Genomic DNA, 144,179 nt, shown 5'->3' with positions numbered 1-144,179 from the left:
GTAAAATATACTTCAGAAAGATGGCAATGTTGCCATTACTGTTACTAGCAAAGTTTTTTAAACAGAATAGCTAGCAATGCTAATGTTAGCTAGGTAAAATATGGTGGTCCCCCTCAATCTTAGTTAGCTGGCTAAAGTTACAGTATACGGCATCTAAAGTCAATCTGGCGACATCACAATCATGCCAAAAGGTTTTCCTACTAATTATTTGCCTTCTTTTGAAATGAAATTGTTTCCAAGCCAAATCTGAGTTGTATTGAGGTAAGCTAACTTTAGCCAGCTAGCTAGCTAAGTAGGTAGAGCTTGGCAAAAAGGGGCATGAATTGTTGCCATTATTGTAATCCAAACCCAATCTTCATTTACTCTCTGACTTTATGACCAACATTATCCTATTTACACGTTGTAGTCAATTTTGATTCTAGAATAAATGTTTCTGACTCATATCGATGCCTCAGGCCGTTTTCAAAGGGATTAGTTGGTTTTTAGGCGCAGTTGTTATTTAAAGCTAATTTCCTGCAATTATGCAGATTTAGCCATGGGGCGCAGTGAACATGTATCTGTTTTATTCCATCAAATTCCTACAATTCTACAAATTTTGTGTATTGACTAAATATTTTAACAAAATCAATGCGGGGCCCCTGGCAGGTAATAGCTTCTTAAGGTCTGTCACAGAGATGACATAACAAGAGTAAAATGACTGATTCATTACCAAATTTAAAAATTGCAGGTTGTGTATTCTACTATTCAGACTGAGTTTTTTGTCGGGGAACCCCTAGCGGCCACTTATGTCGCTTATTGGCTGGTTTGGCACTGTGTAAGAGTCACTATAGAGTCCCACAGTGGAGGTGTTATAATACCCATAAAACCTAGCGGTCAAACAGGGAAACGGTTCCAAATGTTTTTCTACCATTCAATTTTCCCATAGGGAATTTTAGACAAACTTAAAATAAGGGCTGTGTTTCGTGTAGGCTTAGCCTGGCATGACATTTTGATAACCATGTAAATCTCTCTTGTACAGGGTGACTTTTATCAATATACAGGCGAATATATTGATAAAAGTCACCTTGTCCTAGAGAGATTTACACGGTCATCAAAACGTCACACCAGGGTAAGCCACACGAAACAGACCTTATTTTAAGTGTTTATAATATCCCCTATGGGAAAAATTAAAGGTGGAAAAATTATTGGAACCATTTCCCAGTTTGACTGCTAGGTTTTATGGGTATTATGACTACAAACAATATGTGTGCACTCATATATGAATGCAACTAGGCAACCTGCCATTCCATTTAAGTTTGCCGTGGAGGAAATAGAACAAAAGCATTGATTTTGAGATAATTTCGGAATGGTGCAGAGTTCACATCACCACACTTGGGCTCCATCTTATTTAAGAGGAGTCTTTGTATGGTGATGTGATCACGGAAAGAAGAAGTGGAAGGGATGCAAAAAATTTAGGAGAAATTAATTGAAATCCACACACGCTCAAAATCCTCAACCTGTCGAACCCCCTGAACTGAAATACATCCATTAACTACTATATACATTTCATTTACATAAACCATTATCCTAGATTACAAAGGCATTATGCAGCATTCAAAGAAATCAAAGATAATGTAGAGAAGTGAAAGGCTCATTTCTGCGCAGTGTGTGTTTAAGTGATAAGAATGACTATTATAGGGCTGTTGCTTGGGCTGTAATGAAGTCTTTGTTTGTTTACCTATCACCACTCAGAATTACTAATGAGAACTCATTAAGATCTCGTGGTCGACCAGAACCAGAACCACTTTCTCTCTCGCTCGCTCTCTCTCTTTCTCAAATTCACATAAGCTTTATTAGCATCAACGGCAAGGCCACTGTTGCTAAAGCAAAGTTAGGCAGATCATGATATGAACAACAACAATAACAATAACAATAATGGTAATAATAATAATTATAGTGATTAAAGAAAGACAAATGTAATAATGTTGTGACAATCTAAAGAGCATTTTGCTTTGATAAGTTAACAAAATAAAGATACAATGCAATCAAGACGCTGCTGAGAATAATACATTTTTTTATCACTTTTTCACAAGTATCAATTTTTCACAAGTATGTGTTACATTTTCACAGCTCTTAACACAGACATCTAATCAGATCATCAAAACTCTAAGCCCATTTTCAGTACAACAAACAAAGTCACAAAGTCACAGATCTCAAAATTTCAACAGGGAGTCCCATTGAGACCAAGGACTAAACTCAGCAAAAAAAGAAACGTCCCTTTTTCAGGAGCCTGTCTTTCAAAGATAATTCGACTCTAGGGGCAGTATTTTCATTTTGGAAAAAAAAACGTTCCCGTTTCAAACGGGATATTTTGTCAGGACAAAATTTGATGATCTTCATCTGGTGGCACTCCCAGGACTCCATGTTAGACACATTTTTTTTTCTTTTTTCGATAAATTTTATCTTTGTCCAAATACCTCCTTTTTGTTTGTGCATTTAGTCCAGTAATCTGCGGGCACAAAGTCCAGATGAAAAGTTTTTAAAAATCCATTAAGGTTCGTAGAAACATGTCAAACGATGCTTCTAATCAATCCTTAGGGTGTTTTTATCATAAATATTAAAAAATGTTTCAACCGGACAATACTGTTTTTATTAGAAAGAAAAGGGAACAGAGCTCGCGCTCACGGCCACCCGCGATAAATAACTCATGGCTATCAGCTGAGTCACTTACTCAGTGCTCTTATTCACTCCCCTTTCACAATAGAAGCCTGAAACAACTTCTAAAGATTGTTGACATCTACTGGAAGCCTTAGGAAGTGCAATCTGACCCCACAGACACTGGATATTTGATAGGCATTCACTTGAAAACTACAAACCTCAGATTTCCCACTTCCTGGTTGGATTTTTCTCAGGTTTTCGCCTGCCATATGAGTTCTGTTATACTCACAGACATTATTTTAACAGTTTTGGAAACATTAGAGTGTTTTCTATCCAAATATACTAATTATATGCATATTCTAGCTTCTGGGCCTGAGTAACAGGCCGTTTACTTTGGGCACGCTTTTCATCCAAACTTTCCATCGCTGCCCCCTATCCCAAAGAGGTAAGACACTAACAGGTTACAGACGGTAGGAAATTAAGGTCACAGTTATGAAAACATAGGACCCTAAAAGAGGCCTTAACACTGACTCTGAAAAACACCAAAAGGAAGATGCCCAGGGTCCCTGCTCATCTGCGTGAATGTGCTTTGGCATGCTGCAAGACGGCATGAGGATTGCAGATGTGGCCAGGGCAATAAATGTTAATGTCCATACTGTGAGACGCCTAAGACAGCGTTACAGGTCAGACAGCTGATCGTCCTCGCAGTGGCAGACCACGTATAACAACACCTGCACAGGATCGGTACATCGAACATCACACCTGCGGGACAGGTACATGATGGCAACAACAACTGCCCGAGTTACACCAGGAACGCACAATGCTCTCTGTGCTCTCACTTTCTGCAATAGGCTGAGAGAGGCTGGACTGAGGGATTGTAAGCCTGTTGTAAGGCAGGTCCTCACCAGACATCACCGCAACAACGTCGCCTATGGGCACAAACCCAACATCGCTGGACCAGACAGGACTGGCAAAAAGTGCTCTTCACTGACGAGTCGCGGTTTTGTTTCACCAGGGGTGATGGTCAGATTCGCATTTATCGTTAATGGAATGAGCTTTACACCGAGGCCTGTACTCTGGAGCGGGATCGATTTGGAGGTGGAGGGTTTGTCATGTTCTGGGGCGGTGTGTCTCAGCATCATCGGACGGAGCTTGTTGTCATTGCAGGAAATCTCAACGCTGTGTGTTACAGGAAGACATCCTACTCCCTCATGTGGTAACACTTCCTCCAGGCTCATCCTGACATGACCCTCCAGCATGACAATGGAACCAGTCATACTGCTCGTTCTGTGTGTGATTTCCTACAAGACAGGAATGTCAGTATTCTGCCATGGCCAGCAAAGAGCCCGGATCTCAATCCCATTTTGCACGCCTGGGACCCCTTGGATCGGAGGGCGGTGGCCTTGGCCAGTCCATGAGGAGGAGGTGCACTGCAGTACTTAATGCAGCTGGTGGTCACACCAGATACTGACTGTTACCTTTGATATTGACCCCCCCCCCCTCCCCCTTGTTCAGGGACACATTATTCCATTTCTGTTAGTCACATGTCTGTGGAACTTGATCAGTTTAAGTCTTAGTTGTTGAATCTTGTTATGTTCATACAAATATTTAGTTTGCTGAAAATTAACGCAGTTGACAGTGATAGGACATTCCTTTTTTTGGTTAGTTTATTTTGCAAGGGAGCAATGCATTTTACAATTGCACACAATTGACAAATTACAAGAGATTTCAAAAATACAAACACACTCAAGAAAAACAATCACATTCCTCAGTAGAAATAAAAATATATATATTTTCACAATGCAAGATTTTCTTGTCATTTGTTAACAATGCGTTTAAATATCAATTAATTAAACTGCTCAAAACTGAACTACTACTGAACCAAAATTGTGGATTGCCTAGTTTACATATACAGTTTGACAACTGCAGAACACTGTAAGATGCAATATTTTTACATAATGAATGTGTCAATTGACATACATTGAGGTTAGACGGTAAAACCAAATCATATGATATGGCTCTAAATATTCCATCATTATTATCCATCAGCCAGTCTGCTTCATTACAGTGTGTGAAATAGTTCTATGTGCTACTATTTGAAATGGTGTAGTGTAAATTACAGTATATTCCACTCATTATATGAATTTCATTGTTACACTGTAAGCTGATGTTTCTAGCTTATGATTCTGTAGGAGTTAAATAACTTACATGGCAAAGTTGATTTTGTGCAATGTTGCGTGGGTCAGAAATGGTATGCATATTTTTAATTTTTTTATTTAACCTTTATTTAACTAATATGCCAGGCTACACCAATACCTTTTCAATGTTTGCTTATTCTTTACAATATATGCCACAATACCCATGTATCTGATGAGTTCTTCTATGTAAAGGATACTGAAACTGTAAGACTGACATCCTCCAATCTTTACATGGTATACAAAAAAATATATAAAACCTTGTTTGCAGTAAACTTGACAAATGGTATATACCGGTACATACAGTAGCTAAATATTGTATGGGAAATGGTATTCAACCTCTGTTTTTCCTTCTATTCAGCACTTCGAAAAGATCAGTTTTGAAATGTATTTTGTGCTATTAGATTAAATGTTAGTTAGAACAACTACAGTGCCTTGCGAAAGTATTCGGCCCCCTTGAACTTTGCAACCTTTTGCCACATTTCAGGCTTCAAACATAAAGATATAAAACTGTATATTTTTGTGAAGAATCAACAACAAGTGGGACACTATCATGAAGTGGAACGACATTTATTGGATATTTCAAACTTTTTTAACAAATCAAAAACTGAAAAATTGGGCGTGCAAAATTATTCAGCCCCCTTAAGTTAATACTTTGTAGCGCCACCTTTTGCTGCGATTACAGCTGTAAGTCGCTTGGGGTATGTCTCTATCAGTTTTGCACATCGAGAGACTGACATTTTTTCCCATTCCTCCTTGCAAAACAGCTCGAGCTCAGTGAGGTTGGATGGAGAGCATTTGTGAACAGCAGTTTTCAGTTCTTTCCACAGATTCTCGATTGGATTCAGGTCTGGACTTTGACTTGGCCATTCTAACACCTGGTTATGTTTATTTTTGAACCATTCCATTGTAGATTTTGCTTTATGTTTTGGATCATTGTCTTGTTGGAAGACAAATCTCCGTCCCAGTCTCAGGTCTTTTGCAGACTCCATCAGGTTTTCTTCCAGAATGGTCCTGTATTTGGCTCCATCCATCTTCCCATCAATTTTAACCATCTTCCCTGTCCCCGCAGAAGAAAAGCAGGCCCAAACCATGATGCTGCCACCACCATGCTTGACAGTGGGGATGGTGTGTTCAGGGTGATGAGCTGTGTTGCTTTTACGCCAAACATAACGTTTTGCATTGTTGCCAAAAAGTTCAAATTTGGTTTCATCTGACCAGAGCACCTTCTTCCACATGTTTGGTGTGTCTCCCAGGTGGCTTGTGGCAAACATTAAACGACACTTTTTATGGATATCTTTAAGAAATGGCTTTCTTCTTGCCACTCTTCCATAAAGGCCAGATTTGTGCAATATATGACTGATTGTTGTCCTATGGACAGAGTCTCCCACCTCAGCTGTAGATCTCTGCAGTTCATCCAGAGTGATCATGGGCCTCTTGGCTGCATCTCTGATCAGTCTTCTCCTTGTATGAGCTGAAAGTTTAGAGGGACGGCCAGGTCTTGGTAGATTTGCAGTGGTCTGATACTCCTTCCATTTCAATATTATCGCTTGCACAGTGCTCCTTGGGATGTTTAAAGCTTGGGAAATCTTTTTGTATCCAAATCCGGCTTTAAACTTCTTCACAACAGTATCTCGGACCTGCCTGGTGTGTTCCTTGTTCTTCATGATGCTCTCTGCGCTTTTAACGGACCTCTGAGACTATCACAGTGCAGGTGCATTTATACGGAGACTTGATTACACACAGGTGGATTGTATTTATCATCATTAGTCATTTAGGTCAACATTGGATCATTCAGAGATCCCCACTGAACTTCTGGAGAGAGTTTGCTGCACTGAAAGTAAAGGGGCTGAATAATGTTGCACGCCCAATTTTTCTGTTTTTGATTTGTTAAAAAAGTTTGAAATATCGCAAAGTTCAAGGGGGCCGAATACTTTCAAGGGGGCCGAATACTTTCGCAAGGCACTGTAATTGGTGAGCCTCTGTTTTATTGGTGACTAAACTTAATGTTCCCAGGGAGGGTGTTATTTTCTTTGAATGCTTCATTTGGTTGTCATTAAACATAGGAAGATCCCACTGCTTGAAGAGAGAACCAAGAAAACCCGATATCAATTTAGCAAAATCCCACCTAAATCTTGGCGAAATGTTCTGTGGACTGATGAAACAAAATTAGAGTTCTTTGGCAATGCAGTTCAGCGCTATGTTTTCCGATGACAAGCATTCAAAGAATATAACGCCCTCCCTACAATCAAAAATGGGGAGGTTCCGTGAGATTAGCAGATCGAGCCACGCTCATTAAGGACAAACATGAGATCCTGGAAAGGTGGGCAGAGCACCTCAGAATCCTTTTCAACAAGGGAACCCCATCAGAGAACAACACACTCGACGAGCTGCTCAACATCCCTCCTGTCCAGCAACTGGACTTACCCCCCCGCTTCTCTGAGGCTTTACAGGTCATCAGGGGTCTAAAAACAAAAACAGCCCAAGCCCAGATGAAATCTTGGCTGAGATCTATAAGCACCTGGTGCTCGCGAAGCCATACCTCAAGAGTAGAAGGATGCCATCAACGTCACCATTTTCAAGAGAAAGGGTGACAAAGTAGACTGTGGAAACAGCAGAGAAGTCTCTCTCATCACGGTCGCGGGCAAAGTCCTGGCCAGGATTTTGCTGTACGCAGTGTGGCTGCAGTGTGGCTTCAGATATGATATTGATGGTAAGGCAGGTGCAACAACAGAATCTAAATCTATACCTTTATCGACGTCTCCAAGGCTTTCAAATCTGTAAACCGCAAGCTCCTGTGGGAACGTCTTGGAAAGTTTAGAGTTTCGTCACAGTTCTTCAAGGTGCTCTAGCTAATACCATGTTTTTTTTCGTATCCAGCATTTCAATCATTCGACATCAAGAGGCCGATATAGCACCTTCTCACACCACAACATGGCGTCATGCTGGATGGCCGCTGTTTTGCAAGCTCCGACCCAACTGCTACTTTGGGATTATTTGGTTGTTCATTTAAACTCTATTTTCACTAAATTTATCCGCTATTATTTTTTACAACCGACAAGAACTCTTGAACATCAGATTGGCAGTTACTTACCCCAATTCTGGCTTCTATCTGCCCTGGGCTTTCACTGTAATTCCAACCAAGTTTTCAGGCTACCCAAGAGGAAATGCCGGAGTTACAGAGTCAAGAGAGGGGGGTCCTGGGGAGATTAAGGTGAAGGGAAAACCGGCCACCTCTCTTCCCTCCATTCTACTGGCCAATGTACTGTACAGTCACTTGATAATAAGATGGATGACCTCCGATCATGGATATGTTACCAACGGGACTCTCGGAACTGCAATATTCTTTGCTTTTCAGAAACGTGGCTCTCAGACAATATACCCCCCATGGCTATCCAACTCGATGGATTCTCCATTCACCGGGTGGACAGGACAGGGAGACGGGGAAATGGAGGGGGGGAAGGGTTTGTCTTTTCATGAACTCCAAATGGTGTGCTAATTCCAGCGAGGTGGAAGTGTCACTTGTTCTCAGCAGGCAGTCTCGGGAGGGGGACTTGAAGAGGGAAAGTGCGAAATCCAGGCACTGCTGCTCTTTGTTTTGAGTGTTTGCAGTGCTAGTGTTTTTGTTTTATCTGTGTATATGTTAAGCCTCATAGCCTACCTCAGCCAGTTAAGTTATTTTATATAGGTCTAGGTTCTGAAGAAATAGACTCCAATTAAGTCCTCTTGTTGTTTGTAAAGTCAAATAAAAATGAAGATTATTGTTGAAATTAATTGCTCGACTGGTGTAGGTTCTCTCTATTAGTTGGTTATTGGACAAGGACATCCCGGCCGGCCAAACCCTCCCCTAACCAGGACGATTGTGTGTTGCCTCACGGGTCTCCCGGTCGTGGCCGGCACGGGTATCGAACCAGCATCTGTAGCATCTGTAGCAACGTAGAGAATGCATTTGACTGTTAGGGCTTTCAGGAGGAACGGAAAATTACTTGTCCAATCATAAACCATGTTCCATGGAATCGCTTCCCAACTATTTTGCAATCTATATGGCTCTCCATCAATAATACAATTTAGATGATTGAGATGGGGTGAGGAGTACTGGAAAGGTGTGACTTTCACATTACAATAGGCTATAAGTATACAGTTTATCGCCAATTGTCCTCACTTTGATTATGCTGTAACAACATACTGTAGCACCATGACCAGGAACTCTATTAATTTAAGTGAGCAGATTAGGGCTTTCAGGAGGAACGGAAAATCTACTGGAGACATTTCAAAATTATTGGTACACTTTGGGACTTTTGTCACGGACAGTGCTATTCGCAAACACATCATCAGATTCCTGTGTTACGCCAAACGCGAAAGCCCAGGAAAATGAACAGGTACAGTAGGCGACAATAGTCTAAAGTAGGCCTAATAATGCTGAAATAAATCGACTGCTGGTCTTTACTGTATGCTGCACATTTTTACATTGTATTCGATTTCCAGCGAGACTATTCAAGCCATCCACTCACTGATGAATGAAGATGATGAGCGATCGGCAAAGGCCATCTGTAATCTGCTGGCATCACGGCACAACATCAACATTGCTCTAATCACAGTCAGAAGACAGTTGAAGAAACTTGCGTGGACTTATGGAAAGGCTCGGTAAGGCATTTTTAAAAAATATATATATATATACATATATATATATACTGTATATACACACTACTCAAAAAAATAAAGGGAACACTTAAACAACACAATGTAACTCCAAGCCAATCACACTTCTGTCAAATCAAACTGTCCACTTAGGAAGCAACACTGATTGACAATAAATTTCAAATGCTGTTGTGCAAATGGAATAGACAACAGGTGGAAATTATAGGCAATTAGCAAGACACCCCCAATAAAGGAGTGGTTCTGCAGGTGGTGACCACAGACCACTTCTCAGTTCCTATGCTTCCTGGCTGATGTTTTGGTCACTTTTGAATGCTGGCGGTGCTGTCACTCTAGTGGTAGCATGAGACGGAGTCTACAACCCACACAAGTGGCTCAAGTAGTGCAGCTCATCCAGGATGGGACATCAATGCGAGCTGTGGCAAGACAGTTTGCTGTGTCTGTCAGCGTAGTGTACAGAGCATGGAAGCGCTACCAGGAGACAGGCCAGTACATCAGGAGACGTGAAGGAGGCCGTAGGAGGGCAACAACCCAGCAGCAGGACCGCTACCACTGCCTTTGTGCAAGGAGGAGCCAGAGGAGCACAGCCAGAGCCCTGCAAAATGACCTCCAGTAGGCCACAAATGTGCATGTGTCTGCTCAAACGGTCAGAAACAGACTCCATGAGGGTGGTATGAGGGCCCGACGTCCACAGGTGGGGGTTGGGCTTACAGCCCAACACCGTGCAGGACGTTTGGCATTTGCCAAAGAACACCAAGATTGGCAAATTCGCCACTGGCACCCTGTGCTCTTCACAGATGAAGACGGCGTCTGGAGACGCCGTGGAGAACGTTCTGCTGCCTGCAACATCCTCCAGCATGACCGGTTTGGCGGTGGGTCAGTCATGGTGTGGGGTGGCATTTCTTTGGGGGGCCGCACAGCCCTCCATGTGCTCGCCAGAGGTAGCCTGACTGCCATTAGGTACCGAGATGAGATCCTCAGACCCCTTGTGAGACCATATGCTGGTGCGGTTAGCCCTGGGTTCTTCCTAATGCAAGACAATGCTAGACCTCATGTGGCTGGAGTGTGTCAGCAGTTCCTGCAAGAGGAAGGCATTGATGCTATGGACTGGCCCGTCCGTTCCCCAGACCTGAATCCAATTGAGCACATCTGGGACATCATGTCTCGCTCCATCCACCAACGCCACATTGCACCACAGAATGTCCAGGAGTTGGCAGATGCTTTAGTCCAGGTCTGGGAGGAGATCCCTCAGGAGACCATCCGCCACCTCATCAGGAGCATGCCCAGGCGTTGTAGGGAGGTCATACAGGCACGTGGAGGCCACACACACTACTGAGCCTCATTTTGACTTGTTTTAAGGACATTACATCGAAGTTGGATCAGCCTGTAGTGTGGTTTTCCACTTTAATTTTGAGTGTGACTCCAAATCCAGACTTCCATGGGTTGATAAATTTGATTTCCATTGATAATTGTTGTGTGATTTTGTTGTCAGCACATTCAACTATGTAAAGAAAAAAGTATTTAATAAGAATATTTCATTCATTCAGATCTAGGATGGTTTTATAGTGTTCCCTTTATTTTTTTGAGCAGTGTATAATTATTAGGCAAATTGTATTCCTCAGGATTCATTTTATTGTTGAACAAACACAATGCTCTCAGTCAGTCCAAAATGTTATTGAACCTCAAACCTGAATGATTAACAAAGGAAAGGGGGGTTTTGTCTTTCTCGGGGGAATATATAAGTGTGCACAATTATTAAGCAACTATTAGTGTGCACAATTATTAGGCACCTACAAAAATCATTTCTCCAAACTCACTTGTTATTCTACATTTTTAGAGTAAGTGTAACAAATAAACAACACAAAATGACAATTAAAAAACAAAAATATTCAGTGACCAATATAGCCACCCTTCTTTTCAAAAACTGCCATGAGTCTTCCATCCATAGAGTCTGTCAGTTTCTTGATCTGTTCACGATCAACTTTCGCTGAAGCAGCAACCACAGCCTCCCAAATGCTGTTCAAAGAGGTGCATTGTCTTCCCTCACCGCACGTCTCATGTTTGAGAAGGGCCCACAAGTTCTCAATAGGATTTAAGTCAGGTGAGGAAGGGGGCCAGGTAATTATTCAGACATCCTTGAGAACCTTGCTGGCTAGCCAAGCAGTGGAGTACTTAGATGCATGTGATGGAGCATTGTCCTGCATAAAGATCATGGCCATCTTGAATGCTGAGGACTTCTTCCTGTACCACTGTTTGAAGAATGTATCTTCCAGAAACTGGCAGTAGGTTTGGGAGTTGAGTTTCAGTCCATCTTCAACCCGAAAAGGTCCAACTCGCTCATCCTTAAAAGATAGCAGCCCATACCAGTACCCCTCTTCCACCTTGCTGGCGCTTGACTCGAAGTGGTGGAATGTGTCCATTACTGATCCAGCCACTAGCCCATCCATCTGGTCCATCAAGAGTCACTCTCATTTCATCTGTCCATAAAACCTTTAAAAAAATCTGTCTTCAGGTATTTCTTTGCCCAATCTTAACGCTTCAACTTGTGAATCTTATTCAGTGGTGGTCGTGTTTCAGCCTTCTTGACCGTGACCATGTCTCTGAGCACCTTGTACTTCTGGACACTCCAGGTAGGTTGCAGTTCTGGAATATGGTGGCACTGGAGGATAATGGGTTCCTGGTAGCTTGACGTTTATTTAGTCTTTTGCAGCTGATTTGCGCCTTTTATTCTCCATGCGTTTTTTGCGCCCCAGTTGACTATTCACAACAAAACATTTGATTGTCCAGGGGGGCGGCAGGGTATCCTAGTGGTTAGAGCGTTGGACTAGTAATCGAGAGGTTGCAAGTTCAAACCCCTGAGCTGACAAGGTACAAATCCATCGTTCTGCCCCTGAAGGAACCCACTGTTCCTAGGCCGTTATTGAAAATAAGAATTTGTTCGTAACTGACTTGCCTAGTTAAAAAATTAGTTTAGCTATTTCAAGAGTGTTGCATTGAAAGGCATTATACAATTTTGGACTTTTCAGTGTCAGTTAAATCTCTTATTGGCCCATTTTACCTGAGGTAATGAAGCTGCCTTGATATAAAGTGTTATTCACTTCCGCCACACCCTCCCCATTACACAAATACATATCACCTGAAAATGATTAAATCCAGTAAGCATTCATGTTTATATGGTTTGGAGTTGGAAAATGTGCATAGAAATAATGATAAGATCAGAATACTCACTTGCCTAATAATTGTGCACGCTATATATATATATATATATGTTTTTTTTTTCAGAACATTGACCATGTGTGTTCGCTTGTTTTGTACTGTTTTGCGTTCTGCAGGCCCAGGCATGGATCAAAGCTGGTGAGACATTCAATGACGTCATCTTCACAGACAAATCAACCGTGGCCCTTGTGCAATTTGCTCAAAATTGCTACAGAAAAAAGGAAGAAGATCAAGCAAGCCAAGTCCAAATCATCCGCTCAAACGCCATGTGTGTGTGGGGGGGGGGGGGGGTATTAACAAAGTAAAAGGTAAATCAAATATCGTAGCCTACACCTCACGGACTGCTATGTGTTCCACAATAATTCACTGTTGCCTCATTTTTCAGGTATCATGGCTGAAGATTTCTTTCAGGAATAAATCATCAAGAGATATTGGCCACTATGCCAGAGAGGTGTTTCTATGAAGGTAGGATTATAGCAATATTTTGTTATGTTTAGGCCTATTTGCATGTATATTTCTAATATTGTACCTAATGTTGGCTGTTAGGCTAAATAAAAAATGTATTCTCCAAATTGTTACATTTTTATTAGACTATCAGAAAGAATGTTGGTACTTATTTATTTTAATCCAAAGCTATGAATAAGTCAACTTCATGTATGTGCCGAGGCTATATGACTGCGCCATCAACTTGATTATTTAGCAGACATCACTTTCTTATATTCAGTCAACACATATATCTTAAGAATATCATGGAATATAATTGAACATTTTAGTTTCTCTTAGAATAAAAACTTATTGTAACAACAGTTTTAGTAAGTAATACTGACGAGTAGAAACAAAAAAATAAGTGTATTTTTCAGGGTGTGCGCATGCAGGACAGAGGAATAGCAATTCTTACACTTTTGTTATAAATTCAATCACCTTCTTCATCCTCATCATTCAGTTAATTGAAAATACATTTTGTGCTCAATTATCAGTTTCTATTTGGTTTATGTCACCCATTCATTGTCAGTTAGAGACACATTAGCGCCTTGGGACCCAAAAGCATAATCAGTGCTCTAACTCCCCATTGCGCTGGTCTGGAGCAATGAAGCAGTGACGCAGGGTACCATACTAAACCACAAATTACCTCTAAATTCCGCAGCATAATCTCAAAACTTTTAGTTGAGCAACCACTGTAGATGACCAACTAACATTAGCTAGATGGAATATGGTTGTTAAATGGTTGGACATTAATCTTTCCAGTCATCTAACAGTAACAGTAATAGAAATTAACTGCTTAACATTACCTTGAATTGTGAATTTTACTACCCCCCTACGATTGTTGCGCCTCTTGTCGAGATCAGTGGTGCCTTCACAGTACTTCGCCTGGTTGGAAAGATAAAATAAAATCTCTTTGAGGGATGCCATTAAAGTGCAAGCTACATACAAACAGTAAGCAGCTACAATAACAGTTAGTTAGCTAGCTAGATAAACAGAAAGCAGCAACAATAACAGTTAGCAAGCAAGATAACGTTAGCTAAATAAAACTGTCTGGCTGAGATAAATAAGTAGCTAGCAATGTCAATATAAATTAAATCTAAAAACAGCTTAAATGATTGATTCCTATTTAACAATATTTTGTTATATAAAGACAAATATACACTACTGGTCAAAAGTTTTAGAACTCCTACTCATTCAAGGGTTGTTCTTTATTTGGACTACTTTCTACATTGTAGTATATCATTTTACAATCCAGGGTTACTTTAGTCACCTTAACTTGCTCAATTTCCACATGATTTATTAAAATATTTAAACAATGATTTGTCCCCAATGCTTTTAGTTTAAGAAATATTTAGGATGCCACCCACTCTGAAACTAATGGCAGCTCTTTGTTAAATGTTAATCTACAATATGCAGATGACTGTGCTCCCCTCTCCATGCAGCACTAACTAAACGTGGTCTCCATCTACAACTCCATCGGCCTCACCATCAACATCAAAAAGGTTCAAATCATTGTGCAACAACTCACCCCCCGTCAAGAATTGCCCACCTTCCAGATCGACATTCCACAACTCAAAGATGTGCCTCGCTTCACCTCAAGTCCAGGGTATTCCAGAACAGGAAACTGACAATACCCACCAAGACCACATTATACAAGGCAGTGTGCATATCAAACTGAAGCCTGGACACTGTACAGAAGGTACATCAAAAACTTGAAGCCTTTAACATCTGATGTCCACAACGGATTCTTGGCCTAAAATGGGAGGACAGAGTACCCTACAAATCAAATTGCATTGGTCACATACACATGATTAGCATATGTTATTACGGGGGTAGAGAAATGCTTGTGCTTCTAGCTCCGACAGTGCAGTAATATCTAACAAATTACACAACACATATACCCAATACACAAATCTAAGTCGGAATGAATTAAGACTATATACATATGGACGAGCGATGTCAGAGCGGAACGGACTAAGATACAGTAGAAAAGTATAGAAAACAGTATATACATACGAGTAATGCAAGATATGTAAGCATTATTAAGTGAATGAGTTACCGTAGAATACCGTATAGAAAACAGTATATACATATGAGAAAGCTACAACTGAACACAATCCATCAGCATTGATGCACTCCTTGCCCAAAGAAACCTGCGGTGGCTGGTACATGTGATGCACATGCCTCCTCAGCTCCTCCCTCTGCAAATCCTTTATGGCCAGCTGAAGAATGGACTGGAAGATGGGTGCTGGGGGTCAAAATAAGTGATTCAAGAACCACATCAAGACTATGCTGAAGCTGTGTGACATCCAACCTTTAAACCTGGAGAGCCTGGCAACCCCCGCCATACCTGGCGTTCCACCTGCCACCTGTGTGTCACACACCTCCAGGACATAATCACAGAGAGGAGAATAGAATTGTATGTGCAACGACACCAGCATTCAGCAGGGGCACCCATCTCTGGTGGAGAATTCACCTGCCCCTCATATGGCAAACCATGCGGGTCTTGCAATGGCATAAACTCAACCGCTCTCAATTACCACAACTGGGAGCAAGGTCATCATCAACATCGATGGACAGTCATAACCAAGGTGTATGTTTGTGTGTTTCAGAGCATTAACAGAGTGAGAGAGTCGCCACCCTACTTTCAGGTGATGAGATGAATTGAAGAACCTCAATTGACATTATTTACCATTCACCTCCCACAGCACATCGTCATTTATTATACTACACCGCCCGATGATGTCACTCATTCCCAACCCTTGATGAGAGGAGCCAATCGATTGCTGGCCTTATCCCTCCCCGTCTGAAGATGCTTCTCCGATTGTAAAGACAGCGAAACCCTGGCAGTGAGGATATTTTTAAAAAACTATTGAACCTTTCATTTAACTAGGCAAGTCAGTTAAGAACAAATTATTATGTACAATGATGGCCTACACTGACCAAACGCGGATGACACTGGGTCAATTGTGCACCACCCTATGGGACTCACAATCACGGCCTCTTGTGATACAGCCTGGAATCAAACCAGGGTGTCTGTACGCCTCTACCACAGAGATGCAGTGCCTTAGACCGCTGCGCTACTCGGGAGCGCCAAATGATTGTCTGGCACTGGGAGTTAACTCATGATGCGTAGTGTCGAACCGTGCTGCTCAGACCACTTCGCTACGGCAGTTCACAATGCTCTAAGAATGAAGTGAATGAAGAGAATGTGATAGGCATCGCATTGGACGCCACATCCCTCCCCGAAGGGATTTATTTGAAGATGCTCATGTGAGATTACCTGGCCCTCATTTCCTCCCACCTCTGTTCTCGCTCAATCAACACTTGGAAGGTGCTAAAGGACATCATGTCACACACACCGGCAGCTTTTTACTTTGGTCTCCTGTTAAAATCCCAAAGAGCTGTGAAGAGGCCGCAAGTGCAAGGGTTTAACTGCCTTGGGGGACATGGGCAAAAAGGAGGACGAGGAGCGAAGATGTAAGAGAGGTTGGGATAGAGGGAGTCCCTACTGTCCCGTAATATCTTGTGGTATACCCTGATGGAGAGAGCAGGCAGAAGAAGAAGGAATAAAGGATGAATAAATTAAGGGAGAGATTGATAAACGGTTTTCTGGTTTATTGTTGTCCGTATGAATGATGCCATTACCAACACAAAGGACACAAAGTCTCTTAATTCTGTCATTCAGGAAAACAAAGCGGCAGAGGGAATATGGTCTGTGTAGATAGCAGACCCCCTTAACCCCCGGACTACGCAGTAACAACCCCCCCATCCCCGGCCTGACAATCCCTCTACAATAAGCCCCCAAGCACGCACGCACACACACACACACATAGAGTCCCATACACTGGCCGTACAGCCACGATACAGCACAACAGTGAACGCCACAGCATAAATACACAGCATTAACTTTCCTCTCAAACTGTGAGCCTCCAAAAACCAATGCCATGTAATGTGCACTGAGACAACACTGATCATTTCAACAAGGATTACATGTTAAAGGGGTGATCTGCAGTAGCTGCATCCATTATCGTTATGTACCCTTTGGTTCAACTGTCATTCAACTGTCAGAACCCAAAATATCAGCTTTTTTTACTCCAATGTTTGTAAACAAAGTAAATGTAAACAATCACTGTATAGGCTCGAAACATGATTACTACTATACTTTTGATATCATGGATGGTCAGTCCCTGCATCCATAGCTTTGTCATTCAATTTGAGAATGGTTACATTTCTCCAGGCCTATCCCTCAGCTTTTTAGCGAAACAGTGGCAGGCAAACACTTTGATATTGTTTCAACTGCTGATTGTCACATTATGGGCAAGATGCTATGAGAATGCATAGAATGGGCCATTTATACAACCAGACACTGTGCTAAAAACTGACTAACCACATTGACATTACACTTAAGAGACTGAAGCACTTTCCTGCCAGAGCAAATACACAAACCCAAAACAAGCAGCTTATTTGAAGTGTCTGCCAGAAGTTGATGTCACTGTAACATTTCAATAGATATTGTAGAGTCATGCAAAGTACTTGCATGACTTGTAACAGACGGACAAATCTGATCGATGTTCATTTTGTGTATGATTTCATCAGAAGTTAATATCGGACTAATGCCGGATTCATTGTTTTGTTAATGTACTTAACAAATTCTCTCTCTCGCTCCCTTTCTCCCTCATTAGTGTTGAGGTTTGTTGTTGAGAAGCCGACCAAAGTAAATGGTCCATTGTGTTGCGAGGGGCGGCAGAGGATCATATTAAGCATGTATTGATTAGTGGGGTAAGCTAACGAGAATGAGCCTACTCTTAATGTGCAAAGAGCAATAGCTCTCCCATTGTTTTATAACAATGGGAGATGGAACACAGTCCTTACTCATGGCGATGGCGTTGACAAGTGAGGGATTGGGAGGAACCCAGGTAGACAAGGGTGAGCAGAGAGAGAGAGTGTGTGTGTATCTTTTTTTGTCCTTTTAGTACTTCAATCAAAGCATTTTAATTCCACCCTGGTCATAGGCCGAAGCCTCCCAGGATTCCTCAGAATTGACCACTTAACAGCTGCTTTTATGTAAAAAACTGCCTGTCGGGGACATGCTCCTTTACTGCTCGAGGGCCCCCTGCAATTGGGATACAATTCAAGGTGAATGGTAGGGAATTAGGTTGTGCAGCCTAGCAGTGACGATAGGAACCTTAAGGCACAGACCGCTGCACAGAGGATGACCAGCACCCCCTAGTGATTCAAACACAGATGTACTCTGTCTACCAAGGTGCATGTCCTTTCTCTTTACTATAACAATCATGGACCTTTTCCAAATGGAATGTACACAATCATTCATAGGGTAATATTTAATTCATAGGATCAACTTTTTAATCGCTAGTCCCATGAGATCTATGCTGTTGACGCACACACACACAAACTCACACTGAGCTCACACCTAACTGGAAGCTGTATTGTCAGACAGTCCTATTTAGTCATATTCCCAGAAAATGGAAGAAAATGCTCTTTGAAAAAAAACAGTATATCCTTACGCACAAGAAAGCACATGCACACACACACAGTATTTGTTTTAAATATATTATTTCTTACATAGTTAGTCCAGAAAATGTTGTGTTATTACGTACAGCCGGGAAGAACGAATGGATATCAGAGCGGCTGTAACTCACCAGCACTACCAGCATTACGACCAGGAATACAACCACCCAGGGCATTTGAACTGATTCCAGAGGCCGATCCAAAACAACGCCGGTGGGAATCGGAGCAATCTTCTTGTCCGACTTAGGAGGCAAGCACACCACCCACCGCTTCCAAGTATATTACTTGCTAATGTTCGGGGATTGTAACATATTCTGTTTCACAGAAACATGGCTCTCTCGGGACATACTGTCGGAGTTGGTCCAGCTATCTGGATTCTCAGTTCATCACGCCGACGGGAATAAAGATCTCTCTGGGAAGAAGAAGAAGGGGGTGTATGTTTCATGATTAACAAATCATGGTGTGATTGTGCTAACATACAGGAACTCAAGTCCTTCTGTTCACCCAACCTAGAATACCTAATTATCAAATGCCAGCCGTATTATCTCGCAAAATAATTCTCTTTGATTATAGTCACAGCCGTGTATATCCCCCCTCAAGCCAATACCACGACGGCCTTCAAGGAACTTCACTGAAATGTATGCAAACTGGAAACCATATATCCTGAGCCTGCATTTATTGAATTTTATTTTATTTATTTTATTTTTGGGGATTTTTAACAAAGCAAATTTGAAGAAAAGGATGCCTAAATTCTAGAGGCATATCGACTGTAGTACTCGCACAGCTAAAACACTAGACCGCTGTTACTCCAACTTCCGGGATGCATACAAGGCCCTCCCCCTCCCTCATTTCGGCAAATCTGACCACGACACCATTTTGCTCCTCCCTTCCTATCGGCAGAAAGTCAAATAGGAAATACCCGTGCTAAGGACTATTCAACGCTGGTCTGACCAATCGGAATCCACGTTTAAAGATTATTTTAATCATGAGGACTGGGATATATTCGAGGTGGCTTCTGGGAATAACATTGACGAATATACTAAAATGGTAACTGCCTTTATCAGGAAGTGTATAGGAGATGTTATACCAGCTGTGACTATTTAAACCTAGCCTAACCAGAAACCGTGGACAGATGGCAGCATTTGCACAAAACTGAAAGCGCGAACCACAGCATTTAAACATGGCAAGGTGACATGGAAAATGGCAGAATACAAACAAAGTAGTCATTCCCTCCGCAAGGCAATTAAACAGGCAAAACGTCAGTATAGAGACAATGGCTCAGACACGAGACGTATGTGGCAGGGTCTACAGACATTCCATGGACTACAAAAGGAAAAATAGCCACGTCCCCGACACCGACGTCTTGCTTCAAGACAAGCTAAACACCTTGTTTGCCCGCTTTGAGGATCTGAGGATTTGAGGATAACACAGTGCCAATGACGCAGCCTGCTACCAAGGACTGTGGGCTCTCCTTCTCCGTGGCCGAGTGAGTAAGACGTTTAACCATGTTAACCCTCGCAAGGCTGCCGGCCCAGACGCCATCCCTAGCTGCGTCCTCAGAGCATGCGCAGACCAGCTGTCAGATGAGTATCCCAGTCTGCAGTCCCCACATGCTTCAAGAGGGCCACCATTGTTCCTGTACCCAGGAATGCAAAGGTAACTAAACTAAATGACTTTAGCTCCGTTGCACTCCTCTGTCATCATGAAGTGCTTCGAGAGACTAGTCAAGGATCATATCACCTCCATCTAACCTGTCACCATAGACCTAATTCAATTTGCTAACCGCCCCAATTGGTCCACAGACGATGCAATCACCATCACACTGCACACTGCACACTGCCCTATCCCATCTGGACAAGAGGAAAACTTGTCTATTGACTATAGCTCAGCATTCAACACCAAGTAACCTCAAAGCTCATCATTAAGCTTGAGGCCCTGGGTCTGAACCCCGCACTGTGCAATTGGGTCCTGGACTTCCTGACAGGCCGCCCTCAGGTGGTGAAGGTGGGAAACAACACCTCCACTTTGCTGATCCTCAACCATGGGGCCCCACAAGGGTGCATACTCAGCCCCCTCCTGGACTCCCAGTTCATCCATGACTGTGTGGCCAAGCACGCCTCAATCAACTCAATCATCAAATTTGCAGACGACACAACAGTAGTAGGCTTGATTACTAACAACGACGAGACAGCCTACAGGGAGGATGTGATGGGTCTGGGAGTGTGGTGCAAGGAAAATAACCTCAAAAATAACCTCAGCATAAACAGAACAAAGGAGATGATCGTGGACTTCAGGAAACAGCAGGGGGAGCACCCCCCTATCCACATCGACGGGACAGTAGTGGAGAGGGTAGAACGTTTTAAGTTCCCGGACAAACTGAAATGGTCCACCCACACAGACAGCGTGGTGAAGGCGGCGCAGCAGCGTCTCTTCAACCTCAGGAGGCTGAAGAAATTGGCTTGTCACCAAAAACACTCAAACTTTTACAGATGCACAATTGAGAACATCCTGTCGGGCTGTATCACCGCCTGGTACGGCAACTGCTCCGCCTATAACCGTAAGGCTCTCACAGAGGGTGGTGACGTCTGCACCATGCATCATCGGGGTCAAACTACCTGCCCTCGAGGACACCTACACCACCCAATGTCACAGGAAGGCCATAAAGACCATCAAGGACAACAACCACCTGAGCCTCTGCCTGTTCACCCCGCTATCATCCAGAAGGCGAGGTCAGTACAGGTGCATCAAAGCAGGGACCGAGAGACTGAAAAACAGCTTCTATCTCAAGGCCATCAGACTGTTAAACAGTCATCACTAACATTGAGTGGCTGCTGCCAACATACTGTCTCAACTCCAGCCACTTTAATAATGGAAAAAGGTATGTAATAAATGTATCACTAACCACTTCAAACAATGTCACTTCATATAATGTTTACATATTGTAACGATATTCGTAGGTGGAAGAAGGTGAAGAGGACCAAGGTGCAGCATGGTACGTGTTCATGGTAAATTTAATAAAGAAACTGATTACAACAAGGCACTAAAGTAATACTGCAAAAAGTGTGGCAAAGCATTTTATTCTAAATATAAAGTGTTATGTTTGGGGCAAATCCAATACAACACAATTGAGTACTACAGTACTCTCTAAATGTTCAAACAGGGTGGTGGCTGCATCAAATCAAATCTTTTTTTTGTCATATACACATTGTTAGCAGATGAGTGTAGCGAAATGCTTGTGCTTCTAGTTCCGACAATGCAGTAATATCCAACGAGTAATCTAACCTAACAATTTCACAACAACTACCTTATACACACAAGTGTAAAGGAATGAATAAGAATATGTACATAAAATACATATATGAATGAGCGATGGTATAGAACGGCATAGGCAAGATGCAATAGATGGTATAGAGTACAGTATATACATACTGTAGATACATGTGTCACGTCCTGACCTTAGTTCCTTTTTTTGTCTCTATTTTAGTTTGGTCAGGGCGTGAGTTGGGGTGGGCATTCTATGTTTTTGTTCTATGTTTTGTATTTCTGCTTTTGGCCTGGTATGGTTCCCAATCAGAGGCAGCTGTCAATCGTTGTCTCTGATTGAGAACCATACTTACTTAGGTAGCCTGTGTTCCCACTATGATTTGTGGGTAGTTGTTTTCTGTCTTTGTGTGTCTGCACCAGACAGAACAGTTTAGTTTGTTCCACTTAGTTTTTTGTTTGTTCTTGTAAAAAGGATGCATGTTCTGAAATATTTTAATTCTGTACAAGCTTCCTACTTTTCACCCTGTCAATTAGATGTAGTTGATCCATCCTCAGTTTTCATTACACTTCGTAACTGTTTTAAAGTCACCACTGGCCTCATGGTGAAATCCCTAAGCGATGTCCTTCCTCTCTGGCAACTGAGTTGGGAAAGACGCCTGTATCTTTGTATTGATACAACATCCAACGTGTAATTAACAACTTAATATTCAAATCAACAAAGACATGGTTTTATTGGTCACACAAATTTAGTAGATGTAATAGCGATGTTATAGCGATGAACCAGGAACAGATATAGCACTTGGTTCACTCCAGACCTGACTGCCCTTGACCAGCCCCCGCGATATGCAACTTTTCAGGAAAGTTAGGAACCAATATGTACAGGCAGTTAGGAAAGCAACGGCTATCTTTTTCAAACAGAAATTTGCATCCTGTAGCACAAACTCCTAAAAGTTCTGGGACACTGTAAAGTCCATGGAAAATAAGAGCAACTCCTCCCAGCTGCCCACTGCACTGAGGCTAGGAAACACTGTCAACAATAAATCCACTATAATTGAGAATTTCAATAAGCATTTTTCTACGGCTGGCCATGCTTTCCACCTGGCTATCCCTACCCCGGTCAACAGCCCTGCGCACCCCACAGAAACTTGCCCAAGCCTCCCCATTTCTCCTTTACCCAAATCCAGATAACTGATGTTCTGAAAGAGCTACAAAATCTGGACCCCTACAAATCAGCCGGGCTAGACAATCTGGACCCTTTCTTTCTAAAATGATCTGCCGAAATTGTTGCCTTCCCAATTGCTAGCCTGTTCAACCTCTCTTTCGTATAGTCTGAGATCCCCAAAGATTGCAATGCTGCCGCGGTCATCCCCCTCTTCAAAGGGGGAGACACTCTAGACACAAACTGCTACAGACCTATATCTATCCTACCCTGCCTTCCTAAGGTCTTCGAAAGCCAAGTTAACAAACAGAACACCGACCATTTCGAATCCCACCGTAGCTTCTCCCCTATGCAATCTGGTTTCCGAGCTGGTCACGGGTGCACCTCAGCCACGCTCAAGGTCCTAAACGATATCATAACTGCCATCAATAAGAGGCAATACTGTGCAGCTGTATTCATCGACCTGGCCAAAGCTTTCGACTCTGTCAATCACCGTATTCTTATCTGCAGACTCAACAGCCTTGGATCCTCAAATGACTGCCTTGCCTGGTTCACCAACTACTTCTATGACAGAGTTCAGTGTGTCAAATCGAAGTGCCTGTTGTCCGGACCTCTGGCAGTCTCTATGGGGGTGCCACAGGGTTCAATCCTCGGGCTCTGTATACATCAATGATGTCTCTCCTGCTGCTGGTGATTCTTTGATCCACCTCTACGCAGACGGCACCATTCTGTGTACTTCTGGCCCTTCTATGGACACTGTGTTAACCTCTTCAGTCGACCCTCTACTTTTTTGAACATTTTGTTAAAAATCGCGCAACATTTCAGCGCCCTGCTACTCATGCCAGGAATATAGTACGTTCATATGGTTAGAATGTGTGGATAGGAAACCCTCGGACGTTTTTAAAACTGGTTAAATCACGACTGTGGCTATTACATAACGTGCGTTACATCGGAAAGCGCAGGAAAACCTGATCACAGAAAATGGAAATAAATATCCTTGCGCCACTTCAAGCAATTGTTAACAGTGAGCCGAATTAGATAAGACCGAGCATTCAACTCCCACAGCATCCCCATGTTGAATTGAATCCTCTTTGATTCTTGGTTGAACCGAAAGAGGGGCACGACTTACCTCCGGTCTCCGCCCAGATCATTCCGGAAGAGCTCTCTCCTGAAATTTTTTCCAAGACGACAGCTAATGATTTCTACATCGCCTATGGATGATTTTTATCGCTTATTAACGTTTACTAATACCTAAAGTAGCATTACAAACGTATTTCGAAGTGATTTGTGAAAGTTTATCGTCTACTTTTTGAATTTTAAAAAATGACGTTACGTTGTGAAATCGCTGTTTTTTTCGTTTATCACACAGTCTACATATAACGATATCTTGGCTTTATATGGCCCGATTTAATCGAAATAAAGACCCAATAGTGTTTATGGGACATCTAGGAGTGCCAACAAAGAAGATGGTGAAAGGTAATGACTGTTTTCTATTTTATTGTGCGGTTTGTGTAACGCCGAAATGCTAATTATTTTGTTTACGTCCCCTGCTGTGCTTTTCTGTTGTAGTGTATTGGTGCATGCTATCAGATAATAGCTTCTCATGCTGTCGCCGAAAAGCATTTTAAAAATCTGACTTGTTGCCTGGATTCACAACGAGTGTAGCTTTAATTTGATACCCTGCATGTGTATTTTAATGAACTTTTGAGTTTTAACTAATACTATTAGCATTTAGCGTAGAGCATTTGCATTTCCAGAGCTCTAGTTGGGACGCAAGCGTCCCAACTAGAGGCAAGAGGTTAACTAACCTCCAGACGGGTTTCAATGACATACAACACTCCTTCCGTTGCCTCCAACTACTCTTAAATGCAAGCAAAACTAAATGCATGCTCTTCAACCGATCGTTGCCCACACCTACCCAGCCTGGACGGTTCTGACTTAGAATATGTGGAAACTACGAATACCTAGGTGTCTAGTTAGACTGTAAACGTTCCTTCCAGACTCACATTAAGCATCTCCAATCCAAAATTAAATCTAGAATCGACTTCCTATTTTACAACAAAGCATCCTTCACTCATGCTGCCAAACATACCTTAGTAAAACTGACTATCCGACCGATCCTTGACTTCGGCGATGTAAATTGGATGCAGTCTATCACAGTGCCATCTCTTTTGTCACCAAAGCCCCATATACTACCCACCACTGCAACCTGTATGCTCTCGTTGGCTGGCCCTCGCTTCATATTCGTCGCCAAACCCACTGGCTCCAGGTCATCTATAAGCCGTTGCTAGGTAAAGCCCCACCATATCTCAGCTCACTGGTCACCATAGCAGCACCCACCCGCAGCACGCGCTCCAGCAGGTATATTTCACTGGTCACCCCCAAAGCCAAATCCTCCTTCGTCTGCCTTTCCTTCCAGTTCTCTGCTGCCAATGACTAGAACAAATTGCAAAAATCACTGAAGCTGGAGACTCATATCTCCCTCACTAGCTTGAAGCACCAGCTGTCAGAGCAGCTCACAGATCACTGCACCTGTACATAGCCAATCTGTAAATAGCCCATCCAACTACCTCATCACCATATTCTTATTTATTTTGCTCCTTTGCACCCCAGTACCGCTACTTGCACACTCATCAACTGCACATCTATCACCTCAGTGTTTAATTTGCAGTCCAGGTGAAGCTGGTTGAGAGAATGCCAAGAGTGTGCACAGCTGTCATCACGGCAAAGGGAAGCTACTTTGAATAATCCGAAAAGAATGTAGAAAATAGTAAAAATAAAGAAAAACCCTTCAATGAGTCGGTGTGTGCAACCTTTTAACTGCTACTGTAGTTCTGTATTATTCTTGTGTAAGAATGTGGCTTACTTCCTAGAAGACATAGTCCATGTTGCAGGTTTGTTTTTTCCATTTATATTTTGTAGTTGCACGTTAGCACAAGGGGTGCAGATTGGTGTCACTTCATTATTCAGTGCTTGTGCTAGCTTGTCATCTCGTTAGTGGGAAATTGTTTCACCTGTGTTGACCCAGGTGATATTTAAGAGTGGCTGGCCCAGTACTCCAGTTGTCTAAGGGTGTATGTACCTTGCACAGCCCGTCATCGTCCTGTCATCCGTGGACCACGTCCTCAAGTTTATTGTCAATATATGGGAAGCTAATAATAGACTTACGATTTTTAGATTTCATATGTCCCCGCAAGAGACCTTTTTCCTTTTGTCAGGCCATCGTTGTAAATAACAGTTTGTTCTTAACTGACTTGCCTAGTTAAATAAAGGTTAAATAAAAAGTAATTACAATGTTATGAATGGGTACTGCTAATCCTGTAGCTTTATCAATTTAATATTTGCATTTGCAATATATCGACTGTGGCTGATTTTCCTTTTTCGAATCTTCTAATATAATCTAGCTAGCTAGCTATAGCCATGTATTTCATGTTTCTAAATACATGCCTCTATATATATGGCGGTGGCTATAGCTTACTAGCTAGCCTAGCTCAACTAAAAAAACAATGATTTTTATAAAATACATTAGTTCGTAAGTCAGTTCATAAATGCATAGCTTGCATAGCATGCATACCTTACCTCTTCGGCTGACATGATGAATATGGCAATTGTTTACACAATCCATGCAATGACTTCGTTTCCTAGTTACTGTCTGTCTCTCATCAATGTGTATCTTGCTAGCTGTCACTCAAATGGTGAGGGGCTTAAGCTCATTGGCTGGCCCACGTGGGCCAAAATGTGTGTAGAAAACAGTTGCTTTCAAATGAGAGATTTCATGACTAATGGATGTAAAACAGTTATTCTGCTCAGAGATTATGCATGTACGAACTATACATTGACACAACCAGCCCAAAGTGGGAGGGTAAAAAAAATCCTGACGAATTTGTTCCAGAACATCTCTTAATTAAGAAGTTAAGAATTAAAATGGGCTTCCTTTATAGGAATAGGGCAAGCATTTTGTTAAATAGCAGAAAACAAATAATTCAGTCGACATTCATACTGGTTATAGACTATGGTGGTATCATCTACAGTATATGAATGTGGCTGCCGCTGTATTGAAACCATTGGACGCAGTTTATCATAGTGAATGCACTTTATTCATTTTGTATCAGAAAGTAGGCTGGCCCCCTCTTAAGTCTGGTAGATCAATGCACTGCCCTCTTTTTTGGTTTATACTGTATAGCCTTATTGTGCAAACTTCTGCCATACCTTACTTCATTGTTAAATTACAGTCATACGAGTCACCAAACCGATCTAACTCTAGAGGTCCTGTTGAACTCTATGGAATTAGGTAAATCAGCATCAGTTTATTTGCTACCCTTATAGGGAATGATTTCCAGAGCTCTCCGCAACTTCATGTTCTGGTGCCTCTAAGGCAGTTCACGTTGTTAATGGAGGACCATGCTTGCTTCTTAAGTTGATTATAGCTTTGTGTGCTATGTTATACATATTATAAATTGTGTTCATGCAGGGCTCCCTTGTAAAATATGTCTTGGTCTAAATGGGACTCCCTTATAAAATAAAGGTGAAATTAAAAATAACTTTTTGACTTCTGTTTCATGTGACTACCGCTCTAAACACACAGGATTCAGGACTGAGCTAGCTAGCTACTCTTCACTACTACCAAAATGCAGCAACCACTTTGGTGATGCTACGGCAGTCACGAGGCGCCAGAAATCACACCACACTTCTATAGTAAATTCAGAAGTAGCCTTATTACGTAGTCCTCCATACAGTCATGCTCTCTTTCAACTCTGTACACCTACAGTTGAAGTAGGAAGTTTACATGCACCTTAGCCAAATACATTTAAACTCAGTTTTTCACAATTCCTGACATTTTAGGTCAGTTAGGATCACCACTTTATTTTAAGAAGGTGAAATGTCAGAATAATAGTAGAGAATTATTTATTTCAGCTTTTATTTCTTTCATCACATTCCCAGTGGGTCAGAAGTTTACATACACTCAATTAGTATTTGGTAGCATTGCCTTTAAATTGTTTAACTTGGGTCAAACGTTTTGGCTAGCCTTCCACAAGCATCCCACAATGAGTTGGGTGAATTTTGGCCCATTACTCCTGACAGAGCTGGTGTAACTGAGTCAGGTTAGTAGGCCTCCTTGCTCGCACACGCTTTTTCAGTTCTGCCCACAAATTTTCTATGGGATTGAGGTGAGGGCTTTGTGATGGCCAATCCAATACCTTAACTTTGTTGTCCTTAAGCTGTTTTGCCACAACGTTGGAAGTATGCTTGGGGCCATTGTCCATTTGGAAGACCCATTTGCGACCAAGCTTTAAACTTCCTGACTGATGTCTTGAGATGTTGCTTCAATATATCCACATAATACTCCTGCCTCATGAAGCTATCTATTTTGTGTGATGTGCACCAGTCCCTCCTGAAGCAAAGCACCCACACAACATGATGCTGCCATGCCCGTGCTTCATGGTTGGGATGGTGTTCTTCGGCTCCCCCTTTTTTCCTCCAAAAATAACGATGGTCATTATGGCCAAACAGTTATATATATACTTTTTCATCAGACCAGAGGACATTTCTCCCAGTGTGCAGTTGCTAACCGCAGTCTGGCTTTTTTATGGCGGTTTTGGAGCAGTGGCTTCTTCCTTGCTGAGCGGCCTATCAGGTTATGTCGATATAGGACTCGTTTTACTGTGGATATAGATCATTTCATACCTGTTTCCTCCAGCATCTTCACAAGGTCCTTTGCTGTTGTTCTGGGATTGATTTGCACTTTTCGTACCAAATTACGTTCATCTCTAGGAGAAAGAACGCGTCTCCTTCCTGAGCGGTATGACGGCTGCGTGGTCCCATGGTGTTTATACTTGCATACTATTGTTTGTACAGATGAACATGGTACCTTCAGGCTCCCAAAATGAACCAGACTTGTGGAGGCACACCATTTTTTTCTGAGGCTGATTTCTTTTGATTTTCCGATGATGTCAAGCAAAGAGGCACTGAGTTTGAAGGTAGGCCTTGAAATACATCCACAGGTACACCTCCAATAGGCTCAAATGATGCCAATTAGCCTATCAGAAGCTTCTAAAGCCATGACATAATTTTCTGGAATTCTCGAAGCTGTTTTAGTGTATGTAAACTTCTAACCCACTGGAATTGTGATACAGTGATATATAAGTGTGTCACGCCCTGGTCTAAGTATTTTGTGTTTTTCTTCATGTATTGGGTCAGGCCAGTGTGTGACATGGAGTTTTTGTATTGTGGTGTGTTTTGTCTTGGGGTTTTGGTGTGTATGTTAGTGGGATTGTAGCTTAGTAGGGTGTTCTAGGAAAGTCTATGGCTGTCTGAAGTGGTTCTCAATCAGAGGCAGGTGTTTATCGTTGTCTCTGATTGGGAACCATATTTAGGCAGCCATATTCTTTGGTTGTATTGTGGGTGATTGTCCTGAGTGTCTTGATGTCCTTGTTAGATGTTAGTTGACACAAGTACATTACATTTACATTTAAGTCATTTAGCAGACGCTCTTATCCAGAGCGACTTACAAATTGGTGCGTTCACCTTAAGACATCCAGTGGAACAGCCACTTTACAATAGTGCATCTAAATATTTTAAGGGGGGGGTGAGAAGGATTACTTTATCCTATCCTAGGTATTCCTGAAAGAGGTGGGGTTTCAGGTGTCTCCGGAAGGTGGTGATTGACTCCGCTGTCCTGGCGTCGTGAGGGAGTTTGTTCCACCATTGGGGGGCCAGAGCAGCGAACAGTTTTGACTGGGCTGCGCAGGAACTGTACTTCCTCAGTGGTAGGGAGGCGAGCAGGCCAGAGGTGGATGAACGCAGTGCCCTTGTTTGGGTGTAGGGCCTGATCAGAGCCTGGAGGTACTGAGGTGCCGTTCCCCTCACAGCTCCGTAGGCAAGCACCATGGTCTTGTAGCGGATGCGAGCTTCAACTGGAAGCCAGTGGAGAGAGCGGAGGAGCGGGGTGACGTGAGAGAACTTGGGAAGGTTGAACACCAGACGGGCTGCGGCGTTCTGGATGAGTTGTAGGGGTTTAATGGCACAGGCAGGGAGCCCAGCCAACAGCGAGTTGCAGTAATCCAGACGGGAGATGACAAGTGCCTGGATTAGGACCTGCGCTGCTTCCTGTGTGAGGCAGGGTCGTACTCTGCGGATGTTGTAGAGCATGAACCTACAAGAACGGGCCACCGCCTTGATGTTAGTTGAGAACGACAGGGTGTTGTCCAGGATCACGCCAAGGTTCTCAGCGCTCTGGGAGGAGGACACAATGGAGTTGTCAACCGTGATGGCGAGATCATGGAATGGGCAGTCCTTCCCCGGGAGGAAGAGCAGCTCCGTCTTGCCGAGGTTCAGCTTGAGGTGGTGATCCGTCATCCACACTGATATGTCTGCCAGACATGCAGAGATGCGATTCGCCACCTGGTCATCAGAAGGGGGAAAGGAGAAGATTAATTGTGTGTTGTCTGCATAGCAATGATAGGAGAGACCATGTGAGGTTATGACAGAGCCAAGTGACTTGGTGTATAGCGAGAATAGCAGAGGGCCTAGAACAGAGCCCTGGGGGACGCCAGTGGTGAGAGCGCGTGGTGAGGAGACAGATTCTCGCCACGCCACCTGGTAGGAGCGACCTGTCAGGTAGGACGCAATCCAAGCGTGGGCCTCGCCAGAGATGCCCAACTCGGAGAGGGTGGAGAGGAGGATCTGATGGTTCACAGTATCGAAGGCAGCCGATAGGTCTAGAGAGGATGAGAGCAGAGGAGAGAGAGTTAGCTTTAGCAGTGCGGAGGGCCTCCGTGATACAGAGAAGAGCAGTCTCAGTTGAATGACTAGTCTTGAAACCTGACTGATTTGGATCAAGAAGGTCATTCTGAGAGAGATAGCGGGAGAGCTGGCCAAGGACGGCACGTTCAAGAGTTTTGGAGAGAAAAGAAAGAAGGGATACTGGTCTGTAGTTGTTGACATCGGAGGGATCGAGTGTAGGTTTTTTTCAGAAGGGTGCAACTCTCGCTCTCTTGAAGACAGAAGGGACGTAGCCAGCGGTCAGGGATGAGTTGATGAGCGAGGTGAGGTAAGGGAGAAGGTCTCCGGAAATGGTCTGGAGAAGAGAGGAGGGAATAGGGTCAAGCGGGCAGGTTGTTGGGCGGCCGGCCGTCACAAGACGCGAGATTTCATCTGAGAGAGAGGGAGAAAGAGGTCAGAGCACAGGGTAGGGCAGTGTGAGCAGAACCAGCGGTGTCGTTTGACTTAGCAAACGAGGATCGGATGTCGTCGACCTTCTTTTCAAAATGGTTGACGAAGTCATCTGCAGAGAGGGAGGAGGGGGGGGGGGAGGAGGATTCAGGAGGGAGGAGAAGGTGGCAAAGAGCTTCCTAGGGTTAGAGGCAGATGCTTGGAATTTAGAGTGGTAGAAAGTGGCTTTAGCAGCAGAGACAGAAGAGGAAAATGTAGAGAGGAGGGAGTGAAAGGATGCCAGGTCCGCAGGGAGGCGAGTTTTCCTCCATTTCCGCTCGGCTGCCCGGAGCCCTGTTCTGTGAGCTCGCAATGAGTCGTCGAGCCACGGAGCAGGAGGGGAGGACCGAGCCGGCCTGGAGGATAGGGGACATAGAGAATCAAGGGATGCAGAAAGGGAGGAGAGGAGGGTTGAGGAGGCAGAATCAGGAGATAGGTTGGAGAAGGTTTGAGCAGAGGGAAGAGATGATAGGATGGAAGAGGAGAGAGTAGCGGGGGAGAGAGAGCGAAGATTGGGACGGCGCGATACCATCCGAGTAGGGGCAGTGTGGGAAGTGTTGGATGAGAGCAAGAGGGAAAAGGATACAAGGTAGTGGTCGGAGACTTGGAGGAGTTGCAGTGAGGTTAGTGGAAGAACAGCATCTAGTAAAGATGAGGTCGAGCGTATTGCCTGCCTTGTGAGTAGAGGGGAAGGTGAGAGGGTGAGGTCAAAGAGGAGAGGAGTGGAAAGAAGGAGGCAGAGAGGAATGAGTCAAAGGTAGACGTGGGGAGGTTAAAGTCGCCCAGAACTGTGAGAGGTGAGCCGTCCTCAGGAAAGGAGCTTATCAAGGCATCAAGCTCATTGATGAACTCTCCGAGGGAACCTGGAGGGCGATAAATGATAAGGATGTTAAGCTTGAAAGGGCTGGTAACTGTGACAGCATGGAATTCAAAGGAGGCGATAGACAGATGGGTAAGGGGAGAAAGAGAGAATGACCACTTGGGAGAGATGAGGATCCCGGTGCCACCAACCCGCTGACCAGAAGCTCTCGGGGTGTGCGAGAACACGTGGGCGGACGAAGAGAGAGCAGTAGGAGTATAATAAGTAAATAATAAGTATAATGTATAGTTGACACAAGTATAATGTATAGTTGACACAAGTATAATGTTTTCGGTTTTCTTTACGTTTATTGTTTTTTGTAGTATTTGTATTTAGATTCGTGTTACGTTTGTTTATTAAAACATGGATCGCAATCTACACGCTGCAGTTTGGTCCGACTCTCCTTCACCAATAGAAAACCGTGACAGAATCACCCACCACCAACGGACCAAGCAGCGTGTCAACAGGCAGGAGCAGCCCAAAGAGGAGAAGCGCTATAAGGATTTCTGGACATGGGAGGAAATCCTAAATGGAGAAGGACCCTGGGCTCAGCCTGGAGAATATCGCCGCCCCAAGGAAGAACTGGAGGCGGCGAAAGCTGAGAGGCGCAGATATGAGGAGGCAGCACGGCGATGCGGACGTAAGCCTGAGAATCAGCCCCAAAAATGTCTTGGGGGGAGGCTCAGGGAGAGAGTGGCAGGGTCAGGAGTCAGACCTGAGCCAACTCTCCCTGTTTATCGTGAGGAGCCAAGGAGGAGACCAAAACCAGAGCCGGTGTTGGAGGTGAGCGAAACAGAGACTGTGAAGGAGTTAATGGGGAAATTGGAGGAGAGAGAAATGAGGGAGTTGCTGTGTTGGTGCTTTTTGCATGGAATTCGACCGACGGAACGTGTCGGGGATTTGATGGCACCTGGGTTAGCGCTCCATACTCGTCCTGAGGTGTGTGTTAGTCGGCTGGTGAAGTTGGTGCCAGCCTCACGCACCAGGCCTCCTGTGCACATCCCTAGCCTTGCACGTCCTGGGCCAACACTGCTCTCAAGATCTCCAGTATGCCTTCACGGTCTAGCCCATCCTGTGCCACCTCCACACTAGTCCTCCGGTAGCAGCTCCCTGCACCAGGCTTCCTGTGCGTGTCCTCGATCCAGTACCACCAGTTCCAGCACCACGCACCAGGCCTTCAGTGCGCCTCGCCTGTTCAGCGCAGCCAGAGCCTTCCTCCTCTACAGCGCTGCCGGAGCCTCCCGCCTGTTTAGCGCAGCCAGAGCCTGTCTCCTCTCCTGCGCTGCCGGAGTCTCCCGCCTGTTTAGCGCAGCCAGAGCCTTCCTCCTCTACAGCGCTGCCGGAGCCTCCCGCCTGTTTAGCGCAGCCAGAGCCTGTCTCCTCTCCTGCGCTGCCCGAGCCTCCCGCCTGTTCAGCGCCGCCAGAGCCTGTCTCCTCTCCTGCGCTGCCGGAGTCTCCCGCCTGTTTAGCGCTGTTGGAGTCTTTCTCCTCTCCTGCGCTGCCGGAGTCGCCAGTCTGCCCAGCACCGCCAGTCTGCCCAGCGCCGCCAGTGCTCCCAGTCTGCCCAGCGCCGCCAGTCTGCCCAGCGCCGCCAGTCTGCCCAGCACCGCCAGTCTGCCCAGCGCCGCCAGTGCTCCCAGTCTGCCCAGCGCCGCCAGTCTGCCCAGCGCCGCCAGTGCTCCCAGTCTGCCCAGCGCCGCCAGTCTGCCCAGTCTGCCCAGCGCCGCCAGTCTCAGTCTGTCAGGATCAGTTAGATCCGCCAGTCAGCCAGGATCCGCCAGTCAGCCAGGATCCGCCAGTCAGCCAGGATCCGCCAGATCTGCCAGTCAGCCAGGATCTTCCAGATCTGCCAGTCAGCCAGGATCTTCCAGATCTGCCAGTCAGCCAGGATCTTCCAGATCTGCCAGTCAGCCAGACTCTTCCAGATCTGCCAGTCAGCCAGATTCTTCCAGATCTGCCAGACAACCAGATTCTTCCAGATCTGCCAGACAACCAGATTCTTCCAGATCTGCCAGTCAACCAGGTTCTTCCAGATCTGCCAGTCAACCAGGTTCTTCCAGATTTGCCAGTCAACCAGGTTCTTCCAGATCTGCCAGTCAACCAGGTTCTTCCAGATCTGCCAGTCAACCAGACTCTTCCAGATCTGCCAGATCTGCCAGTCGGCCACGATCTGCCAGTCGGCCACGATCTGCCAGTCGGCCAGGATCTGCCAGTCAGCCAGGATCTGCCAGTCAGCCAGGATCTGCTGAGACCACCAGCCAGCCAGGATCTGGTAGATCTATCTGCCTGCCTGAGCTTCTTCTCACTCCTGAGCTTCTTCTCACTCCTGAGCTTCTTCTCACTCCTGAGCTTCTTCTCACTCCTGAGCTTCTTCTCACTCCTGAGCTTCCTCTCACTCCTGAGCTTCCTCTCACTCTCGAGCTTCCTCTCACTACCGAGCTTCCCCTCAGTCCCGAGCTGCCTCAGTCCCGAGCTGTCCTTCAGTCCCGATCTGCTCCTCAGTCCAGTGGGGTTCTGGGTGAGGACTACTAGGCCATGGTCGGCGGCGAGGGTGGACTATCCAGGGACGCGAGGAAGAGGGACTAAGACCGTGTTTGAGTGGGGTCCGCGTCCCGCGCCGGAGCCGCCACCATGGACAGACGCCCACCCGGACCCTCCCTGTTGTATTTGAGGTGCGTTCGGGAGTCCGCACCTTAGGGGGGGGGGGTTCTGTCACGCCCTGGTCTAAGTATTTTGTGTTTTTCTTCATGTATTGGGTCAGGCCAGGGTGTGGCATGGAGTTTTTGTATTGTGGTGTGTTTTGCCTTGGGGTTTTGGTGTGTATGTTAGTGGGATTGTAGCTTAGTAGGGTGTTCTAGGAAAGTCTATGGCTGTCTGAAGTGGTTCTCAATCAGAGGCAGGTGTTTATCGTTGTCTCTGATTGGGAACCATATTTAGGCAGCCATATTCCTTGGTTGTATTGTGGGTGATTGTCCTGAGTGTCTTGATGTCCTTGTTAGATGTTAGTTGACACAAGTATAGGCTGTTTTCGGTTTTCTTTACGTTTATTGTTTTTTGTAGTATTTGTATTTAGATTCGTGTTACGTTTGTTTATTAAAACATGGATCGCAATCTACACGCTGCAGTTTGGTCCGACTCTCCTTCACCAATAGAAAACCGTGACAAAGTGAAATAATCTGTCTGTTAACAATTGTTGGAAAAATTAGTTGTGTCATGCACAAAGTAGATGTCCTAACCAACTTGCCAAAACTATAGTTTGTTAACAAATCATTTGTGGAGTGGTTGAAAAACGAGTTTTAATGACTCCAACCTGTAAACTTCCGACTTCAACTGTATGTTTTCGGGCTTCTCTCCATCTTCAACCTCTGGACAGTAGGCATAATAAAATCAAAACATTGCATGCTAGCCAGCTAACATCAGCTACATAGCCAAAAATCAACCGCCAACTTCAGTCTTGAAAACGTACTGGATTAGAAATAATTCAGCGAATAGTTAATAAAAATGCTATAAAAACAATTATGACAAATATTTACAAAATGTACAGAAGCTCTCTGCCTAGGTGACCTCACGGCGCCATGACAACGATGGAACCACTTGTTCACTTCCCATTCATTGATTTGAAAGGAAAATACTGGTACAGCACGAGCCCACTAAGCCCACTCTCTAGCCCTTGCCTCCACCAATCCAATGCTTTTAGATTTTTGGGAAGTATGGGAGAACCGGGACGAAAGTGACACTTTTGTTTTTTTATTACTATGAAATCGACAGAGCTTGAGACAACATTCTATGACAAACAATTTATGTCTTCTACCATTAGCTACTGTAATTTAATGTATAGGGTAAATTAGTTTAAATTAAATAGACCTTGAACAGAACTACTGCAATGTTACTTTTGTTCCTGCTGATAGCACAGATGGACACGCAGCCTTGGGACGGAAGTAACAGCTGGCGAGAAGTGCACAATATCTGTCTTATCTCCATATTTCTGGTTTTAGTACATTTGTTGAAAGTAACGCATTATCAGCCATAATTTCATGTTTTTGTCAATTTTTGAGTAATGAATGCTATAGGGTCGAAATTTATGAAAATGAACCATGCGTCAACATGGCAATGTTGCTCAACCCCAATATTTTGCCTTACAATATTAATTCTACTAAAATTATCACAAAATAGCTATATTAACCATCGTTTTCTCATCTCACTTTAATGGGAATGTAGTAGGATATGTTTTTCACCATTATCAATGACATCATGTTTAGCACTACCAATCAGGTGCCCTCCTGCTGTCCTTGTCATGCACACTTCTCATGTCTTGATAGAATAAACGTTTTATTTTCTTCACAAATGGCAAACTCATCATGCTTATCACATTTCCATAGCATGACACAAGGTAATTGACCCCCAGAATCATAATGTATATTTTTAAGTCAGTCAATCTGACTTAAAAATCTGACTACCCTCTGTAGTGCCTTGCGGTCGGATGCTGAGCAGTTGCCATACCAACTGTATAACTTTTTGAGGATCTGAGGACCCATGGAAAATCTTTTCAGTCCCCTGAGGGGGAATAGGCATTGTCGTGCCCTCTTCACGACTGTCTTGGTGTGTTTGGACCATGATGGTTTGTTGGTGATGTGGACACCAAGGAACTTGACTCTCTCAATGTGCTCCACTATAGCCCTGTTGATGAGAATGGGGGCGTGCTCGGTCCTCCTTTTCCTGTAGTCCACAATCTCCTTTGTCTTGATCATGTTAAGGGAGAGGTTGTTATCCTGGCTCCACACGGCCAGTTCTCTGACCTCCTCCCTATAGGCTGTCTCATCGTTGTCACTGTTGTGTCGTCGTCAAACTTAAGGATGGTGTTGGAGTCGTGCCTGGCCATGCAGTCATGGGTGAACAGGGAGTACAGGAGAGGACTGAGCACGCACTCCTGAGGGGGCCCCCATGTTGAGGATCAGCGTGGCAGATGTGTTGTTACCTACCCTGTCCACACATTCTTCAAGATTGATTGTATATTGGAAACAATTTAAAAGTAGACTACAGCCCACATTTATATGCAAACAATGAATTCTTGTTTTGATATTTTGTTTATCTATAGAATTTTGTGTTTTTATGTCCTGTCTTGGTATAGACTCAGAGATTAAATGGGTTTATGATGTTGCGCTCCTATTGCACAGCAATACTGTAGCCTACATGTACTGTCAAATATTTTACATACTACCAGTCTATCTACTGCGTTTGCAGAATGTTTAAAAAAAAGTATTCAGTAATTTATGGATTGTGACAGTTTCTGAAATAGAAACCAATGGCACATTCTGTCAGCACAACGTTTGACTGAAAACATGTTTTACATTTACTTTTCCCCCAGCCTGAATATGCTGGACTGCCAGCGAGTTCTGAAACATTGTCTAGGCTACTCAAAACAAATTAAAATTACAGTAGAGTAGTAACATACATACATCTAAGTTAAATAAACACTTGAGACAACATTCTATGACAAACAATTTATGTCTTCTACCATTAGCTACTGTAATTTAATGTATAGGGTAAATTAGTTTAAATTAAATAGACCTTGAACAGAACTACTGCAATGTTACTTTTGTTCCTGCTGATAGCACAGATGGACACGCAGCCTTGGGACGGAAGTAACAGCTGGCGAGAAGTGCACAATATCTGTCTTATCTCCATATTTCTGGTTTTAGTACATTTGTTGAAAGTAACGCATTATCAGCCATAATTTCATGTTTTTGTCAATTTTTGAGTAATGAATGCTATAGGGTCGAAATTTATGAAAATGAACCATGCGTCAACATGGCAATGTTGCTCAACCCCAATATTTTGCCTTACAATATTAATTCTACTAAAATTATCACAAAATAGCTATATTAACCATCGTTTTCTCATCTCACTTTAATGGGAATGTAGTAGGATATGTTTTTCACCATTATCAATGACATCATGTTTAGCACTACCAATCAGGTGCCCTCCTGCTGTCCTTGTCATGCACACTTCTCATGTCTTGATAGAATAAACGTTTTATTTTCTTCACAAATGGCAAACTCATCATGCTTATCACATTTCCATAGCATGACACAAGGTAATTGACCCCCAGAATCATAATGTATATTTTTAAGTCAGTCAATCTGGAACATTTCAAGAACATTGAAAGTTTCTTCAAGTGCAGTCGCAAAAACAATGAAGTGCAATGATGAAACTGGCTCTCGTGAGGACTGCCACAGGAAAGGAAGACCCAGAGTTACCTCTGCTGCAGAGGATAAGTTCATTAGAGTTACCAGCCTTAGATTGCTGCCCAAATAAATGCTTCACTGAGTTCAAGTAACAGACACATCTCAACATCAACTGTTCAGAGGAGACTCCGTGAATCAGGCCTTCATGGTCGAATTGCTGCAAAGAAACCACTACTAAATGACACCAATAATAAGAAGAGACTTGCTTGGGCCAAGAAACACAAGCAACAGACATTAGACTAGTGGAAATCTGTCCTTTGGTCTGATGAGTCCAAATTTGAGATTTTGTATCCAACGCTGTGTCTTTGTGAGATGCGGAGTAGATGAACAGATCTCCGCATTTGTGTGGTTCCCACCGTGAAAGCATGGAGGAATTGGTGTGATGGTGTGATGGTGTGGGGGTGATTGGCTGGTGACACTGTCAGTGATTTATTTAGAATTCAAGGCACACTTAACCAGCATGGCTACCACAGCATTCTGGAGTGATACGCCATCCCATCTGGTTTCCACTTAGTGGGACTATCATTTTTTTTCCCAACAGGACAATGACCGAACATTTGACTAAGAAGGAGAGTGATGGAATGCTGCGTCGGATGACCTGGCCTCCACAATCACCCAATCTCGACCAGGCTGAGATGCTTTGGGTTGAGTTGGACCGCAGAGTTAAGAAAAAGCAGCCAACAACGGCTCAGCATATGTGGGAACTCCTTCAAGACTGTTTGAGACCATGCCAATAGTCTGCAAAGCTGTCAAGGCAAAGGGTAGCTACTTTGAAGAATCTAAAATCTAAAATATATTTTGATTTTTTAAAACACTTTTTTGGTTATTACACGATTATAACACGATGTGTTATTTCATAGTTCTGATGTCTTCACTATTATTCTACAATGTAGAAAACAGTAAAAATAAAGAACCTTTGAATGAGTAGGTGTCCAAACTTTTGACTGGTACTGTATATACTTTATTTATTTCTTCTCAAAAGTAGTGCACTGGGCCTTTACTAGTCCTGTATTAGCAGACAGATGTAGCCAGTAGGTATTTTTTTTAAATCCCCAGTTCAGAAAGTCCCTCCCTATTTCAGTCAGGTTTCCTCGGTTTGACATATATTGAATATTAATATGACATATATGTTTGCCTCACAAAAATGGATAGGATACAATGCCAAGTCAACTGAGTCCTTGAAACTTTTGCAACAGAAGTGGATGTCATCTACAGTTAAGCCTGAGACCTGCAGACTTGTGTTAGCTGCCCAAGGTAATTTCTAGGCTTTGGGTCAACGGGCTAAAACAATGGTGCCTAAAATCCTGGATTAATCCAGTCATCACAAATACATACTATCCAAACAAAGCCAGTGCAAATACTAGACATCGAAGATAAAGCAAAACAAAAACAATGCAGGTCCTTCCACCCTGGAATCTTGTAAATGCAATCTTATTTGAAGGAAGATGTATAGTCTTGTTTAAAGCAATAGACTACTGCCTCTGCTAGAAGTGGAATATTGGTTACACAACTGCCGTGTTGTCCCAATCTCCAGCGGTTCCCATTCTGAATGTTGCGCATGCGGTTGGTAGAAATGACGTACACACTGGTTGGGGAAGTGTGTTCGTGTTTGTGCAGGGATGTCTTGTTCAAAGAAGCTCAGCTGTTTCGCACAGTAAGCGTATCATGGCTGCAACTTCGGCAATGATGGGGTAGGTGTAGGCTAGTATATACTTTTCAAATTGTCCTCTGTAACCCACAGTAGCAATAACCTAAAATGTTTATGGGATTGTTATTGTTGTGGTTTGTTTTAAATGAATAACTGTTTATTCTGTCGCTGCATGGGGGGGTTTGTGAATTTAAAATTGCTGTATCGAACGAGCTTTGTGATTTAGCCTACTTTAGTCTTAAAACTAGGATACACATTTTGTTGGGGGAAACGATCAGAAATAACCTTAAGAAAAATATACCCAAAAACGAAAGTTTTTCCATCTATGTCATAGTCATTTGAGTTGCGATTTACTTTCCATTGTGACAATTAGTTTTTATTATAAAATGTCGATAAAGATAGATTTATCATAATACCTCTCTCTCCAGAGTATTACCGTTCCTGTTAGACCTACTGTCCATGGTCCCCGCTGGAGCTCAGGTAATTTGTCTGAGTGACATGTATGGTACGATCAACTCCCCGAACTTTCCAGAACCCTACCCTAAAGAGTCCGAGGTCCGCTGGAACATAAGCGTTCCCGACGGGTTCCAAATCAGACTTTACTTCCTGCACTTCGACCTAGAACCCTCCTACCTCTGTGAGTACGACTATGTCAAGGTAAGTGAATCGTGACTGCGTATGTGTGTGGCCAGCCATTCATACGGAGAAAATGCCTCGAAAAGGGACACATTTCACATGTCCCACCTGGATTTAGTTCAGTCAATTCAATTAGGAATGTAAATTAATATTCAACTCTCATGACAAACATTTTTATTCTTGGAAGAGCTTTTTTTGTAATAGATTTGCCTGCCTGGCACAATAGACCCTGGCATATTGCCAAACTATTTGGCATTAGTTTGTCCCTGCGAAGGTGCATGGGTTTAGCCAGCCAAAGATGTCAGTGTGCCAGCATGGACCAGTGTAATATGCTATGCCAGTGAAGAGAATGATAATGGATGATGTGCCAGGCGGCACTGGCACAGGAGCCTGGTCGGAGCTGGTGCCAGTTCAGGTTGGTTTGCCAGGCTTTGGTGCCCGACCCATCTCTTGATTTCTAGGAACCAGAGTTATGCCAGAATGGTTGGAATTCTGAACAGGGTTTAGCATGGCAACATCACAAGCAGCATGGAATTTGTAAGTCGCTCTGGATAAGAGCGTCTGCTAAATGACTTAAATGTAAATGTAACTGTAGTGTGGAGTGCTCTTACTGCAGCAAAGCATTCGGGGGAAATGCTCCTGTCCTCTGCTGTGTCTGACACAGTATCTTCGGCCATGGTCCGATTCTACCCTTTTCCCAAAATGTGCTCATGAACACTCCCCGAAGTGTGCTCTTGTAAACTTTATGATCTGTCGTAAAACTGTGTGCATTAACTCCACCTGGAAAATGCACTCCATTCGCCTTTTGTAGTCACTATAGCACCTTTTATTTCCTGTGTAATTTGGCAATACTGGAATTAGGCCACGGCAGTTTGTAAAAGAAAGAGCAATGGCATATTTGATCACATTTCTGTAGGTGTGGGCAGAATGTTTCAATATTTTGCAGTGACCTTTTCAAACTAAACATAGCAAGTGCCTGTCAAATCCAATTGTATGTCACATACGCCGAATACATTGGGTGTAGACCTTACAGTTAAATGCTTACTTACAGCCCTTAACCAACAATGCACTTTTGAGAAAAGGAAGCTTGGCCCCAGTGATGTACTGGCCGTACGCACTACCCTCTGTAGTGCCTTGCGGTCGGATGCTGAGCAGTTGCCATACCAACTGTATAACTTTTTGAGGATCTGAGGACCCATGGAAAATCTTTTCAGTCCCCTGAGGGGGAATAGGCATTGTCGTGCCCTCTTCACGACTGTCTTGGTGTGTTTGGACCATGATGGTTTGTTGGTGATGTGGACACCAAGGAACTTGACTCTCTCAATGTGCTCCACTATAGCCCTGTTGATGAGAATGGGGGCGTGCTCGGTCCTCCTTTTCCTGTAGTCCACAATCTCCTTTGTCTTGATCATGTTAAGGGAGAGGTTGTTATCCTGGCTCCACACGGCCAGTTCTCTGACCTCCTCCCTATAGGCTGTCTCATCGTTGTCACTGTTGTGTCGTCGTCAAACTTAAGGATGGTGTTGGAGTCGTGCCTGGCCATGCAGTCATGGGTGAACAGGGAGTACAGGAGAGGACTGAGCACGCACTCCTGAGGGGGCCCCCATGTTGAGGATCAGCGTGGCAGATGTGTTGTTACCTACCCTGTCCACACATTCTTCAAGATTGATTGTATATTGGAAACAATTTAAAAGTAGACTACAGCCCACATTTATATGCAAACAATGAATTCTTGTTTTGATATTTTGTTTATCTATAGAATTTTGTGTTTTTATGTCCTGTCTTGGTATAGACTCAGAGATTAAATGGGTTTATGATGTTGCGCTCCTATTGCACAGCAATACTGTAGCCTACATGTACTGTCAAATATTTTACATACTACCAGTCTATCTACTGCGTTTGCAGAATGTTTAAAAAAAAGTATTCAGTAATTTATGGATTGTGACAGTTTCTGAAATAGAAACCAATGGCACATTCTGTCAGCACAACGTTTGACTGAAAACATGTTTTACATTTACTTTTCCCCCAGCCTGAATATGCTGGACTGCCAGCGAGTTCTGAAACATTGTCTAGGCTACTCAAAACAAATTAAAATTACAGTAGAGTAGTAACATACATACATCTAAGTTAAATAAACACTTTCTTGATGCACTGCCTATGGGATCATTCACACCCCGTGACTTTTTAACATTTTGTTCGGTTACAGCCTGAATTTAAAATTGATTACATTTAGAATTTTTTGGGTCACTGGCCTACAAAGAATAACACATAATGTCAAAGTGGAATTGTTTTAATTTTTTTAAACAAATTAATAAAAAATGTAAAGCTGAAATGAGTATTAAACCTCTTTGTTATAGCATATCCTAAATGGGTTCAGGAGTAAAAATGTGCTTAACAAGTCAAATGATGTTGCATAGACTCACACTGTGTGCAATACTAGTGTTTACCATGATTTATGAATGACTACCTCATCTCTGTACCCTACAAATAAAATCATATGTAAGGTCCCTCAGTCAAGTAGTGAATTTCAAACACAGATTCAACCACAAAGACTATGGAGTTTTTACAATCCCTTGCAAAGAAGGGCACCTATTAGTAGATGGGTAAATATACAAAAATCAGGCATTGAATATCCCTTTTTAGCATGGTGAAGTTATTAATTACACTTTGGATTGGTGTATCAATACACCAAGTCTCTTCAAATCTACAGGTGTCCTTTCTAACTCAGTTGCCGGAGAGGAAGGAAACTGCTTTGGGATTTCACCGTGAGGCCAATGGTGACTTTAAGACAACTTAGAGTTTAATGTCTGTGATAGAAAACTGAAGATGGATTAACATTGAAAAAATATATAAATGCAAAATAACAATTTAATTTTTTTAACTAAATTTCAGTTCATATAAGGAGATCAGTCAATTGAAATTAACTAATTAGGCCCTAATCTATGGATTTCACATGACTGGGAATACAGATATTGCTCTGTTGGTTAGATACCTTATAAAATAGGTAGGGGCGTGGATCAGAAAATTAGTCCGTATCTGGTGTGACCACCATTTACGTCATGCAGAGCGACATGTCTCCTTCGCATAGAGTTGATCAAGATGTTGATTGTGACCTGTGGAATGTTGTTCCACTCCTCATCAATGGCTGTGTGAAGTTGCTGGATATTGGCGGGAACAACCTTTCGTACACATCGATCCAGAGCATCCCAAACGTGCTCAATGGGTGACATTTCTGGTGAGAATGCAGGGCATGGAAGAACTGTGACATTTTCAGCTTCCAGGAATTGTGTACAGATCCTTGAGACATGAGGCGGTACATTATCATACTGAAATATGAGGTGATGGCGGCAGATGAATGACACAATGGGACTCAGCATCTCGTCACGGTATCTCTGTCGGTTCAAATTGCTATAGATCAATTGTGTTCGTTGTCCGTAGCTTATGCCTGCCCATACGATAACCACACCACCACTCTGTTCACAATGTTGACATCAGCAAACTGCTCGCCGATACGGTGCTATACACACTGTCTGCCATCTGCCAGGTACAGTTTGAAACCGGGATACATCCGTGAAGAGCACACTACTCCAGCGGGCCAGTCATCATCGAAGATGAGCATTTTCCCACTGAAGTCAGTTAGGATGCCAAACTGCAGTCAGGTCAAGACCCTGGTGAGGACAACAAGCACGCAGATGAGCTTCCCCGAGATGGTTTCTGACAGTTTGCATAAATTCTTTGGTGGTGAAAACCCACAATTTCATTAATTTCAAGAATCCAAATGTGGAGGTGTGTTTACATGTGGTCTGCAGTTGCGAGATCGGTTGGACAAACTGTCAACTTCTCTAAAACGATGTTGGATGCGTCTTATAGTAGAGAAATTATAATTTAATTATCTGGAAACAGCTCTGGTGGACATTCGTGTAGTCGGAATACCAATTGCATGCTCCCTCATCTTGAAACATCTATGACATTGTGTTGTGTGACAATTGCACATTTTAGAGTGGCCTTTTATTGTCGCCAATTAAAGGTGCACCTGTGCAATATGCCTCAGGCTGTGCAATATGCCTAAGGCCTGTGCAATATGCCTCAGGCTGTTTAATCAGCTTCTTGATATGCCACACTTGCCAGGTGGATGGATTATCTTGAAAAAGAGAAATGCACATTAACAGGGATGTAAAAATCTTTGCATAAGTTTTAGAGAAATAAGCTTTTTGTGAGTATGGAACATTTCTGGGATATGTTTTTTCAGCTCATTAAACATGTTGCGCTTATATTTTTGTTCAGTGTTGTTACATCACCATACTAACCTAATTGACAGAGTGAAAAGGAAGCCAGTACAGAACAAAAATTTTCCAACAAGGCACTCAAGTAATGCTGCAAAAAATGCGGCACAGCAATTAACTTTTTGTTCTGAAATAGAAAGTGTTATGTTTGGTGCAAATCCAATACAACACATTACTGAATACCACTTTCCATATTTTCAAGCATAGTGGTGGCTGAATCCTGTTATGGGTATGATTGCAATCGTTAAGGACTGTGGAATTTTTCAGTATCAAAAAAAGAAACGTAATGGAGCAGAGGCAAAATCCTAGAGGAAAACCTATTTAAGTCTGTTTTCCACCAGACACTAGGCGATGAATTCACCTTCAGCAGAACAATAACCTAAATCACAAGGCCACATTTACAGTGGAGTTGCTTACCATGAAGAATGTTCCCAAGTGGCCAAGTTACAGTTTTTACTTAAATCTGCTTGAAAACCCTGTGGCAAAACTTGAAAATGGTTGTCTAGCAATAACAAACAATCAATTTGACAGAGATTGAATAATTCTGTAAAGAATAATGGGCAAATATTGTACAATCCAGGTGTGCAAATCGCTGCCAAAGGTGATTCGAACGTGTGAATACTTAAATTAGATTTCTGTATTTCATTTTCAATACATTTACAACCATTTCTAAAAACATGATTTCACTTTTTCATTATGGGGTATTGTGTGTAAATAGGTGAGGTTTGTTTTTATATTTAATCCATTTTGAGTTCAGGCTGTAACACATCACAATGTGGAATAAGTCAAGGGGTATGAATACTTTCTGAAGGCACTGTATTTACATAGCCCCAATGAAATGAGAGATGCGTGTGGTAATTTGTTGTATGGCTACCTCAGAAATATGAACCCAATCACTGCCAGAAAAGGTGAGGAATTTATTCTGCAATGGTTATAAAAATGAAATATATAGGAAATAAATTCCTTTATTTTTGTTCTTCTCGGTAACGACAAATGGCAGCATCTTATGTTTTTATGAAGGGTGTCATCATATGCCCCATTTGCACAAAATACTTACCTGTTTGCAATACAGTACTTCAACCACTGTCTAATGTTTTCTTGGAGGAAAGAACATTTTCAAGAAGCACCAATCAAATGCTTTTCAATGCATGAGGAAGTGAAGGGTAGAGAATTGGAACACAACCAGAGTGTCATTACATCCCCTATGAGAACCAGAAAATAGCTGAGAGAGAGTTGCAAATTGTATGGATAAATCTTCTGCAGAGCCAATCTCCCGCTGGGGGTAAACAAGTTACACCAATGTTGAGTGTGTGTGTGTGTGTGTGTGTGTGTGTGTGTGTGTGTGTGTGTGTGTGTGTGTGTGTGTGTGTGTGTGTCTCACACAAATCATCAAGGAACCCACCAGGTACAACCCTAAATCTGTAAACAAGGGCACCCTCATAGACATTATCCTGACCAACTGGCCCTCCAAATACATCTCCGCTGTCTTCAATCAGGATCCCAGCGATCACTGCCTCATTGCCTGTATCCGCTACGGGTCCACAGTCAAACGACCACCCATAATCACTGTCAAACGCTCCCTAAAACACTTCTGTGAGCAGGCCTTTCTAATCGACCTGGCCCGGGTATCCTGGAAGGATATTGACCTCATCCCGTCAGTTGAGCACAGAATTCACCAAGCGTTGGATTGTTCACCCACTAATAGGGAACGTGAGATGGGTTTAGACCGTCGTGAGACAGGTTAGTTTTACCCTACTGATGATGTGTTGTTGCAATAGTAATTAGCAGCTACTCGCCCAAGCCTCCCCAGCTTCTCCTTTACCCAAATCCAGATAGCAGATGTTCTGAAAGAACTGCAAAACCTGGACCCGTACAAATCAGCTGGACTTGACAATCTGGACCCTCTATTTCTGAAACTATCCGCCGCCATTGTTGCAACCCCTATTACCAGCCTATTCAACCTCTTTTTCATATTGTCTGAGATCCCCAAGGACTGGAAAGCTGCTGCGGTCATCCCCCTCTTCAACGGGGGAGACACCCTGGACCCAAACTGTTACAGACCTATATCCATCCTGCCCTGCCTATCTAAGGTTTTCGAAAGCCAAGTCAAAAAACAGATCACTGACCATCTCGAATCCCACCGTACCATCTCCGCTGTGCAATCTGGTTTCCGAGTCGGTCACGGGTGCACCTCAGCCACGCTCAAGGTACTAAACGATATCATAACCGCCACCGATAAAAGACAGTACTGTGCAGCCGTCTTCATCGACCTGGCCAAGGCTTTCGACTCTGTCAATCACCATATTCTTATCGGCAGACTCAGTAGCCTCGGTTTTTCTAATGACTGCCTTGCCTGGTTCACCAACTACTTTGCAGACAGAGTTCAGTGTGTCAAATCGGAGGGCATGTTGTCCGGTCCTCTGGCAGTCTCTATGGGGGTGCCACAGGGTTCAATTCTCGGGCCGATTCTTTTCTCTGTATATATCAATGATGTTGCTCTTGCTGCCGGCGATTCCCTGATCCACCTGTATGCAGACGACACCATTCTGTATACTTCTGGCCCTTCCTTGGACACTGTGCCATCTAACCTCCAAACAAGCTTCAATGCCATACAACACTCCTTCCGTGGCCTCCAACTGTTCTTAAACGCTAGTAAAACCAAATGCATGCTTTTCAACCGTTCGCTGCCTGCACCCGCACGCCTGACTAGCATCACCACCCTGGATGGTTCCGACCTAGAATATGTGGACATCTATAAGCAGCTAGGTGTCTGGCTAGACTGTAAACTCTCCTTCCAGACTCATATCAAACATCTCCAATCCAAAATCAAATCTAGAATCGGCTTTCTATTTCGCAAACAAAGCCTCCTTCATTCACTCACGCCGCCAAACTTACCCCAGTAAAACTGACTATCCTACCGATCCTCGACTTCGGCGATGTCATCTACAAAATAGCTTCCAATACTCTACTCAGCAAACTGGATGCAATTTATCACAGTGTTATCCGTTTTGTTACTAAAGCACCTTATACCACCCACCACTGCTACCTGTATGCTCTAGTCGGCTGGCCCTCGCTTCATATTCGTCGCCAGACCCACTGGCTCCAGGTCATCTACAAGTCCATGCTAGGTAAAGCTCCGCCTTATCTCAGTTCACTGGTTACGATGGCAACACCCACCCGTAGCACGCGCTCCAGCAGGTGTATCTCACTGATCATCCCTAAAGCCAACACCTCATTTGGCCGCCTTTCCTTCCAGTTCTCTGCTGACTGTGACTGGAACGAATTGCAAAAATCGTTGAAGTTGGAGACTTTTATCTCCCTCGCCAACTTTAAACATCTGCTATCTGAGCAGCTAACCGATTGCTGCAGCTGTACATAGTCCATCGGTAAATAGCCCCCCAATTTACCTACCTCATCCCCATACTGTTTTTATTTATTTACTTTTCTGCTCTTTTGCAAACCAGTATCTCTACCTGCACATCTGATCATTACATTTACATTTAACATTTTACATTTAAGTCATTTAGCAGACGCTCTTATCCAGAGCGACTTACAAATTGGTGCGTTCACCTTAAGACATCCAGTGGAACAGCCACTTTACAATAGTGCATCTAAATCTTTTAAGGGGGGGGTGAGAAGGATTACTTTATCCTATCCTAGGTATTCCTGAAAGAGGTGGGGTTTCAGGTGTCTCCGGAAGGTGGTGATTGACTCCGCTGTCCTGGCGTCGTGAGGGAGTTTGTTCCACCATTGGGGGGCCAGAGCAGCGAACAGTTTTGACTGGGCTGCGCGGGAACTGTACTTCCTCAGTGGTAGGGAGGCGAGCAGGCCAGAGGTGGATGAACGCAGTGCCCTTGTTTGGGTGTAGGGCCTGATCAGAGCCTGGAGGTACTGAGGTGCCGTTCCCCTCACAGCTCCGTAGGCAAGCACCATGGTCTTGTAGCGGATGCGAGCTTCAACTGGAAGCCAGTGGAGAGAGCGGAGGAGCGGGGTGACGTGAGAGAACTTGGGAAGGTTGAACACCAGACGGGCTGCGGCGTTCTGGATGAGTTGTAGGGGTTTAATGGCACAGGCAGGGAGCCCAGCCAACAGTGAGTTGCAGTAATTCAGACGGGAGATGACAAGTGCCTGGATTAGGACCTGCGCTGCTTCCTGTGTGAGGCAGGGTCGTACTCTGCGGATGTTGTAGAGCATGAACCTACAAGAACGGGCCACCGCCTTGATGTTAGTTGAGAACGACAGGGTGTTGTCCAGGATCACGCCAAGGTTCTTAGCGCTCTGGGAGGAGGACACAATGGAGTTGTCAACCGTGATGGCGAGATCATGGAACGGGCAGTCCTTCCCCGGGAGGAAGAGCAGCTCCGTCTTGCCGAGGTTCAGCTTGAGGTGGTGATCCGTCATCCACACTGATATGTCTGCCAGACATGCAGAGATGCGATTCGCCACCTGGTCATCAGAAGGGGGAAAGGAGAAGATTAATTGTGTGTCGTCTGCATAGCAATGATAGGAGAGACCATGTGAGGTTATGACAGAGCCAAGTGACTTGGTGTATAGCGAGAATAGGAGAGGGCCTAGAACAGAGCCCTGGGGGACGCCAGTGGTGAGAGCGCGTGGTGAGGAGACAGATTCTCGCCACGCCACCTGGTAGGAGCGACCTGTCAGGTAGGACGCAAACCAAGCGTGGGCCGCGCCGGAGATGCCCAACTCGGAGAGGGTGGAGAGGAGGATCTGATGGTTCACAGTATCGAAGGCAGCCGATAGGTCTAGAAGGATGAGAGCGGAGGAGAGAGAGTTAGCTTTAGCAGTGCGGATCAGTGATCATTTATCACTCCAGTGTTAATCTGCTAAATTGTAATTATTCGCCTACCTCCTCATGCCTTTTGCACACAATGTATATAGACTTTTTTTTCCTAGTGTGTTTTTGACTTGTTTTTTGTTTACTCCATGTGTAACTCTGTGTTCTTGTCTGTTCACACTGCTATGCTTGATCTTGGCCAGGTCGCAGTTGTAAATGAGAACTTGTTCTCAACTAGCCTACCTGGTTAAATAAAGGTGAAATAAAATAAAAAATAAATAAATTAGCATTCATTCCACTGCGACTCTGAAGCATTCACTTCCCACCAAGCTCATATTCATATTCAAATAACCCTACAGGGCACCACCGCAATGCACCCATCACCACACCAGCAGCCAGACACAAAAGGACAACAGAGGGACCAGATGACTGCTTTTCCACAATGCAATGCGTTCTTGTTTGTGTTTTACAAGGGGGTGGTTTTGTGTTTGTGTCGGGTGGGGGTGATTGTGTGTATGCGCTTGTTTTTATGTTTGTAAGGCTTGATCATTACTGTCACTGCCACGCCACACATTATTTATCTCGGAAATCACGTTTTCCAATGCGTCCCCCCCCCCCAAAATGTAACCTTTTTATGCATTGCCACTAGATGCTGATCTTGGGTCAGTTTGGCATTTTCCCCACTAATGGCTAAGGTTAGAATTGGATCTGTATCTAGTGGAAACTTTACCCCAGAACGCGTCCAAACTCTAATAATGGCATAAGTAGCCTCCCACTTCCCACTGCCAAATTCACAGCTCATCAATAAGTTCCATTGTGAGGCGTCTGCTTGAATTCCACCACCTTGTCCAGACCCCCACCCCCTGGGGTGCAGAATGCATAGGGATCCTTGTGCATACACACACACTCGGACGCTCACATACATAACACTACTCATCTACCCACAGTTCTCAGTCCTGCGACCGGTGACCGACACAGATAACATTGTGTTGTCCTCTTCTTGAATGAAGATGTACTGTATATTTCTGATGCTGATCTGTGAATGTGTGTGCCTGTGTGTTTGTGAATGTATGCTTGCACGTTTACATCGGAGTGAATAAGCACACGAGAAGTGCTTTATAATATCTGTGGTATAACTGTGATTGTTTCTTTGCTTGTAGTTGTAGAAATGTTCTAGTGTTGTGTGGTATTGGGACTGTGGCCAGTGTGGCTATACAAAAGTGTCTCTTAATCTCCCACATGCTGCTCTGTTGTAGCTGGGGTTAACCGAACGTTCAATGACACACTCAGTGTAAACATGCTATCAGAGACCCAGATAAGACTGGTGTTCTAAAAAGTGTTTGTGCGTACCTCTGTTTCACCAGACAGACAGACAGACAGACAGACATGGTGAGAAACGGGGGAGATATTTGGAATGGATTAATTAGTGGACAAAAAGGCCATTTATCGGTAATCATTAGAAAACCTCAACAAAAACATTCCATTAAAACATTCCAACATTAATCTGAAATGCGATTTATGAAAAGCTTTACATGAGAAAATCAAGTCAATAGCTGATAAAGGTGTCAATTCATGTCAATGCCATGTACTGTAGGCCTACATATTTTTGTGTGTGTGTCTGCATACGTGCAGCTGTATGTGACTTTGTGCTCACACGTCCATTCTACTCTTTCTCTGCAGGTGGAGGCTAATGGAGAGGAGCTGGCAGTGTTCTGTGGGCGCGAGGACAGTGACACAGAGCAGGTCCCAGGAGAGCAGGTCATCAGCTCCCCTCGGAGCTCCTTCAGTGTCTCCTTCCGGTCCGACTTCTCCAATGAGGAACGCTTCTTGGGCTTCGAGTCCCACTACAGCGCTGTTGGTGAGCGGCCTGTACTGTCACTTCCATTCATTGTTAGCTAATGGTCGCTAAAGTTAGCTGAAGATGGTGGTGGCTGTTTAAAGGAAACCGGACCATGGATGACAGTCTTTTATGACCCATAGACTAGTTTTAGGGTGACGAACCATCTAACATTGTTAATCAGTGTTCTTCAATACTGGGCCAGGCTAGACCCATGGGTTGTTCAGGCTTTTGTTCTAGCCCAGGACCAATATGATATAATAGTTAATAAAAGTTCATTTGTATTCTATTTTAACACAGCTAATCAATGGTTAGGTGATTAGTTGAATCAGGTATGTTAGTGCAGGGCTTGAGTAAAAAGTCTCTCTCTTTCTCTCTTTCTCTCTAGATGTAGATGAGTGTAGGGACAGGAACGATGAGGATCTGGCCTGTGACCATTTCTGCCACAACTACATCGGTGGCTACTACTGCTCCTGTCGCTATGGCTACCTGCTGCATTCTGACAACAGGACATGTCGAGGTATTGTTTACCTTCTCCCCAAACTCATAGCCAGAGGTTCTAGGATTTTCATCTTTGCAAAGTACAGTTGGAGACACTAAAGAGTTCATTTTTTATGACACGCTCTCACTAGGAGACGATAGAGCACTGTGTTACACACACGACCTAACTGTATTTGTGAATAACTGTCAATTATGATGCATTATATATTGAAGATTCCCCATTCTACGCCCTTTTTTGAGTGCATTCCAACCTCCTTCCCTACATGCCAACTGTTTTTGATGTTGAAATTTGTATTGTGTGTCGGCAATACATTTTGGGAGGGGAAAACAAAGTGTTTAGCAGCTAATGCTCTGCGAAATATGAATGTATTTATGAAGGCAGTACGATTCCAATGTATTGGCCTATCGGATCTTTCCCCCAATGTGTTAACAGCAAAAAACACGTGGAATCTAATCTTTGAATAACATTTATTGCACATTCATAAACTCAGCAAAAAAAGAAACATCACTTTTTCAGGACTCTGTCTTTCAAAGATAATTCGTAAAAATCCAAATAACTTCACAGATCATCAATGTAAAGGGTTTAAACACTGTTTCCCATGCTTGTTCAATGAACCATAAAACATGTAATGAACATGCACCTGTGGAACGGTCGTTAAGACACTTAACAGCTTACAGACGGTAGGCAATTAAGGTCACAGATATGAAAACTTAGGACACTAAAGAGGCCTTTCTGCCCAGGGTCCCTGCTCATCTGCGTGAACATGCCTTTGGCATGCTGCAAGGAGGCATGAGGACTGCAGATGTGGCCAGGGCAATAAATTGCAATGTCCGTAATGTGAGACGCCTAAGACAGCGCTACAGGACGGACAGCTGATCGTCTTCGCAGTGGCAGATCACGTGTAACAACATCTGCACAGGATTGGTACATCGGAACATCACACCTGCGGGACAGGTACAGGATGGCAACAACAACTGCCCGAGTTACACCAGGAACGCACAATCCCTCCATCAGTGCTGAGAGTGGCTGGACTGAGGGCATGTAGGCCTGTTGTAAAGGCAGGACCTCACCAGACATCACCGGCAACAGTGTTGCCTATGGGCACAAACCCATCGTCGCTGGACCAGACAGGACTGGCAAAAAGTGCTCTTCTCTGACGAGTCACGGTTTTGTCTTACCAGGAGTGATGGTCGGATTTGTGTTTCAGGCCTGTACTCTGGAGCGGGATCGATTTGAAGGTGGAGGGTCCGTCATGGCCTGGTGTGATGTGTCACAGCATCAACAGACTGAGCTTGTCATTTCAGGCAATCTCAACGCTGTGCGTCTGGCCCCCCAATGGTGGAACAAACTCCCTCACGACGCCAGGACAGCGGAGTCAATCACCACCTTCCGGAGACACCTGAAACCCCACCTCTTTAAGGAATACCTAGGATAGGATAAAGTAATCCTTCTCCCCCTCCCCCCTTAAAAGACCTAGATGCACTATTGTAAAGTGGCTGTTCCACTGGATGTCATAAGGTGAAAGCACCAATTTGTAAGTCGCTCTGGATAAGAGCGTCTGCTAAATGACTTAAATGTAATGTAAATGTAAAGACATCCTTCTCCCTCATGTGGTACCCTTCCTGCAGGATCATCCTGATATGACCCTCCAGCGTGACTTTGCCACCAGCCATACAGCTCGTTATGTGCGTGATTTCCTGCAAAACAGAAATGTCAGTGTTCTGCCATGGCCAGCGAGGAGCCCGGATCTCAATCCCATTGAGCACGTCTGGGACCTGTTTGATTGGAGGGTGAGGGCTAGGGCCATTCCCCCCAGAAATGTCTGGGAACTCTTGGTGGAAGAGTGGCGTAACATCTCACAGCAAGAACAGGCACATCTAGTATAGTCCACGAGGAGAATATGCACTGCAGTACTTAATGTAACTGGTGGCCACACCAGATACTGACTGTTACTTTTCTGTAATTTTGACCCCCCCCTTTGTTCAAGGACATATTATTCAATTTATGTTAGTCACATGTCTGTGGAACCTGTTCAGTTTGTTTCAGTTGTTAAATCTTGTTATGTTCATACAAATATTTACACATTAAATCAAAGTTTATTTGTCACGTGCGCCGAATACAACAGGTGTAGATCTTACAGTGAAATGCTTACTTACAGGCTCTAACCAATAGTGCAAAAAAAGTGTTAGGTGAACAATAGGTAAGTAAAGAAATAAAACAACAGTAAAAAGACAGGCTATATACAGTAGCGAGACTACATACAGACACCTGTTAGTCAGGCTGATTGAGGTAGTATGTACATGTAGATATGGTTAAAGTGACTATGCATATATGATGAACAAAGAGTAATATTTGCGTAAAAGATGAGTTGGCGGGTGGTGGATGGCGGGACACAATGCAGATAGCCCGGTTAGCCAATGTGCGGGAGCACTGGTTGGTCGGCCCAATAGAGGTAGTTTGCACGTTAATATATAGTTAAAGTGACTATGCATATATGATAAACAGAGAGTAGCAGCAGCGTAAAAATAGGATTAGGGGGGTGTTGGGGGAGGCACGCAATGCAAATAGTCCAGGTAGCCATTTGATTACCTGTTCAGGAGTGTAATGGCTTGGGGGTTAAAACTGTTGGGAAGCCTTTTTGTCCTAGACTTGGCACTCCGGTACCTCTTGCCATGCGGTAGTAGAAAGAACAGTCTGTTACTGATGTGCCTGGGGTCTTTGACAATTTTTAGGGCCTTCCTCTGACACCGCCTGGTGTAGAGGTCCTGGATGGCAGGAAGCTTAGATGTACTGGGCCGTACGCACTACCCTCTGTAGTGCCTTGCGGTCAGAGGCCGAGCAATTGCCATACCAGGCAGTGATGCAACCATGCTCTCGATGTTGCAGCTGTAGGACCTTCTGAGGATCTCAGGACCCATGCCAAATCCTTTTAGTTTCCTGAGGGGGAATAGGCTTTGTTGTGCCCTCTTCACGACTGTCTTGGTGTGTTTGGACCATTCTAGTTTGTTGTTGATATGGACACAGAGGAACTTGAAGCTCTCAACCTGCTCCACTACAGCCCCGTTGATGAGAATGGGTGCGTGCTCGGTCCTCCTTTTCCTGTAGTCCACAATCATCTCCTTAGTCTTGGCTATGTTGAGTGATAGGTTGTTATTCTGGCACCACGTGGCCAGGTCCCTGACCTCCTCCCTATAGGCTGTCTCGTTGTTGTCTGTGATCAGGCCTACCGCTGTTGTGTCGTCTGAAAACTTAGTGATGGTGTTAGAGTCGTCCCTGGCCATGCTAACTACCCTCACCACCCAGGGGCAGCCCGTCAGGAAGTCCAGGATCCAGTTGCAGAGGGAGGTGTTTAGTCCCATGATCCTTAGCTTAGAGATGAGTTTTGAGGGTACTATGGTGTTGAACGCTGAGCTGTAGTCAATGAATAGCATTCTCACATAAGTGTTCCTTTTGTCCAGGTGTGAAAGGGCAGTGTGGAGTGCAACATAGATTGCATCATCTGTGGATCTGTTTGGGCGGTATGCAAATTGGAGGGGGTCAGGAGTTTCAAATCAAATCAAATTGTATTTGTCACATACACATGGTTAGCAGATGTTAATGCGAGTGGAGCGAAATGCTTGTGCTTCTAGTTCCGACAATAAGCAGTAATGACCAACAAGTAATCTAGCTAACAATTCCAAAACTACTACCTTATAGACACAAGTGTAAAGGGATAAAGAATATGTACATAAATATATATGAATGAGTGATGGTACAGAGCGGCATAGGCAAGATACAGTAGATGGTATTGAGTGCAGTATATACATATGAGATGAGTATGTAAACAAAGTGGCATAGTTAAAGTGGCTAGTGATACATGTATTACATAAAGATGCAGTAGATGATATAGAGTACAGTATATACGTATACATATGAGATGAATAATGTAGGGTATGTAAACATTATATTAGGTAGCATTGTTTCAGGAAAAAGGTTTTCTGATTGGTCAACAAAAACATTCAAACATAATCTAGAGATAGTTCCCCTCCTCTCTTCTGGTTCCAAAAACACATTGATCTTCTGTTCCATATATTAGGTAGCATTGTTTAAGTGGCATAGTGATATATTTTACATCATTTCCCATCAATTCCCATTATTAAAGTGGCTGGAGTTGAGTCAGTGTGTTCCATTCTCTCTTTTTGGCAGCAGCCACTCAATGTTACCTTGGCGGCTGTTTAACAGTCTGATGGCCTTGAGATAGAAGCTCATTTTTCAGTCTCTCGGTCCCAGCTTTGATGCACCTGTAGCTGTTTTGACCTCGCCTTCTGGATGATAGCTGGATGGGGTGAACAGGCAGTGGCTCGGGTGGTTGTTGTCCTTGATGATCTTTATGGCCTTCCTGTGACATCGGGTGGTGTAGGTGTCCTGGAGGGCAAGTAGTTTGCCCCCGGTGATGCGTTGTGCAGACCTCACTACCCTCTGAAGAGCCTTACGGTTGTGGGCGGAGCAGTTGCCGTACCAGGCGGTGATACAGCCCGACAGGATGCTCTCGATTGTGCATCTGTAGAAGTTTGTGAGTGCTTTTGGTGACAAGCCGAATTTCTTCAGCCTCCTGAGGTTGAAGAGGCGCTGCTGCGCCTTCTTCACAATGCTGTCTGTGTGAGTGGACCAATTCAGTTTGTCTGTGATGTGTACGCCGAGGAACTTAAAACTTACTACCCTCTCCACTACTGTTCCATTGATGTGGATAGGGGGGTGTTCCCTCTGCTGTTTCCTGAAGTCCACAATCATCTCCTTAGTTTTGTTGACGTTGAGTGTGAGGTTATTTTCCTGACACCACACTCCGAGGGCCCTCACCTCCTCCCTGTAGGCCGTCTCGTCGTTGTTGGTAATCAAGCCTACCACTTTTGTGTCGTCCCCATGGGATGATGGTGTTGATGTGAGCCATTACCAACCTTTCAAAGCACTTCATGGCTACGGATGTGAGTGCTACGTGTCGGTAGTCATTTAGGCAGGTTTACTTTGTGTTCTTGGGCACTATGGTGGTCTGCTTGAAACATGTTGGTATTACAGACTCAATCAGGGACATGTTGAATATGTCAGTGAAGACACCTGCCAGTTAGTCAGCACATGCCCGGAGCACACGTCCTGGTAATCCGTCTGGCCCCGCAACCTTGTGTATGTTGACCTGTTTAAAGGTCTTACTCACGTCGGCTACTGAGAGAGTGATCACACAAACGTCCGGAACAGCTGATGCTCTCATGCATGCCTCAGTGTTGCTTGCCTCGAAGCGAGCATAGAAGTGATTTAGCTCGTCTGGTAGGCTCGTGTCACTGGGCAGCTCACATCTAGTGGAAGGCATAGGAACTGCAAATTGAGTCCTAAGTCAATGGATACTGTAATGGTATTGAATGGAAAACTACAAAACAACAACAAAAAAACTCACAGAAAAATCAGGGTATATACGCAGAGTCAGGGTATATGCAACAGTATGGGCCGCCTGGCCCGTTGCGAACTAATTTGACAGAATTTTACGTAATTATGACATAACATTGAAGGTTGTGTAATGTAACAGGAATATTTAGACACCCGTTAGATAAAATACGGAATGATTCCATATTACACTGAAATAATAAACGTTTTGTTTTCGAAATTATAGTTTCCGGATTCGACCATATTAATGACAAAAGGCTCATATTTCTGTGTGTTATTATGTTATACTTAAGTCTATGATTTGATATTTGATAGATCAGTCTGACTGAGCGATGGTAGGCAGCAGCAGGCTCATAAGCATTCATTCAAACAGCACTTTCATGCATTTTGCCAGCAGCTCTTCGCAATTCTTCAAGCATTGAGCTGTTTATGACTTCTGGCCTATCAACTCCCAAGATTAGGCTGGTGTAACCGATGTGAAATGGCTAGCTAGTTAGCGGGGTTCGCGCTAATAGCGTTTCAAACGTCACTCGCTCTGAGACTTGGAGTAGTTGTTCCCCTTGCTCTGCAAGGGCCGCGGATTTTGTGGAGTGATTGGTAACGAAGCTTCGAGGGTGGTTGTTGTCGATGTGTTCCTGGTTCAAGCTCAGGTAGGGGCGAGGAGAGGGACAAAAGCTATACTGTTACACTGGCAATACTAAAGTGCCTATAAGAACATCCAATAGTCAAATGTATATGAAATACAAATGGTATAGAGAGAAAGAGTCCTATAACTACAACCTAAAACCTCTTACCTTGGAATATTGATGTCTCATGTTAAAAGGAACCACCAGCTTTCATATGTTCTCATGTTCTGAGCAAGGAACTTAAACGTTAGCTTTTTTACATGGCACATATTGTAATTTTACTTTCTTCTCACATTATTTTAACCAAATTGAACATGTTTCATTATTTATTTGAGGCTAAATTGATTTCTATTGATGTATTATATTAAGTTGAAATAAGTGTTCATTCAGTATTGTTGTAATTGTCATTATTACAAATAAATAAAGAATATTAAAAAAATCTGCTTTTATGGTCCTCCAATAATCGGTATCGGCGTTGAAAAATCATAATCGGTCAACCTCAGGTACAAATAACGCAAAAAAGCATAGCACAATTGGTTGGGCGCCCGTAAAACTGCTACCATTTCATCATATGTTAAGTTTGCTGAAAATAAACGCAGTTGACAGTGAGAGGACATTTATTTTTTGCTGAGTTTACATGATTCCATTTGTGTTATTTCCAAGTGTTGATGTCTTCACTATTCTACAATGTAGAAAATAGTTTTTAAAAAATCAATCACCACCTTCCGGAGACACCTGAAACCCCACCTCTTTAAGGAATACCTAGGATAGGATAAAGTAATCCTTCTCACCCCCTTAAAAGATTTAGATGCACTATTGTAAAGTGGCTGTTCCACTGGATGTCATAAGGTGAATGCACCAATTTGTAAGTCGCTCTGGATAAGAGCGTCTGCTAAATTACTTAAATGTAATGTAAATGTAAATGTAAAAATAAAGAAAAACCCTGGAATGAGTAGGTGTTTCCAAATTTTTGACTGGTACTGTAATATATCGTTTGGGTATATTGTGTTTGTTGTATTATTAAAAACAGTTGTGGGAAGCACATCACCAAGAAAAACAGCTACATTCCTCCAAAAATAAGTCCCCAATGAATACTTTAAATATCGTGAACGGCACCAGAACATTAAGAATCACCTAGCTTGTTGGAGACCCTAGGAACCTCAAAAGTTAACCAATCCTGTGAACGGGTTGGACAACTCAGGTGTCTACTTAAACAGCAAAGTTAGATAAGACGGAAGTTTGTGAAGTAGAGCCTTGTCAGCAGAATGGGAGCAATGTAGAGGTCTAGCATGACTTTTCCAGAACGTATACTCAGAGCATACACTGACCAACTGGCAAGTGTTTTCACTGACATTTTCAACCTGTCCCTGACTGAGTCTGTAATACCAACATGTTTCAAGCAGATAACCATAGTCCCTGTGCCCAAGAACACTGAGGTAACCTGCCTAAATGACTCACGTCTGCAGCCATGAAGTGCATTGAAAGGCTGGTCATGGCTCACATCATCACCATTATCTCAAAAACCCTAGACCCACTCCAATTTGCATAGTTCCCCAACAGATCCACAGATGATGCAATCTCTGTTGCGCTCCACACTGCCCTTTCCCACATGGACAAAATTAATGCCTGTGTGAGAATACTATTCATTGACTACAGCTCAGTGTTCAACACCATAGTGCCCTCAAAGCTCAACACTAAGCTAAGGTACTGGGACGAAACACCTCCCTCTGCAACTGAATCCTGGATTTCCTGACAGGCCGCCCCCAGGTGGTAAGGGTAGGTAACAACACATCCGCCACACTGATCCTCAACATGGGGGCCCTTCAAGGGTGCGTGCACAGTCCCCTCCTGTACTCCCTATACTCGCTGCATGGCCACGCACGACTCCAACACCATTAAGTTTGCAGATGACACAACAGTGGTAGGCCTGAACACCGACAATAATGAGACGGCATATAGGAAGGAGGTCAGAGACCTGGCTGTGTGGTGCCAGGATAACAACCTCTCCCTCAGCATGATAAAGACAATGAAGATGATTGTGGTCTACAGGAAAAGAAGGACCGGGCATGCTACCATTCTCATCAACGGGGCTGTAGTGGAGCAGGTTGAGAGCTTCAAGTTCCTTGGTGTCCACATCACCAACAAACTAACATGGTCCAAGCCTATTCCCCCTCGGGAGACTGAAAAGATTTGGCATGGGTCCTCAGATCCTCAAAAAGTTATACAGCTGCACCATCGAGAGCATCACTGCCTGGTATGACAACTGCTCGGCTCCAAACGCAAGACACTACAGAGGGTCGTGCGTACGGCCCAGTACATCACTGGGCCAAGCTTCCTGCCATCCAGGACCTCTACCAGGCGGTGTCAGAGGAAGGCTTAAATATTGTCAAAAACTCCAGCCACCCTGATCATAGACTGTTGTCTCTGCTTCCGCATGGCAAGCGGTACCGGAGAGCCAAGTTTAGCTCCAAAGGGCTTCTTAAAAGCTTCTACTCCCAAGTCATAAGACTCCTGAATAGCTAATCAAATGGCTACCCAGACTATTGGCATTGTCCCCCCCTACCCCCTCTTTTACGCTGCTGCTACTCTCTGTTTATTATCTATGCATAGTCACTTTAATTCTACCTACATGTACATATTACCTCGACTAACCAATTTGTTTTTATTTTTACTTAACACATATTTTTCTTAACTGCATTGTTGGTTAAGGGCTTGGAAATAAGCATGTAAGTTCTACACCTGTTATTTTCGGCGTATGTGACAAATACAATTAGATTTTATTTGGTCAGTGCGGATGTTGCCTGTAATCCATGGCTTCTGGTTGGGATATGTACGTACGTTCACTGTGGGGACGATATCGTTGATGCACTTATTAATGAAACCCGTGACTGCTGTGGTAAACTGGAATTCCTATTTTAAGATAGTTAAGGTCACAATCCCTTTTAGATTTAAAGGATTAGGAATTGTTATGTAAAGCAGGCAATTGCCACACAATTAATTGGGCCTAATTCTGGCATTATAGGCCACTGCACTAAGGCGTCTATGCTTAGCACTCAGCATTAAGGACATAGATTGGGGGTAAGGCCCTGCGTTAAACTAGCATTTTGTCCAGGCCGGGGGTGTACTTGTACATCAAGCTGCCTCACACTACAGAAACAGGAGATATATTCCTGCCCTATGGGCTGTTTTGGCTTGGAGAAGGCTACTTCCCCTAGGCTATTTGTTATGACAGGTTGCCTATTTTGAATGCACTGGGTGAGGTAAGAGCTGATTCAGGTGCAGGTGTCCCAGACAAGGATAGAGAGAGAGATTTTACTTAATTCCATTGACTTATGTGCTAAAAATAAACAGTAAAACATTCGCTTCAGCACATTTTACAACATAAATCCTTCTCATACACATAATGACACAATCTCAGAAAGCTGGTAGCCAAATGTCTCTATTGCCTCCTCACCATGATGTAGGATGACTGACCGCTTAAATTCTCTGTGGGGTTTGGGTTTGAAACCCATTAGTCTGTGGAAGAGGTGGTGGTTTCGGGGCGAGTGTAGGAAGAGGCCGATAAGGTGATGGAGAAGGAGATCGTGGTAATGGTGACTGATACTGTGATCCATCCGGATCTTGAACCTCCGTCTCTGACTCATCTTGAACTCCTCCTGATCCGGACCTGGATCTTGAACCTGTGGCTCCCCCTCTGTCTCCTCACTGGCAGAGGAGATTGACAACATGACAGGTTGTGATGCTCTGCCTGCTCCTGTAAGCCCCTCCTCACGCTGTTGAAGAGGGCCATGAGCTCTATGGTGGGGGTCAGGCACAACCCTTTGTGGTTGTTGCTCTGGGTCAGGTTCAGGGCTTTCCTGTTGGTTCCTTTCTATGAAGGCTGATATCATCCGAGCATCCTCCAGATCCCTTTCAGCTTGCAGTAAGACGTCACTGTCTTTCTAGACGTTTGGCTATGGTTTCATGTGCTTCAAATGCTTGTCATGTTTGAGTGTCCAAATGCCTACACTCTTTATCAGCTTGAGTGTCCTCTATGATTTGGTGTTTGACCTCCTCTAGTTCAAGGAGCGTCATACACTTCCTGAGAGCAGCAGCTTGAGTTACTCAGGGCCTCTGATGGGACTCCACCCCATCCTCTGAGATGACTGGTATGAAGAGTGGCCCTCCATACTCATTGAATTTAGTGGAACTTAGAGATTTAACAGAACATTGCTTTGATCCCCCATTGTGCCTCTTCCATGAAGTGTCTTCCAGAGACTGGTGAAATAGCAGGCCTTCATGTGTTGGGGCCTCCATCGGCTCTAAGGAAGAGCGCTTGGATGGAGTGTTGAGCCAGATATCTGCTGTGGTTGTTTGAATATTTTCTTCTGAGATCGGGTTATGTGGGGGTAAACCTCATTGTCTCTCAAATGCGTCGAGGGCCCCATCCAGCTATTTCTACCCAAAACCGGCTTCTCTTTAGGCATAGCTCTTGCTGGATGTGTGCTTGCTGCAGTTGACTGTGAGACAGTGAAGGTTCCACTTGCTTGCAGCTCACGTGTGCCTGGCCTAGCTATGGGAGAGTCAGGTTGAGGTTTGCCATTGAGGTCCCCCCATGGGAACACCTGTATCCCACTCCATATCCGGCCAAAGGACCACTTGTTATGGCAGCTTGCCTATTTTGAATGCACTGGGTGAGGTAGGGGCTGATTCAGGTGCAGGTGTCCCGGTTACAGGACAAAGATAGGGAGAGAGAATTTAGCTTGTGTTTTAGAGTTTGAACTCCCATTTATTTAATCCCTTTAAATCATCCACAGGGTATTGGACACACAGATAACATAAATACAATTGATAATGCTGGAGAGGTTCTTTACAACTGACTGGATTGTTTGTCACTGAAATAAAAGACAAAGGAACTCAGGTATTTAACAAAGGAAATTGGTTGAAGGTGTGCACCGAGCATAGAGATGTATTGAAATCTATAGTGCCCAAAAGCCTGTAAAACATGGGAAGCGCTATTTGAGGACTGATACGTAGTGATTTCTACACATCTCTATGGCTTAGAGGCACCTGCATTCAAAGGGACAGTTAACAAAAAGTTTGAGAAGAATGTGAGCCTTTTCCACACTATTAGTTCTAGATTCCTTGTTCTGTGCCACAAGTGAACTGGTTGTGTTGTGGACCAACACTGACCACATGTCATCACCCTTCTATGGCACCTCTGGGACATTAAGCAACCTTCTACGCACCCAAATCCTGTGTGTGTGTGCGCGACCGCTCACATGCATTTGTGCATGAATGCATGAGTGATTGTGTTATAGTTAGGAAGGTCTGTTTTGTATCCATTCACTCCCCTCTTTCTATCTCACTGATAGCCGTCACTGATTGATGACAAATATTTACATTCAAGCAGCTGAAGATATGTGAAAAATGTCTGTCTAGTTCAGAGAGTTACAGTATGTGTTGCAGATGCTATAATCTTCTCTTACTGCTCCAGTTGGTTCACTGTACATGTTCAAAACTGTCACTGGAAATAAGACGTGTGTGTTCTATGCACTGTGTCTATAAATGGGTTATTACAGTATGTTGTGTGTATGGTGGATTTTCATGAAACTTGTGGAGTATTTATCACACATTATCATAAATCCTATTTTATTAGTGTGTGCATAGAATGTATTCATTGATTAATGTGTGTGTGTGTGTGTGTGTGTGTGTGTGTGTGTGTGTGTGTTCCAGTGGAGTGCAGTGATAATGTGTATACGGAGCGGTCAGGGGTGCTTTCCAGTTCCGACTTCCCCAACTCCTACCCCAAAAGCTCTGACTGCCTGTACCACATTGAGCTGGAAGATGGATTCCTGCTCAGCCTGGAGTTTGATGACACCTTCGACATTGAGGACCACCCTGATGTCACCTGTCCCTACGACTATGTCAAGGTTTTTTTATTTACTTTTATTTGTATTCAACCTTTATTTAAAGGGAGTCATATTGGGGTCCATGTCTTTTTTCCAAATGAGCCCTGTAATACAAGAATACACATATTAAATATGAAATGTATCAATAAATAATAATAGTAATAACAATAGTAATAATAATAATAGCAATAACAATCAGTTTCCCAATTTCCCACCCCAAACACTCCTCTGTGAACTCCTCTGTGAACAGGTCACTCAGCAATGCCTTAAGTGACCGGAAGGCACTAGGAAATGTAATCTGTGTCCTGAAATTCGTTCCATGTATGTGGTGCGTACAAACTAAAGGACATTTTACCTAGATCAGTAGCAACAAAAGGAATTTCAAGAATTAGCCATTCCTGGGAGTGAGGTATTTTGTTCTTCTGTATGTTAGAAGCCGTGTAAATGAACAGAAGGTAACGGATGTCTCCAAGTGGCCACACACCTCTCCAAAGTGTGCACAGTTCCTAAGTAATTTCAATGCACTTTTATGACTCAAGGAAAGAGCTTTCAACTATTAGGTGCTTTTTTTTAGCTCTCTTGCTATGCCTTTAAGGAACTGAAGCGAGCACACTTGTAATGTGTTGTTTGGAACACAACCCTCCATCCCCACTGTTTTATTTTATACAATCCAAAAACTTTCCATTACAAATCGCAAACTGCATCAAGTGGGCATCATTTGAAATCTAACTTTATTGGCAACATGACTATCTAAGTTAGGGATGTGCAACTGGTTGCCTGTGGGCTGCCACCCATGTGTGGATCAATTTCCCCAAAATATATTTTTTTAATATTGAAATAATGGAACTAAGTTGGGCTCTCAACCTTCTGTTGAGAGTTGGAAGAGTCGTTTAAAAAGAAATGTGGTTGTGCATCAGATAGTCACTCAATTAGCCCATGTCAGTAAAAAATTCTTAGACTGCTAAGTTAGTCAATTGGCCAGCAATCTAAACATGTATTAATCATGGTCAGATTACCCACCGGCGGGCCCCCATTGATTTTGTTTGTAACTATCACACAGATATCTTATTAAAATCTGCTAATATTTATCTACACCCTATGGCAAAATGTGTAGAATTGCAGCAAGCTTGCTTTAAAACTGCAACATATTCTCTACGCCTCCTGGAAAAATGTGTAGAACAGCAGGAAATTAACTCTAAATCTTAATTAAACTTTTTTTTTTTTAATTGCATAGGGCCCCCAAAAGGCTAGGGCAGGCTCTGACTGGGTATGGATGTGGGTACACAGACCAGTGAGCCACTGCAGCCCCTCATAATGAGTTCTGAGTTTTGTTGGCCCCAACCCCATCCAAATTGCCAAACCCTGCTCTAAAACGTATTTTGTTTATCTTTGTGGTCAAGAGGGGGGCCGCTAAAATGTTTTGCTGGCAAGATGATTTTGCTTAGGGCCACCAAAAGGCTAGGGCCGACTCTGACTGCATGTGTAGGTATGGATGTGGGTACGCAGACCCGCAAGCCATTGGGGCCCATAATAATTTTTTTGTGGTTCTCACCGCCATCAAAGTTGCCCATTCCTGAGCCAATTATAAAATACAATCTTACTTTCACAAGGCACTTCAGAGAAATACACTTTTGGTAGTGCTTTTGCTTTGCCAAGAATGGAGTTTTCCACTGTTAATTTACTTCACCATAGTGGCGAACATTCTGTTCAGAACAACCCGGGGTATGATGCAATGTCATCCCTGTAACTGTGAAATAGCGATCATGAATGTCGATGGGCCTACTGTAAATTACATGTATTTTGTTATATGGAAAAGTAAAGGGCACTTTGGACTCAAAGCTGTATTTATTTTAATCCTTGACGTCTCATCTATCAGAACACATTGAATGCTCTTAATTTAGAGCTTGCCCCTCACAGGTTAGCGTTTTTCGTCATAAATCCTGTTCTGGAGGCAGCTCTGCCTCGAATGTAGAATTATGTGATTGGTTGACTCAATGGTGATGGCTGAGCTTACATTTCAAACAGTCTGCATGCTCTGGGAGGACATTTGACACAAATGAGAGAACACGGTGAGTGAGCATTTATAATTGATTTATTGCATGATTATGTTTTTATAGATAATTGTATTTCTCATTTGAAAGTTGTTTCTATTCTAATCTCACAAATAAAGTGAAATTTTATATCTTGTTCACTAACTGACTTCCCTAGCTGGTGGTGGTAAGATTTGTTAGCTAGCAAACTGGCTAGGTGCTATTAGTATAGTAGAATAGTATAGTATTGTTGCTGTATTCTGATTATAGCAACCCGTTTGCTAACATAGCCATATCATTAGCCAGCAATCTAGCTGGCTAATTGGGGAAACCACATTTAACAAAGTTCTGTTTCGCAAGAAAAGGGTAACTATGTTTTTTTTAAATATGGAAAACAGCCGAACTAGCTATGCTAGGGCGAGTAAAATGGTCAGAGTGAGGTGTTCTCTCATTTGTGTCTGGAAGTAGCTAGAAAGCTAGCCAACGTTAACCAGTTAGCTTGGGTGCTTGACTGTCGTTGTAAGGTCAGAACGCTCGCATCAACCCTACTTCTCGGCCAGAGCATCCAGTGTTCGCTCTGAATTTCTCCGAGAGTGAAACACTATGAATTTCCTAACTAACAATCTGACAACGCTCTGAATTTACGAACGCCCAGAGAGCACATTGAGCGCACTCCAGATTGAATTTACAAACACATCCGAAGTCGTAAGATCTCTAACTAGGAATTTTTTATGCTTGCAAAATGTTGCATAGCAACAGCATCAACTTTCGGTAGACAGGCGTAGCACTAGTATGCGCCACTGAAAGGATACCGTTCATTTACAGTATACTAAAATGAACTAATAGTATGTAGCATATACTCATTAAGCATGTAGTATACAGTGTGTTAGTATGGGTGTTCAAAAACAGCTAAAGACTGTGTACCAGTAGATGCTAGTGGGAAGAGCTACAGGAGGACGGGCTCATTGTAATGACTGGAATGAAATGAATGGAACCATATCAAACATATAGAAAGTAGGCGTATGTCGCACGTCACTACTTCACAGGAGCAGCATTTGAACGTAAACATGACATTTTTTATCAAAATGCGTTCTTTCTGCAGAAATACCTTATGGAACATGTTAACTTTCATGTGCCTTAACAATCTTGTATTCCATCAATAAATACGACTACAATTGTTAAATTATGAGGCTAGTTTGTTTAGCCACGGAAAAAGTTTGGAACCTTCCCACTAGCTGAGATAATGGATGGGTTGGACATGCCGGGAGATGAGTTTGGATTGGTCGGCCATGTAGCGTGCGTCTGTCTGTAAAGTGAGCTCCGTTTTTGAAAGATATAACGTTATCCATCAAGAACTACAAACATTTTGCTACTTTTCTCAACAACATTGATGTCCTGAATTTAGCAGGAGCTATTGACAGATCAGTTGGAAAAAGTGATGGGCTACTTTCTGCACACGCCACGGTCAGTGTGAATGGTAGTGACTACACACAACGCTGGCTTAACAAGATGTAACTACAAACAAAACAGAGTTAAATGGTTATAGTCTGCCGTGAAGCGGTCATCCATGTAAGATACATTTCAGACAAGTTTATAATTTTGTCAGAAAGTAATTTTTATTGCAAGGTACTGTTAGTAGGCTAGCAAACTTTAACTTGATGGCTCGCTAGCTAACGTTCCGTGTATGATCTGTGTAGTAATATTATTCAAATCAATTGTAGCCTAATGTTAGCTAGCTAACATTGAACCTAGTATGTTAGCTTTAGCTACCTGCAGATTCATACTACAGCTGTGACAATGATTGTATTGGTAGTAGTATGAGTTGGGATTATGCCAGTTCATTGTTGAGCTAGCTAGCTACAACCCTTCCTGACTGGATGCTCACTCCAGCCCGGCAAGTGCGGGAAGCTGGCACAGGACGCACTGGGCTGTGAAGGCGCACTGGAGACCTGTTGCGTGGGACCGGGCTGATGACATGCACCTCAGCACGCTCTCAACGCCAGCAACTCTCTCCGGAATCTTGCGTCGAGCTCCTCACTCGACTCCCTGACTGGCTCTGGTTCACTCCTCGGCTCCATCGACTGCTCCATGTGCCTCCCCAAAAAACAATTTATTGTGGTTTCTGTGGCCTTCCTCCCCGACGTCGTTGCTGTCCTCTCATGCTCCTAGGCGACTCCCGCCAAGGAAGGCGATCCTGTCCTGCCAGGATTTCCTCCCAAGTCCAGGAGACTTCCTCCTCCTGGGCACGCTGCTTGGTCCTTTGTTGGTGGGATCTTCTGTCACGGTTGTCGTAATGAGTAGACCAAGGCACAGCGTCGTATGCGTACATTCCTCTGATTGGGAACCATATCAGGCCACCATAGAAATATAAAAACACCTAGATGACCCACCCAAGTCACTATCACGCCCCAACCAACACAGAGAAAAAACAGCTTACTATGGTCAGGGTGTGACAGCCATCTATTTTATTTCATGAACATGTGAACATGTCGAGACAATATTGACCCACTAGATGTGGCTGGGGGGTGGTTATACCATTTCCTTGACATGACCCATCAATTTAGACAAGTGTGTCGGGTAAGCGTCATCTAATATTGATTAAATATTGATAAAATGTGACAATACATTTAGATTTTATTTGATTTAGCATGTGTTGAACACACGGCCTCACATGTTAATCCTTAAAGAGATGGGTGGGACTAAGGTTTAAGAGGATGTGAACAATGCTGAATGGGCGCAGATAAAGAAAAGCTCTCCAGTAGGTGTACCATCTATATACTGTTGTTCCTCCTTTTAAAAGTTGTGAGCTTGCACCACGGGACTTAGAGGTACCCAGCGTCACGACTTCATTACTCCAGACCACCACAAGGGGGTGATTTGCAATTCATATATACTGTAAAAAACAACAACAATGCATATCTAACTCCCTTCATCTCTATTAATCTGAAGACACAGGATAGTATTTCAATGAGATACTTAATTTCAACCAGTGGAGAATGTGAAAAGCTTTATTGAAAGAAATGCATTATCCAGGTGTTATAAATACATAAATGCATTATAGTTATGATAATTGTAAAGTTATAAATACAAGTTCAATCTCTACTTCAATGCACATATGGTGTGCATTATAAAACGAGGAAGAAAGACGAGGTGGGGAGAGAGGTGTAGACAGAAAGGGAAAGAAGTAAGAACAGCGGCAGAGAGCATGTGATTCATGAATTACAGTGCTACCCTAATATGCTCTTAGTTCATCACAATTGTGGTGTCTCCTAATCAGTCTTGGGCCCCCAGTTGGCCCGAAGGTTATCTCAAGAGCGGGTGAGGTGGCGATGACAGGACTGGCTTCCTCTCTCAAACTCGAGAGAGCATGATTACACCTTGTTCTTTTTTTTCAGTCATCTTAAATCAGGATGCAAAACTGACCTTGGATCATTAACTCTGGGACTACTACATCTCTCTCTCTATTTCAATGTAAAGCATCTCTTTAATAATACTTCCTGTTGATCCGACCAAGTGACCTATGATCATGCTGTGCCCTGTGTGTCAACCAGTTCAGATTGTGGAGGGGTTCACCAGAACAGCTGATATAACCTAGAGAATTTAGGGAGAAGGGGGAGAGGGATGAAGTGAAGAAGAGAGACTGTTATTGTGTGAGTGTGGTCTCACCTGGTGTCCACTCTAAGTGGCTACAGAGTACTTTATGCTGGAAAACAGACACATGAGGACAAACAATAGAAGATAATGTCAATAGAAGATACTGTATGTGACGCAGACACCTATCGGAGTGTACCTGAAACACTTAAATATATAGGGCTATGTGTCTCACAACTTGGTTATTGCAAGGCTAACCCCCAGGGAAATCATGACTTGACAGAACAGATATTCCAGTGAAAATGGCTGTGTTTGTGGTGTAAATCTGAAAATTAGCAGGTGACATTGAAGTTTTTTTATTTATTAATGCATGTGAGACAGGTTCCATGTAAAAAAAAAGAGACAGGCATAGATGGAGAAAAAGAACACAGAACAGTTTAATTACCTCTGGTTATGGACACTTGCCAGCAATAAAGTTTCCACGGCCTGTTCCTGGGACATTTAAGTCATTTACATTTACATTTAAGTCATTTAGCAGACGCTCTTATCCAGAGCGACTTACAAATTGGTGCGTTCACCTTAAGACATCCAGTGGAACAGCCACTTTACAATAGTGCATCTAAATCTTTTAAGGGGGGGTGAGAAGGATTACTTTATCCTATCCTAGGTATTCCTGAAAGAGGTGGAGTTTCAGGTGTCTCCGGAAGGTGGTGATTGACTCCGCTGTCCTGGCGTCGTGAGGGAGTTTGTTCCACCATTGGGGGGCCAGAGCAGCGAACAGTTTTGACTGGGCTGCGCGGGAACTGTACTTCCTCAGTGGTAGGGAGGCGAGCAGGCCAGAGGTGGATGAACGCAGTGCCCTTGTTTGGGTGTAGGGCCTGATCAGAGCCTGGAGGTACTGAGGTGCCGTTCCCCTCACAGCTCCGTAGGCAAGCACCATGGTCTTGTAGCGGATGCGAGCTTCAACTGGAAGCCAGTGGAGAGAGCGGAGGAGCGGGGTGACGTGAGAGAACTTGGGAAGGTTGAACACCAGACGGGCTGCGGCGTTCTGGATGAGTTGTAGGGGTTTAATGGCACAGGCAGGGAGCCCAGCCAACAGCGAGTTGCAGTAATCCAGACGGGAGATGACAAGTGCCTGGATTAGGACCTGCGCCGCTTCCTGTGTGAGGCAGGGTCGTACTCTGCGGATGTTGTAGAGCATGAACCTACAAGAACGGGCCACCGCCTTGATGTTAGTTGAGAACGACAGGGTGTTGTCCAGGATCACGCCAAGGTTCTTAGCGCTCTGGGAGGAGGACACAATGGAGTTGTCAACCGTGATGGCGAGATCATGGAACGGGCAGTCCTTCCCCGGGAGGAAGAGCAGCTCCGTCTTGCCGAGGTTCAGCTTGAGGTGGTGATCCGTCATCCACACTGATATGTCTGCCAGACATGCAGAGATGCGATTCGCCACCTGGTCATCAGAAGGGGGAAAGGAGAAGATTAATTGTGTGTCGTCTGCATAGCAATGATAGGAGAGACCATGTGAGGTTATGACAGAGCCAAGTAACTTGGTGTATAGCGAGACAGTGAACATCTGTCAATATCTTCATTTTCGACCCCTTGATCAGCTCGCTCTCTGAAAGTAAAGAAAACAGCGTATTTTTTATAGATATGAAAACAATAACTGAGATATTCAATCTAAAGCAGCAGATGTCATTTTTAGGATACGTCAATACAGCCCAGTGCTGCTTACCTGAGATGCCATCTTCATAGGTGTCCACTTTGACTTCCTTTGTGTCGGAAAAAAGTTGCTTTCAGAACAATTATTTTTTATTGAAAATAAATAAGGTTTTGCTCTCGACAAAAAGACACAAATGTACCTCCATAGCATATAACAATTTGCCTGTGAATAACCACACCTTCATACAAACGTGCAGAATTCTTGATGCACAACCAAAACTGCTGTCATATCCTGCCAGCACGCCCACAAGCGAGCCACTCAGGAGCAGAACGATGACGCGTGGAAGAGGGAATGAGATGGGAACAGAAATTTGTTGCAAGTTGGGGAGGAGGGCTAATAGCTGAACAATAGACAATTCAACCTTTACTAAAGAATAGTCTAATAGCCAAGCTAGGTGTGAACCCCCCCCCTCCTATCACAGACCAGATTTGCCCTAACGACCAAGGGGTAGCTTGCTACTCAATGTAATAAAGCACTGACTTTTCAAATAAGTTACCTTACACGTTATGTTGGCTGACAATTTGTTAGCTACGCTGTCCTTGCGAACCACATAGCATATCATTACTGCAGTATGTACCGGTATGTTAGCTAGCTACCTAATGTTAGTGGTTATACATCAAACTTGCCTGTATATTAACTATAGGCTATCTAACTACCCACTTGATTATTCTGGTAATTCTTAGTTTAGCTAAATGGCATAGTCGTTGTGCTTTCTCAATGGACTTTCGGGTGCTTTCGTAAATTCGCTCTGGCTATCTATGCGCTGGACAATAGAACGAGTCAAAACGGCTTAAGAACATTGGCTGAACTGGAACACTAGCGCGAGCCCATAGCAAATGAATGGAATCAAACTTTCGCATGAGCCTGTTTTGAAAAAATGTATCCCCTTTTTGTTACCGCTACAATCTGTTCGTCGGACGAAATTGGGAAAAAACTACTTGTGTAGAAAGTAAACATCCGCACCTCAATGGTGTCAACTGTGTGCTTATGTTTGCGTAATCAAAATGTAGGGAAATAATAAAAACTTCGGACTATTTCTGGTCTAGCGATCTATGACAAACGAGCTCGCTGCCCAGACATACATAATTAGAGATTATCCTGATTTAAAATGGTGCCCGTGTAACAGTTTTGCTTCCGTCCCTCTACTCGCCAATACCTGGGCTCGAACCAGGGACCCTCTACACACATAGATAAAAGCCACCCTCGAAGTATCGTTACCCATCGCTCCACAAAAGACACGGCCCTTGCAGAACAAGGGGAATAACTACTTCCAGGTCTCAGAGCGAGTGATGTCACCGATTGAAACACTATTAGCACGTACCCTGCTAACAGGCAAGCCATTTCACACTGGTTACACCCGACTTGAAAAAAATCTAAATATGCTCTTTGCGAGATATTTGGCGAAATAGAAAGACATGCTGGGAAATATGGTCTCCACGGCGGATGTAGAAAGTAAACATCCGCACCTCGATGGTGTTAACTGTGCTTATGTCTGTGTAATGAAAAGTAGGGAAAAAATAGAAACTTCTGACTATTTATGGTCTAGCGATCGATGCGCGAGTGACGTCACCAATTGAAGCGCTATAATATTAATCAAATTAATTAAGCCAAATTTCTTTATCAATCCCATATACTATCTTATTACAAAAAAAGGTTTTAAATTCTCTGGTAATGACAATACGGAATACTATCAAATGCTTCTCAGATGCCCTCTCGTGGTCAAACTAGCAATAACTTGCAGTAACAGAAGAAATGGCTGAGAATTAAATGATGTGCCACAGAATGCTGCAGCAGCACGCAAGGTGTGCCACAGTATGACACAACTTTTAAATCAAATCAAATCAAATTGTATTTGTCACATACACATGGTTAGCAGATGTTAATGCGAGTGTAGCGAAATGCTTGTGCTTCTAGTTCCGACAATGCAGTAATAACCAACAAGTAATCTAGCTAACAATTCCAAAACGACTACCTTATAGACACAAGTGTAAGGGGATAAAGAATATGTACATAAAGATATATGAATGAGTGATGGTACAGAGCGGCATAGGCAAGATACAGTAGATGGTATTGAGTGCAGTATATACATATGAGATGAGTATGTAAACAAAGTGGCATAGTTAAAGTGGCTAGTGATACATGTATTACATAAAGATGCAGTAGATGATATAGAGTACAGTATATACATATACATATGAGATGAATAATGTAGGGTATGTAAACATTATATTAGGTAGCATTGTTTAAAGTGACTAGTGATATATTTTACATCGTTTCCCATCAATTCCCATTATTAAAGTGGCTGGAGTTGAGTCAGTGTGTTGGCAGCAGCCACTTAATGTTAGTGGTGGCTGTTTAACAGTCTGATGGCCTTGAGATAGAAGCTGTTTTTCAGTCTCTCGGTCCCAGCTTTGATGCACCTGTACTGACCTCGCCTTCTGGATGATAGAGGGGTGAACAGGCAGTGGCTCGGGTGGTTGTTGTCCTTGATGATCTTTATGGCCTTCCTGTGACATTGGGTGGTGTAGGTGTCCTGGAGGGCAGGTAGTTTGCCCCCGGTGATGCGTTGTGCAGACCTCACTACCCTCTGGAGAGCCTTACGGTTGTGGGCGGAGCAGTTGCCGTACCAGGCAGTGCCACTGTAGGCGTACAGAAGCCCATTATCAGCAACCATCGCTCCTGTGTTCCAGTGCCACATTGTGTTAGCTAATCCAAGTTTATAATTTTCAAAGGCTAATTGATCATTAGAAAACCCTTTTGCAATTATGTTAGCACAGCTGAAAAACTGTTGTTCTGATTAAATAAGCAATAAAACTGTGCGCCTTTAGACGAGTTGAGTATCTGGAGCATCAGCATTTGTGTGTTTGATTACAGGCTCAAAATGTCTAGAAACAAATAACTTTCTGCTGAAACTCTTCAGTCTATTCTTGTTCTGAGAAATGAAGGCTATTCCATGCGAGAAATCAGCAAGAAACTGAAGATCTGGTACAACGCTGTGTACTACTCCCTTCACTGAACAGAGCAAACTGGCCCTAACCAGAATAAAAAGAGTGGGAGGCCCTGGTGCACAACTGAGCAAGAGGACAAGTACATTAGAGTGTCTAGTTTGAGAAGCAGACGCCTCACAAGTCCTTAACTGGCAGCTTCTTGAAATAGTACCCGCAAAACACCAGTCTCAACGTCAACAGTGAAGAGGTGACTCCGGGATGCTGGCCTTCTAGGCAGAGTTGCAAAGCAAAAGCCATATCTCAAGTCACTCTGTATATTTTGAAACTTGTAAGCTTTTAGTCTATACCTGTTGTTTACGAATCATGTTACAAGTACATTTTGATTTGTTTCTAACATAACAGTCTGATATGACAGACTTCAATTGAAAATATAAATCAAATTATTTCATGAGTTGGAGTATCAATTATGCAAATACTATGCAAAGTTTGCAGAAACACATTTTTCATGTACTCGTTTCTACTGAAAATAGGGTTAGTAAAGCAGCTGATTTGTCATGAGTTTCATCCTAGTGCTTGAAGTGAACAGGATGGAGCTGTGTTGACTAATCATACATGTCCTTTCAACAAAAAAATCCTGTTAATGTGAGATGATTCAGTAAGTGTCTGACTTATTTGGTTAAAAAGTTTCTGTGGAAAGTAAGCAAGGAGAGCACATTTTTCCGTTTTGGAGATTTCAAATAGAAGAGCTTCCATTCACACTGAAAGGTGACTTCCGACCTGTGTGGCTCAGAACACTTTTAAGTAATCTGATCTGATTAATCCTTAACAACACTATCAACAAAGCAGGTCCCACAGGCCCTAGTTTTGCCGCACCTACACTGCTCAAGCATCTTTGATCCCCAAAGCAATAGCTGCAGTGAATTCTAAAGTGTGATTAACCTTGCTTGATTGACTTTTGGCATTTGTACATTTGCACTACTTGCATTTTGCACTTATCGTCAGTGGTGGAAAAAGTACCCAATTGTCATACTTGAGTAAAAGTAAAGATACCTTAGTAGAAAATGACTCAAGTGAAAGTCACCCAGTAAAGTACATTTACATTACATTTAAGTCATTTAGCAGACGCTCTTATCCAGAGTGACTTACAAATTGGTGCTTTCACCTTATGACATCCAGTGGAACAGCCACTTTACAATAGTGCATCTAGGTCTTTTAAGGGGGTGAGAAGAATTACTTTATCCTATCCTAGGTATTCCTTAAAGAGGTGGGGTTTCAGGTGTCTCCGGAAGGTGGTGATTGACTCCGCTGTCCTGGCGTCGTGAGGGAGTTTGTTCCACCATTGGGGGGCCAGAGCAGCGAACAGTTTTGACTGGGCTGAGCGGGAACTGTACTTCCTCAGTGGTAGGGAGGCGAGCAGGCCAGAGGTGGATGAACGCAGTGCCCTTGTTTGGGTGTAGGGCCTGATCAGAGCCTGGAGGTACTGAGGTGCCGTTCCCCTCACAGCTCCGTAGGCAAGCACCATGGTCTTGTAGCAGATGCGAGCTTCAACTGGAAGCCAGTGGAGAGAGCGGAGGAGCGGGGTGACGTGAGAGAACTTGGGAAGGTTGAACACCAGACGGGCTGCGGCGTTCTGGATGAGTTGTAGGGGTTTAATGGCACAGGCAGGGAGCCCAGCCAACAGCGAGTTGCAGTAATCCAGACGGGAGATGACAAGTGCCTGGATTAGGACCTGCGCCGCTTCCTGTGTGAGGCAGGGTCGTACTCTGCGGATGTTGTAGAGCATGAACCTACAGGAACGGGCCACCGCCTTGATGTTATTTGAGAACGACAGGGTGTTGTCCAGGATCACGCCAAGGTTCTTAGCGCTCTGGGACGAGGACACAATGGAGTTGTCAACCGTGATGGCGAGATCATGGAACGGGCAGTCCTTCCCGGGAGGAAGAGCAGCTCCGTCTTGCCGAGGTTCAGCTTGAGGTGATGATCCGTCATCCACACTGATATGTCTGCCAGACATGCAGAGATGCGATTCGCCACCTGGTCGTCAGAAGGGGGAAAGGAGAAGATTAATTGTGTGTCGTCTGCATAGCAATGATAGGAGAGACCATGTGAGGTTATGACAGAGCCAAGTGACTTGGTGTATAGCGAGAATAGGAGAGGGCCTAGAACAGAGCCCTGGGGGACACCAGTGGTGAGAGCACGTGGTGAGGAGACGGATTCTCGCCACGCCACCTGGTAGGAGCGACCTGTCAGGTAGGACGCAATCCAAGCGTGGGCCTCGCCAGAGATGCCCAACTCGGAGAGGGTGGAGAGGAGGATCTGATGGTTCACAGTATCGAAGGCAGCCGATAGGTCTAGAAGGATGAGAGCAGAGGAGAGAGAGTTAGCTTTAGCAGTGCGGAGCGCCTCCGTGATACAGAGAAGAGCAGTCTCAGTTGAATGACTAGTCTTGAAACCTGACTGATTTGGATCAAGAAGGTCATTCTGAGAGAGATAGCGGGAGAGCTGGCCAAGGACGGCACGTTCAAGAGTTTTGGAGAGAAAAGAAAGAAGGGATACTGGTCTGTAGTTGTTGACATCGGAGGGATCGAGTGTAGGTTTTTTCAGAAGGGGTGCAACTCTCGCTCTCTTGAAGACGGGAGGGACGTAGCCAGCGGTCAGGGATGAGTTGATGAGCGAGGTGAGGTAAGGGAGAAGGTCACCGGAGATGGTCTGGAGAAGAGAGGAGGGGATAGGGTCAAGCGGGCAGGTTGTTGGGCGGCCGGCCGTCACAAGACGCGAGATGTCATCTGGAGAGAGAGGGGAGAAAGAGGTCAGAGCACAGGGTAGGGCAGTGTGAGCAGAACCAGCGGTGTCGTTTGACTTAGCAAACGAGGATCGGATGTCGTCGACCTTCTTTTCAAAATGGTTGACGAAGTCATCTGCAGAGAGGGAGGAGGGGGAGGGGGAGGAGGATTCAAGAGGGAGGAGAAGGTGGCAAAGAGCTTCCTAGGGTTAGAGGCAGATGCTTGGAATTTAGAGTGGTAGAAAGTGGCTTTAGCAGCAGAGACAGAGGAGGAAAATGTAGAGAGGAGGGAGTGAAAGGATGCCAGGTCCGCAGGGAGGCGAGTTTTCCTCCATTTCCGCTCGGCTGCCCGGAGCCCTGTTCTGTGAGCTCGCAATGAGTCGTCGAGCCACGGAGCGGGAGGAGGACCGAGCCGGCCTGGAGGATAGGGGACATAGAGAGTCAAAGGATGCAGAAAGGGAGGAGAGGAGGGTTGAGGAGGCAGAATCAGGAGATAGGTTGGAGAAGGTTTGAGCAGAGGGAAGAGATGATAGGATGGAAGAGGAGAGAGTAGCGGGGGAGAGAGAGCGAAGGTTGGGACGGCGCGATACCATCCGAGTAGGGGCAGTGTGGGAAGTGTTGGATGAGAGCGAGAGGGAAAAGGATACAAGGTAGTGGTCGGAGACTTGGAGGGGAGTTGCAATGAGGTTAGTGGAGGAACAGCATCTAGTAAAGATGAGGTCGAGCGTATTGCCTGCCTTGTGAGTAGGGGGAAGGTGAGAGGGTGAGGTCAAAAGAGGAGAGGAGTGGAAAGAAGGAGGCAGAGAGGAATGAGTCAAAGGTAGACGTGGGGGAGGTTAAAGTCGCCCAGAACTGTGAGAGGTGAGCCGTCCTCAGGAAAGGAGCTTATCAAGGCATCAAGCTCATTGATGAACTCTCCGAGGGAACCTGGAGGGCGATAAATGATAAGGATGTTAAGCTTGAAAGGGCTGGTAACTGTGACAGCATGGAATTCAAAGGAGGCGATAGACAGATGGGTAAGGGGAGAAAGAGAGAATGACCACTTGGGAGAGATGAGGATCCCGGTGCCACCACCCCGCTGACCAGAAGCTCTCGGGGTGTGCGAGAGCACATGGGCGGACGAAGAGAGAGCAGTAGGAGTAGCGGTGTTGTCTGTGGTGATCCATGTTTCCGTCAGAGCCAAGAAGTCGAGGGACTGGAGGGAGGCATAGGCTGAGATGAACTCTGCCTTGTTGGCCGCAGATCGGCAGTTCCAGAGGCTACCGGAGACCTGGAACTCCACGTGGGTCGTGCGCGCTGGGACCACCAGATTAGGGTGGCCGCGGCCATGCGGTGTGGAGCGTTTGTATGGTCTGTGCAGAGAGGAGAGAACAGGGATAGACAGACACATAGTTGACAGGCTAGAGAAGAGGCTACGCTAATGCAGAGGAGATTGGAATGACAAGTGGACTACACGTCTCGAATGTTCAGAAAGTTAAGCTTACGTAGCAAGAATCTAATGGACTAAAATGATTAAAATGATACAGTACTGCTGAGGTAGGCTAGCTGCGTTGTTGACACTACCCTAATCAAGTCGTTCCGTTGAGTGTGAAGTTTCTACAATGCTGCTTTTCGGGGGCTCGCTGGCTAGCTAGCAGTACAATTTGTCTAAAATTCTAAAAGTATTTAGTTTTAAATATACTTAAGTATAAAAGTAAAAGTATAAATCATTTCAAATTCCTTATATTAAGCAAAGCTTTTTAATTTATGGATAGCCAGGTGCACACTCCAACACTCAGACATAGTTCACCAGCAAAGAATTTGTGTTTTGTGGGTCTGTTAGTTCTCCAGATCAGTGGCAATACCCCAAAAGACGACTTAAGTACTTTACACCACTGCTTATCGTACTTGCACCTTTCCACTTGCACCTGTAGCATTATATGGTTTTATATTGTGTTATTTATACCTGCCTTTATACACTGCTCAAAAAACACTAAAATAACACATCCTAGATCTGAATGAATGAAATATTCTTATGAAATACTTTAAAAAAATACAAAATCACACAAAAATTATCAATGGAAATCAAATGTATCAACCCATGGAGGTCTGGATTTGGAGTCACACTCAAAATTAAAGTGGAAAATCAGACTACAGGCTGATCCAACTTTGATGTAATGTCCTTAAAACAAGTCAAAATTAGGCTCAGTAGTGTGTGTGGCCTCCACGTGCCTGTATGACCTCCCTACAACGCCTGGGCATGCTCCTGAACAGCCAACTCCTGGACAGTCTGTGGTGCAACGTGGCGTTGGTGGATGGAGCGAGACATGATGTCCCAGATGTGCTCAATTGGATTCAGGTCTGGGGAACGGGCGGGCCAGTCCATAGCATCAATGCCTTCCTCTTGCAGGAACTGCTGACACACTCCAGCCACATGAGGTCTAGCATTGTCTTGCATTAGGAGGAACCCAGTTCCAACCGCACCAGCATATGGTCTCACAAGGAGTCTGAGGATCTCATCTCGGTACCTAATGGCTATCAGGATACCTCTGGCGAGCACATGGAGGGCTGTGCGGCCCCCTCAAAGAATTGCCACCTAACACCATGACTGACCCACCGCCAAACCGGTCATGCTGGAGGATGTTGCAGGCAGCAGAACGTTCTCCACGGCGTCTCCAGACTCTGTCACGTCTGTCACGTGCTCAGTGTGAACCTGCTTTCATCTGTGAAGAGCACAGGGCGCCAGTGGCGAATTTGCCAATCTTGGTGTTCTCTGGCAAATGAAAAACATCCTGCACGGTGTTGGGCTGTAAGCACAACCCCCACCTGTGGACGTCGAGCCCTCATACCACCCTCATGGAGTCTGTTTCTGAGGTGTTTGAGCAGACACATGCACATTTGTGGCCTGCTGGAGGTAATTTTGCAGGGCTCTGGCAGTGCTCCTCCTGCTCCTCCTTGCACAAAGGCGGAGGTAGCGGTCCTGCTGCTGGGTTGTTGCCCTCCTACGGCCTCCTCCACGTCTCCTGATGTACTGGCCTGTCTCCTGGTAGCGCCTCCATGCTCTGGACACTATTGCACTTCTGGGACAATGAACTGAACTGAACTGGTCATACCAAACGTTCAAACTAAGATTTAGGTACATCATTTATCTGTAAACAACAGCCATTCACTACCACAGTTTATCATTTAATTACCATGTGAAGGCAATTAACATACATTTGTTGACCCACTGATCTGTATACAGTATATGTGAGCCAATTTAGCCAAACCATTAAAAAAAATGTAGGTGATAAAATCCCAGCCAATGTTTCAGCATCAGAGAGCAGCACACACACACACACACAGCTGGCTTAGCCTCTGCTCCTAAAAGCCGTTATACCATTCGCCAAGAATAACCAACCAGACCAGGCTAGCCCAGGCCAGACCATGGCCAAATCAGACAGGGTCACATTGGGCTTTCCCACCACTCAGCCACAGCCACAGCTTTGGAAAATCTGGAACGCTTAGATTTTACAACCGAGCCAGTCAATGTCGCCTCACAACGTGCACACAATTAATCAACTTATACTGAAGGAGACTTGGGAGGGATGACTGCAAGCCAAAGCTGATTGAATTACTGTATTAGTGTTTCTTTGGAAGGGTTTGGGTAGGTTATTTGGTCATGGGGTTGTGTAGTAATGATGATAATGAGATGAAGAGGAGGAGGATCGATGACCATGACAGTGATGATTGTAGTGATGACGACTATGATGATGGTCATGATAAAAGTGAGACACCTTGATGAGACCTGCATCCGGACTTTCCTGCCTGCATCCGGTCTTTCTCTCCCCGCTTGACCACCTCCCTCAGATGACCACTCAAGGCATTAACCTTCTAATGACTGTCCATCTCATGATGCTGTGATGTTGTTTTTCTAAATTACGTGTATTGTTTTGTGCTTTGAAGCGCTTTGAGATTCTTTGAAAAGCACTGTATGAATTATGATGATGAAGTGGTGGTGTGTTTGACCTGCAGATCCAGGCTGGAGAGAAGGAGTATGGTCCGTTCTGTGGTGACCGGCCACCAGGCAAGATCCAGACAGAGAGCAACAAGGTCCAGGTGTTCTTCCACAGTGATAACTCTGGAGAGAACATCGGCTGGAGGCTCTCCTACACCTCTTCAGGTCAGCCTCACTCTAAATATTCATATGTCATTGTGTCCACTTTTCCAAAAATGCTACGTTTTTAACTCTGTTGAATGTCTTCATTTGTGTGAAGGAAGAAGGGGAAACATTAGTTGCGTATCAAATTGCACCCTAATCACTATTTAGTGCTCTATTTTTGACCAGGGCCCATGACTTCTCCCAACCATGTACATCTAAAAGGGTTGGGATAGGCATTACGTACACTCAGAGGGTTTTTCGGCTTGTCCCCATAGGGCAAGGCTGCCCAATTCCGATTCTGGAGGGCCGAAACACTTCTGGTTTTCATCCTCTCCTTCTAATCAGGGACTGATTCAGACCTGGGACAGCAGGTGAGTGCAATTGACTTCCAGGTAGAAACAAGAACCAGAAGTATTTTTCTGCTCTCCAGGACTGGAATTGGGCAGCCCTGCCATAGGGGAACCTTTTATCGTTCTAGCCTGTGTTTTGTGTTTTCCTCTGTGTTTTCTAAAATTATTGTAACTTTCACAAAATGCCATGGTTTTCCAGAACATTCCTAGAACACTAGAGAGAATAAGCAGAAAATTCAGAGTCGTCCAACCAGGATAAAAAATGAAAGAAATACCACTTCACTGATGGTTTTGGTCTAGCCACCCCAACAAAACATGTGGAAATGAACACACGCGCAATACAAGTAGAATACAACAATGGAAATTATAAAACTGTAATATCTTAAATAATCAATGAGTTAATGAAGTCCGTTCTAAGCAAATAAATAGTTTCCTGGTCTAATTATCTAGCCTGTATCCTGTTTGTTTTCAGGAAGGAGTCAGTGTCCCGTCCCTGTGAAGCCCCTCTATGGCCAGCTGGATCCGGTCCAGATCCAGTACTCCTTCAAAGACCACGTCCTGGTATCCTGTGACCCAGGATACAGACTGATAAGGGTGAGACTGACAGACAGGTTGGGACCAAACACTCTTGTTAAAGTCTTGTTCTCCACTGTAACAATACTCTTTATTTATATGAAGGAATGACCATCTGGCAACCACCCAGTCACCATGGTGAGAAAAACTATACTCTTGAAGATATCAATCTGCATGTTTGACAGTACCAGTCAAACGTTTGGACACACCTACTCATTCAAGGGCTTTTCTTTATTTGTACTATTTTCTACATTATAGAATAATAGTGAATAAATCAACACTATGAAATAACACATATGGAATCATGTAGTTACCAAAAAAGTGTAAAACAAATTATTCAAGATTCTTCAAAGTAGCCTTTGCCTTGATGACAGCTTTGTACACTCTTGGCATTCTCTCAACCAGCTTCACCTGAAATGCTTTTCCAACAGTCTTGAAGCAGTTCCCACATATGCTGAGCACTTGTTGGCTGCTTTTCCTTCACTCTGTGGTCCAACTCATCCCAAACCATCTCAGGACAATAAATTAGCATGATCAACAGTATCAACAACTTTTGACAGGTCCAAAAACAAAGCAATACATTTGATTTTAGTGTCTAAAGCATTGACAAGATCACTAACAACTATAGTGGTTGCTGTCATTGTGCTATGCTAAAGCCTAAAACCTGATTGGTTTTCATTCTAAATACATTTCTTAGATAAGAAAGAACAATGTTGTACATTTATTTACCAAGGATTCAAGAATCTTAGCTAGAAAAATCCAATCAAATTTTATTGATCACATACACATGGTTAGCAGATGTTAATGCGAGTGTAGCGAAATGCTTGTGCTTCTAGTTCCGACAGTGCAGTAATATCTAACAAGTAATTTAACAATTCAACAACAACTACCTAATACACACAATTCTAATGGGATGGAAAAAGATATATAAATATATGGATGAGCAATGACCGAGCTGCATAGGCAAGATGTAATAGATGGTATAAAATACAGTATACAGTCTTGGCCAAAAGTTTTGAGAAGGACACAAATATTAATTTTCACAAAGTCTGCTGCCTCAGTTTTGTATGATGGCAATTTGCATATACTCCAGAATGTTATGAAGAGTGATCAGATGAATTGCAATTAATTTAAAAGTCCCTCTTTGCCATGCAAATTAACTGAATCCCCCCAAAAACATTTCCACAGCATTTCCTGTCACAAAAGGACCAGCTGACATCATGTCAGTAATTCTCTCGTTAACACAGGTGTGAGTGTTGATGAGGACAAGGCTGGAGATCACTCTGTCATGCTGTTTGAGTTTGAAAAACAGACTGGAAGCTTTAAAAGGAGGGTGGAGCTTGGAATTATTGTTCTTCCTCTGTCAACCATGGTTACCTGCAAGGAAACACATGCCTTCATCATTGCTTTGCACAAAAAGGGCTTCACAGGCAAGGATATTGCTGCCAGTAAGATTGCACCTAAATCAACCATTTATCGGATCATCAAGAACTTTAAGCAGAGCAGTTCAATTGTTGTGAAGAAGGCTTCAGTGCGCCCAAGAAAGTCCAGGACCGTCTCCTAAAGTTGATTCAGCTGTGGGATCGGGGCACCAGCAGTACAGAGCTTGCTCAGGAATGGCAGAAGGCAGGTGTGAGTGCATCTGCACGCACAGTGAGGCAAAGACTTTTGGAGGATGGCCTGGTGTCAAGAAGGGCAGCAAAGAAGGCACTTCTCTCCAGTAAAAACATCAGGGACAGACTAATATTCTGCAAAAGGTACAGGAATTGAACTGCTGAGGACTGGGGTAAAGTCATTTTCTCTGATGAATCCACTTTCCGATTGTTTGGGGCATCCGGGAAAAAGCTTGTCCGGAGAAGACAAGGTGAGCGCTACCATCAGTACTGTGTCGTGCCAACAGTAAAGCATCCTGAGATCGTTTGTGTGGGGTTGCTTCTCAGCCAAGGGAGTGGGCTCACTCACAATTTTGCCTAAGAACACAGCCATGAATAAAGAATGGTACCAACACATCCGCCGAGAGCAACTTCTCCTAACCATCCAGGAACAGTTTGGTGACGAACAATGCCTATTCCAGCATGATGGAGCACCTTGCCATAAGGAAAAAGTGATAACTAAGTGGCTCGGGGAAAAAAACATCAATATTTTGGGTCCATGGCCAGGAAACTCCCCAGACCTTAATCCCATTGAGAACTTGTGGTCAATCCTCAAGAGGCAGGTGGACAAACAAAAACCTACGAATTCTGACAAACTCCAAGCATTGATTATGCAAGAATGGGCTACCATCAGTCAGGATGTGGCCCAGAAATGAATTGACAGCATGCCTGGGGGTATTGCAGAGGTCTTGAAAAAGAAAGGTCAACATTGCAAATATTGAATCTTTGCATCAACTTCATGCAATTATCAATAAAAGCCTTTGACACTTTTGAAATGCTTGTAAATAAACTTCAGTATTCCATAGTAACATCTGACAAACATATCTAAAGACACTGAAGCAGCAAACTTTGTGGAAATTAATATTTGTGTCAGTCTAAAAACTGTTGGCCATGACTGTACGTATGAGATGAGTAATGTAAGATATGTAAACAATATTAAAGTGACTAGTGATCCATTTATGAAAGTGGCCAGTGATTTCGAGTCTGTATATAGGCTGCAGCCTCTCTGTGTTAGTGATGGCTGTTTAACAGTCTGATGGCCTTGAGATAGAAGCTGTTTTTCAGTCTCTCGTTTTTTTTATACCTTTATTGAACTAGGCAAGTCAGTTAAGTACTGACCTCGCCTTATGGATGGTAGCAGGGTGAACAGACAATGCTCGGGTGGTTGTTGTCCTTTTTGGCCTTCCTTTGACATCCGGTGCTGTAGGTGTCCTGGATGGCAGGTAGTTTGCCACTGGTGATGCTTTGTGCAGACCGCACCACCCTCTGGAGTGCCTTGCAGTTGTGGGTGGTGCAGTTGCCGTATCAGGCGATGGTACAGCCTGACAGGATTCTCTCAATTGTTCATCTGTAAAAGTTTGCGAGGGTTTTAGGTGACAAGCCATATTTCTTCAGCCTCGTGAGGTTGAAGAGGCACCTTTCCGCATTCTTCACCACACTGTCTGTGTGGATGGACCATTTCAGTTTGGCCGTGATGTGTACGCCGAAGAACTTAACTTTCCACCTTCTCCACTGCTGTCCCGTCGATGTGGATAGGGGGGTGCTCCCTCTGCTGTTTCCTAAAATCCACGTTCATCTCCTTTGTTTTGTTGATGTTGAGTGAGAGGCTGTCTCGTCATTGTTGGTAATCAAGCCCACTTCTGTTGTGTCGTCAGCTAACTTGATGATTGAGCAGTCATGGGTGAACAGGGAGTACAGGAGGGGGCTGAGCACGCACGCACCCTTGTGGGGCCCCAGTGTTGAGGATCAGCGAAGTGGAGATGGCCAACTCAGAAAGAGTTATCCCATCAGAAAGTCCAGGACCCAATTGCACAGAGCGGGGTTGACACCCAGGGCCTCAAGCTTAATGATGAGCTTGGAGTGTACTATGGTGTTGAATGAGCCTTAGTCAATGAACAGCATTCTTACATAGGTATTCCTCTTGTCCAGATGGGATAGAGCGGTGTGCAGTGTGATGGCTATTGCATCGTCTGTGGACCTTTTTGGGCGGTATGCATATTGAAGTGGGTCTAGGGTGGCAGGTAAGGTGGAGGGAATATTATCCTTGACTAGTCTCTCAAAGCACTTCATGATGACAGAAGTGAGTGCTACGGGGCGATAGTCATTTAGTTCAGTTATCTTTGCCTTCTTGGTTACAGGATCAATGGTGGCCATCTTGAAGCATGTGGGGATAGCAGGGAGAGATAGGGAGAGATTGAATATGTCCGTAAACACACCAGCCAGCTGGTCAGCACATGCTCGGAGGAAGCGGCTAGGGATGCCGTCTGGGCCGGGAACCTTGCGAGGTTAAACACATTTAAATGTCTTACTCATGTCTGGGTGGCCTGCACTCCTTGGTAGGGGGCGGCGTCGGTTGCACTGTATTATCCCTGGCAAAGAAGTTGTGTGATTTGTCTGGAAGCAAGATGTCGATATCCATGACGTGGCTGGTTTTCTTTTTGTAGTCCGTAATTGCCTTCATATGGGGTGATAATTATTAATATCACTACTATCCACGCCATTATGGAGTGGCAGTACAAGAGCTGATTTCCAGTTGTATAAAGTACTGAAGTAAAAATACTTTTAAGTACTACTTAAGTAGTTTTTTGGGGTATCTGTACTTTGCTATTTATATTTTTTGACAACTTTTACTTTTACTCCACTACATTGCTGAAGAAAATGTATGTACTTTTTACTCCTTACATTTTCCCTGACACAGAAGTACTCGTTACATTTAGTATGCTCGAGCAGAACAGAATTATGGCACCTGTAAATATAACGCTTTGTCATCCCTACTGGCGTTGGCTTTGCCTCCAAAACATCCCGTGAATTTGCACAGAGCCACATCAAATCACAGAAATACTCATAATAAACATAAATCAAAGATGCAAGTGTTATTCACAGATTTAAAGATATACTTCTCCTTAATGCAACCGCTGTGTCAAATTTCAAAAAAACTTTACGGAAAAAGCAAACCATGCAATAATCGGTGCTCAGACGACATACACAACCCAAGAATATATCCGCCATGTTGGAGTCAGCATAAGTCAGAAATAGCATTAAAATATTCACTTACCTTTGATGATCTTCATTAGAGGCGCGGGCAAGTCCAGCGGAAATGTCGGATGAAAATTCCAAAATGTTATATTACTGGTCGTAGAAACAAATCAAACGATGTATAGAATCACTCTTTAGGATGTTTTTATCATAAATGTTCAATAATGTCCCAACCGGAGAATTCATTTGTCTGTAGATAAGCAATGGAACGAGAGGTAACTTTCTCATGACCGCGCGTCACAGTAGAAGCCTGAAACAATGTTCTAAAGACTGTTAACATCTAGTGGAAACCTTAGGAATTGCAAGATGACCCATATCCCACTGTATTTGCAATAGGGGCTGAGTTGAAAACCTACAAACCTCAGATTTCCCACTTCCTGGTTGGATTTTTTTCTCAGGTTTTTGCCTGCCATATGAGTTCTGTTATACTCACAGACATCATTCAAACAGTTTTATAAACTTCAGAGTGTTTTCTATCCGATACTACTAATAACATGCATATATTAGCACCTGGGACTGAGTAGGAGGCAGTTTACCTGGGCACGCTTTTCATCCAAATTTGAAAATGCTGCCCCCTATCCATAAGAAGTTAAACGAGTTACCATCTCCTGAATTAAACTCTAGAAGATGTATAAGTTATATCAATAAGTCACTTATTAATCATTACCTCATATCAATCTCATTCTGAACAGTTGTAATCTTCTTGGATCTGCAAGAACCCCAGCTTTGCTCATCATTCAGTCCTACACACATTGGTTTAATTATTTATTTACTAACTAACTAAATAATAACACAAAATACACTTACATGAGACAAAGGTCCCTAGTGGACTGACAAGATATGACGGCTTGTTACACATACGGAGAGGGGGTGGGGAAAAGAGTGAGAGAAAGGGACATGATTGTGGATATACGTTTGGAAAATATAATGAATGTATTTACGTGTGAATGCCGTTCGCCGTTTCTCTGTCGGAACTAGCCCCCCTCCGGGAAGAATGTTGGTTTGGTGAGCCTTTCCTGTGGGCCACTTGTACATGCTCTGATTGTCCACCAGAGGTCACAATGTCCTTCTTCTTAGTTGTCCGGTCTCCAATGGGCTGTTTCCTAAGAACAGCTAATTAGCTGTACCAGTGATTGTCTGAGAGGGGAGTTTTCTTCTCCTCTTCCTCGGGTAGATGGTCAAAGTTCCAAACCACTTTACACACGAAACTGCAGCCTGGCGGTGGTCTGGCAAATTCATTTTCTTCACCTCGTGTTGAGATTAAGTTCTTCTAACCATTTAAACGTGTGGACCACAGTCTCACGTCTTTCTGGTCTGATGTTTATTCTTTGCCAGTCCTTTTAAGCACTCTGGCAAAAGGGGACGGCTACGTCCTTCTGACACACTCAGGGTGTGGCTACTTAACATCTAATCATATCTTTGGCATATTCTCTTATGGCTCCTAAAATCACATTCCCATATTAACACAAATGTCTTCGTCATTTTTCACATTGTCTACACAACGTATTGGATGGAGACTTCATACCTTTAAATACTTTTCAAATTACAATATTTCCTTTCTAACCTTTCTAATGACCTCACAATATGACATTATATTTCTACATCTACTCACTGACCATTTCCCACATTTGGATGTTAGAAATATTGTTCCAAAGTTAACTTTTTGGACGTTAGAGTTTTTGGCTGGCAAAAGTCTGAACAAAGATATTCCTTTGGTTCATACTAGAGAGCCAGACAGTCCTTTGCTGCATAACATTTATGACCAGGTGTGAGATGTCAAAAAGCGGTCACCAAGGATAATAACTTGGATTTAGTAAAAGAAGACAAACTAGTTAACTCCTCTGGTGCACAAAGGTTCGCTAAGGGAGGACGGTAGATTCCTGTAACAGTTATGGATACATTGTTCCCCAGACAAAGACTTAAAGATAGTAGATCAACTATTTTGGTAAAGGAAATGGATTTCAGTAATAAGACAGTAATAATAATGGTTTATAAGAATGGCCACTCCACCAACTGTACCCCGTCTGTCAGTTATGAACACATTATAACCATCAATATTATTATCAATCCAGAATGTCCCCAGAGATCCAAGTTTCAGTCAATGTCATCTGTCATGTCATCTGCATAAACCAGATCTTGATGGTATCTAGTCTAGGAAGTAAGGTCCTCATTATCAGATGCATCAACCTAAGTCCTTTGTGATTTTTAAAGTCACATGGAGTCCACAACTCAAACGCAATACGTTCAATAGGCAGTTAAAGGCCCTGTCTTATTTATTTTATATATTTTTACTTAACCTTTATTTAACTTCTTGAATCTAGGGGGCACTATTTTCATTTTTGGAAAAATAATGTTCCCTAAGTAAACGGGCTATTTTGTCAGGACAAGATGCTAGAATATGCATATAATTGACAGCTTATGATAGAAAACACTCTAAAGTTTCCAAAACTGTAAAAAGATTGTCTGTGAGTATAACAGAACTGATATTGCAGGCGAAAGCCTGAGAAAAATCCAATCAGGAAGTGACTCTTATTTAGAAACCTCTGCGTTCCTATGCGTCCCTATTGAGCAGTGAATGAGATATCAACCAGATTCCTTTTTCTATGGCTTCCCTAATGTGTCTAGTGTCACAAGACATAGTTTCAGGCATTTATTTTGAAAAATGAGCCTGAACGTCAGCTGTGGTCAGCTGAAGTCTCTCAGAGTGTTTTGTGCGTAAAGGACAAATGCGGCCATTGTTTCTCTCTTTCCTACTAAGAAGCCATCTGTCCCGGTTGATATATTATCGAATAGATATTTGAAAAACACCTTGAGGATTGATTATAAACGTTTGCCATGTTTCTGTCGATATTATGGAGCTAATTTGGAATATTTTTCGGTGTTGTCGTGACCGCAATTTCCGGTCGAATTCTCAGCCAAACGTGAAGAAGTAACGGAGTTATTTCGGCTGCAAAAATAATATTTTGGGAAAAAGGAACATTTGCTATCTAACTGGGAGTCTTGTGAGTGAAAACATCCGAAGCGCATCAAAGATAAACTATTTCATTTGATTGCTTTTCTAATTTTCGTGACCAGGTTGCCTGCTGCTAGCTAGGCATAATGCTATGCTAGGCTATCGATAAACTTACACAAATGCTTTGGCTGTAAAGCATATTTTCAAAATCTGAGATGACAGGGTGATTAACAAAAGGCTAAGCTGTGTTTCAATATATTTCACTTGTGATTTCATGAATATTAATATTTTCTAGTAATATTTATGTCCGTTGCGTTATGCTAATTAGTGCCAGTTGATGATTACCCTCCCGGATCCGGGATGGGGTAGTTACAAGAGGCAAGTCAGTTAAGAACACATTCTTATTTACAATGACGGCCTACCCCTGGCCAATCCCAGACGACGCTGCGCCCATTGTGCACCGCCCTATGGGACTCCCAATCACGGCTGGATGAGTGTCGTGGAAATTCAGTACTGAGAGAGACTTGGTCATTGGTCACAGTCTTGACTGTTGAGCTGAGCAGCCTAACTGAAATTTAAAAAACTGATATTATATAGGACCTAAAAATGTTTAGTTAGACTGGTTCCATTTCCCATAAGCCGCCTTGGTTATCCATACAGGGTGATGTTTTACCCCCAACCCGGCTTAGTTTCCCAGATGCCAGGAAGATGAGACAATGAGGGATTATTCATAACTCTTCCAGGCTATCTCTATCTCGGATCACACACACCACATCTTCCTGGTATTGAATGTATGCGTTTCTTGTCCCCACGCACAACAATGAGGAAGCTCGTTCGGGAGGCAAAGAAAAGTCCAAGGGCCACTGTTGAGCTTTACAGAATTTGGTCGCATCTTCAGGTCACCAAGTCTCTAAATGTACAATTCGACACCCCCTCCATGCCAATAGGCTCTTTGTAAGGGTTGCCAGAAAGAAAGAAAAATACTTTATTGAGCGCAACCAACAAATGTAAACACCAGGAGTTTGCTGAATGCCATTGGCACTTCAATAGGAATCGGTCCTATGATCATGTCACAGCTGTTGGAAGGAGAGGACCAAGGTGCAGCGTGGTGAGCGGGAATTTTCTTTATTTTAATCAAAATGACACCAAACAAAACACTAAACACTACAAACATAAACCGTGAAGCTCAAAAGCAAAGTGCTCTAAACAGAGTCAACCTCCCAAAAAGATAGGTGGGAAAAAGGGTACCTAAGTATGGTTCCCAATCAGAGACAACGATAGATAGCTGTCCCTGATTGAGAACCATACCCTGCCAACCACAAAGAAATAGAAAACATAGAACACAAAACATAGTATGCCCACCCCAACTAACACCCTGACCAAACCAAAATAGAGACATAAAAAGGATCTCTAAGGCGTGACAGATCAGATTACATGAAAATAAATGTATTTGGTGACGCATGCCAGTGGTGGGTTTGGTGTCAAAAGAAAGCTGCTATGCAGAAAATAACCTCATAACTCTACTGTAAAATATGGTGGTGCATCTTTTATGTCGTGGGGATATTTAGCTTCCACTGGTCCTAGGGCCATTGTTAAGGTAAATGGCATCAGGAACTTCACCAAGTACCAAGACATTTTAGCCAAATACCTGGTTACCTCTGCCAGGAGGCTGAAACTTGGCCCCAAGTGGATCTTCTTGTAAAACAATAGCCCCAACACACATCGAAATCCACAAAGAAATGGTTCATTGACCATAACGTCAAGATTTGAAAAGGCCACCTCAGTCTCTGGATTAGCCCAAAGATTTGTTAAAATAAAACCTTTCATATATGTCGTGTCTTTGGCTATCCTTTCTCTGTAATTAATATTACCTGATTGAGCTAATCATGTAAATGTAATTAACTAGAAAGTCGGGGCACCACAAAATAATATTTATAGAGCTGTTATCTTCCGAATAAACTCTTGAAGACCTAGTAATATTTTACATCAATAGCAGTCAATATTATTCGTCACCCCACCCCACCCCACCCCCATTTTTACGCTGTTGCTACTCTCTGTTTATTATCCTTGCATAGTTGAGAAAGAGAGAGCGAGAGACCTGTTCAAATAATCATTACATGAATTGCATCTGGAGTGAAAGAATATATGAATTCTACTTTATAATTTCACTTTCTGTGAAACTATGAATAATGTTCTGTAAATGAGTTCATGCCAACAAATCCAATACGTGTCATTAAAAACTGTTCAGTAAGGACAACGTTTATCAAGCCAGGGGGAAAACCTGATTGGCTAAACACGATACACAACAAACTGGCCTTCTTGCCTTTAAATCAGGTTAAGGAGGAAACTATAGCCTTTGCAGTCTGAATGGAGAATGTTTTATTTACAAACCGGTCCATGGATACGAGTGTATTTATTTATTTTTTATTTCACCTTTATTTAACTAGGTTGGCCAGTTGAGAACAAGTTCTCATTTACAACTGCGACCTGGCCAAGATAAAGCAAAGCAGTGTGACAAAAACAACAACACAGAGTTGCACATGGGATAAACAAACGTACAGTCAATAACACAATAGAAAAATATGTATACACTGTGTGGCAATAAATTGGCCATAGTGGCGAAGTAATTACAATTTAGCAATTAACACTGGAGTGATAGATGTGCAAGTAGAAATACTTGTGTGCAAAAGAGCAGAAAAAAACAAATATGGGATGAGGTAAGTAGTTGGTTGGATGGGCTATTTACAGATGGGCTGTGTACAGCTGCAGCGATCGGTAAGCTGCTCTAACAGCTGATGCTTTAAAGTTAGTGAGGGAGATATACGTCTCCAAATTCAGCGATTTTTGCAATTCGTTCCAGTCATTGGCAGCAGAGAACTGGAAGGAAAGGCGGCGAAATGGGGTGTTGACTTCGGGGATGACCAGTGAAATTTTCCCGCTGGAGCGCGGGTGGGTGTTGCTATGGTGACCAGTGAGCTGAGATAAGGCAGAGCTTTACCTAGCAAAGACTTATAGATGACCTGGAACCAGTGGGTTTGGCGACGAATATGTAGCGAGGATCAGCCAACGAGAGCATAGAGGTCAAGGATCGGTAGGATAGTCAGTTTTACGAGGTTATGTTTGGCATGGAAGCCGATTCTAGATTTCATTTTGGATTGGAGATGCTTAATATGAGTCTGGAAGGAGAGTTTACAGTCTAGCCAGACACCTAGGTATTTAAAGTTGTCCACATATTCTGAGTCAGAACTGTCCATAGTAGTGATTCTAGCCGGGCGGGCGGGTGCGGGCAGCGATCGGTTGAAGAGCATGCATTTCGTTTTACTAGCATTTAAGAGCAGTTGGAGACCACGGAAGGAGTGTTGTATGGCATTGAAGCTCGTTTGGAGGTTTGTTAACAGTGTCCAAAGAAGGGCCATATGTACACAGAATGGCGGCGTCTGCATAGAGGTGGATCAAAGAGTCACCCGCAGCAAGAGCGACATCATTGATATATACAGAGAAAAGAGTCGGCCCGAGAATTGAACCCTGTAGCTCCCATATAGACTGCCAGAGGTCCTGACAACAGGCCCTCCGATTTGACACACTGAACTATATCTGAGAAGTAGTTGGTGAACCAGGTGAGGCAGTCATTAGAGAAACCAAGGCTGTTGAGTCTGCCGATAAGAATACGGTGATTGACAGAGTTGAAAGCCTTGCCCAGGTCGATGAAGACGGCTGCACAGTACTGTCTTTTATCGATGGCGGTTATGATATCGTTTAGGACCTTGAGTGGTTGCACACATTCCCTTTGGAGGTTTAGATTAAATGACTTAATATCGCTATCTGCCAGCCTTTGGGCTGTCTCCGTACATCAACCCCATTGAAAACCTGGGGTTTGAATTAAAGAGGACAGTCCATAAGCGCATGCCAAAGAATATCAAGGATCTGGAAGTATTCTGTATGGAGGAATTGTCTAAGATCCCTCTCAATGTGTTCTCCAATCTCATAAAACATTTTAGAAAAAGGCTCAGTGCCCTTGTCCTCACACGGGGAAGGTGGTGTAGTATTGAAAATATGGGTCCCTTTCTTTTTTATGTATTTTTCTATTACTTGTCTCCTTCTCTGAGCAATTGTATTAGTATAAAATAATTTTAAAAATCCCACATTTCTTTAAGCATTTAATATAGCTCAGTATTTGTATTATTTATTTTGTACAGTCTTTTTTGCTCATCTTTATCAAGGGTGATAATTATTTTGGACCCAACTGTATATGTATGCCACTTAGCACACATTTTTATCAAAGTGATTTACAGTCATGCTTGCATACATTTTCATATGGGTGGCTCCAGTAGGAATCGACCAGAGGTGTGCACAGGGGCCCCCTCAGATTTGACTTACAGTATGTAATACTATTAGCCACTTAGCAATTTTAGCTAGTCGGCTTTAGCTAGCCCAGATAGCTAGTTATGAGCTGGGAACCTATCAAGAAGCAATTCAAGCTATCAATCAAGTTAGAGTAGCAAGCTTGTCTAACTATCTTAGCTGGCATGCCTGCTGACAAGGTTGGTAGACTTTAGAAAGCAAGCAATAACTTATGTACTGAATAAGACTCACATTCCTTTCAGTATTTTACCTAGATTTTAGTAGAGATGCATATTTTGTTTCTTTAAAAAAATAACCAGTCAGGAGGACACAGACAGCTCAAGAGATATGCTTAGATATGCAGAAAAAAGACCTGTGTGTATATATACAGTGGGGAGAACAAGTATTTGATACACTGCCGATTTTGCAGGTTTTCCTACTTTTCCTACTAAAGCATGTAGAGGTCTGTAATTTTTATCATAGGTACACTTCAACTGTGAGAGATGGAATCTAAAACAAAAATCCAGAAAAACACATTGTATGATTTTTAAGTAATTAATTTGCATTTTTGTTTTAGATTCCGTCTCTCTCACAGTTGAAGTGTACCTATGATAAAAATTACAGACCTCTATGTCATGGTTTTCTTCTGGGGAAAGAGAGGCGGACCAAAATGCAGCGTGGTTAGTTTTGTACATCTTTAATAAAGATGAAAGTACAACAATCTACAAAACAGGAAACGTGAAAAAACCGAAACAGTCCTATCTGGTGCCACAAACACAATGACAGAATCACCCATCAACCAAGGACCAAGCGGTCTGTCATTTTTATCATAGGTACACTTCAACTGTAAAGGACAGCGACGACAGCAGCGGCAGCAGCAACAACAGCGGCCAGCATCACAGGACTCCTGGACATGGGAGGAGATATTGAACGGAGAGGGACCCTGTGCACAGGCTGGGGAATATCGCCGCCCCAAAGCAGAGCTGGAGGCAGCGAAAGCTGAGCGGCGGCGATATGAGGAGGCAGCACGGCAGCGCGACAGGTACGAGAAGCAGCCCCCAAAAAATTTGGGAGGAGGCACACGAGGTGTGGGGCTGAGCCAGGTAGCAGACCTGAGCTCACTCCTCGTGCTTATTATAAGCAGTGCGTTACTGGTCAGGCACCGTGTTATGCGGTTAAGCGCACGGTGTCGCCAGTACGTGCCTATAGCCCGGTGCGCTATAGGGTAGCCCCCCGAGAGTGTCATGCAGCCAGGGCGTATGGTGCCTGCTCAGCGTGTCTGGTCGCCGGTACGCCGTTTCGGGCCAGGGTATCCTGCGCCGGCTCTGCGTGCTGTGTCTCCGGGGCGCTGGGAGGGTGCAGTGCGTCCTATGCCTGTGCTCCGCTCGTGCCGGGCAAATGTGGGAGTGGAGCCTAAGGGAGAGGTGCGCGTAGTAGGCACTAGATCTCCCGTGCTTACCCACAGCCCGGTTCAACCTGTGCCTGCACTCTGGAGGGTCCAGGCTAGAGTAGGGATCCAGCCTGGGGGAGTGGTGCCAAGGCTGCGCACCAAAGCTCCAGTGCTCCCCCACCGCCCGGTCCTTCAGGTGCCTCCTCCTAACACCAGGCCTCCTGGAGGTCTCCCCAGCCTGGTGGGTCCTGGGGCAGCCCCACGCACCAGGCTGTTTCTCTGTCGCCTCCCTACAGGTGGTCCTGTCTGTCTGGCGCTGCCGGAGCCTCCCGCCTGTCCGGCGCTGCCGGAGCCTCCCGCCCGCCTGTCCGGCGCTGCCGGAGCCTCCCGCCCGCCTGTCCGGCGCTGCCGGAGCCTCCCGCCCGCCTGTCCGGCGCTGCCGGAGCCTCCCGCCTGTCCGGCGCAGCCGGAGCCTCCCGCCCCTCTGTCCCGAGCTTCCGCCCCTCTGTCCCGAGCTGCCGCCCCTCTGTCCCGAGCTGCCCCTCTGTCCAGTGGGGTCATTTGGAAGGGTTGCCGTGGTTAGGAAGCCACGGAGACGGACAATGAGGCAGACTAAGACGATGGTGAAGTGGGGTCCGGGTCCCGCGCCAGAGTCGCCACCGCGGACAGACGCCCACCCAGACCCTCCCCTATAGGTTAAGGTTTTGCGGCCGGAGTCCGCACCTTGGGGGGTACTGTCACGTTCTGACCTTTATTTCCTTTGTTTTGTATTTATTTAGTATGGTCAGGGCGTGAGTTGGGTGGGCAGTCTATGTTTGTTTTTCTATGATTTGGGGAGTTGTATGTTTCGGCCCTAGTATGGTTCTCAATCAGAGGCAGGTGTCATTAGGTGTCTCTGATTGAGAATCATACTTAGGTAGCCTGGGTTGCACTGTTTGTTAGTGGGTGATTGTCTATGTTAGTGGCTTGTGTCAGCACAGCTCTCATTTGTAGCTTCACTGTCGTTATTTGTTTATTGTTTTTGTATGCAGTGTTCAGTACTTTCTTTAATTAAATATTCATTATGAACACATACCATGCTGCGTTTTGGTCCTCTGATCCTTCTCGTCTCTCCTCTTCAGATGAAGAGGACGACGACCGTGACACTCTACATGCTTTGTAAGTAGGAAAACCTGCTAAATCGGCAGTGTATCAAATACTTGCTCTCCCCACTTAATATATATATATATAACTTTTTTTTACATAGAATTATGCATAGTGATGCAGGAAAAAGCTGTTTTAGCCATTTGAAAAATGCTACATTTTGTTGATCAATTGTATTTTTCCTCTCTCTCTCTTTCTGAAAGGATGGAGAGGAACTGGAGCACTTTCAGATCGAGTGTCAGAAAGATGGCTCATGGAACAGTTTTGTCCCACTTTGTGAAAGTAAGTGATAATGTGTGTGTGTGCGCCTGCATGTTTTTTTTTGTGTGTTGTATGGCATAGAATTTGGTTCGGTGTAGATTGGATTTCAATCCGAGTATCATATTAATGTAATGTTTAATGAGGCCTCTATATCACATAGGAACTTCCTGGTCCTTTCATTGTATTCTGCCTTCTGTGTATATATTTGCATTGTACAGTACTCTGTCTCCTCTTTCCCTCTCTCCATATTCTCTCTCTCCCTCTTTCCCTACTCCTCTCATCCACCGCCATCCAGAAATTGAATCTCGGAGGAGCCGTCGATCTCTGCCCAGCATTCTAAGAAATCAGATACTGTACTAAAGCCATGCAGTGACATCTAACCAGTGTCCCTGTACAGACTTGTTGTCTTCAAGTTCAGTGCTTCTCTAGATCACTCCTTGCATTGGCAAGGAGAGAAAAGCAATTGTAGGAAGTCATAAGGAATCTTTTCCCCTTGTCTCCCTCATCACACTGTACTGTTGACTCTGGAGTGTGACATCACACACTGCAATAAACTCTGGAATCTTTCTTATTCAGTGTGTTTGTGTTTATTTCACTGTAATAATTTATTTAGTTAACTAGGCAAGCCATTTAAGAACAAATTCTTATTTACAATGACAGCCTACCCCGACCAACGCTGGGCCAATTTTGCGCCGCCCTATGGGACTCCCAATCACAGCCAGATGTGAAACAGCCTGGATTTGAACCAGGGACTGTTTTTGCACTGAGATGCAGTGCCTTAGACTGGTGCGCCACTCGGGAGCCCAATACAAATTCAATTGAATAACCACAGCCTAGAAAATAGAATCTCAGAGCAGAAAGAGAAGCATGCCATATTTATTTCACAACCTCTATGTTGGACTGAATTCTTTAGCGTCATGAGCACATGACAAAAAGTATAGTTCCACTACAATATGCTTTCTCCCATTGGCTCATCTCTCTTCTATCAGTCATGTTATTGGTGATCATCAGACTCCCATCCATTCAGTAGTCTGTAATAGTCCGGGTTTTCCCCAAAGAATGTAAGAAAGGCGCTGCGTCACCTTGTGGACTGGCTGCACCACTATGTCAAAATTGAAAGAAGGAAATGGCAGTTACAGGTGTTCAAAAATGCAAAAATCTCTGCGCTTTTAATTTATCTGCATTTCCAGCCATTATATTTAGCCTCACAAAGTTTTTACATAAACAGTTACATTCATTAACTTTATTGACTGAAATAGGTCAGTCAAAGCAAAAACCTAATAAAAATTAATTTACAGTACAAGTCAAAGGTTTGGACACATCTAATCATTCAAGTGTTTTTCTTTATTTTTACTATTTTCTACATTGTAGAATAATAGTGAAGACATCAAAACTATGAAATTACACATGGAATCATGTAGTATCCAAAAGTGTTAAACAAATCAAAATATATTTTATATTTGAGATTCTTCAAAGTAGCCACCCTTTCCCCTGATGATAGCTTTGCACACTGTTGGCATGTTCGTGAGTCTCTGCTTTTCATTAATAGTTTGTAGCACAAACCATTTCGGACTCTACAGATGTTTTTTTCAAACTCAAACAGGATCGGTGTGTCCTCAGCGGGATGGTTGAGCGAACGTAGGCTAATGCGATTAACATGAGGTTGTAAGTAATACGAACATTTCCCAGGACATAGACATATCTGATATTGACAGAAAGCTTAAATTCTTGTTAATCTAACTGACTGTCCAATAAAGAGTAGCTATTATAGTGAAAGGATACCATGCTATTGTTTGAGGAGAGTGCACAGTTATGAACATAAAAAGTTATTAATTAACCAATTAGGAACATTTGGGCAGTTTTGATACAAACTTTTGAACATAAATGCAATGGTTCATTGGATCCGTCTAAAACGTTGCACATACACTGCTGCCATCTAGTTGGCAAAATCTAAATTGTGCCTGGTTTGGAATAATACATTATGGCCTTTTTCTTGTATTTCAAAGATGATGGTACAAAAAAAAACAAATTCTCCTACATTAATTTCACATTTTCACAAACTTCAAAGTGTTTCAATCAAATGGTTTCAGGAATATGCATATCCTTGCTTCAGGTCCTGAGCTACAGGCAGTTTGGGTATGTCATTTTCGGGATCCGTCATTTTCTTTGTCTCACAAACACCACTCTAGCTCAGCCCCCCTTAATCACACAGACGAATGGTTGGTACCAACGGATGTAGAAGAAAAGATCCAATGGTATAAACCAGAAGTCTTTGGGTTAGATTTGGGGTTAGAAGTCCAAATCGCGCCGCCGTCGCGGTGGGACTGATTGTGTTTTAAAAAATCCTGTGGAGAACCCTGAAGTCATTAAAAAAATCATTAATATTATCAAGTACATGGAGAATAAATTATATTTTCCGATCTAATGACATGTTTGTGCTGCTCATGTCCCATGTTTCCTCTTTAACCCTTGTCCAGTTGTCGATCCATTTCTTCAAACCATACAGTATTTGCTAATACTCTTTTTCCTCTCCTTCCTCTCTCAGTGGTGGATTGTGGGACTCCTGGGGAGGTTGCCATGGGTGACGTCATCTTCGAGAGCTCTAGCAACAGCACCCTGTTCGGTTCTATAATCCAGTACATCTGCAGGGAATCCATGTACCAGATTCACCCCAAGATCAACAGTATGTTCCCGTCTTAGGGCCCAAAGTGTTCTTGACCATGCAACCTGACCAGGAAAAACTCTGGTTCCTATAAGAGCCAGGGCCCGGTTTCCAAAAAGCATCTTAAGTCTAAATTCATCGATATAACCTTCATAAGGTCATCTTTAAATTTCCGAGCGGCTTCCCAAAATCGTCTTTATTAACGTTGCACTTGAAAACGCTCGTACTATAACGCCTGCCTCAGAGCACTCTTAGAACAGCAAAGTGCGTCGTTAGATTTCCGCTAAACATAGAATGAAGATGTTGCTGTCTCTCTGTGAACGCTGAAAACGTAATTGTTAAATATAAATAGCCTAAAAAAGTTTGCAATGTTGTATACAAGGGAAGCAAGGATTCAATTTTATTTTTATGAAAACCGAGATGCACCAAATTGTCAAATGCACCAAATTATATGATAGCTAGATTGGGCTACATATTGACATTACTTTCATATGCATGTACAATCAATAAACCTACCGAGTATTAAACCATTGGATTAGGCTACACCTGAGCCGCTTCAATATTCGTATATTAGGCCTATAGGCCTGAAAGCTCATGCATTTCACTGTAGCCTAACCAATAATCTAAAGGTCAGCATAGAGGGTTGCCAGTTGATGTATGACACATCCTGATGGCCATGTTGGAAGCCCACCACATCAATTATATGGACAGCCAAGTGGCTACCCCATGCTGCATGTTAACAGTGCCTAAAATAAGTTGATTCATTATCACGGTCAATTTCTGTGCAGTATTTAGCTGCTCTAACAAAGCAGGAAAGACAACAGGATTTTTTTTTTTTACAGATGACCTGCAATCATGAAACACCAACGAGACAAGACTCAAGAACTGTCAGAAAAGCAAAGAAACCTTTTTGCTCGTGAAGACCTGAACCCACTGGTAAGTCTGATAGTTTTTTTTTTTAGTTTGGCTGTTATGCTAAACAGGTGTTAAGAACAAGACTAAGTTAGCCAACATTAGCTAGCTATATAGCTTTTAGCCTAGCTATTACCATGTCTCTTACATAGGCGGCGAGTGAGTTTCAAGTATTTCAGGAAGCAATTTTTTTTTACCATAAAAATGCAGTATTATAACGAAGGATTGTAATGCATCTATCATCGCATTTGCAGACTAATGTAAGCCTACTATTCCTAATGTGATGAGTAGATTGGATAGTCATAATTTAGGCTATTAATGAGTGTGTAGTGGAATAGGCCTACAGGTTTATTTCCTTTGCACAGGAAAAATGTGGCCTTTGATAAACATTTAATGAAATTCTACTACACTTTATATGACTGGAGACATTAGCAGAATCTTTTTTAAGATGACGGTAGCCTAAGCCTACTCTGATGACAGAACAATAAAACAACCTTTTCTTAGATGCAACCATGCAATCTAGACTTATGAGAAGGGCTAATGGCTAGAAGGGATCCAGCTTTTGTCAAATTAATGTTATAAGTATATATTTTTTAGCATTTTAGCTGAACCTTTTCCTAACCTTAACCTAATTATCTTAACCTGCTGTGTAATTACTACTAACCTGCTAAAAAAGTCAAATTTGATGTTAATTTGACAAAAGCTGGATCCTTCTAGCCATGACCATGAAAAGGGGATAAACAAATTCTACAATATGACATCCAAATAGCCTAGAAGAGGATATTATTGTCTAGAAAGACTCCAGTGGTACTGACCCAATGATAATTTGTTGAGCACTTTATTCATAAGAGGGGAAATGTATGGACATTACAGTCATAGGAAAAAGGCCTCAATGGGGTAGGACAACCTGCTGTGTTGACTATTGGTTGTTCCAACAATAGATTGAATCTTTATATAATACTAAAACACCTGAATGATTTAAACACAACCAAACAATCAAGAGCCCTGATGATATAGATTACCTAATGAATTTACAGGATATTCTAACATCAGGTGTCCTTTTCATTTGTTTATGTACTGTAGGTTCACCAGCTGACCTCTATCAAGACACCCATCGACTTGATTCCCACTGTGAAGCTGAGCAATGCTGCAGCAGTTTACTACTTTGTCCCTTTCCAGATATGAAAGGAGACATCCCTCAATACAATACAAGATGGTACAATATGGTTGTATTATGCTGTGCTTTGGTCAATCTAAATGATTCTGTTGTGCCATTTGAGTACAAAGTACCTTCACCTTGTCCTCATGCCCCTTATACTGTATGACTATATAACATGTCATTTGGATATATGTATGTAAAATACTATTGTTTATGAGTTTGTGAACATACTTTATTTCAATAATAGGCTATATTGTTGTATGGGTGAAATGAAAAGTATTTTGTGTGTCATCTCTGCTTTTTCTTGCCCTATTGAATAAAATATATTTCTTATAGCCCAACTATTCTTTCTTTACAGTTTCAACACATTAGGCAAACCATATTCATTATCATAGTGGCAACTCCAAGTGCCACTGAGACCTTCTGGGAGAAAAGTATCTGTCATTGAACTTGGTGGTAGTAGTAGTTGTGTGTATGTTTTAAACTAAACAGCCTATCATCTGATTCCAGACATTTCACTACCTAGATTACAAGGGGTTGGATTTGCACTAAACAATTTCATGTCAGCACAATGCATGTACAAAAATGAGTATAGTGATTAGCCTCATATGCATTGTTCACTGGTATCATTTTAAAATTGAGAACATATAGCTCAACACTATGTAAACAATGTGTGAGTTAAGCTATTCTTTGCTTCAGCACACATTAGCTGCTGCCTCGGTAGCAGCTAATGGGGATCCTTAATAAATACAAATACAAATTGTGGAATATCTGTAGGCCTACTTGAAACTCAATTCCTGCCTGCCATTAGGCTACATTGATTTGTTGAGAAATTACGAAAATCATTATCATATGCTATTTTTAGGTCACGTTGATATTTTCTAAATGGCAATTGAGGGAACGAGCAATAAAATAAAATAACAACTCAATGTTTATATCCCAGGACAAATTAGCTAGCAACAGCAAGCTAGCTAAATAGGACAAATTAGCTAGCAAGTGCAAGCTAATTAATTAAATTGCCATGAATATTGAATGCTTTTCGACCTGTCCCCAAATTAATATACTTAGTTCAGAGTTTGTTTTGATATTTTAACCTGTGTGTCGTGATCGTGTTTGGTGTGGAGGGACAAAATAAATGTATGCAGGATGGAGCATGTACGCAGCAGGTTTGGGTTCCTTGTTAGAATGCATAACACAACATATAATACAAAAACTTCAATAAATAGCTGGTGCCGAAGAAAATGGCTGATGTTTTACATTCTTCCAACCAATTGTGCAATTTTGTATTGTTTTTTGCGTTTTGTGTAACTTTAAAAAAAAAAAACTTATTGTGTACATAATGTTGCTACTACCGTCTCTTATGACCGAAAATAACTTCTGGACATCAGAAAAGCGATTACTCACCACGGACTGGAAGAAACTTTTTCCTTCAACGAGTCCGACAAGAAGGATATCCTGCTTTCACTGGAACAGGCCCAGATCCACACCTTTTGCGTGAAGGAAATACGCTAGGAAAAGGGGACGCAGATCGGGGATCCTTCTGAGAAGCCGGAGGCGAACGAGTAAACTCCCAATTCCTTCCATTCTCCTTGCTAACGTGCAATCGTGAGAAATCAAATTGATGACCTATTATTAAGATTATCCTACCAAAGGGACATTAAAAACTGTAGTATCTCATGTTTCACTGAGACGTGGCTGAACGAATAAACAGACAATATAGAGCTAGAGGGATTTTCCATGCACCGGCAGAACAGGGACGCTACCTCTGGTAAGACGAGGGGAGGGGGTGTGTGTTTTCTTTGTCAATAACAGCTGGTGTGCGATGTCTAATATTAAAGAAGTGTCGAGGTATTTCTCGCCTGAGGTAGAGTACCTTATGATAAGTTGTCGTCCACACTATCAACCAAAAGTTCTCATCTGTATTACTCGTTGCAATCTATTTACCAACACAAAGCAAAGCTGGCACTTAAGACCGCTCTCAACCAACTCTATAAGGCCATTAGCAAAGAAGAAAAGGCACACCCAGAAGCGGAGCTCCTAGTGGCCGGGGACTTTAATGCAGGCAAACTTAAATCAGTTTTACCAAATTTTTACCAGCATGTCACATATGCAACTAGGGAGAAAAAAAATCCTAGACCACCTTTACTCCACACACAGAGATGCATACAAAACTCTCCCCCACCCTCCATTTGGCAAATCTGATCACAATTCTATCCTCCTGATTCCTGCTTACAAGCTAAACTAAAGCAGGAAGTACCGGTACTCAATACGGAAGTGGTCAGATGACGCGGATGCTACACTACAGGACTGTTTTGCTATCACAGACTGGAATATGTTCCGGGATTAATCCAATGGCATTCAGGAATACACCAACTCAGTCATTGGCTTCATCAATAAGTGCATGGATGACATCATCCCCACCGTGACTGTACGTACAACGTACATATCCCAACCAGAATCCATGGATTACAGGCAACATCCGCATCAAGCTAAAGGCTAGAGCTGCCGCTTTCAATGAGCGGGAGACTAATCCGGGTGCTTATATGAAATCCCACTGTCCTCAGACGAACCATCAAACAAGCAAAACGTCAATACAGATTAAGATTAAATCGAAGCAACATTTCAAGACATCAGTCCGGAAGTTAAAGCTTGGTCGCAAGTGGGTCTTCCAAATGGACAATGACCCCAAGCATACTTCCAATGTTGTGGCAAAATGACTTAAGGACAACAAAGTCAAGGTATTGGAGTGGCCATCACAAAGCCCTGACCTCAATCCTTTAGAAAATGTGTGGTCAGAACTGAAAAAGCGTGTGCGAGCAAGGAAGCCTACAAACCTGACTCAGTTACACCAGCTCTTTCAGGAGGAATGGGCCAACATTCACCCAACTTATTGTGGGAAGCTTGTGGAAGGCTTCCCAAAACGTTTGACCCAAGATAAATAATTTAAATGCAATGCTACCAAATACTAATTGAGTGTATGTAAACTTCTGACCCACTGGGAATGTGGGTCAGAAGAAATAAAAGCTGTGAAATGTTATTCTGACATTTCACTTGTTAAAATAAAGTGGTGATCCTAACTGACCTAAAACAGGGAATGTTTACTAGGATTAAATTGTGAAAAACTGAGTTTAAATGTATTTGGCTAAGGTGTATGTAAACTTCCGACTTCAACTGTATATAATTTATTGACTGTCTGTGCAGGTATGTACACCTGTGGAGAGAAGGGAGAGTGGACCAACTCAGAACATGGCACTAAAACTCCTACCTGTTTGCCAGGTAAGCTTCACAACTGCAGGCCTAACTGTTGAATTTGTACAGTAAGCGTGTATGGATCCGATCTGTAGGGATCCGAGTTCCGGTCTCCTGTTCAGGAAACCATCGTCTAAACTATTTCAAAATTCTTTCTTGGACCGAGCGTGCCACTGATTTTAAGTTGCAAACAGGGCTACCTCATCACGAGAGCATGAGTCCAACTCACACACTGTGTGTCTATGTCTGTGTGTTTCAGCATGTGGGGAGCCGTCCCAGCCCTTCCCAGCACAGATTAAGCGTATCGTCGGGGGGCGTAGCACTGTGCCAGGTCTCTTTCCCTGGCAGGTCCTCCTCACCGTGGAAGACATGTCCCGTGTCCCGGAGGACCGCTGGTTCGGGAGCGGTGCCCTGCTCTCTGAGTCTTGGGTCCTCACCGCCGCTCACGTCCTGCGCTCCCAACGCCGCGGCGCCACCGTAGTGCCTGTGGCGCCCGAACACGTCCGAGTCTACCTAGGCCTGCACGACGTCCGTGCCAAGCAAAACGCCACCAACCGCTCTGTGGAACAAGTCATCCTCCACCCTCACTTCGACCCTCGCAACTACAACAACGACATCGCCTTGGTCAAGCTGAGTCAGGCGGTGCCAGTGGGGGAGCTGGTGCGGCCCGTCTGCCTGCCCCCCAGGGCAAAGACAGGCCCCAGAGCCCCCAGCTCAACACCCTGGGCCTGGTGGCCGGCTGGGGCATCTCCAACCCCAATGCCTCTGTGGCCGCTGACATCACCGCGCTCTCCTCTGACCTGGGCATGGTGTCGGACGTGCTGCAGTATGTCAAGCTGCCTGTGGTGGCACAGGAGGAGTGTAAGGCCAGCTATGCATCACGCTCCATCAACTACAACATCACTGACAACATGTTCTGTGCCGGCTTCTATGAGGGTGGGCGCGACACGTGCCTGGGGGACAGCGGGGGGGCGTTCGTGATGGAGGAGCCCGGAAGCGGGCGCTGGGTGGCCCAAGGCCTGGTGTCATGGGGGGGCCCGGAGGAGTGTGGGAGCCAGAGGGTTTATGGAGTTTACACCCGGGTGGCCAACTACGCCGATTGGTTGCAGAGCCAACTGGGGACGGGGCCGTGGTGGTGAGAGGGAATATAAGGGGGCTCAGTTACATCCCGATGACAAGCAATTTCCATGTCAAACTCGACTTGAAATCCTTGTGCATTCTTATATGATGAACTCCAATGTATCATTCCCCTCTGTTCAACCTGTCCCCTATCCACGTCTCATGTCCTCGGTCTCCTGTGCACCCTCGTCCCCTTTCCCCTTCATAACTCCTCTCTTCAGTGTTGGGGATCAAGTCCATTTAAATTCAGCTTTATTTAGGAGATGAGTTGGATGATGAAATAATATATTCTTTAAAACCTTTTAATTGACACCACCCAACGTTATATTTTTATTTTCTATTATGAATTCAAAAGTTTATCTCCAACTCAGTCCACACATGATACCTGAAAAGCTGATCATGAATTATTGTACTCCAACAATACACTCCAACCTCATCTTATCACACTCATAAGCCCTTATATTTTACATGATTGTGTCAATTACGTCCCGATGACAAGCAATTCCATGTCAAACTCGACTTGAAATCCTTGTGCATTCTTATATGATAAACTCCAATGTATCATTCATGTGCTCTCAGATACAAACTGTACTCTTAAACCCATATAATGCTGTAGCCATTTATATCTGACAAGTTACCCCTAACATATAAGAGTAGGGACATACTGCACATGTCATCTAATGATGATGTTTTATAATTTGCACATGGCATTGACCAGTATTATTTTGTATTTCCTTGACATTATCATGGATGGTAAAATTGATAATGAAATAACCACATCTTTTGAGAAGGCATTGAAATGCTGTTGTGTTACTGAGGTTCTGTTCTTCTTGATCCCTCTCAGACCATAGCTACCAGCATTGGTGTCAGATTAAATGTTTCTGCAGTGGAATTGACAATTTAACCATGTCCATGTGCTTTTGACATTGTGGATTAAAATCTAGTCAATTGTGAATTAAAATATAATCAATTCAACTTTACTCTTAGTATTCTGTAAGTATGTGTGTAAACTGTACTGTCAGCAGTTAGCAATCACAACACCAATGCAGACCTATACCATGAGAGTAAAACATTTAAGTCAGTTGTTGTCTTATCAGTTTTTAATGTCAAGACCATTACCAGTGGGGAGGAAGGGGGGTAGCTTACATTACATCAGAACTATAATGAGGAAGTGATTTGTGCCATAGTGTATGTATGGGGGTGAGGTGGGGGTTGGTAGGGCAAGAGGGGTGGTCGTGGGGTGTTGATGTGCTTGCCATGCATCTTCTACCTGTGGTGGGATCCCCTGTGGATTTAGAATTTTTTTTTGACATAGATTACATTAATTGGTATTCAATTTCATGTCTTCTAAACATTGTTGTGGGAATAAGTTCTTTCTGGCCTGATCCACTGTGGAGTTATTTGTAGCTACACTATTTATAAGAATTAACATGTTTTTCCTGACCTTGTGACCTGCTCCTCCTTATAGCCCATCATTAGGGCCCAGAGTTCTTCCTGGTCAGGTCACATGGCCCAATGTTATAAGTTAACAGCTGCTAGGTAGACGGCCCACTCCGAGCCAGTCGATAGGAACACTCACTCGCCTACATGGCAGTTCAACAACTTTCCTGAACTTTCCTGTTCGAGGTGATGGCGTGTGCGAGCAAGGAGGCCTACAAACCTGACTCAGTTACACTGATGAATGGGTCAAAATTCACCCAACTTATTGTGGGAACCTTGTGGAAGGCTTCCCGAAACATTTGACCAAAGTTTAAAAATGTAAAGGCAATGCTACCAAATACTAATTGAGTGTATTTAAACTTCTGACCCACTGGGAATGTGATGAAAGAAATAGAAGCTGAAATAAATCATTCTCTCTACCATTATTCTGACATTTCACATTCTTAAAATAAAGTGGTTATCCTAACTGACCTAAGACAGGGACATTTTATTCTGATTAAATGTCAGGAATTGTGAAAAACTGAGTTTAAATGTATTTCGCTAAGGTGTATGTAAACTTCTGACTTCAACTGTACATGTCTTCCTGGCATATTACATCATTTATGCAGCAGAATTCAATACATTTTTGGACTCACCTTGTTATGCTGTGCTCACTTGAACTGGAAGGCAGCGTGGCAGTCTTTCGTGGCCCTACACTCTGTATTTTCCGCCTGCTGCCCCACCACCACAGAAAGCACTGAGCTAACCTGAAACACCTGCATTTTTGAGCTGCCTTACTCAAGATAGCAAAAAAGAGAGTTTTTGTTAACTCAATTACATTTTTTTTATACATTGTTTGGGTACTTTGTTGGTACTTTGCCTCCTGCCTACTTTACGGTTTTACTTTTTCATTTTTAATAACCATTTAATCGAAATCTTTATTTTACACATTTGACCAATGTCTTAAGTTTTTTTTTCCCTCGCTCAACTTTTTCCATGAAACTTTTGAACGCTTCATCTGGACACGGTTCTACCTCCCAACAGCCGAAGCTAACATGAACATTAACAATATGCCATCTAGTTGCAGTCGCTGTACTCATAATACACAGGAAACCTATTTCCTTATGGTGAGGATAGCCGTGCTGCAAGCTCAGCTTCAGACGCAATTGTTAGGCAGTGGTAATTTAAGAGTAGGAAAGGATGAAACAGCATCGTTGCCACCAGTAAGTACAGATAGTAGTATAAATCCCTTCGCACAGTCCCCGCAGCTGGACAATTTTCTCAAGGCTTCTGGAAGGAAATGCTGTCGGATTGCTCAACCGGTGTCGCTCATTCAGCTGACAGAAACGTTCAACCGGTTCTCCCCATTAAGCATCGAGTCGGAGTCAGAGGCCGAGCCTTCTCCAGTCTCTCCTCCACCCGTTACGGGGTCTGAGCCGCCGAAGCCTCCCAACATTAGCTCTGACAAATTGAAAACCCTAGTCATTGGCGACTCCAATACCGCCAGTTTTAGACTTTTATAAATTAATCCAGCGATCATACACTGTTTATCAGGGGGCAGGGCTAGCAACGTAAAGGCTAGTCTGAAGAGGGTGCTGGCTAAGGCTAAAACTGGCAAATGTAGAGAGAATAGGGATATTGTTATCCACGTCGGCACCAACAATGTTCGAATGAAACAGTCAGAGGTCACCAAGCACAACATAGCTTCAGTGTGTAAATTAACTAGACAGATGTGTCAGCATCGAGTAATTGTCTCTGGCCTCCTCCCAGTTAGGGGGAGTAATAATCTCTACAGCAGAGTCTCACAACTTAATTGCTGGTTGAAGACTGTTTCCTGCCCTCCCGAAATATGACTCATCTACAAGCAGGACCAAGCCTGGCCTGCTGAGGAGTGGCGGACTCCATCCTAACTGGAGGGGTGCTCTCATCTTATCTATCAACATAGACAGGGCTCGAACTCCTCTAGCTCCACAATAAGATAGGGTGCAGGCCAGGCAGCACAGTGCAGGCCAGGCTGACAGCTTAGTGGAGTCTGCCTAAAACATAGTCAGTGTAGTCAGCTCAGATATCGCCATTTAGACCATGTATATGCCTCGATCTAGGTTGGGCAAAACTTGGTGTTAGCAACCACTTAAAGCCTACCCCTTACTTTTTCGAACATTCTGTTAAAAATCACGCAACATTTCAGCGTCCTGCTACTCATGCCAGGAATATAGTATATGCATATGATTAGTATGTGTGGATAGAAAACACTCTGACGTTTCTAAAACTGGTTAAATCACGGCTGTGACTATAACAGAACGTGTGTTTCATCGAAAAGCGCAAGAAAAACTGATCACCGAAAACTGGAAAAAATATCAATGCGCCACTTGCATGTATTGTCTATGGGACAGCAAATTAGATGGGGCTGAGATTGCAAGTCCTACAGCTTCCACACGATGTCGCCAGTCCTGTCAATTGCCTGGGCGTTGTTTCTTGGTCAAACGAGTAAGAGAGACCCCGTTCCTTCCGGTCTCCGACAGGATGTTTTGGAAGAGAGATTTCCCGACCATGATTTGAAGACGTGGAGCTATTGAATACACATCGCCCCGTGATCAATTTGATAGATTATTAACGTTTACTAATACCTAAAGTTGGATTACAAAAGTATTTCGAAGTGTTTTGTGAAAGTTTATCGTTGACTTTTTTAATTTAAAAAAATGACGTTGCGTTTTAAAACGGTGTTTTTTCCTGGATCACACACTTTTCATAGATCGATATTTAGGGTATATATGGACCGATTTAATCGAAAAAAAAGACCCAATAGTGATGTTTATGGGACATCTAGGAGTGCCAACAAAGAAGCTCGTCAAAGGTAATGAATGTTTTATATTTTATTTCTGCGTTTTGTGTAGCGCCGGCTATGCTAATTATTTTGTTTACATCCCCTTCAGGTATTTCGGGGTGTTGCATGCTATCAGATAATAGCTTCTCATGCTTTCGCCGAAAAGCATTTTAAAAATCTGACTTGTTGGCTAGATTCACAACGAGTGTAGCTTTAATTCAGTAGCCTGCATGTGTGTTTTAATGAACGTTTGAGTTTTAACGAGTGCTATTAGCATTTAGCGTAGCGCATTTGCATTTCCAGATGGCTAGATGGCACGCCTGCGTGTCGGGTGGGCTTAAGAGGTTAAGCAATCTCACTGGAATAAAGACCTCTCCATTCCTGACATTATTGAAAAAGATTGTGATATCTCACATCTCAAAATAGGGCTACTTCATGTTAGATCCCTCACTTCCAAGGCAATTATAGTCAATGAACTAATCACTGATCATAATCTTGATTTGATTGGCCTGACTGAAACATGGCTTAAGCCTGATGAATTTACTTTGTTAAATGAGGCCCCTCCTCCTGGTTACACTAGTGACCACATCACCCACACATACCTCAAAGGCGGAGGTGTTGCTAACATTTGCGATAGCAGAATTCGATTTACAAAAAAAGTTATAGTCATGAAATCTCTGCAGCCTACTCAATCACATTTTATAGCTACTGTTTACAGGCCTCCTGGGCCGTATACAGCGTTCTTCACTGAGTTACATGAATTTCTATCGGACCTTGTAGTCAGATAATATTCACATTTGTTTCACGTTTTTGACTTTAACCCCTTGAAGCTAGGGGCCACTATTTTTATGTTTGGAAAAATAACGTTCCAAAGTAAACGGCCTATTTCTCAGGACCAGATGCTAGAATACACATATAATTGACAGGTTAGGATAGAAAACACAATTTCCAAAACTGTCAAAATATTGTCTGTGAGTATAACAGAACTGATATTGCAGGGGAAACCCTGAGGAAAATCCAATCAGGAAGTGCCTCTTATTTTGAAACCCTTCTGTTCCTTTGCATGCCTATCCTCCATTTAAAGGGATGTCAACCATATTCCTTTTCTCTGGCTTCACTAAGGTGTCAACAGTCTTTAGACATAGTGTCAGGCTTTTATTTAGAAAGATGAGCGTGAAAGATCACATTGCGTAAGTGGATAGGTGGGGGCTCTCAGAGTGAGTTTTTGCGCTACAGAGTAAAGCCGCCATTGTTCCTCCCGCTGTTATTGAAAAACCTACACACTCGGTTGATATATTATCGAATATATATTTTAAAAACTACCTAATTAAAAAAACATTTGACATGTTTCTGTGGACATTATGAAGACTATTTGGAATTTCTGTCTGCGTTGTCGTGACCGCTCTTTCCTGTGGATTTCTGAACATAACGCGACAAACAAACATCGGTATTTTTGGGTATAAAAAAATCTTTATGGAACAAAAGGAACATTTGTTGTGTAACTGGGAGTCTCGTGAGTGAAAACATCCGAAGATCAAAGGTAAAAGGTTAATTTGATTGCTTTTCTTATTTTCGTGACCAAGCTTCCTGATGCTAAGTGTACATAATGCTATGCTAGGCTATCGATAAACTTACACAAACGCTTGGATTGCTTTCGCTGTAAGCATAATTTCTAAATCTGAGACGACAGGTGGATTAACAAAAGGCTAAGCTGTGTTTTGCAATATTGCACTTGTGATTTCATGAATATAAATATTTTTTAGTAATATTATTTGACTGTTGCGCTATGCTATTCAGTGGTTGCTGACGAAAATGATCCCGCGACAGGGATGACCGCGTCAAGAAGGGATCACCGCGTCAAGAAGTTAATATTCACATGGAAAACCCACTCCAAAAGGCTTTCGGAGCCATCCTCGACTCAGTGTGTTTTGTCCAACATGTCTCAGGACCTACTTACTGCCACAGTCATATCCTGGACCTAGTTTTGTCCCGTGGAATAAATATTGTGGATCTTAACGTTTTTCCTCATAATCCTGGACTCGCAGACCACCATTTTATTACGTTTGCAATTACAACAAATAATCTGCTTCGACCCCAACCAAGGATCATCAAAAGCTGTGTTATAAATTCTCGGGCAACCCAAAGATTCCTAGATGCACTTCTAGACTCCCTCCACCTACCCAAAAATCGGTTAAGTGTATGCAAACTTCCTACTTCAACTGTATTCTAAGCTTATCCCCTTTGAGGGGCTTGTCGGCTCCTCTCCGATCTCATGGGGACATTTACAACTTTATTTGTTTCCTTATCGGGCGGCCTTATACAGTGTTGCACGTAGTCTAGACCCCCCCTCCCACTGGCTCATCATGTGTCTCGGGACTCCCCCACCAGCAGTTGGTGTCCAAGGCACAAACGGAAAGGTCGGACCCTTTGTGTGAGGTGTCAGCAGCCGCGTAACCTTTCTGACTAACATTTCAACCAAATCTCCTGGTGTTTGTGCTTCAAAACTCTCAGTGGCTGTCGTGGCCTGCCAGTCACCACAGCGTCCACATATGGCAACCATTCCAGGCCCTGCGAACTGAGTTGAGGATATCTTTCTGCAATATTGCACAGTGTTTCACCAGTGGGAGTCATCGGGTCAGTGGTGGAATTGACTCCGTTAGTTTCGGTGTAGGGGGTTTCAGTCCCTCTCAAAGCAGAAAATGTATCATCGGAAGTAGAGTCCACTCTGCACATAGATGCTTTCGTTTTGAGAAGGACAAGAGAAGTTAATCTTAGCTACAGTATCGCATGACTCCAAAGAGGAGGGAAGTTTCTCACTCACAGAGACAGCTGGCTAGAAATCATGAAAAAAATTGTCAATCAGGTTTACTGATTGAATGTAACAAGATATCGTAATATCTGCTTGAGTCAGATTCTGCACCAAGAGGTGTCGAAACGTGTTTTTCCCAAGGGGTCCTTTCAACAGATACTCCTTGTGGATGGCTGTGTTGCAGCCAGCGTTAGAAGACAGTGTGGTCAGTGCAGCAAAGTTGCAGTAATTTTTTTGTAAAAACGGTAGGCCTTAGCTCAGTGGGATAACAGTCTTAAATAACTCCAGACGCGGGTTCAATACCCAGTTGGTCACAAATAGATCAGCCCACACACAAGGTGTTAGTGGTCCATAAGCTGATATGGAAATTGTATTAAAATCATATTTTCATGAGGGGTGTTACAGCAATGTAAACAAAGCAAGTATGGGGTGTACAAGAGTGGGCAGAACAACTTGTAAAGATGAGAATGATCGGATTAGTAAGAAAACACTGTTTTTACCTCCTGTTTTACCTGTCGTCAAGTGTCTATCTCCAGTCCATTGCTACATCCCAAATGGCACCCTATTCCCTACATAGTGCACTTTCTTTGACCCTGGTCAAAAGTAGTGCATTATATTTAAGGATTAATGTGCCATTTGGATGCAGAAAATGTCACCTGTGTTTTATGTTCTCCTTTAATGTTCACTGTGTAACTGTGAAGCGCTTATCAAAGATATCAATTATGTGATTACACTTTGTAACTGGAGGTCCATTCATTTGGTACCCCTTTGACATGTTATCCCATCGTCAGTAGATTAAATGATACATTTTTCAATAGAGTTTCTAGTGACAGTGATTTCTAATCTGTAAACACTGTCAGTCGGTCTCCTGGCTTGACGTTTTGAAAACCTTGAGGCATGCGGTGGTGAGCTAATCCTTGTAATACCTGGATCCAGCTGGATGTGTCCCAAATTGCACCCTATTCCCTATAATATAGGGTGCCATTTAGACACAACATTGTTGATACCAGTCTGTCCTTGCTCTTGCCTGACTATTTGTATTTATTATGGATCCCCATTAGTTGCTGCCAAGGCAGAAGCTACTCTTCCTGGGGTCCATAAAAATTATACAATTTTAAAAACATTACAATGCATTCACAACAGATTTCGCAACATATGAAGTGTGTGCCCTCAGGCCCCTACACTACTACCACATATCTACAACACAAAATTCATGTGTACAAGATTTAGTCGAACTCCTGAGGTATGCAGTGGTCTAAGACACTGCATCTCAGTGCTAGAGGCATCACCACAGACCCCGGTTTGATTCCAGGCTGTATCACAACCAGCCGCGATTGGGAGTCCCATAGGGCAGCACAAAATTGGCCCAGTTTCGTCCAGGTTAGGGTTTGGCTTGGGTAGTCATTGTAAATAAGAATTTGTTCTTAACTGACTTGCCTAGTTAAATAAACGTTAAATAAGATAAAAATAAACTCTGCCCTTGACCCTGTTCTGAACACCTGCAAAACAAAGGCCATGTGGTTTGGCATGATTACTACCTCTGAGGGTTTAGAGCTTGAGGTAGTCACCTCATACAAGTACTTGGGAGTATGGCTAGACGGTACACTGTCCTCCTCTCAGCACATATCAAAGCTGTTAAATCTAGACTTGGTTTATCATAATAGCTCCTCTTTCACCCCAGCTGCCAAACTAACCCTGATTAAGATGACCATGCTACCCATGCTAGATTACGGAGACGTAATTTATAGATCGGCAGGTAAGGTGCTCTCAAACTGCAAGATGTTCTTTACAATTCAGCCATAAGATTTGCCACCAATGCTTCTTATAGGACACATCACTATACTCATCTGTAAACTGTTAATCTCTGTATAGCCGTTGCAAGACCCACTGATTGATGCTTATTTGTGACCCATTTCAGGAAACTAGGCGTACATCGCGGGTCACTACTTCACAGGAGAGCCGTTTAAACGTAAGCTTTTTAAAAAAATGTTTTAATCAAAATGCGTTTTTTTGGCAGAAATGCCTTCAAAAAACATGTGTACTTTCATGTGCCTTAATAACAAACTTGTATGCCATCGATGAATACAATTGTTAACACCTCTATGGGATCGGTGTCCCCCCCTGCGGGAAGGTTGAGCTAACGTGCGCTAATGTGATTAGCATGACGTTGTAGGTAACAAGAACATTTCCCAGGACATAGACATGTCTTATATGGGCAGAAAGCTCAAATTATTGTTAATCTAACTGCACTGTCCAATTTACTGCACTGTCCAAAAATGCCATGCTATTGTTTGAGGAGAGTGCACACCAACAAAAACGTATAATGGCAACTGGTTTGATACATTCACCTCTGAAGGTAAATAATGTACTTACATTCAGTAATCTTGCTCTGATGTGTCCTCCTGAGGGTCCCCGTGCTTCATTTTTTCATAGTTTTGTTTGAAAAAAATCAATTTTTATATTCAGATCTAGGAACTGGGTTCTACAGTTTGAACCCCTGCTGTGTCTGGCTAGAAGGTTAGTGTGTTTTCTGAAGGAAAGCTAATTATTCATCATTTATGACATGCCTGGGAGTGTGTAAACCTAAATGTTTTATTACCATGTCATTTTTGTATGTTCTCTGCAGTTATCTACTTGAAAATGTATCAATTGACCAATTCGGCACATTTGGGCAGACTTGATACAACATTTTGAACAGTAATGGTTCCAATGGTTCATTGGATCAGTCTAAACCTTTGCACATATACGGCTGCCATCTAGTGGCCAAAATCTAAATTGTGCCTAGACTCCTAAGTCATATAATGGCCTTTCTCTTGCATTTCCAAGATGATGGAACAATTTTTTTATGTATGTTTTTTCTTTGTATTATCTTTTTCCAGATCTAATGTGTTATATTCCCCTACATTTATTTCACATTTCCACACACTTCAAAGTATTTCCTTTCAAATGGTACCAAGAATATGCATATCCTTGCTTCAGGTCCTGAGCTACAGGTAGTTCGATTTGGGGATGTCATTTTAGGTGAAAATTGAAAAAAAAGGGTATGATCCTTAAGAGGTAAGCCTAGTTGGTTTAGCCTCAGAAAAAGTCAGCAACCTTCCCGCTAGCCATGATTGGCTGAGAGATGAGTTTGGATTTGTCTGCCATATATCATGCTTCTGTCTATTTGAGCTGGTCAGAATGTCTAGGTAATCCTGTTAACGCAGCTTTAAATTGTTTTCATTGGGTAATAAAACTGCATAGATGTTGCTCTCCACTTTCTGGAGGACCGAGTTTTGAAATCAATTGAATTCGAGTATGATGTCTAAGGAGATGGAGAAAACACCTGTCTCCGGATAGCATCTTCTAACTAAGGGCAACAATGGCATCTGACAGGAGATGCGTCCATCCATGATGTATATGGGTAAGATAGTCTAGCTAGCTACATTTTCAGATATGACATGTTTCTAATTTTGACAGAAAAAGGTTATTTCAAGTTAGTGTACTGATAGCTACCTAACGTTAGCTTGCTGGCTAGCTAACGTTACGTGTATGACTTTATTATTCGTATCGCAGAGCCATTTGCTTTGCTAGTTATAGCCTAATGTTAGCTAGCTAACATTGAACCTGGTTGGTTAAATACCTGCAGATTCATGCAGGGTAGTAACTGGGATTATGGTTAATTGTTTATCCGTATAGCTAGCTAGCTACATGTGTTAACAAAAGACTCCACTATGCAAGTAACCATTTTGGTTGCGTGGGTAAATTCAGTCTGGCCATCTACTCCGATTTCAGAGCGGAGGGGACGGCAGCAGTGGGGTAGTCTATGGCGATACGGATATCACTGATATCTACATAGCACATTGATGTGAATCACACTGCTGCTCTTTCATTTAGAAATTTGCGCCTTACAAATTGTGGTTCTTGTGGATGGCTGTTCACAAATCTAAATGTGTATTTGAACCCAATACTGGTTGAATCCAAGAAGTGTAAGCTTCCTATCAATCATTGTTTTTGAAACCAGTGGACAGCCAGTGTTAAAAAAAATGTGCTCTTGCAACAGCTGCATAGTGCAGATCCCAGCCTATGGAATAAAAGTGGGGCTTTTATTGCTCAATCTAATTCCCGCTGGTTATAATGATAAAAATCCATAGGCCTAATGGACTCAAACTTGCACACTTTTGATAGACTTCATGGGGCAATCTGTAGTTCCTACATTCATTTTTGGACTTTAATTATATTTTACACTACCGTTCAAACGTTTGGGGTCACTTAGAAATGTCCTTGTTTTTGAAAGAAAAACACATTTTATTTATTGTCCAGTAAAATAACATCAAATTGATCAAAAATAGTGTAGACATGGTTAATGTTGTAAATGACTATTGTAGCTGGACACAGCTTATTTTTAATGGAATATCTACATAGGCGTACAGAGTCCCATTATCAGAAACCATCACTCCTGTGTTCCAATGGCACATTGTGTTAGCTAATCCAAGTTTATAATTTTAAATGGCTAATTGATCATTAGAAAACCCTTTTGCAATTATGTTAGCACAGCTGGAAACTGTTGTGCGATTAAAGAAGCAATAAAACTGGCCTTCTTAAGACTAGTTGAGTATCTGGAGCATCAGCATTTGTGGGTTCGATTACAGGCTCAAAATGGCCAGAAACAAATACCTTTCTTCCGAAAATCGTCAGTATATTCTTGTTCTGGGAAATTAAGGCTATTCCATGTGAGAAATTGGCAAGAAAGTGAAGATCTCAGTGAAGATCTCATACAACGCTGTGTACTACTCCCTTCCCCAAACAGCACAAACTGGCCCTAACCAGAATAGAAAGAGGAGTGAGAGGCCCCGGTGCACAACTGAGCAAGAGGACAAGTACATTAGGATGTCTAGTTTGAGAAACAGACTCCTCGCAAGTCCTCAACTGGCAGCTTCATTAAATAGTATCCGCAAAACACCAATCTCAACGTCAACAGTGAAGAGGTGATTCCAGGAAGCCCATTCTCACACTTAGGGAGGGAAGCCCTAAGTGTGAGAATGGGGTGGACTCGGACACACTTCGTCCCTTCCCTTTACACAAATGCATGACCACAGGATGTAACAGCCAGCCACAGTCTCCTGGATCAGTGAATGGGCTAGTCTACTGCTGTCCCTCAGCTGACTAAGCTGTAGAAAGAAGCACATCTTGCTGGGACTATAGCAGAGAGCGGGGACACAAGTAACAAAGGACCTCAGTAAGATATTGCTGCATTATCGGAACTTGAAGCACAAGCATTTCGCTACGCTCACAATAACATCTGCTAGCCATGTGTACGTGACCAATCAAATTTGATTTGATGTTCCTTCTCTCTTTCTAGAAGCAATCAGTTTCAAGGCAAAAATACAGATTTGACTTCAATCAAACTGAGGATGGAGAAATGAGTGTGCACAAGACAGGTCATGGCTTCTTGCATGCATGGCTGTGAGATGTAAGTTACACTATAGAACATGCTGGGTTGTTTGGATGACCCAAATGCTGGGTTGCAGGCAATGAGTCAATGTTGGGTTGTTTTCTATAAATACAGCAAGGTTGGGTTGTTGGTGCTAGGTTATTAAGGTTGGGCTATGGACATTTAACCCAGCTAGTGGGTTAATTCTCCCGCCACCAGCGCGTGAAGTCCGCCAGAATAGTATTCTAGTTCTATTGCGACTGAGTGGCTGACGAGTGGAGAACGGCTAACGTTATTTTGACAGACTAAGGGTGTTTTGGCTGACTGAAAACCATGAGAATTGTAAGAAACAAATGTTAGGAATTATTAATTTGATGGTCATTCAGGTTAAATAGGTTGTACTAGCATAATTAAGTAGCTAGCTAATGTTAGCTTGAACATGAGCTATCTAGCCATGTTTTGCTAATATCTCTGGCTGTGGTAACGTTAGCTAGCTAGCGTTAGCTTCGCGACCATGCTCGTGACGCCAGCTGACTGAATCGGGACAGAGCTTTGGGGGTAAAAAAACACAGATTTTCATTGACAGCATCTACGTTTTACACATTTTCATCAATAACCATTAGTACAACCTTAATGGAAACTTGAAAGGTCCACACTCCAGTCTAGTTGGTGCTAGTAATACACCTTAAAGTTGGTTAAGATATAAAGTCCACAGAAGAACTGCTACTGAAGGAGGAGAGATTACTAGAAACTATTAGTTTTCCTGTGACTGACAGGGGCCCTAAAATATTATTAGAACATTAGGTACATTTTTTTAAATATTCAATGAATAACATATAATCACCGAGGAAAGTTGGCAAGAACAAAGTAAGTTAAAATAAAAAATGTATGAATGTGAATAAACTTTGATATGTTTTCTCCAGGCTAGTAGCTATACGGTTTAAGTTATTTGTAGCTGTGTCAGTTTTTATCTAACTAGTTAACGCTATGTTTTATATAACTAGCTACTTTCTGGCTGTGTGAAAACTGATAGTGAATGTTTTGAAGGCCAGAATACTTGCTAGCTACAGAATAACTGGCATAGTGACAATCACTGACACAGCTACATAACCTTAACAACACTATCAACAAGGCAGGTGCTACAGGCCCTAGTTTTGTCGCACCTAGACTACTGTTCAGTATTGTGGTCAGGTGCCACAAAGAGGGATTTAGGAAAATTACAGTTGGCTCAGAACAGGGCAGCAAGGCTGGCCCTGAAAAGTGCATAGAGAGCTAACATTAATGACATGCATGTCAATCTCTCATGGCTCACAGTGGAAGAGAGGTTGACTACATCACTACTTATTTTTGTAAGCGGTGTTGACAAGTTGAATGTACCGAGCTGTCTGTTTAAAATACTTGCACACAGAGGTCTCTTCACCGTCCCCAAGTCCAGAACAGACTATGGGAGGTGCACAGTACTACATAAAGCCATGACTACATGAAACTCTATTCCACATCAGGTAACTGATTGAAGCAGTAGAATCTGATTTTTTTTTTAAAACAGGTAAAAAAACACATTATGGAACAACGGGGACTGTGAAGAGACACACACACAAAGGTACAGACACATGCATACATTGTGATATTGTTGTATTGTGGTTTTATACATTTTGTATTGTAGATATGTAGTGGTGAAATAATGTTATATGATGTATTGTTTTATATTTTGTTTTATATGTAATGTACGTGCTTTAATATGTTTGGACCTCAGGAAGAGTAGGTGCTGCCTTGGCCGCAGCTAATGGGGATCACTAATAAATACAAATAGGGTCAGCAAGTTAGCAATGGATGTGCCACCATTCAAGAAAAAAAAAGAGGACATAAGAGTTATTTTCAAAGGAGTGCAAAGGACTGTGAATAAGGTTCTTGGCAACTGCCAGTACACTACCCCTGGCAAAGTAGCTGGCAAATTTGAGTAATTTCATCTTAGATGTCTTTAATTAATCACATGATTATGAGTCATGAAGGTGTGTTCCATGTGTTAAGACTTTGGTGCAATCATGATCATGGCAGGTGCGTGACAGCCATGAACAGAGATACAGGCAGAGAGGGAGAGAACACAAACCAACAGGTAAGATAGTGAGAAGTGCCTCTCCAAGCTCATAGAGTTCATAGACTGAGGATCTGTCATAGTGTGAATCATTCTGAATGATCATATATGATCTCTGATGAAATGATAGCAGTTTAAGTCTAGAGGGTGTATTGCGTGTGTTAACTTCATGCAGGGGAGAGGCAGCCATGATGATATTTAATTTTTGATAATTGTGTAGAGTTTGACCTTTCATGCCTACATTTTTTTATTAAAGCAGTTTTTAACTTTGTATGTTAGCTCTGGTGAATTGGTTTCTATTTCAATCTCGTATGACACGGGCAATATTGGATTACTGCATTCAGCAATAACCGACTGAGATTAATTTCAAAGAGTCGTCATGATAGAAAATGCAACGTTTTACAGCGACTGGAGCAGATTGAAGCAGCAACGACGACGAATGTCAAAACAACGGGGAAATGGACAGCCAAATACAGGAATTTTGGAATGACTGAAAACATCCGTGGTTGACGACATTGCAAATGCTCAAAGGGAATTGAGGAGCCTGAGTGTCTACATTGCCACAGGACGTACCTCAAGCACAATTAGAGATAAATCAACAAGTGGAGATGCTGCTGCAAGTTGAGAGAAATACAATCTCACAGGCAGTAGTGGTGAGTGGGTAAAAACACCGGGGAAGCCAATATCAACTGAATAGGTCTCCTCAACAAAGTCCCTGAAGCAGTACGAACTGAACATGATCTAACTAAGCCATCTCGGCCTGGAAACAGTTCCTCAATCTTTCCTAGTTTCCAGGTTTGTCTGGGTGTGTTATCTTCTCCAATAAGTACAACGTCACCCGCCTTCAGTGGGGTGGGCTGTGGTGTGTCACAGCGGTGTGCTGACTTTAGATCCAGCAAGTAGTCTCTTCGCCAACTGTTCCAGAAACTGGTCACAAGTCTCTGCCTGTACTTCCATCTGCGTCTCATTTCCCGCTTGTTTAACGTTGGGTGCTGAGTGTCACTTGCTCCAGAATGCATCACCTTCTCATGGTGGTATTGTATCAGCATTTCTGAGTATCTGTACTTATTGGGCAGAACCCATGGGTGCTGCTCTCTGAATGTGAAGTTGGACCGTTGCAGTCTTCCTCCTACACTGAGTAGTTCGTGTTCGTCCAGGAAAGGTTTCAGTTCTCCGATTTTACAGTCATTGTTTAGGCTTTTTCCTGCCTTCAGTAGTTTGATCTCCTGTCCGAAACTCTGTTGTTGTGTTACCTTAATCCAGTACTTTTCTGCATCGAACAGTTCGTCAGCAGTCAGTTCACCTTGCATCTTTACGGTTGTGCGAGCATTGGCTATGAATCTCTTTATCCAGGCGGTGACTCTGAACACTCTTTTCAGTTTGCTGTACCTTTCAAGCTCCAACACAGGTTCAGTGCTGTCTGTGCTGTTTGCTGAGAGTTGTACAGTAACCTGGCAACTGGACTTGAGTTCTATATTCACCTCATCCGGAACCTTGTTATCATCAGTCTCTTCGGACTGATTGGGTGATGTCAGAATTCTGGGTCCATTCCACCATAGCTCGCTCTGTGTCAAGTTTCGAACAGTTTGCCCTCTTGTAGGGAGGTCAGCTGGATTCGTTTTCCCTTCAATATGTGACCATGACTCTGGATTGGTCAAGGACTGGATCTCCGTCACTCTGTTCACAACAAACTGTTTCCATTTCTGAGCTGAGCTGCAAATCCAATGCAGCACGATCATCGAGTCTGTCCACATTTTGATCTGTTTTTCTTCCATTTTCAGTGTGGTCATCAAGTTGTTTGCTAGTCTCGCTCCAATCACAGCTCCCATGAGCTCCAGGCGTGGCAGCGTCATTTTCTTAAGTGGGGCTACCCTGGACTTGGATGCGACTAGACTTGTTGTTTCCCTGTCTTGTGACTCACCTTGCAAGTAAGCTACTGCACTGTAAGCCCTTTCACTTGCATCACAGAACACGTGTAGTTTCAGGGTGTGGTTATTCTGTGGCCGCATGTCTGTTCGGTACCACCTTGGTATGGTGAGCTGGTGTAACTAGGGTAGTTCTGAACACCACTGTTGCCATTCTCGTGTCAGATCAGGTGGTAATTCATCGTCCCAGCTGAGTCCCCTCTCCCACATTTCCACTTGATCCTGATGGTGAAGGGAGTTAAGAAACCAAGAGGGTCGAAGATACGTGCAGACGACTGCAGAACACTTCTCTTTGTGATTTCCTTTTGCCTTAGAATGCTCAGTAACGGTCAAACACAAAGTCATCCGTTTCCGGCCTCATACTAAACCTAAAACCTTCAGCACTAATCCTTGTGTTTGTAACGTCAACGGGTGGTCTGTTGTCGTACTCTCCTCCCATTTTGTTTTCAATTCAGGAGAATTGGTCATCCATTTGCAGAGGTCCATGCCTGCAATCGACAGCATTCGCTTTGCAGTTGTCACAAGGTAAGCCTCTTCAACATTGCGTGAACTTGCAATGAAGTCATCTACGTAGAGTGACTATCAGTATCTCTACAACTTCTGGTTGTTCTGTTTCATATTGTTTCAGGTGCTTCCTGATTGTAGCTGCCAGCAAAAATGGACTTGGGGAAATACCACTCTTTTCATCCTCAGCACACGCAGCTCCTCTTCATTTTCTCCCCTTGGTGGGCCAGTGAGCCATAGAAATCTCACGGCGTCTCTGTCTCTCTCTGCTAGGGATATCTGCAGGAAAGCTTTCTTGATGTCTGCCATGAATGCGATCTCATGTAGTCTGAACTTTATCAGTATGCTGAGCAGATCCGGATTCAGGTTCGGTCCTGTGAGTAGACATTCATTGAGAGATGGACAGCCATCTTCATGGGACGAGGCATCAAACACCACTCTCAGTTTTGTTGTCACCTTATCTTCTCGGAGTACTGCATGGTGAGGTAAGTAGTATTTTACATTGTCTGCACTTGATGCGTTGTCCTTGGGCACATCCTCTGCCATATCTTGTTGTAAGTAGTCTTCTACTACTTCATTGTATCTGCTGTACAACGTCACATCCTTCTTCAGTCTTTTCTTCAGACCTTCAAACCGTTTCTTGGCGATTCTATAGTTGTTTTGGAGTTCTGGCATTTCTCGTTTCCATGGCAACTCCACATGGTATCGCCCATCTTTGAAGGTGGTTGTTTCCTCAAACCTTTGTAGAGCCTCGTTTTCCTCTGAGTTATGTGTTCTCACTTAGAATACCCAGAGACTCAAGCTTCCAGAATGCATGCAGTTGCTTGGAGACTAGTGTGTCTTCATCAAGTAGGATGAACATGCAGGTTGCCTCGGCGACACTTGACATGGACACGGGTCCCTGCACCGACCATCCAAAGGTGCTCTCTAAAGCAACTAGCGTCTCCGTCAGTCGCTCCACTCTGCCTGATACTATCTGCCAGTAGTAGTCTGCTCCTATCAGGACAGAGAGATCAGGATCATTGTCATCTCCTGGAAAGTCTGCGAGCTGCAGTCCCCTTTTACTGAGCTCATGCTGAATCCGTTCACCAGGAACCTTCATCACAGCTGTGCACACTTGTGGGGTTTCAATTGCCTCTATCTCTATTCTCTGCTGTTTGTCCCAGACATTCTCCAAGATGACTTTCACTGTGTTGCGTTGGGATGTTGCTGGGGCAGAGGAGCCAAACATGTGAAGAGTGAGTGCCTCTTGTCTGATTACTGGTAGCTTCAAGTCCTTCACAAGGTTTTCATGTATGAAGCTTCTCTGACTGCCTCCATCTAGTAAGCAACGAGCTATCTTCCTGCCCGATGGGCCTTCTACCCATTCCTTTGCCGTTTGTAGCAACACAGTGTTCTGTACATCTGGTTTCATCTTCACTGAATGGGGAATAACTGAGGAAACAACAGCATCTACAGAAACAGTAGGGGGTTGCACCTCACTCCTCTTACTGGTACACACCGCAATGTGATGTCTGCTTCCACATGTTGCACATGACACATCTTTGACTTTACAGAATTTTGCTATGTGTCTCTGTCCTAAACATACAAAGCATCTTCCCATGTTCTTTAGTTTCTCTTTGCGTGTAGCCATATTATAGTCAGGGAAGTTTTCTGATTTGTGGTCTGCACTGGCACAAAATAGACACGTTTGTTGTTCCTTCTGGCTGGCTGTATGCAGTGCTGCAGCAGAGGGCATGTTGGGTCTTTTTGTTTTCATTTCATTGGAGAAGCATGACTTGTTCCATGGTTTGCTCTCTTTCTGTTGGTTGTATGATCTTGTCATTTGTAGCGCTCTCTCCCTGCTCTGAACCTCTTTCTGTAGGAAACTGATAATCTCAGACACTTTCCATTCATCATCTACTCCCCTCTGACGACTATAGTCAAGAGCTATGTCCTCTGGAATCATCTGCAGTAAGATTGGGAATAGTAGGCTTCCATAGTATTCTGACACTACACCCAGTGATTCCAGGCTCCTAATCTGAATTTCACATTCATCATATAGCTGCCTCAATGCATTTAGATCAGAGGATTTCTTCACAGGTGTGAGATTCAGCAGCTTTGACATATGAGCACTAATCACAAGATCTTTCCTTCCAAATCTGCTCTTGAGTAGAGCGATTGCATTATCATAGTTACTGTCTGTTAACATCAGTCCTGCTACTGCCTTTGCAGCTGGTCCAGTGAGATATGTTTTCAGATAGATAAACTTCTCTTTTTTACACAGTGAATCATTGTTGTGAATAGCAGTCTCATCCTGGCTCCAAAACTCCTGCCACATACTGACATCTCCATCGAATTTCTCAATAATCAACTTCGGTAGCCTTACTGAGTTAGCGTCACTCACCCGGGCTGGTAGTGGATTGACGTCCTGTTTCTTCGTTATCACTCTTTGTGCTCGGCTCTTCAGCATGATAATGCGTTCTTTATAATCCTCCGTGCATGCAATCTCTGCCTCCAATCCGTCCAATGGCGTTAACTGTTCAATTCCACGATCGAGTTCAAACAAATTGTCCTCCTTAGCTGATAACAATTCCAACAATGTACTCAAGTGATCGGTATCCGGATTTGACTGGGATATTTCCACGTCAATCTGATTCAAAATCCGCGTTGTTGCGCCTCGAATGGTACCCCGCTTTCGTCTCATTCTTTCTGCTTCATACGACGTTCCTCCTCAGCCATTTCAGCCACTTCTTCGTCGCAGCTCATATCCCGGGTTTCGGCACCAAATTTTAGATTTGATAACTTCTTAGTAATGACTCGGGACGTCGGTTTTGATACTTAAGCTTCTTTTAGTAAGAATACTTGTTTACGTTACATTTAACAACAAATATTTTGGTACAGAGCAATGCAGGTAAGATGCTGTCGGAAAGTCAGCTACAATCACTAGCACCTGCACATAATTGGCGCGTTATCACTCATTCCTCTCGCAAGGCATTCTGGGACTTGCAGTCAAAAAGCGTAATTCAACACAACCCAATACAATTACATATGCATATAAATCTAAAGAAATATCTTTACAGATACAGCTCAAAGAACAAACCTAAACATGAACTCAAACACATTAAAGTTACAACATATTATAACCTATGTGTTGTGATAATTGCGTTGTTTGCTCTATAACCTGTTTGTTTATATGCCTTGACACCGCGATATGTAGACCTAAGGCCGAGACAATAACAAGACAAAGTGGCAGAATAAATTCAACCACACATTTGTTGCATTACAAAAATGGAGAGCAACATCTGTCCAGTGAAGTCCACAAAACATGTTGCATGTAACAAACAGTTACATAACCTACAGCATGGTCAAGCATTGTAATCTTTCTGACATTGATTTAGAACCAAGGAGATTTACCGCAAGTAGCAAAGAGAACAGGAGCTGCCACATCATATTCCAAAACAGTTTTAACTTCAGCATTTCAACATCTCATCACCTATGCTTAGTCTAATACAGTGACAACAAAAAGAAACCAAAAAAACTATTTAGTTGTGACAGTGTTTCCTTGCAAAGTTTGGATTTTGGATCCCGCAATGCGATTAGCCTCAGTTGCTGTGACCGCTACTATCTGTCCTGGGATCCTACCAGACCAAAACCTCTGAAGTATTTTGCCGTACCTGGCTACTAGCCTAGCTGGTAGCTATCAGTATCAAGCTAGCAGGGAAGCAATTAGCCCATGTGGTTGGGACCGCGGCGGTGTCCCACGCTAATTGTGTCTGTATTCCATGCTGCTTTTTCCCTGCAAACTGACCTGGCTGGAACTGCATTTTATAGCTAACAATGTTAGCCGACGCTGCTACAAACAGGATGTGCAAAGACTGCTTTCGTGCTCTCCACTGTGAGATTATTTTACTTATAAAGGAGGACACATATTTCTGCTTTTCGGATTTTACAATTTGTGTGAGCTCTTTTTATTCACTTAGTTCAGAATTCTATGGAAAGAGAGAGACAAGGAAGCCTAGCTAGCCTAGATGGCTGGCAGGCTTAAATGGAGGTCGCTATTGAACGTTTTCAATGCTGCAGCAGCTGTGTTTATTTTGGTTTATTCCGGGACAGAGTGGACCGCCTAGACTTTCAATGTAACAACTGTTTGCTTGCAGAGGACTACAGGGGCAAAGTGGCTACTCTTATCAAACAAGTAGCGAACCTACACAAGCTACTGGGGAATCCATGCTCACCTAGTTTTTCTTCTTGTCTACCCCAGACGCCACTCTGGCCTCGAAAACACTGTCCTCTGGCAACGGGCGACAGCTTAGTGCAGCACAATCTTTTTATCATCAATGTCTCTCCGCCAATCATCAGGTCTTTGTGTAAGTTCTGTGCTTGTTATATGTCCTTCCCTATAAGCATGCTGAAAGTCTGTTGTTAATTTGTTTACTGTAAAATAACATTGTATCTGGTCAAACACCATTATTTCCAAAAGTTTACTAAGGGTTGGTAACAAGCTGATTGGTCGGCTGTTTGTATTTGTATTTATTAGGGACACCCCTTAACAGCGGGGACTGTGAATGGACACACACGGTCACAGAAACACATATGCATTATAAGACACGCACTCTACACACACGTACACATGGATTTTGCATTATAGATATGTGATAGTAGATAAGTGGCCTGAGGGAACACACTTAATGTGCTGTGACTCTTTCTGGGGTCCAGCAACATTAAGACAGATATATACAATTTAAGATATTATGTAACATTTCATCACACTTTTCACAACACATTAAGTGTGTTCCCTCAGGCCACTTCTCTATTATCACATATCCATAATGCAAAATCCATGTGTACGTGTGTGTAGAGTGTGTGTCTTATCATGTGTATGTGTTTCTGTGCCTGTGTGTGTGTCTCTTCACAGTCCCCGCTGTTCCATAAGGTGTATTTTTATCTGTTTTTTAAATCTGATTTTACTGCTTGCATTAGTAACCTGATGTGGAATAGAGTTCCATGTAGCCATAGCTCTATGTAGTACTGTGCAATATTTTGTGTTAGCGGAATTACTTTTTCTTGCCTCCAGGACTGAAGGCACACACTTTCTAGTAGGCTTAGATTGAACATATTGCAAAAAGGAGTGGCAATATCACCCGCTATTATCCTCAGTAATTTTCCATCAAAGTTGTCAGACCCCGGTGGCTTGTCATTGTTTATAGACAAAAATATTTTTTCACCTTTTCCACACACACTACGGATTTCAAAATTACAATGCTTGTGTTTCATAATTTGGTCAGTTATTCTAGGATGTGCAGTGTCTGCATTTGTTGCTGACATGTCTTGCCAATGAAAAAATCATTAAAGTAGTTGGCAATGTGATATGGTTTTGTGATGAATGAGCCATCTGATTCAATGAATGATGGAGCTGAGTTTTACTTTTTGCCCAAAAATCAGAGCTTGGGGAAGCCTATTTTCCGTGACTAAACAGTCACATGGAATTTGACCAGCTTCATGACTCGTGACTGCCGGTGTGGCGGTAATAAGGTCACCGCAACAGCCCTAGGTGTTCCTAATGTTTGGTATATAATCAACTGAATACAGTTGATGTCGGAAGTTTACATACACAGGTTGGAGTCATTAAAACTAGTTTTTCAACCACTCCACAAATTTCTTTTAACCACTCCACAAACTATTGTTTTGGCAAGTCGGTTAGGACATTTATTTTGTGCATGACACAAGTCATTTTTCCAACAACTGTTAACAGACAGTTTATTTTACTTATAAATCACTGTATCACAATTCCAGTGCGTCAGAGGTTTACATACACTAAGTGGACTGTGCCTTTTAGAAGCTTCTGATAGGCTAAATGACATCATTTGAGTCAATTGGAACAGTAAAACGAGTCCTATATCAACATAACCTGAAAAGCCGCTCAGCAAGGAAGAAGCCACTGCTCCAAAACCGCCATAAAAAAGCCATGCTACAGTTTGCAACTGCACATTGGGACAAAGATCGTACTATTTGGAAAAATGTCCTCTGGTCTGATGAAACATAAATAGAACTGTTTGGCTGTAATGACCATCGTTATGTTTGGAGGAAAAAGGGGGAGTCTTGCAAGCCGAAGAACACCATCCCAACCTTGAAGCACGGGGGGTGGCAACATCATGTTGTGGGGGTGCTTTGCTGCAGGAGGGACTGGTGCACTTCACAAAATAGATGGCATCATGAGGCAGAAAAATTATGTGGATATATTGAGGCAACACTCAAAACATCAGTCGGGAAGTTAAAGCTTGGTTGCAAATGGGTCTTCCAAATGGACAATGACCCCAAGAATACATCCAAAGTTATGTCAAAATGGCTTAAGGACAACAAAGTCAAGGTATTGGAGTGGCCATCACAAAGCCCTGACCTCATTGTTTCCCACAATAAGTTGGGTGAATTGTGGCCCATTCCTCCTGACTGAGCTGGTGTAACTGAGTCAGGTTTGTAGGCATTCTTGCTCGCACACGCTTTTTCAGTTTTGCCCACAAACTTTTTGTGGAAGGCTACCTGAAATGTTTGACACAAGTTTAAAATTTTTAAGGCAATACTACCAAATACTAATTGAGTGTATGTGAACTTCTGACCCACTGGGAATGTGATGAAAGAACTAAGAACTGAAAGAAATCATTCTCTCTACTATTATTCTGACATTTCACATTCTTAAAATAAAGTGGTGATCCTGACTGACCTAAGACAGGGAATTTTTACTTGAATCAGGAATTGTGAAAAAACTGAGTTTAAATGTAGTTGGCTAAGGTGTATGTAAACTTCCGACTTCAACTGTATATCACAGAAACGTCCACCAAAAGGAAATATAAGAATCAAGATTAAACTTCAAATGACCACTGGCCCATATGAATGTATGTAGCCTTAGAAATAAGGTTCATGAAATCAATAACTTGCTAACATCAGATAGCATTCATATAGCAGCCATTTCTGACACTCACTTTGATAATTAATTGCGATGATACAGCAGTAGCAATACAATGATATAACATCTATAGAAGTGACAGAAATGCGTATGGGGGATGTGTTGCTGCATATATTCAGAGCCATATCCCTGTAATGCTTAGAGAAGATATTATGTCAAGTGTTATTAAAGTGTTGTGGTTGCAGGTTCACTTGGCACATCTAAAACCTTTTCTTTGGGGTGTTGCTATAGGCCACCAAGTGCTAACAGTCAGTATCTAAATAATATGTGTGAAATGCTTGATGGTATATGTGATGGAAACAGAGAGGTCTACTTTCTTGGGTACCCGAATATTGACTGGTTTTCCTCAAGCTGTCGGCTCAAGACGAAGATTCTTAATGTATTTTTTTACTGAATACTTCATTGGCAAACTGAGCAAACTTAGGCAGGACATGCCAACAACGAACAGTGACAATTGTATTCATGCATAAAGAAAAATGAAATAAAAGCATTGCAGTCTGAATTCTGTAAAGTATTCTATTTATTTATTTAATCAGGCAAGTCAGTTAAGAACAAATTCTTATTTACAATGTTAAGAACAAATTCTTATTTACAATGACGGCCTACCAAAAGCCAAAAGGCCTCCTGCAGGGACGGGGGTTTGGGATTAAAAAATAAAAATAAATAAAATATAAATATAGGACAAAACACACATCACAACAAGCGAGACAACTCTGCATAAAGAGAGACATAAGACAACATAACACGCAGCAACACATGACAACACAACATGGTAGCAGCACAAAACATGGTACAAACATTATTGGGCACAGACAACAGCACAAAGGGCAAGAAGGTAGAGACAACAATACATCACACAAATCAGCCACAACGGTCAGTAAGAGTGTCCATGATTGAGTCTTTGAATGAAGAGATTGAGATAAAACTGTCCAGTTTGAGTGTTTGTTGCAGCTCATTCCAGTCGCTAGCTGCAGCGAACTGAAAAGAGGAGCGACCCAGGGATGTGTGTACTTTGGGAGCCTTTAACAGAATGTGACTGGCAGAATGGGTGTTTTATGTGGAGGATGAGGGCTGCAGTAGATTTCTCAGATAGGGGAGAGTGAGGCCTAAGATGGTTTTATAAATAAGCATCAACCAGTGGGTCTTGCGACAGGTATACAGAGATGACCCATTTACAGAGGAGTATAGAGTGCAGTGATGTGTCCTATAAAGAGCATTGGTGGCAAATCTGATGGCCAAATGGTAAAGAACATCTAGCCGCTCGAGAGCATTTGGGTGGGGGTTATCCTAAGATAATAGCATTGTTTGCTTTCGCCGAAAAGCCTTTTTGAAATCTGACATGTTGGCTGGATTCACAACAAGTGTAGCTTTAATTTGGGTGGGGGTTTATTCGATTCGCCTTTACCTCATGCAAATGAGCCTGTCCCCGGGAAAGCAGTATGTAATTGACGTCGGGCTCGTCGGACTCCTTAAAGGAAAAAAAGGACTCTGATGTCCAGAAGTTCTTTTCGGTTATAAGAGACGGTAGCAGCAAAATTATGTAAAAAATAAGTTACAAACAACACAAAGAAGAAAAAAAACACAATTGGTTAGGGACACGTAAAACGTGAGCCTTCTTCTCCGGCGCCATCTTTGCTCAGTGATTTGTTTGTGTTAATGTACAGTCTTGGTCAAAAGTTTTGAGAATGACACAAATATTAATTTCCACAAGGTTTGCTGCTTCAGTGTCTTTAGATATTTTTGTCAGATGTTACTATGGAATAATGAAGTATAATTACAAGCATTTCATAAGTGTCTAAGGATTTTATTGACAATTACATGAAGTTGATGCAAAGACTCAATATTTGCAGTGTTGACCCTTCTTTTTCAAGACCTCAGCAATCCGCCCTGGCATGCTGTCAATTAACTTCTGGGCCACATCCTGACTGATGGCAGCCCATTCTTGCATAATCAATGCTTGGAGTATGTCAGAATTTGTTTTGTTTTTTGTCCACCTGCCTCTTGAGGATTGACCACAAGTTCTCAATGGGATTAAGGTCTGGGAGGTTTCCTGGCCATTGACCCAAAATATAAATTTTTGTTCCCCGAGCCACTTAGTTATCACTTTTGCCTTATGGCAAGGTGCTCCATCATGCTGGAAAAGGCATTGTTCGTCACCAAACTGTTCCTGGATGGTTAGGAGAAGTTGCTCTCTGAGGATGTGTTGGTACCATTCTTTATTCATGGCTGTGTTCTTAGGCAAAATTGTGAGTAAGCCCACTCCCTTGGCTGAGAAGCAACCCCACACATGAATGGTCTCAGGATGCTTTACTGTTGGCATGACACAGGACTGGTAGAGCTCACCTTGTCTTCTCCGGACAAGCTTTTTTCCGGATGCCCCAAACAATCGGAAAGGGAATTAATCAGAGAAAATGATGAGCAGTTCAAATCCCTGTACCTTTTGCAGAATATCACTGTCCTTGATGTTTTTCCTGAAGAGAAGTGGCTTTTTTGCTGCCCTTCTTGACACCAGGTCATCCTCCAAAAGTCTTTGCCTCACTGTGCGTGCAGATGCACTCACACCTGCCTGCTGTCATTCCTGAGCATGCTCTGTACTGGTGGTGCCCCGATCCCGCAACTGAATCACCTTTAGGAGACGGTCCTGGCGCTTGCTGGACTTTCTTGGCCACATGAAGCCTTCTTCACAACAATTGAACCGCTCTCCTTGAAGTTTTTGATGATCCGATAAATGGTTGATTTAGGTGCAATCTTACTGGCAGCAATATCCTTGCCTGTGAAGCCCTTTGTGTGCAAAGCAATGCTGTTTCCTTGCAGGTAACCATAGTTGGCAGGAGAAGAACAATGATTCCAAGCAACACCCTCCTTTTGAAGCTTCCAGTCTGTTATTCAAACTCAAACCGCATGACAGAGTGATCTCCAGCCTTGTCATCACCAACACTCACACCTGTGTTAACGAGAGAATCACTGACATGATGTCAGCTGGTCCTTTTTGTGGCAGGGCTGAAATGCAGGGGAAATGTTTTTGGGGGATTCAGTTCATTTGCATGGCAAAGAGGGACTTTGCAATTAATTTCAATTCATCTGATCACTCTTCATAACATTCTGGAGTATATGCAAATTGCCATCATACAAACTGAGGCAGCAGACTGAAAATGTATATTTGTGTCATTCTCAAAACTTTTGGCCAGGACTGTATACTTCTAAACCAATTTACTCCCACTCAATCTGAGCAGTGATTATGTAAATGTCTGCCTTGCTCATGCTCTAATTGGATCTAAGGTTGATCAAATCAATTTCCAGGTAACTTAAAAAATGAATATTTTTCTCAACGAGACCTGTTGAAATAATATGTGTAGTGGCTAAAGAGGTACTGTCTCCTGCACTATTCAGGTGCAAGGTTAAACAATTCCCTTCAATGTGTGTGTAATTTGCCTCAATGGAAGGAAATTAGCACCTTCACTGAAAGCAGCCATTGAGAAAACAGCACGATATTCTCTCTCCCTCCCTTTTTTCTACTCTCTTTTTCTGCACTTCAGCATTATGAATGTGCTGTACAGTATGTCGTCATTGAACTTGCCTCAATCTGTGATCCATATGGAAAAAGGGTACAGCTTTTGATAATGGAACCCTCATTCAATACAACATATTAATGTCATAAGGAAATACACTGTAATAACATTGCGACAAGGTTATATTTCCTATAGAAATAATTCATAATCGAGTTTTAATGAATTGCATATTCACTGAGACGGGAAATTGTTGTGTGGCACATCAGAACACAGTCTTAAAAAACTTGCATTGATAAAGTTGGATGGATTTCGGAACCAAATTTGAGTACCATTTGTCATGGGCTCAAAGGACCACCAAAGAAGGAAAATGGACACTAGATAGAGTATATTATGATAATCCAGAAACACTCAGCACAGTGCAGTTTGCTTGGACAGGTAGTTAGTATCTGTCAGTCAGTTCCAACAATCTCCAATCTTTTATGGTCCTCATTGTCCCAGAAGCCTGTCTGACTGGTTGATAATCACCCACCCCCTTCCCCCAGTCACACACAGATAAACAGATGGGTCGACAAACCAACCCAGGCCAGTGGATGGTGAACGGGTGACGTCTTCAATGGGTCAGTGAAGAACCAAATGAGATACAGAACAGACAATATTTAATGTCAAATGTTTGTCATTACATACCCATAAAATGTACTTTCCACATTTCTCCACTTAAGAAACAAAGTTGTCTCCTCTGCTAATTCTAATCCGATATGTCCTTAGCATTTCGCAATTTGTAAGCCAAGTTTTTTGCAGTTGCCCCTGTCTTCAGACAGTGTTCTACAGTGCACAGCCATGCCTGATATTGCTGCTTTTATTGTTATCTACTGTAGGTCGCACGCACAGTTGTCAAAGTTCTGTGGTTGGCTAGGCGAAGGATGTGGTTGTTCTGCTGGAGTTTCAGTACTCTTAGGGTCAAGTCCCGCTTGGGTCTTTGTGCTGCTTGGATGAAGTTCTGGTTTCGGTCTCTGTACTGATTTGATGAAGTCCTGGTTGGGCTTTTGTGCTGCTTGAATGAAGTCCTAGTTGGGTCTCTGTGCTGCTTGGATGAAGTCTTGGTTGGGTCTCAGGTCTGATACTGTTTGCTGTGGGTTGATGTGTATGCTGGGTCTTCACAGCCGCCCTACCCAAGACGCCGTGGGGCTCTCTCACACACACTCCACAGTTCTTACCGTGTCCCGCCTTCAGCATCTCCCTGCTGCGCGCCTCCTGTATCCTCTGTATCCTCCACTTGCGCCCCCTGCCTCTGGCACCGTTGCCTGCAGCACTCTTGCCATCCCTCTGTCTCTGTGGCTCGGCGGCATCCTGCGGCTGGCACTGCTGGCCCAAAGAAGTGGCCAGGTCGGAGTGGGATGATGTGCTGTCGATGAGCCTCCTCCCCAGGGCCAGCGGTCTCACAGGCAGGGCCAGGCGCAGGCGCTTCCAGAAGCGAGAGGTGGACAACTCCGACTGGGGTCCCCTCCAGGTGATGGTGGCAGTACTGCGGCGTAGCTGCTTGGCCTCAGTGCAAGAGGCCAGTAGTCTCGGGAGGGGGCTGTAAAGGATGGTGATGATGTGGGCATGGCAGGTGAGCTGGATGAAGAGGCCCAGGCGACACTCCAGCAGGCTGACACTCTTCTCTGTCAGGTAGGTGGGGCTCAGGACCACCAGGAGCCGGCGGCTTGACCGCATACACCTGAGGACAGCCTCCGAAATATCTAGGGGAGAGAGACTCACCTTAGGAACCTACCAGGATGGCACAATGACACTATGGGCAACATTCAATAAAACCGCATTGCGCTATTTAAAGATACACTATGTGCATTTAGTTGCTGACTGTTTACATCAAATGTTGGATTGAATACACAAATGTAAACATGTCTTATCTCATTAAATCACACAAATACTTAATTTTAGGGAAACAAACATACAGTGGGGAGAACAAGTATTTGATACACTGCCGATTTTGCAGGTTTTCCTACTTACAAAGCATGTAGAGGTCTGTAAATTTTTGTCATAGGTACACTTCAACTGTGAGAGACGGAATCTAAAACAAAAATCCAGAAAATCACATTGTATGATTTTTAAGTAATTAATTTGCATTTTATTGCATGACATAAGTATTTGATCACCTACCAACCAGTAAGAATTCCGGCTCTCACAGACCTGTTAGCTTTTCTTTAAGAAGCCCTCCTGTTCTTCACTCATTGCCTGTATTAACTGCACCTGTTTGAACTCGTTACCTGTATAAAAGACACCTGTCCACACACTCAATCAAACAGACTCCAACCTCTCCTCAATGGCCAAGAACAGAGAGCCGTGTAAGGACATCAGGGATAAAATTGTAGACCTGCACAAGGCTGGGATGGGCTACAGGACAATGGGCAAGCAGCTTGGTGAGAAGGCAACAACTTTTGGCGCAATTATTAGAAAATGGAAGAAGTTCAAGATGACGGTCAATCACCCTCAATTTGGGGCTCCATGCAAGATCTCACCTTGTGGGGCATCAATGATCATGAGGAAGGTGAGGGATCAGCCCAGAACTACACGGCAGGACCTGATCAATGACCTGAAGAGAGCTGGGACCACAGTCTCAAAGAAAACCATTAGTAACAACCTACGCCGTCATGGATTAAAATCCTGCAGCGCACGCAAGGTCCCCCTGCTCAAGCCAGCGCATGTCCAGGCCCGTCTGAAGTTTGCCAATGACCATCTGGATGATCCAGAGGAGAAATGGAAGAAGGTCATGTGGTCTGATGAGACAAAAATAAAGCTTTTTGGTCTAAACTCCACTCGCTGTGTTTGGAGGAAGAAGAAGGATGAGTACAACCCCAAGAACACCACCATCCCAACTGTGAAGCATGGAGGTGGAAACATCATTCTTTGTGGATGCTTTTCTGCAAAGGGGACAGGATATCTGCACCGTATTGAGGGGACGGTGGTTGGGGCCATGTATCGCGAGATCTTGGCCAACAACTTCCTTCCCTCAGTAAGAGCATTGAAGATGGGTCGTGGCTGGGTCTTCCAGCATGACAACGACCCGAAACACACAGCCAGGGTAACTAAGGAGTGGCTCCGTAAGAAGCATCTCAAGGTCCTGGAGTGGCCTAGCCAGTCTCCAGACCTGAACCCAATAGAAATCTTTGGAGGGAGCTGAAAGTCCGTATTGCCCAGCGACAGCCCCGAAACCTGAAGGATCTGGAGAAGGTCTGTATGGAAGAGTGTGCCAAAATCCCTGCTGCAGTGTGTGCAAACCTGGTCAAGAACTACAGGAAACATATGATCTCTGTAATTGCAAACAAAGGTTTCTGTACCAAATATTAAGTTCTGCTTTTCTGATGTATCAAATACTTATATCATGCAATAAAATGAAAATGAATTACTTAAAAATCATACAATGTGATTTTCTGGATTTTTGTTTTAGATTCAGTCTCTCACGGTTGAAGTGTACCTATGATAAAAATTACAGACCTCTACATGCTTTGTAAGTAGGAAACACTACCAATTTTGCGGGTTATCAAATACTTGTTCTCCCCACTGTATATGATTTTGCGGGGAGGAGAGGTAGAGGTAGGCTCCTGCCTCTCCTCCCCACTGCTACTAGGCTCCTGCCTCTCCTCCTCACTGCTACTATTTCTGTCTATTTAGAGGATACATTTTGGCTGAAGAGCACCCCTACAGACACAAATTCTGTTTTGCAAAAGCTGTTTTGCTATCACAGACTGTAATATGTTCCGGGATTCTTCCTATGGCATTGAGGTGTACACCACATCACATCAGGCTTCATCAATAAATGCATCGATGACGTCGTCCCCAAAGTGACCATACGTACATACCCCAACCAAAAGCCATGGATTACAGGCAACATCCCCACTGAGCTAAAGGTTAGAGCTGCCGCTTTCAAGGAGCGGGACTCTAACCCGGAAGCTTATAAGAAATCCCATTATGCCCTCTGACGAACCATCAAACAGGCAATGTGTCAATACAGGACTAAGATATAATCATATTACACCGTCTCTGACGCTCGTCGGATGTGGCAGGGCTTGCAAATCATTAGACTACAAAGGGAAGCACAGTTGAGAGCTGCCCAGGGACATTAGCCAACCAGATGAACTTAACTACTCCTTATGCCTTGAATCTATTCTTAACTAAATTATGCCTTGAATCTATTTGATCGTGCCCAGAAACCTGCTCCTTTCAGTTATTATAGCCTTTAGCCGTACCCTTATCCTACTCCTCCTCTGTTCCTCTGGTGATGTAGAGGTTAATCCAGGCCCTGCAGTGCCTAGCTCCACTCGCATTCCCCAGGCTCTCTCATTTGTTGACTTCTGTAACCGTAAAAGCCTTTCATGCATGTTAACATTAGATGCCTCCTCCCTAAGTTTGTTTTATTCACTGCCTTAGCACACTCTGCCAACCCGGATGTCCTAGCCGTGTCTGAATCCTGGCTTAGGAAGACCAACAAAACCCCTGAAATTTCCATTCCTAACTACAACATTGTCCGACAAGATAGAACTGCCAAAGGTGGTGGAGTTGCAATCTACTGCAGAGACAGCCTGCGGTGTTCTGTCTTACTATCCAGGTCTGTGCCCAAACTAAAAATTCACCTTTCCAGAAACAAGTCTCTCACCGTTGCCGCTTGCTATAGACCACCTTCTGCCCCCAGCTGTGCCCTGGACACCATACGTGAATTGATTGACCCCCATCTATCTTCAGAGCTCACCAAAACTGGGACATGCTTAACACCTCGGCTATCCTACAATCTAAGATTGATGCCCTCAATCTCACACAAATTATCAATGAACTTATCAGGAACAACCCCAAATCCGTAAACACGGGCACCCTCATAGATATCATCCTAACCAACCTGCACTCCAAATACACCTCTGCTGTCTTCAATCAGGATCTTAGCGATCACTGCCTCATTGCCTGCGTCTGTAATGGGTCTGCGGTCAAACGACCACCCCTCATCACTGTAAAACGCTCCCTAAAACACTTCAGCCAGCAGGCCTTTCTAATCGACCTGGCCCGGGTATCCTGGAAGGGTAATGACCTCATTCTGTCAGTAGAGGATGCCTGGTAATTCTTTAAAAGTGATTTCCTCACTATCTTAAATAAGCATGCCCCATTCAAAAAAAATTGAACCAGGAACAGATATAGCCCTTGGATCACTCCAGATCTGACTGCCCTTGACCAGCACAAAAACATCCTGTGGCGTACTGCATATAGCCTCCGCGATATGCACCTTTTCAGGGAAGTTAGGAACCAATATACACAGGCAGTTAGGAATGCAAAAGCTAGGTTTTTCACACAGAAATGTGCATCCTGTAGCACAAACAAAGTTCTGGGACACTGTAAAGTCCAAGTCCATGGAGAATAAGAGCACCTTCTCTCAGCAACCCACTGCACTGAGGCTAGGAAACACTGTCACCACCGATAAATCCGTCATAGTTGAGAATTTCAATAAGCATTGTCCTACAGCTGGCCATGTTTTCCACATTTAACATTTACATTTAAGTCATTTAGCAGATGCTCTTATCGTTCACCTTAAGACATCCAGTGGAACAGCCACTTTACAATAGTGCATCTAAATCTTTTAAGGGGGTGGGGGTGAGAAGGATTACTTTATCCTATCCTAGGTATTCCTGAAAGAGGTGGGGTTTCAGGTGTCTCCGGAAGGTGGTGATTGACTCCGCTGTCCTGGCGTCGTGAGGGAGTTTGTTCCACCATTGGGGGGCCAGAGCAGCGAACAGTTTTGACTGGGCTGCGCGGGAACTGTACTTCCTCAGTGGTAGGGAGGCGAGCAGGCCAGAGGTGGATGAACGCAGTGCCCTTGTTTGGGTGTAGGGCCTGATCAGAGCCTGGAGGTACTGAGGTGCCGTTCCCCTCACAGCTCCGTAGGCAAGCACCATGGTCTTGTAGCGGATGCGAGCTTCAACTGGAAGCCAGTGGAGAGAGCGGAGGAGCGGGGTGACGTGAGAGAACTTGGGAAGGTTGAACACCAGACGGGCTGCGGCGTTCTGGATGAGTTGTAGGGGTTTAATGGCACAGGCAGGGAGCCCAGCCAACAGCGAGTTGCAGTAATCCAGACGGGAGATGACAAGTGCCTGGATTAGGACCTGCGCCGCTTCCTGTGTGAGGCAGGGTCGTACTCTGTGGATGTTGTAGAGCATGAACCTACAGGAACGGGCCACCGCCTTGATGTTAGTTGAGAACGACAGGGTGTTGTCCAGGATCACGCCAAGGTTCTTAGCGCTCTGGGAGAAGGACACAATGGAGTTGTCAACCGTGATGGCGAGATCATGGAACGGGCAGTCCTTCCCCGGGAGGAAGAGCAGCTCCGTCTTGCCGAGGTTCAGCTTGAGGTGGTGATCCGTCATCCACACTGATATGTCTGCCAGACATGCAGAGATGTGATTCGCCACCTGGTCATCAGAAGGGGGAAAGGAGAAGATTAATTGTGTGTCGTCTGCATAGCAATGATAGGAGAGACCATGTGAGGTTATGACAGAGCCAAGTGACTTGGTGTATAGCGAGAATAGGAGAGGGCCTAGAACAGAGCCCTGGGGGACGCCAGTGGTGAGAGCGCGTGGTGAGGAGACAGATTCTCGCCACGCCACCTGGTAGGAGCGACCTGTCAGGTAGGACGCAATCCAAGCGTGGGCCGCGCCGGAGATACCCAACTCGGAGAGGGTGGAGAGGAGGATCTGATGGTTCACAGTATCGAAGGCAGCCGATAGGTCTAGAAGGATGAGAGCAGAGGAGAGAGAGTTAGCTTTAGCAGTGCGGAGCGCCTCCGTGATACAGAGAAGAGCAGTCTCAGTTGAATGACTAGTCTTGAAACCTGACTGATTTGGATCAAGAAGGTAATTCTGAGAGAGATAGTGGGAGAGCTGGCCAAGGACGGCACGTTCAAGAGTTTTGGAGAGAAAAGAAAGAAGGGATACTGGTCTGTAGTTGTTGACATCGGAGGGATCGAGTGTAGGTTTTTTCAGAAGGGGTGCAACTCTCGCTCTCTTGAAGACGGAAGGGACGTAGCCAGCGGTCAGGGATGAGTTGATGAGCGAGGTGAGGTAAGGGAGAAGGTCTCCGGAAATGGTCTGGAGAAGAGAGGAGGGGATAGGGTCAAGCGGGCAGGTTGTTGGGCGGCCGGCCGTCACAAGACGCGAGATTTCATCTGGAGAGAGAGGGGAGAAAGAGGTCAGAGTAGGTGGGGCAGTGTGAGCAGAACCAGCGGTGTCGTTTGACTTAGCAAATGAGGATCGGATGTCGTCGACCTTCTTTTCAAAATGGTTGACGAAGTCATCTGCAGAGAGGGAGGAGGGGGGATTCAGGAGGGAGGAGAAGGTGGCAAAGAGTTTCCTAGGGTTAGAGGCAGATGCTTGGAATTTAGAGTGGTAGAAAGTGGCTTTAGCAGCAGAAACAGAAGAGGAAAATGTAGAGAGGAGGGAGTGAAAGGATGCCAGGTCCGCAGGGAGGAGAGTTTTCCTCCATTTCCGCTCGGCTGCCCGGAGCCCTGTTCTGTGAGCTCGCAATGAGTCGTCGAGCCACGGAGCGGGAGGGGAGGACCGAGCCGGCCTGGAGGATAGGGGACATAGAGAGTCAAAGGATGCAGAAAGGGAGGAGAGGAGGGTTGAGGAGGCAGAATCAGGAGATAGGTTGGAGAAGGTTTGAGCAGAGGGAAGAGATGATAGGATGGAAGAGGAGAGAGTAGCGGGGGAGAGAGAGTGAAGGTTGGGACGGCGCGATACCATCCGAGTAGGGGCAGTGTGGGAAGTGTTGGATGAGAGCGAGAGGGAAAAGGATACAAGGTAGTGGTCGGAGACTTGGAGGGGAGTTGCAGTGAGGTTAGTGGAAGAACAGCATCTAGTAAAGATGAGGTCGAGCATATTGCCTGCCTTGTGAGTAGGGGGGGAAGGTGAGAGGGTGAGGTCAAAAGAGGAGAGGAGTGGAAAGAAGGAGGCAGAGAGGAATGAGTCAAAGGTAGACGTGGGGAGGTTAAAGTCGCCCAGAACTGTGAGAGGTGAGCCGTCCTCAGGAAAGGAGCTTATCAAGGCATCAAGCTCATTGATGAACTCTCCGAGGGAACCTGGAGGGCGATAAATGATAAGGATGTTAAGCTTGAAAGGGCTGGTAACTGTGACAGCATGGAATTCAAAGGAGGCGATAGACAGATGGGTAAGGGGAGAAAGAGAGAATGACCACTTGGGAGAGATGAGGATCCCGGTGCCACCACCCCGCTGACCAGAAGCTCTCGGGGTGTGCGAGAACACGTGGGCGGACGAAGAGAGAGCAGTAGGAGTAGCAGTGTTATCTGTGGTGATCCATGTTTCCGTCAGTGCCAAGAAGTCGAGGGACTGGAGGGAGGCATAGGCTGAGATGAACTCTGCCTTGTTGGCCGCAGATCGGCAGTTCCAGAGGCTACCGGAGACCTGGAACTCCACGTGGGTCGTGCGCGCTGGGACCACCAGATTAGGGTGGCCGCGGCCACGCGGTGTGGAGCGTTTGTATGGTCTGTGCAGAGAGGAGAGAACAGGGATAGACAGACACATAGTTGACAGGCTACAGAAGAAGCTACGCTAATGCAAAGGAGATTGGAATGACAAGTGGACTACACGTCTCGAATGTTCAGAAAGTTAAGCTTACGTAGCAAGAATCTTATTGACTAAAATGATTAAAATGATACAGTACTGCTGAAGTAGGCTGCGTTGCTGGCGGTGGCTGCGTTGTTGACTTTGTAGGCTAGCTGGCAGTGGCTGCGTTGTTGGCACTACACTAATCAAGTCGTTCCGTTGAGTGTGATAGTTTCAACAGTGCTGCTATTCGGGGGCTAGCTGGCTAGCTAGCAGTGTTGATTACGTTACGTTGCGTTAAAAGAACGACAATAGCTGGCTAGCTAACCTAGAAAAACGCTCTAGACTACACAATTATCTTTGATACAAAGACGGCTATGTAGCTAGCTATGTAGCTAGCTACGATCAAACAAATCAAACCGTTGTACTGTAATGAAATGAAATGAAAATGTGATACTACCTGTGGAGCGAATGCGACCGGGTTGTTGAGTGAGGAAGTTCTATTCGGTAGACGTTGGCTAGCTGTTGGCTAGCTAGCAGTGTCTCCTACGTTAAGGACCACAAATAGCTGGCTAGCTAACCTCGGTAAATTAAGATAATCACTCTAAGACTACACACTCTAAACTACACAATTATCTTGGATACGAAGACAGCAAAGACAACTATGTAGCTAGCTAACACTACACTAATCAAGTCGTTCAGTTGAGTGTAATAGTTTTACAGTGCTGCTATTCGGAAGACGGTGGACGTTTGCTAGCTGGCTAGCTGCTGGGCAGATAGCAGTGTAGACTACGTTAGGACGACGAAATACGATAATTACGCAATTATCTTTGATACAAAGACGGCTATGTAGCTAGCTAAGAAGAAATTGCTAAGATTAGACAAATCAAACCGTTGTACTATAATGAAATGTAATGAAATGTAATGAAAAGTTATACTACCTGCAGACCGAAGCGCTCGGATGCGACCGCTCGCTCCAACCCGGAAGTAACTACGTTCCACCTGACTACCCCTACCCCGGTCAACAGCCCTACGCCCCCCACAGCAACTTGCCTCCCCCATTTCTCCTTCACCCAAATCCAGATAGCTGATGGTCTGAAAGAGCTGCAAAATCTGGTGCCCTACAAATCAGCCGGCTAGACAATCTGAACCCTCTGTGTCTAAAAATGCCCTGAAATTGGTGCAACTCCTATTATTAGCCTGTTCAACCTCCTTTTCGTGTCGTCTGAGATCCCCAAAGACTGGAAAGCTGCCGCGATCATCCCCCTCTTCAAAGGGGGAGACACTCTAGACCCAAACTGCTACAGACCTATTTCTATCCTACCCTGCCTTTCTAAGGTCTTCGAAAGTCAAGTTTACAAACAGATCACCAATCATTTCGAATACCATCAAACCTTCTCCGCAATGCAATCTGGTTTCCGAGTTGTTCATGGGTGCACCTCAGCCACGATCAAGATCCTAAACGATATCATAACCGCCATCGATAAGAGATATTACTGTGCAGCTGTATTCATCGACCTGGCCAAGGCTTTCGACTCTGTCAATCACCACATTCTTATTGGCAGACTCAACAGCCTTGGTTTCTCTAATGACTGCCTCGCCTGGTTCAACAACTACTTCTCAAACAGAGTTCAGTGTGTCAAATCGGAGAGCCTGTTGTCCGGACCTCTGGCAGTCTCTATGGGGGTACCACAGGTTCAATCCTCGGGCCGACTCTTTTCTCTGTATACATCAATGTTGTCGTTCTTGCTGCTGGTGATTCTTTGATCCACCTCTATGCAGATGACACCATTCTGTATACTTCTGGCCCTTCTTTGGACACTGTGTTAACTAACCTCTAGACGGGCTTCAATGCCAACTCTCCTTCCGTGGCCTCCAACTGCTCTTAAATATAAGTAAAACTAAATGCATGCTCTTCAACCGATCGCTACCCACACCTGCCCGCCCGTCCAGCATCACTACTCTGGACGGTTCTGACTTAGTATATGTGAACTACAAATACCTAGGTGTCTGGTTAGACTGTAAACTCTCCTTCCAGGCTCACATTAAGCATCTCCAATCCAAAA

The 144,179-nt window shown here is 43.6% G+C and overlaps 2 protein-coding genes across 2 annotated transcripts; one reads left to right on the top strand and one right to left on the bottom strand.

Annotated features, from left to right (window-relative positions):
- The first annotated feature begins 40,042 nt into the window (after positions 1-40,042).
- Positions 40,043-107,061, top strand: masp1 (MBL associated serine protease 1). The gene is given in 12 exon segments (XM_029629823.2): positions 40,043-40,148; positions 40,534-40,762; positions 51,500-51,677; positions 52,045-52,176; positions 63,912-64,108; positions 81,155-81,302; positions 82,104-82,225; positions 96,923-97,001; positions 99,526-99,663; positions 104,915-104,989; positions 105,222-105,641; positions 105,644-107,061. Coding segments are annotated over 12 exon segments (2,202 nt in total). The 5' UTR covers positions 40,043-40,122; the 3' UTR covers positions 106,102-107,061.
- Positions 107,062-134,395: 27,334 nt separating this feature from the next.
- Positions 134,396-135,633, bottom strand: LOC115106771 (uncharacterized). Its single transcript, XM_029629839.2, has one exon. The coding sequence runs from the start codon at positions 135,230-135,232 to the stop codon at positions 134,477-134,479; it is 756 nt and encodes a 251-aa protein (XP_029485699.1). The 5' UTR covers positions 135,233-135,633; the 3' UTR covers positions 134,396-134,476.
- Positions 135,634-144,179: the final 8,546 nt, after the last annotated feature.

The sequence above is a fragment of the Oncorhynchus nerka genome, linkage group LG23, assembly GCF_034236695.1.
Source record: "Oncorhynchus nerka isolate Pitt River linkage group LG23, Oner_Uvic_2.0, whole genome shotgun sequence".
NCBI classification, from domain to species: Eukaryota; Metazoa; Chordata; class Actinopteri; order Salmoniformes; family Salmonidae; genus Oncorhynchus; species Oncorhynchus nerka.
The sequence above is the reverse complement of the archived record's forward strand: the minus strand, read 5'-3'. Positions and strand labels throughout refer to the sequence as shown.

Coding starts and splice junctions, on each gene's coding strand:
- LOC115106771 (XM_029629839.2), bottom strand. CDS start 135,232: ATGCGGTCAAGCCGCCGGCTCCTGGTGGTCCTGAGCCCCACCTACCTG.